The sequence below is a fragment of the Parasteatoda tepidariorum genome, chromosome 5 (genome assembly GCF_982258835.1).
Source record: "Parasteatoda tepidariorum strain Cologne lab strain chromosome 5, Ptep-v5.0, whole genome shotgun sequence".
Classification (NCBI taxonomy): Eukaryota; Metazoa; Arthropoda; class Arachnida; order Araneae; family Theridiidae; genus Parasteatoda; species Parasteatoda tepidariorum.
In genome coordinates this window covers 5,728,884-5,873,062 of record NC_141759.1, presented here as the reverse complement: position 1 = coordinate 5,873,062, position 144,179 = coordinate 5,728,884, and the positions used below count along the sequence as shown (strand labels likewise).

The following is a 144,179-nucleotide window of genomic DNA, read 5'->3' as shown; positions in this document are numbered from 1 at the left end:
TATTGTAGCCCGAATTTTTATTATTTATTTAATATTTTTTAAAATATTATTAATAACAATTAAATATTTTTAAAAATCTACTTCTTATTTTGATTTGTAATTCAATACTTTTGTTTTGTATAACTTTTTGTTTTGTAAAAATCTGACAGTAATATTTAATGTCCCTTCAATCATTAAAAAGGCCTACAAAAAATTTCGATAAAGTTGCGGCCCGCCATTTGATTCGGGTTTTTAATTCTGGTTCCCGGCCTCATGTAAGTTGGAAACCCCTGCTCTATACCCTGAGCCACCACGACTTTTTAACCAAATGACTGATCTAAACGCATAATAATGCATCTGCCCATATTTGAGAAGTAGTCCTCTTTACTTAAAACAAAACTCTCTGTCTTGCTATGGTAGTAAAATTAGAATTTTCGCGAATTATATTCCGAATTGAATGATTTTCGTTCTAATTTTTTTTAAGGTGCCAATATTATAAATATTTAGCTAAATATATAGGCATCAGCTTTAATAAAAATCTAGCCAGAACACCTTATCAACGCCATCTAAAAAGCATACACTGCTTATTTCGCTCTTAATCATCTGATTAACCACTATTCAAATTCATCGCTCTCGAAAGAAAGACTCACTTATCTAGTGTGTATTCAACCCATACTACTAGCATATGGATTCGTTGCTTGCGACACAGCGCAGCACCCTAGCTCATAAGAAATGACAATTTGCAAAAAAACACCTTAAAATAATGCCCATTATCTTGAAGAAAGAAAAGCAAGATTTTACAGCATAGCACTGCAATGCCGACACAGCTAGCTTCATTGATATTTTTAAATTCGAACTAATGATAGATAGCATCGCAAAGAGCCCTTCGACTAACATTCTCCTTTCCGATGGCATTCTATCAAAATTTTTACTGTAAATAATGTATATATTGCACGCTTAGTTCTTTTTCGCCTGTATTATGATTAATTTTTATTCTATTTTTATATGATTGGACGAGTTATCCCTCTTAGCTCCTGCGAAGTGAGGCAGGGGGATGCCGATTTTAATTTTGATTGCACTTTATGTATAGATTATTTTTTCTGCAGACACCTCTTGCGATACTCTCACATAAAAGCATTAAACATTAAAATTTGGGCTGACAAATAGACAATTATTCATATACTAGGGGGCCCTAGTATATGAATTCCCTACTTTTCACCAACCCCGATGATTGCTTCACAATAATTGTTTTTTCTTGGCAGAAAACAGTTTTTCTACTAAAGTTAAAATTATTCACTTAACATATTTAATCACTTAACACATAACACTTAAATTAATTCTGTTTGCTTACTCTTGTGCCTCTACTTCCCACCTCCAAATATTACTATTTATTAGTATTATAAACATTTAGATCTCTTGGTGAACAGAAGAGATTTTTTGAAGTAATCATTTTTAAAATAACATTTATACTCTTATAACATTATATTGTTCAAACAAATTTGATGAATTCGCAACCATAATTTAATATTTTCGCTAATAATAGCAGCACTGGAAACTAAGTTTAAATTGATGATACGAAAATATTTAAAGGAAAACAATACCTTGACAACTATTGTTAATTTTATGCTGATGACAACCAAACCAATATGAAAATTAATGTGGGAAAACTAGATCTTACCACGTGATTTTTCGGCCAATAAAAATGGTCCGACAACAATGGAAAGACCATTATGATTTTATATCATATAGAGATATGAAATAGAACCATCATAACCTCTAAACGGTTTGTGTGATGATGAAGTTTAGACTTCGTGGTTGATTGCAGAGCATGATGGGAATAAGTATGCACAAGTGTACGCAACTAGTTGTTGTCGACCATAACAGCCCGATTGTGGCTCAAAAGATGTTAATCATCCAGTTCAAACTGAAGGCAACCGGTCCAAATGTGCTAACAATCAAGAGTTTCATTCAAAATTTTTCAAGAACTGGTAGTGGTTGTGATGACAGTATGTCGGTCAACTAACTCTATGATATAATATAATCTATTATATATAATTCTCTTACGTGGCTCCCAAATTTTGGCTGTATTTCTTTTCCGCCGGTGGCAACGTTTGTTTTGTTTTGAAAACACCAAAGCATTCTGCCTTTTAATGATGTGTTTCTGATCTAATATATATAATTCTCTTACGTGGCTCCCAAATTTTGGCTGAAGTACTTTGTACAACTAAATAAGATTCTTTTCACAACAGTTAAATATTTGCTTTATTTTCTTCATTCATAGAGAAAACAGTAGGCAAAGAATTCTGTTAGGTTAAAAAACATTTCGCTAAAAAAATAACGAATTCTGAAAGAAATAAAAATAAACAACTTAAAAAATAAAAATGCTGTTGCCAGCCATAGAAGTTTTTGAAAGTTAACTTAGCAACATAAATCAAAATGACATAGAAGCGCAACTAGATCAAAATTATGATACCTGAGCGCTTGACGTAACAAATCCTTCAATTCTGAAAGTGTTGTATCGCCAAATGCCCAAATTAACAATTGTGTTCTTAAGAAATTCTATAAAAAGTTTTAAATAAACAATCTACTTCTACGACTGCTTCTTGAAGAACTTGGCTCATTGATTAAAAATATTGTTTTCATTTTACAGTACTAACTTTACTTCTACTTTCATTATTGCTATGACCCTCTTTCATTACATTTTACAACTTCATGCTACATTTGAGGACTTTAAGTTGTTTTGTGGTTGAATACTGACATTTAGAAATGTGTACATAAAGAAAATAATATTTAGAGGATAAGAGTTGCCTCAGAAAAATTTGAATTGTTGACATTGAACTTAACAATGGAAACAATCGTTTTTGTGAAAAATTGAATTGTATTGTTGACATCAAAACTAAAAATATTGTGTTTCAACTTAACAATACTACCTTAATTTATACTTTAGAATTGCCTCGAAGAAATTTGAATTGTTAGCAATGACTTAAACAAAAAGTTTTATTTTAACTGACAAATACTATATTATAATTTTAACTTTTTCTATGACTATACTCATTTTCTTACTCTTTTCTTTGTTTTTTATACATTTTATTTTTTTGTAATAAAATAAAAAACTTATAGTTGTTCTGCCTCTGAACACTGATGAAAACTCAAAATGATGGGCTCATCAACAATCAAAAATATATACATTTATTTTACAAATTCCATATTATTAAGGTGGCTACCTTCAGAGAATTAAAAAAACAAAATTATCTTCATCAAAGCCGATACTTTACATCCGGCGTTCAGCGGCAGACTACTATTTCATATTGTTTTACAACACATGGCTTTAGCCCTCTGGTGGGAAAGACTTTAAAACAAAACTTACAACAGTTACTTTTCTCAACAACTGAAATTTAGAATAGTGTGATTAAGAAAAATATGTGAACTGTTTGCAATTTCAAATTAATATTGAAATGTACAGGTTTAGAATTTTCTACAGTGAAAAGTTTTCGAAACTTCAGTATTCAAAAAAGTATACAAAAACTAGACGTTAAGAACGTATCCAATGAGCGAGCAAAGCGAGCATTGGATTGCGAAGCAATCCGAAATGAACTGTGAAAGCAGTTCCGGGGGTTGGTGAGCGCCAGCGAGCAGGGAGCGAAGCCACCTAGTATAATATAATATAATATAATATAATATAATATAATATAATATAATATAATATAATATAATATAATATAATATAATATAATATAATATAATATAATATAATATAATATAATATAATATATGTATGTGCTTGTGTGTGGGTGTGGGTGTGTATGAGTGTGTTACTGTGAATAACCGAAATTCGTGGTTGTTGCTTCCGGTGAATGCTGACAATCACATAGTCGCTTTGGTCAATGTCCGAAATATTTATTAGGTTTAGTTAAGTGATACTGTCCGGTATACATTTTCCTGGTATGCCCAACATCAATGTTTTTTTTAAAGGTCAAATGCCACTGCCCAGTACGCATTTAACCGGTATTCCGAACACTGATGTATCTCTTAATCTATCCTCTTTCCCGGATCTATTCCAGAATATCCCTAATCTCTCCCGGAAACAGGTAAGATAAAGTGCTTGTATAAACGTAACAAAAATTTTATCCCTCTTGTAACATAAAAGTTTATATATTTCACCGCCATGCGTGTTATGCATGCATTCATTTGGAATAAAGGGTGCTTTCACAATCTTCGCTGAAAACTTTATTCGTTTTTTCGTCGAATGTTCTTATAGTTGAAGGATCGATTTCGAACATGATAACATTGCAAATATATCTTGACATAGAAAGTTGCTTGTCTGAAATTGACTGCCCAATTTATTCAAGAATAAATAACAAAGGGAAATGAATAAACTCTTAAAAGTATGTTTCAATATATTGATAGATAATTACATTGAAATAAAAGATATATGCTGATAAGAAAAAATGATACAGTCAATTCATTAATACAGGAAAAGGAAGTTCTTATCGACAACCAATAAAGATAACTCAAGAAGAACATAGCAACTCAAATATGATAAAATTTTATACGTACTTCACATTTATTATGCGGCAATTATAAAAATGTAGGTGTTTGCTGCATTCAAATGACACGTTTTTTTTACCTTATTTCAAAATATATTCCTTCTAAAATAAGTAAATAAGAATTTCTTATTTTTTTAAAAAAATGTTAACTTTTAGAGTTTATCGTTGCATAATTAAAAATATTTACTACTTAAGTTTTGAATTGACTGAAGAGGGATAAACATGCATTTTTAAGGTAAGTCATTATAAAAATTTTAAAATAAAGGAAATGCATTATTTACAATAATTGATAGATAAATGTTTCGACAATTTTATATTTAAAAAAAAAAATCTTAAAATGTCTTAAGGTTCTTTTTACATAAATGTATAATTTGCAAAATTCATAATTTTATAAAATGCAAAAAGGGGTCAGGCCAGGCACTCGAAAAGGAAATATCTGCATATTGCCGGTTAGTTAGAGACAAAGGCATTCATTTAGTAATGTACCGGATACACGACAATTACCCGGTTTATGTCCAGATTTTCATTACCCCGTCCCAGCTAACATATTTCAACACACAGTACCCGGACCCGGGTAGTTTTGACGGGTATTCGTTACCGGTTAGCACTCTTTTATGCTGGACACAATCCTATAGAAATTCATAGTAAATTTAAAGGAAGTAATAAAAACATTGCTTCTCCTTAAACTGAAGCTCCCTATCAGTTTCTAAATCATTAATTATAAATGATGATTGAATAATAAATAAGAATGGAAAACAGATTTTATCAGCTGGTGTTCTTGAGAGAGAAAAACCATAATTTATTTTGATTTATTAAGCCATATTTTTAAAAAATAAAAGATATATAAAAAGAAAATCAATAAATAATATACACCCACTGATTTAATGCATAAAAAAAAAGGAATTGCGCATGTTTAAAACATTCAGAATTTCATTGATTTTGTAACTAATACGAAGCGAATATTGAGAAGGCATTTTTATTAACTATAAGGGTTGTTTTTGCAAAATACAGATTTGTTCTTTTGACTAAATTGTAATTAAAAAACAAAACTTGAATTGAAATAAAATCATGCTTTTCGGGGTCATTTTAGGAAAAGTATGGATCTGTTGGCGGGCCCTTCACCCCTTTAGTAGCATTAAAATTTAAATATGAGAAGCAATTTATGTTAATGCTGACAGATTAAAATAAGCATATGAGTTTACAGGTTTCCACTTTTCCGTTTTCCGACAATGCGTCCCAATTGTCTCACATAATGTAAAAATACTTATATAATGCATGGAAATAAATAATGAAAATAATATAAATGCATCGAATTATTTATTTTTTCCGGAAGTTGTCTTACCATTTTTGGAAACCAGAAGTTGCCGTTATAAAATAATCAAAACAAAAACTAAAATTTTGCTTTATTATATTTTTATTACTATTTTCGCACTGGGAAGTACGATTGGGAAATATTGACCCAATGGTAAAAACAATTGGGACAATGTATCCCACCAAACGATATGTGCCAAAATTTCTAAATCGTATATTAAATAGGTACAATTATTATTTAATAAGAATAAACATATCTGTTAAACACAAAATATGGCAAAAATATAATTGTACTTACCTCAAAATACAGAGAATAAGTAAATTGAAACGAGATTTACTGACGTTGTCGCAAACAGAAATCAACCTTTATGAATATGAGAGTGTTGCCAAGTTCCTTAAGTTATATTTTTATTCCCCAATACCTAAAGAACCCTCAAAACATAAACACCCATGCATAATTGGGATTTGGTCCATAGAAAGAAGCTTAATATTTGGGACGTAAACATATCCCATTTGGGTCGAAAGGGAAATAATGTCTTACATGGACCTTTCGCAAAGTATTTATTCAATAAAATCAGTCTCTAAACAAAATATTTTATTATAAAATTTCAGAATATTTCGCTTTAAAAGCCCTGCTCTTTATTGCATAGAAGAAAACATTATTTGAAACTTTGGAGATATGAATTGATGTATTCATCAAATTAAATTAACAAGGAACAATTTAAATTTTCAAATTCTTTTTATTTTTACATGACTTAACAAGAAGCTCACTTAATCATATTTTCAGTTTAAGTTTATTCATGCAAAGCACATACACATCAGGCCCATTGAAGAAAAGCATGCATGAAATAAGCTACAGATAATCTTAAGGATTAAAAATTGTAAAATTTTTCTATTAATTTACAATTAATATGGTCTCAAAACCGTAAATAAAGAAACTCGAATGGACGTTGGAAATAGTTTAGCAGTTTTATGGTGCCGCCATCTATGCGTGAATTAGAGCATCGTATTGTAACTACTCATGGTCAGAAATTGGGGAGTGCAGAACACTGAAAACTATTCATGTGTTGAAGGGAATGGAGGAAACATTGAGGTGTCAAAGCTAAGACTTGAACTCCCGCTCTAATGGATTGACAGATTAGCCCTCTCGCCAGTAATATGTACCCATTTGTAAGGAACTACGTGGATTCATTAGGTAGACTTTGTCAATGCGATAAAATTCCGGTTGTTTAACCGTATTAGGTAAAAGCAGTTAAAAAACCATTTTTTCACAGTTAAAGGCCATAACATCTTTATGGTTTTGTTTGAATATGGTAAAATAACAATTAAAATAATTGTTAGTTAACCATTTTTCTGAAAAATTTCGTGCAGTGCAGTTAATATGTTACAAACCATTTCAAATTGATTTATTAAAAAAAAAAATGCTGCGAATTTTCGTCTCCTACGTCATTTGATTGAACTAACTAAAAACATAACTTACTATGTCTAGCTTTGCAAAGTCATAAGAAAACGATTTTGATGATGTTTTTATCACCGAAAAGCAATCAAAATACTTTTTTTTTCAGATGGCCGAAGGAATGAAGAGAGGATTGCCCTGGACATTCTCAGATGTTGATTTGGATGAGGAGGTCATGAATGCAGCTCGAAACCGTCGTTCTGATTCTAAGGAGAAGAGACATGATATCCTCCAGAAATTTATACAAATCATTTGCGGTATTCCTTTTTATTATACAACAATAGTGCGTATTTTAAGGCTCTATTCGAAAAAAAAATTTTTTTTACGAACGGTAAAAAGAATTGTTTAAAAGAATAGCGTTAAAAAGAAATTTTTTTACGAACAAACATTATAACTTTGAGCCAAATTAACTCACTGGATTGAGCCCTTGCCTCCAATCAAATAACCCAGGTTCGATTCTCACGGGTGGTTGGTTGATGCGTATTCTGTTCTTCGATCGCACCGACCACTGTGCTGACGTAAAATATCCTGAAGGGAAGACGGATCATGGGTTTGATTCACCTTGCTTTCGGTAGGCTTTGTGGTTTTCCTCCCCATGTAATGGAAATAAAGGTTACTTTCATTCGAAGGCTATTTTCTCTTAATACTTGATCCAGAAGCTCCCTTCTCTTATGGGTATTATTGTAAGGTTACGTAACTGATAGTTGAAAAATGTAATTGGTAATGCTATTTTCTCTTAATACTTGATCCAGAAGCTCCCTTCTCTTATGGGTATTATTGTAAGGTTACGTAACTGATAGTTGAAAAATGTAATTGGTAATGCTATTTTCTCTTAATACTTGATCCAGAAGCTCCCTTCTCTTATGGGTATTATTGTAAGGTTACGTAACTGATAGTTGAAAAATGTAATTGGTAATGCTATTTTCTCTTAATACTTGATCCAGAAGCTCCCTTCTCTTATGGGTATTATTGTAAGGTTACGTAACTGATAGTTGAAAAATGTAATTGGTAATGCTATTTTCTCTTAATACTTGATCCAGAAGCTCCCTTCTCTTATGGGTATTATTGTAAGGTTACGTAACTGATAGTTGAAAAATGTAATTGGTAATGCTATTTTCTCTTAATACTTGATCCAGAAGCTCCCTTCTCTTATGGGTATTATTGTAAGGTTACGTAACTGATAGTTGAAAAATGTAATTGGTAATGCTATTTTCTCTTAATACTTGATCCAGAAGCTCCCTTCTCTTATGGGTATTATTGTAAGGTTACGTAACTGATAGTTGAAAAATGTAATTGGTAATGCTATTTTCTCTTAATACTTGATCCAGAAGCTCCCTTCTCTTATGGGTATTATTGTAAGGTTACGTAACTGATAGTTGAAAAATGTAATTGGTAATGCTATTTTCTCTTAATACTTGATCCAGAAGCTCCCTTCTCTTATGGGTATTATTGTAAGGTTACGTAACTGATAGTTGAAAAATGTAATTGGTAATGCTATTTTCTCTTAATACTTGATCCAGAAGCTCCCTTCTCTTATGGGTATTATTGTAAGGTTACGTAACTGATAGTTGAAAAATGTAATTGGGTAAGCTGCTCAACGCCGGTTATAAAATAAAATCTAACTTGATGTTTCTAACTAATTTTTACACGATATCTCATACATGCAATGAATATCTGTAATAATTGAGAAAATAAATATTTTATAAAATAATATAAAATGGAAATATAATTGCTTTAATATCTTATATGCTGATTTAGAAATTTAATTTTTTAATACCAAACCAAACAACTTACAAATTTTATTTATAGTTTGTTAACGGCCTTCTAAAAATCTCTAATACTTCTTAAATATTGAAAACTTTATTAATGCTTCTCTACAAATCTTCACCAATCTCTGAGAATGGTGATTGTTGTTGTTGTTGTTGTTAATTTACGTCGCACTAGAGCTGCACAATGGGCTATTGGCGACGGTCTGGGAAACATCCCTGAGGATGATCCGAAGACATGCCATCACAATTTTGATCCTCTGCGGAGGGGATGGCACCCCCGCTTCGGTAGCCCGACGACCTGCGCGCGAAGTCGAGCACTTTACGGTAGCACAGTTTAACGAGGACCAATACCGCACACCCTCGGTCCCTACGCAGGCTGATCCAAGTGGTCACCCACCCGCTCACTGATGAGAATGGTGATAGCGCCAGTGTTCGGAACATTTTGCCTTAAACGAATATGTTCCTTTTCCCCATAAATTTTGCTTTTTAGTATTTTGTTATTTCAATTACTGTTGTTTTGAAACTATTTAATTTAAAAGAAATATTATTCAAAAACATAGTTACAATCAAAACAAACGTGTGGATTCAGATAACTAGAGGAATACTAATTTGTAGACGTAGTCCTAACCCGCCATCCATTTTTATAATTGAGCTTACCAGATATAACGAATAAAAAATAATTAAATACTAAAAGCAGGGAATTTTGTTGTTGTTGATTAAATAGAGATATAAGTTTGTAAACATCACTGGACATCACTCTGTCTATGTTATAAATCGTAAGGGCCGTAGACATTGTTTTGAAGTAGGTAAGTGTTTTATTTACGTCGCACTAGAGCAGGGGTGGTGAACCTTAATACACCAACGTGCCATTTTTTCTAAAAAATTGTTTAATGAGATCATAGACGTGCCGTCAAATAATTTTGACTTCGTGATTATTGGGAAAATAATAATACTAAATACTATCAACTCAAAACTCTTTACTTACATTGAAAAAAAAACATTTTGTCATGTCTTAAAACAACTTAAAGTAACATCAGTGTGACTTCTGTTGTTGCAGATTAGATGACAAATAACTTATATTAGGTTGTAAGATGCTAGTTTGGTCCCGCAGTGGACTGATCGATAAGACACGGTTCCCAGCAGATCACCGAAGTCAAGCATCACTGGCTGCGGTCAGTGTGCGGGTGGGTGACCACTTGGATCAGTCTGCGTAGGGACCGAGGGTGTGCGGTATTGGTCCTCGTTAAACTGTGCTACCGTAAAGTGCTCGACTTCGCGCGCAGGTCGTCGGGCTACCGAAGCGGGGGTGCCATCCCCTCCGCAGAGGATCAAAATTGTGATGGCATGTCTTCGGATCATCCTCCAGGATGTTTCCCAGACCGTCGCCAATAGCCCATTGTGCTGCTCTAGTGCGACGTAAATTAACAACAACAACAACAACAGATGCTAGTTTGAGCAGGACTGTCAATTTTTTTTTGACGCTCGGTGGCTGAGCGGTAGCGCTGTCGTGCCACAGGTCCCTGGTTCGATTCTTGAGCCGGACAAGTTTGACTCAGCCTTTCATCCTTTCAGTGGATCGATAAATGAGTACCAAGCATGCTTGGGAACTAAACACTGAGGGTTCCGCGTTCGGCTGACCACCTGACCGGAACATCTGCTCTTGCACCCCAGAAAACTGAGATGGGCACAGTAGGCCTTGGCCCTCTATCTGTCGCGCCACTGAGTTTAGTTTTTAGTTAATTTTTTTTGCTAGTTATCTATTATTAGCTTGTTTCTTATGGTTATTGCTTTTTTTAGCATTAATCGTTAATTTTTTTATTAATAATTGTTTATTATTTTGTTTTTGTGAATTTTAATTTAATTGTCACATATGCTTCATAGAGTAATAACATTTGTGTAATAACTATTCATAGTGTAATAACAATTGTGATCAGTGGCGTGCCTAAAATATTGTGTCTCGTGCCATAAATGGCACGCGTGCCATTGGTTCGCCATCCCTGCACTAGAGCTATACAATGAGCTATAGGTGACGGTCTGGGAAACACCACTGAGGAAGATCTGAAGACATGCCATCACAATTTCGATCATTTGTAAAGGATATGGCTCCTTCGCTTTGGTATTACGACGACCTCCGCGATAAATCGAGCACTTTACGGTAGAACAATCTAACAAGAATGATACTGTTCAACCTTGGTCTGAACGCGAGCTTATCAAAGTGGTCCGCTAGGAAAACCGTGCTTTTACGATCAATTCTTCACGGGCTTGCTGTTTTGTACATTCAACTTAACATAAAATAAATAAACTAAAGTTAAATTTTGATTTTGTCACTGAATAAAATTTGGAAACTTGAAATTACTAAAGTGTGTAGAAAAATATATAAGAATTACGATGGAATAAAATAATTAGTTTCGGAAATATAACTGTTAAACTACACGCGGGCTGTTCTTTAGGCCTCAAATACAGAGTTAAAATGTTGAGACAGAGTTAAAATGTTATTCTGAAAGAGTCATATTTAATTATGAATTCTGCAAAAAACACCGATTTTTTTTTTTCAAAATTTTTATTTGTTCGAAAGTTATTTCAATATTAAATGCTTTTTACGCGTTTTTTTTCTTTTTTTATTTAATTTGACTTTCATTTCCTTTTGCTGCTCAAAATCTACAACCTTGGAACTTTGAAAATACAAAGTTGTTTTGAAAAATACGCAGAGATTATGATGATTAAAAAAAATTACGATATGATTATTAAAAAAATAAAAAATTTCAATGTTCAAAAATTAAAAACTCTTTGACTTGCGGTAAAAAAAAACATGTTAGTCAATCAACTAAGCACTGAAATGCAAGCGCTGAGTTGTGTTGATGTGAATTTAATGTGTTGGTAAGACCATTTAAAATTATAGACTTAACAAGTGTTGCTTTTTCTTTATTTTTCGAAATTTCAATTTGCTCTAATTTTATCCCATTTTTAAGTGCTTTTTTGAGATTTTTTTCTCTAAATAATAATTATAAAATCCATTGTGGTCTAAAAATATTTCTTTTTTGAAATTTTCGTTTCATAATTCCGTACAGGACTTAATTTCAAAAGTAACAACAAAAAAAAGAAAGAAACTGTAAAAAAACAAGAAAGGGATTAGATTTTGCGGGATATAAATTTTAATATTTAAATCGAAAATTTTTTAAAATCTAAAGATTGAAGAGAAATAAAAACAGTTCATCACGTTATCGTTATAGAAAGTTAACAAGTAAAATGACATCTCGTTTATTACTTCTTATTACGCAAAGCATTCTGAATTCCTAAGTTGAAATTTTTTTTTTCAAGAACAGTTGATTATTTTTGAAAGCTTACTTTCAATTCGTTACAATTAACGCATTAATAAAATGTGCTAATATGAAATTATAACAATTATATCTTAAAAACAAAATTATTTTTCATCAACCTTTAATACCAAATCACTGACGAATGCAAAGCAACCACAAAGTTTTTTTTAGTGAAGCCTCTTAGTCTTCAAATTATTTGATAAAACGTAACAGTTTAATTTAACAATGGGTAATGCTAAATCAATGTGTAAAAAAAAATTTTTAGGAGTCTCTCCCGAAAAGAAAAATATTTTTCGGATCGGGAGCTATAATCCTCCCTTTAACCTGCCGTCATTTTAGGGTGCCAGCATAGACTTTTTTGAAGTTATAAAAGATTAGGTGGGTCGTAGACTCTTCGTGTAGTAAGTGGTGACTGACAGACGTTAAACCTGTCGGGTCATAAACAACAATAGTACCCTCTCTGCCTTAATGGCCGAACACAACAATAAGTTATAAGAGAGGCACACACACACATGAAAAAGGTCTCTTTTTTATTTTTATGAATATTTGAGCTATTTAACAAGTAGTCAAGATGCCAATAAAAACTATCCAATACATTTTAAAAGCATATAAAATATTCCATTGAAACGCATGTCCTAATCAACTTTGTACCTGAACGTAAGACACGATTCCGAACAGGTCATAGATAGCAACATCACTGATAGTGGTTAGTGAGCGGATGGGTGACCACTTTGATCAGCCTGTGAAAGGAGCGAGGGTGTGCGTTATCGAGCCTCGTTAAACTTTTCTCTTCGAGTGCAGTTAGTCTGTCCACGTCTTCAGCAGAGGATCAAAATTTTGATGGCATGTCTTCGCATCATCCCCAGGAATGTTTCACCGACCACCGCCATCACCCATAGTCCATTGTGCAGCTCTAATGTGACGTAAATAAAGAGCTACTAGTACTTAATCTGCTCTTGCTTCTTTCAGAAGACGAATCCATAAAGCTGTATGTGAATGTTGATTTCTTGATGAGGTTCTTGAGAGGTGGGAAATTCATCTGTGAGAGGGCACTCAGGAGACTGAAGGTATACTACCACACGAAACGCTCACATCCGGAAATTTTTCAAGACTTTCTACCGAGCTGTACTCTGCTTGCCCAGTCTCTGAATCACCTCTCAGTCTTGCCCTTCAGAGCCATCAGCGACAATTCTATAATACTAATTCATAAAGTGGGTGAGTTAACACTTTTTGATATTTTTTCTGAATAGTTTGCAAAAACTATAAGTGCTTTGGGAGATTACTTTAAAAAATTTAGATTTTATTTTATAATTTTATAACCGTCGTTGAACAGCCGACCCAATATTTGAGTTTACAACTACTAATGCTCAACTCCTTAGCCTTGTAATTTTGAACCCAATCCAGAAGGCAAGGGAACTTCTGGATCAAGTATTGGGAGAAATTTGCCTACGTGGAGAACTTTTTGATGGAACTAACCCGCATTTGCGCTACATGGAGAGGAAGACCGCGAGAACCTCCCACGGTTAGCTAGACGGCAAGGGGACTCTAACCCTTGGTCCGTCTACCACTGAGGATATTTCACGTCAGCACTGCCGTGCTTCTGAAATTGAAAATTTGAGATAGTCAATTTGTAACAATGATCTCCAGGGATCATTTATCCGAAGAACTGTGATGGAGATCTATTAGAGCACTAGAGGCGGGACAAAGTCGGATGGAAATGGTCTGATGGCTAAATGTGAGTCCTTCTGTGACTCACAGATTTTGGCAACAATTTCTAACCACAGGTTCGGCGTCCAGAATGTTCAGCCAAGGACGGCTAAGTTGTACGGCAAAGGGCGATGACCGATATTTATCGTTACGCGCACGAGGGAATAGAACCGCAACTCCAAATCAACTCAACTCCGAGTTAAATCCTCTCTTAGTGCAGCTACCTGGACATTGATACCGACGTCTACAGGTTGTAAAAGGTTTCGGGAACGTGGTTTGTCCACTATTCGACCAGCCATTTGCGTGCCAATCTCCATGGAAGAGAATGTTTGAGGTTGGCGCTGCAACCTGAATCACTAGTCAGCAGTTCACTGGACGGCTGACTATTGGAGAACTGATCTCCTCACAGATCATACCATGTTTAGCCTTCAGAGCGATACTAGGCGCTGCTTGATTTCTCGTACACCTCTGTATTGCTGCTTTAGGTGATCGTACTCCATGCTAAAAGTTCCATTTCAAACAGACACATCTGATTTATTTATTTCACACATATGCTAATTTCTGTAACACCTTAACCGATTGGTTAATTCTTTCTACGCTATTTTATACATTATTATGCGCACTATAATGTATGCCAGTTACATTAAATTCTATGCGTAACTTTTTGAGTTATGGTTACTTTTGTGTTTTTATTCCTAATTTATTACAACATGTATTGCTAGAGCCGTAGTGGCTCAGGGTATATAGCGTACGCCTTCGAATGAGGTGCACCAGGCTCGAATCCCAGAGATGGCTGGTCGATACGAATTTAGCATTCGGCTCGCGCCGACCACAGTGCTGATCTAAAAATATTCTCATTGGTAGACGGATCATGGGTAAGAGGGCCCTTGCCACCAGGCTACCGTGAGAGGTCTTCGTGATTTTCCTCAAATGCTGGTTAATTCCATCAAAAAGTTCCCCACGAAGGCAAATTTCTCTCACTACTAGATCCAGGAATTCCCTTGTCTTCTGGATTGGGTTCAAAATTACAAGGCTACGGAATTGAATATTAGTAGTCGTAAGCCCAAAAGTTGATTCGACTGTTCAACCAAGGTTATTAAAAAAAATCTGTATTGCTAGAGGTCCTACTTTTTACTAGAGGAGTTCTGTGCCCGAAGCCAATACAAGTACAAGTAAAAAAATTAACTAATTTTTGTCACACATGAAACATAATCCGCTTCCGCTATGAACTTCCGAAATTCCCCTTCCCATTGTCTTACAAAAATGTCTTACTTGCTCCTTTTTATTTGAGGATTGAGAAAAATTAAACGACTCTAGAAAAAGTGAGATTTTTATTTTTTACTAATATATGTTAATTCAATATCTGATTTTTCTTTCAACGTGATTAATAATTTATGACTCATATATCTTTCACTTTTATTAAAAAGGTAAATTTGATCCAAATGTTGCAACCTTCGAAGAACTCATGCGTTTGGATTATTTAGTGTTGGAGTCTCTACTGCAAAATCCGGTGACTCAATTGTGTGGGGTGACGCTTCTCATCGATTTCTTAGGTTTTTCTATGCTTCAGACCACTCAATTCACTCCACGGAGAATGGAAACAATCTTCGAATTATATCATGTAATTATTCTTTTCATTTTATTCATTTCTGAATTCAGGGAGTTTTTTTCTTTTTTCTTTTTTAAACTTACTGAAGGTAATAATGATATTTTACAAGTGTATTCAACTGCAAATAATTTCAATGAATAAATGTGTTCCGCAGCAGGCGTCCAAGCTTCAACAATAATTTAACTCACCATTGAGTCGCTAACTCTACTTTTTGAATCTCTGTTGCCAAGGAAAATAAAAAAGTCATACGTTAAGTGCCTTACACTTAAAGCAATGCGATGATATATATAATCTTGCCGTGGAGAATCATCTGGGCTTCAGAACAACAGATAAATAACTTAAATATTTTAAAAGTTATTCAACTTTTTTTTAAAAATCGCCAATTTGGCGATATTTTTCCACCTAGAGGAAAATTATCAAAATCACTGCCTTATTCTCAGTTTTGGTAATTTTTTATGATTCCAGGTAATGCAGCAGTGGAGTAAGTTTTTAAATATTAAAAAATTAAACCACAACAATTTTATTTTCACAAAATTGTGGTTTTTCTCTATATAGACGTTTTGCGTCATTTTTAAAATAAGCATATAAGACAGCGCTCGTTTTCGATAGGCTAAACTTGACCTAGCATTCACGAGTAACAGTTGCAAACTCACAGCTATCATTAAAATAGTATTTCGCAAAAAAGCCTCATTTCATACTACGGCTGAGTATTCGAGAAACAACCTTAAACATAACTATAATTTTACGTGATGAAAAAAAATCAACTAAAAAGTACTATCAACAATCGAAATGAAAATTATATTCATGCTTGGAAGGGGAAGAGGAAATGTGACATCATATATTCTAGTTAAAATAAAAAAAAACATTGAAAGTCTGCTGCATAGTAATATTAATTATTTTGATATTTTATTTCCATATTTGTGCAAATTAGAACTCGTTGAATTGAATTTGTCACATTCAGCACAATTAAGTTCCACACCTTCCATTCTATATTGCTGACAACAAAGAACATAAAATATATAGCAAGTAGTTTAAATATGTATGCGTTAGAAAGGAATGTTTATAATATCATAAAAAAAGTAGCCTATAGACCCAAGGGGCGAATGAAAAAAATCCCCAATATCCTCAACATATTTACCTTCCTTCCCTATTTTTTCATTCTCTCCCCCACGCTAAGTTTTTAACATTATGGAACCGTCCTCTTCCTAGCCGCTTGTCACCATGCTCTTGAAGCATAAGTGGCTGTCGGTATTATGGTTTTGTATATGGTAGTTTCTTTAGGTGAAGTGGCATATGTGAGTAATTTCTACAGTCCAAGTACTGGTTGGAATTTGGGCACTGAGGTAACACACTGTGGACAGCTGACATTTTGGTAGCTAATATTGTTTTCTACAGAAGGAAGAACTTTTGTATTTATGCTATAATTGTGAAACTATTCTTGGTAGTTGCAGAAATTTTATTTTTCTCGAGTAAAAAAAATGGTACATTGAGATGTCTTTCGTATTGTTTTTGCTCTTTTCCGTCTTGATATATAGGCTTTTAGCCTTGTTCCTCAGGTGGCAAGAAATTGAGAAATAAAGTGAGTTCCATATGAATTATTTGCAAATGAAATTAGTATAGAGGGTTGAATAAGGCTTAAGTCAAGTCGGGACCGAATCCCGGTTTTACCATCTTGTCGTCGGTCAAAAATGTTTAAAGAGATCTATGCAATTGGAAGTACTGTTTGGGGTAAAAGATATGATTACCCTGCAGACGGGATAAGATGATGAGAACCATTGCCCCCCTTCATGTAAGTTTATGCTGGATCCACTGCATTGGAGGAAAAAAAATAACTACATTTAAGGTTAAGCGAAGGTTTTACGGAAACCAGCTGACAAAATTTACTGTGGGCTCTGTACTCAACGTAGAAAAAGCCCTATTTTCATATTTTTGAGAAATTTCGAAGTTTTTTCTGAAAGAAAATTGAGAGAATTTTTTAGATTTATGTAAAAACTCTATTTCTTATTTTATTTTAGAAAGCACTCTATATTTTGTAAGGGATTTTGGTCGGGCCCCAATCAGTCCCCTTTCACAGCAAAGAATTTAGGAAGGATAAGTCTTCGAATACGTAACTTAAGTGGAGAATCATCCAGTTTGGTTCAGATAAACAGACTCCTAATTAGCAGAACATCATATATACTAAAATTCAGCGCATGCGCATAATAAGTAAAGTGTCAGTCAGGAGGTACGTCACCTGTGTACCGGTTGTTGAAGAACATTACATGTATGTTTGCGTACGCTGTCTCCCGGGTAAAACATTTTATTCTTTCTATGTCAAAATGCGTTAACAGATTTAATCAACATGGATAATATAAATGTATTCTCAAAGAAATATCTTAATTAATAAAACAGTATTCTTTATCAATAGATTGAAAATGTAAAACAAACCATCAACAAATAAAAGGAGAAAACTTTTCTTCTCCCCCCCCAACCGCAGTAGTGGTTGGGTGGACCCGTTTCAAGAACCTCTGATGTTGTAACCCTAAATGTTGTTTTCTCCTTCATACACAGGGACCGCACCTAACCTTGATTTACATTTTGGTTATGGAAGTTTGACTTCCTCCCCTATGTATATTCTTTGATTAGAGTACAGCCTTGACAACATCACATGTAAATTGCATACATATTTTTTTTAAAAAATTGTCATGTAGAATTGAAATGCCAGCTAATTTTTCACTGAAATTCTAGCATTTCTAAATTTCCCATAGTGTTATGAGTACTCGGTCTTACACTGGCGTAAGACTACCTTGACATTTGATTTTTTCTGGAAAAGAATCATTTATTACATGAAGGACTTTTTAGGAATCATATATAGTACACGACTAAACAATGAATTTAAAATAATACAAAATTTGACAGTTTCAGGTCGAACAGTTGAACTCCAACTGGGTTTTGAATCTTGGTTGTTGTTGTCAGTTGTTATTGTTGTTGTCGGTTGTTATTGATGCGGTCGTTGGTCATTAAGGCAATAGGTGCGATTGTTCTTGTTTTCTAGTTGCTCCATTTATGACCAAGAATTCAACTTCTGCCGCACCCATACGTCACATACAACCCATTCATTTATCCGCAAATCGTAATTTTGACCATGATCAATCAATTTACAATTCTGTACACTCAGAGGTATAATTTCTTATGGTTACATGGAGGACTTTGTAACTCGAGAGATTTAACGTGCATCAGTCCCCATTTACAACACGGAGAGTCTTCGACTGACTGAATTCGAGCTCCCGTTCTCACAAACATGAGTCCAGCTCCTTTGCCAACTAGGCTAGTTACACTCCAGTTCCCCCCAACTTATTGAATCGTGTTTGTGTTGCAACTAAGTTGATTGGCGGGAACAATTTTGCTGATGCTTCGCTTTGATTTCCATAAAAATGCTAATCCCGTAAAAAAACATTATATCTCTTTGTTTCGTACATATGTTTATTTTTTATGCCGTTTAACCCTTTCTAAAGCCGTGGTAAGTATAGTTACTACCAATTTTTAAAGTCTACGGTGAACTTTCTTACCACTTTTTATTTAGGTTTCTATTTGTTATTAACTTTAGCTTTCTTAAAGTACATTGAAATAAAATTGGCAACTATTGTTAGTTTAAGAAAACGAACAAAAATTATAAAATACATAATTCCTTTTGAAGATTGTAGCATTTATGAAATTTATTTTATAAAAAAAAAAAGTCTGTAAGTTCCTAATAGGTCGTGTTAAATATACTTACCAAAAAAATGACATTTTTATAAACTAAATGATTTTTTTTCTTCTTATATCAATTACTATTCTTATAACAATTTCAATTCCAAAAGCACTTTAATTTACATTTAATGGAAATAAATGGCCCATTAAAGTATTAATTTAAATGTAAGTCCTTTGACAATTTCAAAGTCTGTTTTAATTTTGTTTCTTTTTTTTTTAGAGTTTTAACACGCTGCGTATAGTAAATGTGCACATCGTTAATGCTCCTGGAATAGCTCACTCTTTCTTTGACATTTTGAAGAGTCGCATCATGAGTCGGAAAATGAAAAACAGGGTAAGTATACAAATTGTGTAATTTTTTTATGAAATTGATATTTGAATAATATCTAACAGCCCAGACACAAGACTTAATTTTTTTTTAAAAAAAGGGTGCCAAAAATTCACTAATATTGAAAATGCTTAAGTGAATTTTGTTCTTCAACTGAATAGATTTTAAGAAAAATATTATAAAAGTATGCAGATGAAGTACTACAAATAAATTATCAAATGCGAAAAAAATTAGCATAGAATATGTAACAGTCGATTATTAGAAACAAAATTTTACACCGCAATTAATAATATTTTTACCATGATTGAACATATACTTACATGTATACTCTTATAATAGATAAGTTCCCTGACTTGGAGTTTTCAGAGTTCGTTCCAAAGTATTTAAACACAGCCGTTCGAAAACTGGCAGAAAAGTTTAATCAGTTTTAATTTAAAGGGAAGAGTTGAGATATGCTATCCTTCTGTTTTGGTGTAAGAAAAGAAATTGTGTTGAAGTAAAATATTTTGTAAAATTTTTGTAAATTATTTGAACAAAATATTTATCACCGCCGCATGGACTATATTATTCGTTATACTTTTTTCATCGAAATAAAAATTCATATGAAATATCCATATTAAAATTAGGAATCTGATTTGGTGCATTTTAAGCAACGTGACAGAAGCAAATCCTATAAAAAATTTATTTACATTTCTAAAACTCGGGAATTGTATTTCATTATTCGTTGAGATTTTAACTTTTATTGTTGTATTTTTATTTTTCTGATAGAATTATTTAAAATACTAGTGGGCTGCGCCCCCTGCTTGCTAACGCTCGCCAACCCCCGAAAATTGCCACGCAATCTTATATGGTTTGCGAAGCAAACCAAGCTCGCTTCGCTCGTTACTAACTTAGGTACATTGCAAATGCACAAAATTCTAAGAATTTAAAACAATCATTCAAATCCATATAACAACTTTTTTTTTTTTTAAATTACATCTTCTTTTTAGTAAATACTAAGTCATTAAGATAAATTTGAATTCAAATAAATGACATGTAATTCGTTAAACCTTCACATTTGGTGAGAATGCTCTCTCTGGTTATTTCAGTTTTCGTTCTTAAAAACGCTATATGTTGAGCCACCTCAACTAGATTTGGCATGTGATATTTTTAGCGGCAATCATTGGTCGATTTTCTAGCGTTGCCAATCGGAGAGTAGTAATGAAGCTTTTTTTTGTCGCCGTGTAAGAGAAATATATATATATATATATAGATATAGATATAGATTGCTAAAAGAAGAACTATTAAATAAAGAATAATGACATCATTAGGAAATAAGTTGGATAGTTAGAAAAGTCAGTTGTCAAATACTTTTTAAAAATTAAAGGAATTTGAAAAGGGCTCCAAAAGCTCCATGTCGCGGAACTTAACACATTGTTTTTTCATTGTTTAAGCATCAACTCCCCATTTTTTAATTAATTTTTAACAGATATTCCAAAAAATCTAAGAATGCACTTAAAGGAGTGCAATTTTATACTTTTAATCAAACCTTTTTTTATTTAAAAAAAAATACGTTGTACAGTTAAAACATTTCAGTAAAATTAACGATCGCTGTCCAATAATCAAAGAAAGTCAAATCTATGAAATAAAATATACTGTAAAAAATCCCATAATATTTACATTTCTAAACAGCAGGTTTGTTGTGAGAAACCGTAAAACTTACGGTGTAAAACCGTAGTCTCAAATATTTTTACCGTACAAAAACATGCTTTTTTCCGTAAAAGTAGAAAAGTATTTTCGTTGTTAGAACTATTACTTAAAATACAAGTTTTCTCTGTTAAAATTAAGGAAAAAATAATTGTAATTATAGCATATTTTTACTATATAGGGACAAGTTTCCTCAGTGAAAATTACGAAGTAAAATTGTATTTATGCCACTGCAGTGTGGCTTACTTATGCCGAGAGCAGAATTCGTAGCTACCTATCATAGCTGGGATTCAAACCTGGGGCACCGCAGTGAGAGGCGAGCACTCTGTCACCTTGAGCCACCGTGGCTCTAATGTTTTACTATGAAAAAAAGTCTGAAATTGCCTTTACCATAAAAATCTTATGTATCGAAATCATATTTAAGTACAAATATTTCAAAACTGTAGTGTCATGCAAGTATATAAAATTATCGTAAATTATTTGAGAAAAGATAAAATTATCACACAGTAAGCAAAACTGTATAGCATAAACTAGAATTTAAATTGACGGTATTAAGCCGTTAATGATTAGTATGAAAAAAAATTTAAAGCATTTTTTCAACAAAACAGCTATAAGCCGTTAAATATGGGGAGAAAGATCCGAAAAATATGGGTATTATTTGCAATGCAGTTGAACGTATTAGTTTCAACGGTGTGTGTGAACATTCTCCTTAATTGAATTTTTTTTTTTTAGTTAGTTTCAAAAAGGTGCTCTAAAAACGTCTGCTAGTTGACTTTTTGTTAGCTTTTTACTTTTGTGTTTTCATCGTTTCATGAACTGCCTGGAAACTCTAATCAATAACCGAGTAGTTCCTAAAGAAATATTAACCTTGTCTATTTATTGCATTTGTATTCCAATATTTTAAATTTTTTTTAACATAAATTCAAAAGAATTTTACTGCTGACGGACAATGCGCAAAATAAAAAACAGACCACCCCGCAGTAACTTTTGTTTTAATGATGGGTTCTTCACGTTCTAGAACTCAGTCTTAATAATTCGAAGGAGTAACCCTAAATATGCTAATTAATTAGTGCAAACGATATTTTAAGTTACGAAGTCTGGCGCAAAAACGCACTTGTAATAACAAATTACATACCTACAAAACATACTGAATAAACATACCTGTTTTGACACAGATTTGGATTTCTGACTCCCAAAATAAAGGATAGTCGCAATCTGGGGAATCCCTATAGTTTGGTCAGGAGAGCCGTCCAAAGTTTGGTATGCCAATTTTACCTTTCGCGTATTACGCTATATCTAGAGAACTTTTTAGGAGAATTCAAAACTTCTTGCTCACAATTATAAAATTCAATTATTCGAAAATAAGTAAATCTATGCAAAAACCAAAACTTTTCATAAATATTTATTCTTTTTTTATTATTTTGCACAATATTAAAAAATTTTCAATTCAAAGGCATACGATTTTTTACATCATTTTAAAGAATAGAAAAAACAATGGTAAACTACAAATTTGAGTAGTTCCTGAGAAATCAAGTATTTGAAATACGATTTTTTTGGAAATTCAATTTCTCAGAAACTATTCGACCGATTTCACTCCAATTTTTTTTTTTATTTCACCATGTAAAATTATGTTTTTTAAAATGATGTAAAAAATTCTTTACCTTGAAATTTTTTTTCGATCAATATTATGTAAAATAATTATCAGCTGAAAATTATCTTTGCATAAAATTATCTTTGGATAAATGTATCTTATAATTGAAAGTAAAAAGCATTTAATTATTTTAAAAACTTCTCGAGATGTAGCGAAATACGAAAAAGTAAAATTAATATTAAGGGGTCCAAACTTTGGACCACTCTCCTGACCAAGCTATTGAATCATATTTCCCAGATTGCGGTCACCCCTATTATGTCTAAAAATATTTTTAAGAAATATCGGCTCAAGAAAAAGCATGAATAAAAGAAACAAAACTTATAACGAGATAAATTGAAATTAAAAGCACGAGATTTGATGGAACAACAGATAGCTGTTGATTTTTTAGAAGATAGTTTTTGTTCTTAAATTTAACGTTTATACTAACCTGTTACGGGTTTTTCTACATTTTTTCGCAAGATTATTACTAAGCCGTTACTGGTACTTTAATCTTGTTACTGTATTTGTTGTTGTGAAATAAAGGTGTCTTTTTTTTCTTTTTTTTTTTATAAAACGAGGAACTGTTTCTTAATATAGCTTGATACGTTACACCCCACTATATTTCGGGGGTCAGAAATCTAGATCCAACGAAAAGAGGTGTGTTTATTCAGAGAAAGTACCTTTTTGAGTCTGATTTCGTAACTTAAAGTATCGTCTACAACACTAATCAATCACCATATTTGAAGTCACCTTCTCGAGCCATTAAGATTCCTAGAAGGCGGAGATTCGATCATCAGTTCAAAAGCTATTCAGGTTGGCCCGTTTCTTTTTGGCACACTCTGCGTCTGGTCTCGCGACTCATTTGCTTACTTGTTAAATAAATTGAATATGATACTGAACAATCGATTTCATTAATCAAGCAATTTTATATTTCTGTAGGTCTTTATTCACTCCTGCGAAGATAATTGGACGTCTCTGCACTCTCATTTCCCGCCCGAAGTTTTACCGGAAGAATTCTCGGGACATTTAAAATCCTCTGAGTTAGTTTGTGTATACGATTTGATCAATCATAATGAAGACTACTTCCTGGAGCAGCTCATCTAAATTTTCTCCGAATCAATTTATAGTTGGGGTTTCGCTTTAGAGATTTTTTAAGAGATCTTTTTAACTACTCGGTAAGATTTTAATCAGTCTTGGTTTATAACATTGTTTGACTTTGAGTAGCGTATAGTGGTAAATAAACAGGCTCATTCAATTACCTCTTCAATTAATTAATTTATTTATTTCAATGTGAGATGAAAAATAATATGAGAGAAAACGCATACATTTTTCGGACACACAAGAGCTGTTTTCGGCATTAAATACAGTCTTAGCATCTTCATATTAACAGAATTTAAATTCAAACTTTGAACAGAAACTTCAAAAAAAGTTTTTCTGTAGATAATGTAGCATTAGGATGTAAAATTCAAATAGAAACGAAATTTCGAAAGAAGTTTTTATCAGAACAATGTAGAATTAAGATGCAACATTCGAGCAGAAACATCAAAAAAGTTTTTGCGTAGAAAATGTGGAATTGAGAGGCGACAATCAAACAGAAACTTCAAAAAAAGTTGTTTGGTAGATAATATAGAATTTAAATGCAAAATTCAAACAAAAGATCTTATGTAGAAAATGTGGGATTAAGAAGCAACATTTGAACAAAAACTTCGAAAAACGTTTTTATGTGACAATATAGAATTAAGCTGCAACATTCGAGCAGAAACATAAAAAAGTTTTTATGTAGAAAATGTGAAATTAAGAGCAACATTCGAGCAGAAACTTTGAAAAAATTTAATATGCAGATTATTTAGTTATCCGTCTGGTTAATAATGAATAACTGCATCGCTTCGTTTCTTCAGCTACACAATTAATGAAAATTGGCTGAATCAATCTCAGATGTTGGGAAGACTCAGCTCAAAGTTTTGAAAAGCAGAAAACAAACGAATCATTGTTTGAAACAGATTCGGAAATCAGAATCAGTGAGAGTGAATATGAGTTGGTTGCAGAAAAGCGATTAAAAAAGAAGAACCACTTTGAGTGAGAAGAGAAACATAGAGTGTATAATCCGCTTGGTTATACAAAGTCCAGTCCCATCAATGTGACCACCTGTCAAAAGTCAAAATAACACCACCTTTCGCTAAACAGACCACTACGAAACATGTGAAAAGAGAATTAATTAGGTTCTTATAGGGATGAAGGTCTTGAGGGTGAAGGACTGAGATGAAGAATTGATTTTGACTCCAGTGCCATATCCAGCTGCATTAGGCTACGTGGTTGAGTATTCATGGAATGAACAACTTGATCAAGGTGGTCCTTGAGATTCTCAATTAAGTTAAAAACCCAGGAGTTAGATCCCCTTCGAACTGTTTATCTACACTGTTAGCTGTATGAGGATTCGCATTATTCTGCTGGTAGATGCTATCATCCTGAGGAAAAACAATTCGTATGTAAGATTGGACTTGACCTGCACGGACAGATGCGCACTTCTGTTGAGACATCTAGCCTTCCACAATGATGAGTGCACCTAAAGAATGCCACGAAAAACACTCCCCAGACATATTTGCTTCTTAAATACCCATATGGACTAGAGGCACATTATTCAATATGTGTTTTTTTAATTCTTAATAGAGATTAAGACAAAGCTAGAAATAACAGTCGAATATATATAAAAAAAACGATTTATGTATAAGAGTATAGTTTTGTATGAATGTTTTACGCATAAAAGAGTTGTTTAGTGCTTTTACTTATTTATAATTTTGAAATCGCTTTATTGATAAACGACGTCTTATGTTTAAGTTAAATTAAAAATCGAGTGAATTGAATATAAGTCGATAAAACTAATATTTTTTAAACTATAAGGCTTTTATTACATGTGGAAGTGAAAACTCCCATACAATACTTTGAAATAATGATTAAAAAATTAAATAATTGAAACTATCCTTGAAAAATAAAAAATAAATTCTAAGTTCTCAGAATGTCAGAACTATCGGTCCTATGGACTTGGTTTCTATCTCTGCAATACATAGGATTCAATACATTATATTGTCTTACAAATTTAACTGGGCATCTGAAGCCATGCCTGGATCCTTTTCCCATGCAATGCGTGAAGGTGAGAGGTGGATTGGAATGCATATGGAACAACTTGAAAAGAAAATGAATAGGGCACATTGTCCAGAGGAGTGAGGATTAAATCAATACACATGTATTCACATCATTAACAAGCTAGATAGGGTAATACCCAGGGCTCGAAAAAACTCAGAAATTTTACCCGTCCCCGAGGACGGCTTGCCCAACAATGTACCCGCCCTCCTTTGAAACTAACCCGTCGCTTCTAAATAAATAAAAATATAATTTTCTCTTATTTATTACTAATATTTATATAAATTGCACAATGAATTAGTAGTTACTAGGATTACATTAAACAATAATGAAAGAAATACTAGGTTACTAATAGTAAAACCTAGTATTTCTTTTATGAAATAATTTATTTCTTTAATGAAATAATATAAATAACAAAGGTCAAGTTATATGTCAATTTATCCGATGGTACTGCGTTTTTTATATGAATCAAATATGACGTTTGCCAGTTCTACAATCAAACCAATGATTTACAGAGGTTTCTGCACAGAAATCTGAAAGAGGTTTTCCATTTAGGTAGATGTTCATAATTGCGATTAACGCTTCTTGTTTATGACCAGTACGTAATGTGTTTTTTTGCAAGTTCATTGCTGAAAAGCCCCTTTCAACCGCTGCAGTACTCCCAGACAGAGAAAACAACAATTCCACCATGAGCAGTATGTTGCCGTATTTCGAGATTAGAGGGTCATTTTAGAAGTGAGGTTCTAGGCTCATGTAAGATAACAAAAATTGAAAATAGATCACGAACATTAATGGGGAAAAAGGGCCGTCCGCGCGGACGTTGGATTCGAGAAACTTGTTGTCCGCAGGGAATCTTTGACCGCCGAGGACGGGCGGACGGGCTGTTTTTCGAGCCCTGGTAATACCACTAGTGTAAATGTAGGCTAATAGGAGTCTTGAGACATCTTTAAAAGTTCCAATTTGAAGATGTACATGAAGTTAGCGGCATCGCAATTGATTGCTTTATAATTATTGTCCGGATCCGATTGGGCTCACTTCTGGATTGTGTTCAAAATTACAAGGCTACGGAGATGAACATTCACAATCATGATCAATGACGGTTATGAAATAAAATAAAATAACTCCTTTGTCTCCAAATTAAATCGATGTGATGCTGTTGTGATCACAATATCAATGCTTTTCTTATTAATAAAGTATTATTATTAGTCAAATAATAATTTTACTGCAGTGCTCCTCTTATTAATTAATATAAATATATTATAAATAAAATATAACATGAATTTATATAATGCGTTGATATAGTAATATTGTTATTAATTATTATAATTAATTCAGAGAGATATTGAATCCTATCTTGGCCTATATCATATTATTTATATAATGCGTTGATATAGCAATATTGATATTAATTATTATAATTAATTCAGAGAGATATCGAATCTATCTTGGCCTATATCATATTATTTATATAATGCGTTGATATAGTAATATTGCTATTAATTATTATAATTAATTCAGAGAGATGTTGAATCCTATCTTGGCCTATATCATATTATTTATATAATGCGTTGATACAGTAATATTGTTATTAATTATTATAATTAATTCAGAGAGATATTGAATCCTATCTAGTACTAATTTCTTTGAGATAGTAGATTCGTAAATATTATTAATCTACTTTAGATTGTAGATTAGCAATATCTACTAACGTTTTTCCTACTTTGAGTTTTCTTTTACAATTTTTTTTCCTTAGTTCATGTCTGATGGATCTTAAGAATGGGCGCCTGTTTTTGAGAGCTTGAAACAAATCGACTTTCTCAAATTTTTTTTCCATTTATGATGTGTTTACAGTAACTATCATACCTCTCAGTTTCAGTTTCTAGGGATTATTTGATATTAAAAGTGTTTCTTATTTTAATAAATCAATAATATATTCTGGATATCAAAATAATAACTCAATTCTATTTATAGCGAACTGTCACATGGAGTTCTAGTTTTAATTTGGATTATTTTGCGAATAGACAAGTTCTATTTCGTTGCAAGTTTGAAAATGTATTTATTATCCTGAGCTGATAGTATACGCCTTCTGCCTCATTTTATATTATCGGATTTTTTATATTTTTAATTCTATCTCTTTTTTGCTTAAAAACGATATGAACAGCAGTTTTAGAGGATTTAATTAACTTACATTATTCAGGATCTGACTTTCCAGAGCTTTTAAGGAACCAGATTTTTCGATCTTCTATCTCAGATAATTCTTTTCCACGTGACAGTGTGATTTTTCTTATAAAAACAACCAATTCAAATTCTCATTTCCTTTATATTATAGTTCGCGTTTTTAGCCATGCAACTGTTGACTTATTATTTTTGAAATCAAACCCATCATTTTTAGCAAGTAAATATAAGAAATAAATATATAAAATAAAACAGTCTTTTGCATTTAAAATCAAGTGATAATTTTCACAGTTTTACTAAGAAAATTCTTGTTCTTTTTAATGTGGGAAAAGAGCATTACAGTTTTAACTATAGCATTACGTCTTCAAGGTTTATTTACAATCAATTTTTTTATACGTTGATATACTTTCAGGGAGTTGATGTTTTACTTTCGTAAACATGAGTTTATATCTGTATATAGTCCGGTCTTGTGGCTCATTGTCATCGATACCATTTTTAACTTTTGTGACTGTATTGATTTTACACACTTCCCTGGCTTTGATTGATTAGATTTTAAGCTAATTGCTTTCGCGGATGATGTCTTCGTGCTGGTCGGTGGCTCGATCTTCTATCATTTTGATGCCCTGGTGACTCATATCCTCACCAATTTATCAGCCAGGGCCGAGCAAAATAAACTTGAATTTCGTCGTGAAAAGACACAACTAATTACATTCCCGAAAAACAATAAAAAGGTTGCTAGACTTCCCTGCATTAAACTGCACAGAAACGATAACAGTAATATTAAAAACACACGAACACTCAAATACTTGGGAGTCCTGCTCGACCCGGGCTTGACGTGGATCCCCCATCTTAACGAGACTAGAGATAAGATCCAAAGATTCAATCAGGGGATAAGGAGAGTTGCTAGGGCAACCTGGGGGTTCAGCCCATTTATACTTAAACGAATCTACCTCCAGGCAAGCGAGCGTATTATTTTGTATGCAGCCAGTGTCTGGTACAGAAATAACACAAGGATGAACGAAAAACTTAAATCAATCCTAAGGATCCCTCTACTTACCATCACCAAGGCGTATTCGACAGTTAGCTCTGAAGCTGTATAGATACTGGCTGGCATTGTCCCAATTCACCTAAAGATCCTCGAGGACATTATTATCAAAAGGATGAGATGGGGTTGGAGGACGGATGATTTGGTTCATGTTTTTCCAGAGTGCTCTACACAGAATATTAATTTTGATATTCCAACCCCACTGCACCCATCTAAGTATCGCTCCTTGCCCTGGGGGTATGATTGCCCAAAAGATCAGGGTTTGGAGATTTTCACCGACGGCTCTAGGATGGAGACTGGCAAAGATAACATCTTCAGAACTGCTTTTGCATTCGTTGTCTATTTTAACGGAGTAAAAACACATCAGGTCTCCACTAGGGTCGAAGATAACACTAACATCTTTATTGCTGAACTGCTGGCAATCAAATCGGCGTTGCAATGGCTCCAAAACAACAACGTTACGGAGGCAACTATTTATTCAGACTCTCTTTCATCGCTACAGGCCCTGGCTGACCCACAGCCCACATCAGACATTATTGAAACGACAAAATTGCTCTGGAGACTAAATATAAAATTAAACTGGGTTAAGGCTCATGTGGACATCCAGGGCAACGAAGAAGCTGACGAAGCAGCCAAGATGGCCATAGGGTTAGACACGGTAGAACTCCAAGGGCTGAGGACCCCGAAACAGGTTAAGAGTAAACTGAGGGATAGTATCCTTATTAGATGGGCAGAAGAGTGGAGGAACTGCCCAAAAGGGAGGCAAACCTATGATCCCATTAAAACACCATCGACTAAAAGGTTACTTACAAACTTTTACCTAAATCAATTCATTACTGGCCACGGAGTGTTCGGAGTGTATCAAAAAAGGTTTTTCAACAAAAGTGGTATCTGTCAATGTTGCAAAGAAGAACAAACCATTCACCACCTACTTTTTGATTGAGCACGCTTCCGGGCACTCCGAGGGATATCTTTACTAATAAAACTGAGCATTAGATCTTCTCAAGTAATGACTGCAAAAATATCGTCAAGGAAATCATTAGGGTCACACTAGAAGATCTACTAAAAATTAATCAGGTCTAGTCTCACCGGCCCTCCTCTCCAGATCTTCATTCTTTCCCCCAGTAGAGCCATCGGCCGGCATCCGGGCACGCTTGCTTTTACTTTGTGCGCCTCTTGTGTTTTAACTTCTTGTTAGTCTTGACTTGTATACCTCTCCGGCTTTGACTTGTTGCTGGTTTTAACTTTTAAATTTTAAATCTTTTGAGCGCATGTAACTTTTTTGTATTACCACTGGTTGGTTTTATTTTCATGAGTCCCTATTGATTCATGGTTTTAACTATCTTGATCACTTTGTACCCTTTTTAGCTTGTTATTGCTCTTTTAACTTGTCGTTGTTATATATTTTTAACTTTCCTTTTTTGTCTGCGTATTGCCAATGTTTTATCTCCTGTGAATGTTTTTGGTGCTTCTTATAGCGGCGAGGCACGGCCAGAATAAGGGCCTGTAGACCTAATATAAGGATCTTTTGATTCGGCTGTCTCTTGCTCAAAACACAACCAGTTTTTACTTACTTTATCGCTATAATTTGTTCTTTATCTTTCTTGTGTATTGTAAATTTTGTATCTGATGGCCTGTTGCCATCCATCCACTTGATGTAAATTTTGTGTTTTTAATGCCTCTCCCGTATGCCCATAGATGGGCGGGTCGGGGACATACAATAAATATATCTGTATGTAGGTTTTACAGTTGATTCACCTTTCGGACTTTTCTTTTGTCTTGCATGTACGTTTTTATAGATCATGAATTTTAAACCAATCCTCACTTACTGTTTTAACAACCATCTGGACTTGTGAAGGGTCTGAACTGGATAAATCCTCTGTTTCTTGTGAAAGAGGACAATCATGAACACTCTACTGCTTTTGCCATCGGGCTTCTGTTTTTTAATGGCCTTTTGCCATACTTTTAAATTTTTATGTTTACTTTTAAAATTTTTAACCTTTCAATTTAGTTTGCCATTAATAAGGATCTTTTGACCTGGGCTGGCACCCCTATTTTATTGTCTTCTTTAATTTCTGCTGCGGAAAATCTAATGGATTATAAGGGTCTTTTGACCTGGTTTCATTCGGCCAGTCTTCTAAAATTTTAAAATTTTCTTATTTTATTGAACCTTGTTACAAATTTCACACGGCTTGCATGCCAGCACTGGACCTCTAGATTTGGCAGTTATTATGAAATTTGTCGAGGCTGCAAATATACCATTGCCATTTTGTATTTTAACTTTTGATTTTAAATAAATGCCACTGGGGATTTCGCCGGGTTGCCCGGCCGGGTCCATGCGCCGGTGACGTGCTTGCGTTTCCCTAGTTGAAGGGGAGATCTGTCGCGGCGACGAATTCATTTTTTCCCGAATACCCGACTTTGGGGGGGGGGGTATAGAAATAACTATATCTGTATGCATCACAAAATCTGTATAAATAATTTCAAAGCATTTAGCTTCATTGAATGCCATTTTTTTTGTAGTAATGCAGAAAAGGCAACATTTAATATCTTCAGCGAAAAATTCTTAAATGAAAAAAATAACACTCAGTTTATGCGATGGTATACTATCCAAGAAGTGTTACATATAGTGTTAATATTGTACATAACCTTTTTTCCTTTTTATTACCATTCATATATATCAGACTGGTGTAACCCAGCCCTGGGTGTAACCGGGGTTAAACCCATCAGAAGTTGCGGAAAGCCGTGAGGGTTGGAACATTATTATAGAAAAAGCAGATCACGGAAATTTGACTCGATAATTATGAGCCCGTAGCAACTGTTTCAAACGAGGCCGCCTACTTCACAAACATTGGCGGATGCATTACTATGCAATTCGAATTTAAGTGTAATCATTTGAATATGAATACTGCTTTCGCCAAAGAAGCTCAGGGGAGGAGGAAACAAGTTTTGCCGTTTTATATAAACTGTAAATAGTTTTAGTTTCCACTTTTATCCTTTTCTATTATTTTGGAATTTTACATGTATAAATAGTGGATATCACGTTTTTTCTAACTCTTGTTAATAATTTTGGATTAAAAGGCAAAAGAGATATCTTTTCCATAGAAGCATCTGTTAATTTGGTCTCCGAACTCAACACCGCCATATTACATTTCCACTCGGCGTCATTTCAGATTTTAAGAATACATAATTATTAATTCGACAAACATATGGAAAGTAACGCCCACTTTATGCCTTCAACTGAAATGTTTTGGGGGAGGTAGTACTCTTATAGAAAGTGTGTTTTTTGTCTTTTCCAGGTCTTTCTAAAACACACATCATTTAAGCCTTTTTACGCTATCGCATTTCTCCAATTAGTTTAGATGTGTTTAGAACACTACACCTTCTGATATTATCAGGTTGGTTAATTTTCATTTTGCCATAATGAAGGCAGCTACTCAATACATTTTAAAACCTGATTTCTTAATTATTAATTTTTTATAAACTATTTACATTAATTCCCGTCACTAGACAGTACCCACAGTTGAAATTTGATGTGTAGGAAACATAAAAAAGGAGTCTTAAAAACACAGTAAACCAAAGAATCCTACTATATTGAAACTCTTTTAAAATAAACTGTAAATATAATTTCAATACCCCACCCAAAAACTATATGGAACTCGATAAGCAATTATATTTCAAGGGTGAGATCCAAGATTGTTCGTAACTAACATGATTAATGAAGTAATATTCAGTTAAAGAAAGTCTCGGTATCTTCCAACCATTGACGGAGCACCGTCGGTAGCAACAGAAATGATATTAGTCAAGGGAATTATAGCTTTTATTTCAGTAAATAACATTTCACCTTTCGTATCGGTTTCCAAACATTTAGCAAATAGCAATTCTTCGCAAAAGTTTTTAAATTTGCAAATCTTACCTAAGCTAAAAGTAAAGCTTCGTTTCCAAGTAAAGTGGACTCGTCAAGCAGTATAGAAAAAAAATTCAGATGTTTTTTGAGTACTCACATAAAGAAATTTCTACATTTCTACTCACTGAGCCATTTCGTTCATCCTTCTTTGCACTGTATCCTTCTTTGCACCGGGACCTCATAAAAAAATCGAGTTATAGTAATATTCGAGTTATAGCAAATTGACTGTATATATATATATATATATATATATATATATATATATATATATATATATATATATATATATATATATATATATATATATATATATATATATATATATATATATATATATATATTCTTTCTTTCTTTTGTAGAAAGTATGCACAGAATTCATTTATTACATATTACATTTAACCATAATAAAAATTGCATCCTCCTCCTCAGATATTTTTAATTTTGAAGTGAGTCAGGCCTCCACTGCAATCCATGTAAGATGTAATATAATATCTCTTTCCTGGAATTATGTAAACAGAAGCTTTTCTCAAAATAATTATTTATAATTTGATTTGTGGTTTGTTGCTTTTAATTCGATGGGTAATTGAGTTTACTATAATTGTTTTTAAAAATATATCTTTAATTGGTGAAAGTATGTACAGAATTTATTGTTCACATTTAATGAGTTCCTTCTGCAAAACCCACGTTCTGACTTCCGTCGTGTGACTTTTGCAGTGAGAGTTGAATTCTGTCTTCCAGACCAGATTGTCTTCTATATCTTTGATATAGAATCATTATGCAGACACCAATACCAATTCCAATAAACACCATAGCAAAACTAAGTAATGCTAAGGAACCTGAAAAGAAAAAAAACTCATAGAATAAAGCGATTTTTTTTAAACATTATATGAAGTTTTAATGAAAGATGTTAAGATGTATTTTCTCTTTCGACCTAACTCAATTGTCGAAGCCATGGTGGGAAAATTCTAAATATGCTTTTACTTTTTCTCATTTAATTATTAACAAATAAAATATCGATAGATATTTACTCTTTTTGGCAGTATTTTTGTAAATTATTTTTTGTTTTTATGCAATCAGCGCTAAAAGAATTTTTCAACGTCATCCGTATCTATTACCATCAGATTAAACTGTTAAAGAAATTAGATAATAAAAAAAAAATCTAAAAACTGAGAAAGGTGGACGTATCTCCCACAGTGACGACAGATACTACAAAGAATACAAAATCATCCCCGACTTGTCCGGGATTCGAACCCAATGTGATGATGTGAGGTCAGCTCACCGACCACTACACAGTTTGGTTGGCAGTTCTGAAACTTATCAAGAACTATTTCTCCAAATCTAATAAAGCGATCCTTTCTACCTTTTTTTGACAAGAACTGTGTTGGAAAATATTATTTCGCTGAAAGTTAGTTTACCACAAAAAATATCAAGAAAATACAGATTAAAAATTTAACCTATAACTCAAGATGGCCGTGTTAGAACCCTCTTAATATCCACTGTTTCTCAACCAGCGACAAATATTACATCAGGACTCTTTAAAACTTCTATACATTAACATGTTGAATGTCATGGGGTCACCAGTGACCGGCGAAGCCAAGATCATTAGAAACACATAATTCGAGTAAATTTTTAATATTTTTATATTATTATCGTTACTAAAATGGGTCCAGCAGTGGACTGATCGTTAAGACACGATTCCCAGCAGATCACCGAAGTCAAGCATCACTGGCTGCGGTCAGTGTGCGGGTGGGTAACCACTTGGATCAGTCTGCGTAGGGACCGAGGGTGTGCGGTATTGGTCCTCGTTAAACTGCGCTACCGTAAAGTGTTCGACTTCGCGCGCAGGTCGTCGGGCTACCGAAGCGGGGGTGCCATCCCCTCCGCAGAGGATCAAAATTGTGATGGCATGTCTTCGGATCATCCTCCGGGATGTTTCCCAGACCGTCGCCAATAGCTCATTGTGCAGCTCTAGTGCGACGTAAATTAACAACAATAACGTTACTAAAATGGTTTTAAGAAATCAATACATTATAGAACACACAAAAGTAATTTTATTAATATACACAGAGATGCCAACTTGCTCCGGACAGCGAATAAATATTTTCAAGTGGTCGTTTATCAATTGTGATTCTTGGTTTACATAAATTCAATTCAGTAGATTTTTATCCACCACTATTTCTAAACAATTAATAGGCTTACATAATTCACCACTTTCATTGTAAGAAACTAGAAAAATTTGCAAATTTAGCTTGTAGTTATTTACCGTTGCATTCAATGTGTTAAAAAGCAGTATTTTAAAAACGAAGATGTCTACTAACATTTAGGATGATTTGCTGCTGCTGCTAAATCTTTCTAATATCCATGAAAACTTTGTTTTCACGAATTGTGTCATGTTAAATTTTAAAAAAAATGAACTCTTAAGTCCGTCTTATGTTGCATTAGAATCAAAATATCCTGATTTTACTTTTGAGTGAATTCCCTCAACAATTATACGCCTATCAACAATTTTACCCAGGCACCTGTCGGCCTCAAAATTGACTCAATGTGAGTCTGAGATGAACATGCAACGAGGAACCAATATTGGGATGTTCAGATTCTTTAATTTTTTTTCCTATATAAGGACAATATCAGCATCTATAGGGCCTATAATGGCTGAATAATGACTATGAAATATCGGGTGAATCGGACAATTCTATATAGGGCCGATATTGGTTGTAAAGTGGCTGTAAAATATCGGGTGAATCGGACAATTCTATATAGGGCTGATACTGGTTGTAAAATATCGGGTGAATTGGACTATTCTATATGGGGCTGATATTGGTTATAAAGTATGGGTGAATCGGTGAATTCTATACAAGGCCAATATCGGAAAATAACGACCGTTTGAATCCTTATTGAGCCAAGAGTCGTGAATATTGGTCCGATGATGGCCATTTTGATGCTAGGGAAGTTTTAGGTTGAAATTGAAATCTAATTTCTTAATCTAAGTACAGGTTTCTATTTTTATAATAAATCGAACAAAATATCAGTTCAATTTTTCGAATATCGGTTGAAACTTTGTATTCACAAATTATGTTGGATAGATTTTGTTAAATTTTAGAAAAATGAACTTTAAAGTTTTCCTCATCCTGCATTAAAATCACATTATTTTACTTTCAATTTTTGGAGATGCTTTAAACTAAAATTAAGATCTAATTTTTTAATGTAAGTACAAGTTGCTATTTTTATAATTAATCGAACACAGTTACAGTTTATGTATTACTGACAAATAACATCACAAATGTATAATTAGATAAGCAAGGGTTTAGTGAGTGGGGGGCAATAAAAAAGTATAGAGGTAGTCTAGTCGGCCTGTTAACAGATAAACCTACTAATATTTTTTTCATTAGACTTTTGTTTCCGATAAATATTTTTTTTAATTAGGAAAGAGGTCAATTGAAAAAAATATTTTGCCTAGGTCCTTTTGCTTTTCTTTGTCAAAAGCTGCAATAAAAAACAGAAGTCGACCAATTAATAGGTAAATCGATATAATCTTTCGGGTCGAACTTTGTACCTGACCATTTTCCCCTTTTCAAACAGCTAACTGACCGACTGAAGAAAATATTTTACTATTATTACTTTTTCTGACCTACATCTCAATGCAATCAACTTTTTTTTTCCCTATTAAAAATTATGAATCATAACTTATTTAGCTTCTGCATTTGATTGAATTGATACACGCATGCAGGGCGGCTGTATAAATTTGAATTCGTGTTTCTTTTTCAAAATGAACTTTTGTGAAAGTAACGGTTTTTCATCACCATAAATAAACAAAGGCATTATTAGAAACAGTATTTCTTTTCTCCCCATTTCCTTTTAATTCTTCAAATCACATTGATGTTGGAGAATATAAAGAATTTTTTTGACAAAAAATGTAAGTTTTGACATGCTTTGTTTACTGTTACGGTTTGATACTTTGTTTACTGTTTATTGTTGTTTGATACTTTGTTTACGGTTTATTGTTGCTTGATACTTTGTTGCTTCTTACTTTATTTACTGCTTATTTAATGCATTATTTTAACCCAGAAATGCTCGAATTTTTAAATGATTACAAGGTGAAAACTCTGGAGTTTCAAACCAGACATAATATATCATCAATAGTAATATATCGTTTAAATTGAAAAATTAAAAAAAATATTAATCAAGAGTAAAATTTGAAATATCAGAGGTTTCTAAAATTGACCATTTGTTGAATTTAACGCGAATTCGAATCGCGTGATTTTGTATTCTGTCTTCCCCTCTCTATCTTTCACTACGGCACTAAAGCCTAGTAAAGAGCATATGCGTTTTTTTTCTTTTTTAAAAAAACAAAAACATGCCTGCATCAATCAATTTTGAGCCAAGGGGACCGTGGAGGTTAAGGCTTCACAAATTCAAGGCCATCAGCATAATTGTAACATTGTTCACCCGATTTTTTTACTTCCCAGTCAAGTTGGTACCCAGTGATCTGAAGCTGGTGGATTTCATGCAGCCTCTGGGAATCGAACCAGCGTCTTTCACAATGATAGTTCATTATTGTCTTATCCACTGAGCCTTTGCGGTTCACACTTAAAAGATACACTACTTGAAAATAAAAGAATCATTTTTTAATTTATAATTGAAATCAAATTAATTAATTTCAACTTAGGAACAAAAATCATACCAGCTTATGAAAATTAATTATTCACAGGCATTGGTGACACAGTATAATAATGATGGACGTTAGTTAACAAATAATTTATAATACACGATTCCCGTGCTCATAGAAAATTTTTTAAATAATTGTTATACGAATTGTTTTAATCTGAATTTTTTTTTGTTACATAAAATTTTGAAAATAATTATGGAAATTATTTTATTTTAAAATTTGTTTCGCAACATAAAATTTTGAAACATTGTCATAGGATTTATTTTTGTTTTTGTTACATAAAATTTTGGAAATAATTATGGAAAATATTGCATTCTAAATTCGTTTTGTCAGATAAAATTTTAAAAAATTGTTGTCGAAATTATATTACTCAAAATTTGATTTCGTTACTTAAAATTTTGGAAAAAATTATGGAAATTATTTTGTTCTAAATTTGTTTTGTTACATAAAATTTCAAAAATTGTTATGGGAATTATTTTATTTTAAATTTGTTTTTGTTATATAAAAATTTCGAAATAATTGTCGAATTCTAAATTTGTTTTGTTATACTATTTTTTTAAAAATTGCTAGGGGAATTGTTTTATTTTAAATTTGTTTTGTTACATTAAATTCGCAAAATTTTAAAAAAGAAATTAGTGGAATTATTTTATTCCAAATTTTTTTGTTACAGATCATTTTGGAAATAATTGTAGAAATCCTTTTATTCCAAATTTGTTTTGTTTCATAAAATTAAAAAAAAATCGTAGGACTTATTTTATTCTAAATTTTGTTACGTAAAATTATGGAAATCATTGCATCAATAATTTTATTCTAATATTGTTATGCTACATAAAATTAAAAAAAAAAATTTTTATGAAATTTTCTTTATTCTAAATTTGAAAATAAATTTATATTATTTATGTTTGTAATTAAATTTATAAAATAAAATTTTGGAAATAATTATGGAAATTATTTTATTCTCAATTTGTTTTGTTACATATAATTTTTAAAAAAATGTTATGGAAATTATATTATCCTAAATTTGCTTTTGGAAAATAAATTAAATAAACTGACCTCTCGGCTATTGTGTTTTTTCCTTCTAGTTTTATTTCTTACCTATATTTCTCCATTTTTCGTTGACAATTTGATTTTTATATATCAAAATACTTTTGTTTTTTTCTCATTCCGATATGGCAAGTCTTGAAAATGGGTGCCTGATTTTGAGCGCTTGAAACATGTCGATTGTTATTTCCCGTTTATATATTTTTTGGGGAGAACAAGGTTTTTAATCAGTAAATGTGAAAATGTTAAACAAATTTTCAAAAAAATGGTGCTCACTATTGCATAAAGCTGTTGGAATTGTAATCAATAAATTGCATTTTGAAAAAAGCATTTTTTTTTGTCATAATGTGATTTTTTTCTTTTTTACTGAAACTGCAAAAATATTTTTAATAGTTGCTATCCTCAATTTTGAAACTAGTTTTATCCATGGAAATTTTTAAAAATCAACCGATAAGGAATTCCGATAAGAATAAAAATATTTTTCCCTCGAAATTATCAAAATTCAAACAAAGAGTTCAGCACTTAAATAATCTAATGCGTCTTAGTTTTTTGAACCATGAGATAAAAAGCAAATGTTACAAAGAGCCTTTACTTTATCTTATTCCGAGGATAAAAAATATTGAAAGAAAAAAATATGAAGAAGTGAAATTAAATTTCTCTAGAAATATTTTTATGAGATTTTATCAAATTTTTCGAAGAGAGCTAAACTTTTTTTGCGCAAGTGACTCTTAATTATTATTCCTTTACAAGGATGCCTAGAGCAAGTAAAAATATAAAAACTGGAAGAAATTCAATTTATTTTTATTGATTCATTATCTCTTTAATTATTCAATTTTAACTGCATATATGACTTACATTTCAAACTACTCATATTAAAACCAAAAACATTCTTTGCTTTCGATTCGGCAGAAAAGAAATGACGATGCTGCTTAGCCCTCCCCAGTAAATTAGGCCTACGATGTTGGAATACTATTGCCAAAAGCCTAAAATATTTAGAATGATTATCCGATCCTCAAATCAGCATTACTACTCGTACGATCCTGTCCCAGAAATAATTTACTATACACGCTTCCCCGGATCATAAAATTTTTTTTAAATAATTGTTATGTGAATTATTTTATTAGAAATTTGTTTTGTTGCATAAAATTGTGAAAATAATTACGGAAATTATTTTATTTTGAATTTGTTTTGTGACATAAAATTTTGTAACCTTGTTATAGGAGATATTTCGGTTTTTGTAAAATAAAATTTTGGAAATAATTATGGAAATAATTTTATTCTAAATTTGTTTTGTTACATAAAATTTTAAAAAAAAAATTGCAATAGGAATGATGTTATTCTAAATTTGTTTTTATTACATGAAATTTTGAAAATAACTACAGAAATTATTTTACTTTAAATTTGTTTTGTTACGTAAAAGTGTCACATAACCAAGTCTGAGCTGCCAAACCCGTTGTTAGAAGAACCCTAAACACATATTCCTCTCCTAAGATTGTTCGTTCTACTACCATACTGGAAATACTCCAGAAATTAAGAAAGAGAATCTTCAGCCAGTTCCTAAAAAGAGCCAACCGATACCAATTCCTCATTTGATAGGAAACCAAAGAAAAGGAAGAAAAAAAACCTTTTACTTCTAACATAGTGCAAGAATGATGCTACTCAGAATGCGAGCAAACCCGACCCAAAAAGAAGAGCCAGCCAGTCTCCGAGGAAATCATTCAGTTGGAAGTGTTAGTGCTTCTGTTCCTGTGAATGACGGAAATCGGTGTTGGTTGACTTCTACTGGTGAATGTTGACAATGACATAGTCGCTTTGGTAAATGTCCGAAATATATACCAGGTCTAGTTAAATGTCCCTATCCGGTAAACGTTTGACCGGTCTGCCCAACATTAATATTTTAAGGTCAAGTGCCACAGCCTAGTATGCATTTAACCGGTACTCTGAACACTGATGTTTCGCCTAATCTATACTCAGCAGGTATTAAAATATCGAATAAATATAATAATATCAACGAATAAATTAGTATCAAATCGGATGTAACAAATATTTCGGACATTACCCAAAGCGACTATGCGATTGTTGACATTCACCGGAGAAAGTCGACATTCTCTTGCTTTCACTCATTCACTGTAACACTTCTAGTGTCACTCATGTGGAGCAAGGCGTCACATCTGAAACCTCGACGTCAGTTGAGGCTATCACTGCTATCCTAGCTCAGAAAGAAATTCCACAAACCACCCGGTAGAAAACTTAAAACTTTACTCCTGAAAGATGATTTTGAGATATCGGATCTGGACAGTCTATTATTAATTAAAATCTCAAGAAGTAGGGTAAAATTCACTAAAAGTGTAGAAATCTTCAAACTGTTCCAGTGGTGCTGAAAACTAATACCTTGTTCTGACATTAAATAACGAACTCTCATGGAATGACCATATAAGAGATATCATCTCAAAAGCCCGAAGAGCCCTCAAAGCTCGGAAACCACTCATATTGAAACATGCAATTATGGCACTTCACCTAAAGAAACTAATATATGCACAAACCATGAGACCGATAGCCACTTATAATTCACCAGCATGGTGCACAGCACCAGATCATTTGCTAAATAAACAGACTAAAGATGCAAGCTCCTCCCCCTCTTCTTGATCATTCTCACAAGGAGAGATTGCCAACATTGATCAACTCCAGTTAACATCTGTACGGATGGAGCGATTTCGTGGAGGTCGCGCTACGAGATACAGTGCTACTATAGGTGCCATAAATTTGGGCTGTCTTAAAACTCCTGCACGGATAATCCAGCCTACATGCAATTTGCTGGAACACATTTTTTGTACCCTTGTACGAAACCCATCAGCACCATGTGTCACCTTCCAAGGGGGTCCGTCTTAGTTTTTTCTTTTTTTAAATTGCAGCTGTAGCTAGAGAGACAAATTTGCACCAGTTTTTATGAAATTTTGCCTACCATTTTTCAGAAGTTTTCACCTTTAACAAATGCAATACATTTTCTGGAAAATTGCCCGCATGCAATGTGTTAACAGCGGCAACAAGAGAGAGTTACCAACTACCATTCAAAGAGAGTTTCCAACTACCGACTAGACACTGACCCTTTAACTCTTTCATCACGAGATAACTCGTCCATTACACAAAGTTTTTCCATATCATCGAAGCGTTTCCAGTGACTTATTTACCAACATTTAATATTAATTATTATTTTCAATGCATTATTTTTATCCCTGTAAACACGAAGTGAGAATTTTTATTGCTCGTAATTAATAGTTATTTTTTAAAATTAAATAAACAAGTTTCAAAGAAATGTGAGTTTTGTTTCAATTTCAGTGCAGAAAGTGAGACAAAGGAGCGCTTTTGCCGTTTTGAAAGTGTTAATTATTCTACAATTAACATTAAAGCAATAAAGCTATTTTTATTATCCATTGTGCTATTTGTTATTTGCTAGTGAATTATCACGAAAAACTGGTATCATTCCACCAGATTTATTTCGGCTAAGGCTTTCGACAAATATCTACGTCTAGAGTTGTATCAATTGTAGACTGTGAATCATCGGGTTTATAATCAATGCTGTAGGGCAGGGGTGGCGAACCTTTATGCTCCAACGTGCCATTTTTTCTAAAAAAAATTTAATGAGGTCGTGCACGTGCTGACAAACAGTTTTGACTTCGTGATTATTGCCCAGTAAGCACACACCTCACGGCAAACGTAAGGCCGTAAGCTGGCATTCTAGGTAGGATAACGGCAAAAGGCAAGTACAATACGGTCCTTTATCGTTTGTTTTGAGGCATTTCAGGAAGCGGCGGAATAACTCCTCACTTATACAGGCCCGAAAAATAAAACCGTTGTTTGGCCTCTTACACTAAATTAGTTACAGGACCTTTATTGTATACCGCTGTTTGGCCTCTTACACTTAATTAGTTACAGGACCTTTATTGTATACCGTCAATTAAATGTAATGTTACAATTGATTAATAATGAATAGATGCAGAGTTGGTAAAAATGTGCTTTTAACTCAAAACTTTGAAAAAAATCAGGAGAGAAAGGAAAAAAATTCATAAAACAATAACCGTATTTTTTGAGAGGAAAAAAACAGTTTTCATTATTCTTTGAAAACTGCTAATTTTTTAAATAGAATATTAAAAACTAGAATTTTATTATTTTATTATAATCTAAATGTACTTTCTGTGGCATTACCTATTATATTTTTAAAAAAAGTAATTTTAATAAAAATAATCATTTTAAATTTGATTACAATTTTTAAATAAATATATATAATTATTTTTTTTTAATTTTTTCTTTTTGAAATCATTTTCTGAAGTATAATTTTTAACTCGAAATATAATATATTTGTTACTTTCAAGAAAAATTGAATACATATTCCCTTAAAAATAAGAATAAATATTAATACTTATAACTAGAACAATGAAATTAACCAAATGAAATTAACATGAATTTTTTCCAGACTATGATTCTTTTTTTAAACATTCTTTAAAACAAAAATGAATTGGTAAGTTCAAAATTCATGTAAATAAAAAAATCCATTTATAGAAAATAAATAGAAAAAAATATTGTAAATTGCTTATATCCTCCTTGAAATTATAAATATCTTGAATTTAGAGCAAGGATTTTTAATGAAATATGCTTTTTTATTACATTAATTTACTAATTTTTATTACAATTTAAGTATTTTGTAATAATGAATGTATACGATTTAAAATAGTAAACTTTTCATTTATATAAAAAATATATTTATATATTTTTTTATTTTAATGTTCATTTTAAACTTAATATCTTAGTTTAATCACTTACTTCTTAAAAACTGGATTCAAAATAGTTTAAATGGTCTTAGGAATTTTGAATTTTAAAAAAATCGTGTTTAAATTTTCTGATTGGTTGTAGCAAACGTCTAGTCCAATAAAGTAAGTAACTTTTTTTTCCGTAAACTTTTAAGCAATACTTGAAAGTAATAATTGCTTAGGAAATTTTATTCTTCAAAATACGTTTTTAAATAATAAAAATACATTTGGATATTTTTATTAATTAAACTTCAAAATATTAAGCAAATAATTTTTTCTCTAAGCTTATAATACAGAATATAGATAAAAATAAAAATTATACTTTCAAAATGTTAATTATATTTATTTTTTATTCGCATAACAAAAATATTTTTTCATGCAGTATTATATTTATTTCTAAAATAGTTTATATACATTAAGGAAAAAAAAAAACTGTTTTGAATGCAATTCATAGATGGCGCTGTTTTTTTTATTTTTTACTTTAGACGTGTTTTCGATTCCTGCCGATAGATGGCAGAAAATATAAAGTGTCGGGTCTTGTAGGGTTGCCTTTCTTTTAACTTTGATAGAATTTCGCCAATTTATACAGAATGACAGTCGGTACGGCTTCTGTCCAGCGAATGAGTCGAGGCATAACCCCCCGCGGACTCTGCGGAAACCATATCCCTCCCCCACCCAAGGACAACCCTCCAACAAAAGTTTCTGCTTACTAAAAAAAAGCAAATCTATCATTCATGTGTGGCAAGGGTCTGAACTATTTATTCTAGCATAAAATGTGACATAAATAAAAAAATGTTCTACTGCATATTGCCTTTACCAATTAAATAGCGGAATAGTTATTTAAAACCAGAATTGCGTTATTGAGTTTTATTTTAAAACTCAAATCTCTTAATAGCAAATTAGACAAAATTAAACATTAAATTTCTCTGTTTCAATCTTTCTTTACACTTACATTCATCACATACTTCAATTCAAGTGTTAATCAAAATAGCATCGTATTTAAAGCTGGAAAAAATACAAAAGTTATAGCATGATTTAAAAAAAGTTACCGATTTTTTCTTCTATGAAGTCGATATAAGATTTAAATAAAAATGCATTGTGTGAAAAATTACTCATTCTCCAATAATGTTCCCTAGTTGTAGAAAAATGAAAGAAACATAACAATACAAAATAATAAACGCACATTTATCCATTTTCAAACGTCATTTGCAAAATGTTTCCTATACATGAATTGAAAACATTGTTTTTTCTCACAAGGGGTTTTGGGGTTAACAAATTTTAAAATTGTGCTGTATTTTAAATCTTAGGAAACAATAGCAGAAATATGGCTGAAATATGAAAATAACGGTAAGAGAACCGAAATTTTATCTGTTTGCCCAATTAAACTGTTGGTATAGTTTTAAATTTACGGTCAATTTGCAAATCAATATTTTAGAAAAGGCATAACTATTTAGACAAAATTGAATGATTATGTAATTAGAACTAAGTGGAGCTCTTTTAACCATAAACTGGCGAAAAATGAAATTGTATTTCATGCTGCCGAATCGACTTGGCAATTTTCATAGTACAAAACGAATCCAGTTTTCATACCTACTTTTTAAAGAGTGCAGTTCTTTTAGAATTAATTTATTAAAATCCGGCTAAAGATTGACGTTAATTTAAAAAAAAATCAAAAACAGATCATAGTTCGTAAACATGCAAATATTTAAATATATTAAATGTTTTTCAGATTGTGACGATAATTTATACCTTGACTGCAGCAGATAAATTTTTATCAATTGATCAGCTTCTACAGTCCCTTTTTAGGGGCGATTTTAAATATTAATCATACGCTTACTGATAATAGTTGTTCGACACAATTTATTTTTATGTATCCTTGTTTTCTACATGGAGGCACCGTCACCTGTTCGCTACGCTCGATAATCCCTGTAGTTGATTCTCGTTCATCAAGTTTGAAATAATTGAAGATCAAGTACAAATCGTTTTCTTCTACTTTTTTAAATAAAAATTACGATTGGATTGCCAGCAGTTGTATTTTAAGGATTACTAAGTTTTGACAAATGAAAAATAAGGAAAAACGGTCTCGCCGAGAGTTATTACGCATTGAAGATGTTCTATGGAAAAAGCAGTTTATGCCCACGCGCAAATTCGTTTTTTTATTCTCTCAGAACTAGAGGCATTGGGTACAAACCTTTCTCAAGAATGTTCTTAAAAGTTTGTTTTTTCCTGAAAAGTCGATTAAAAATTATTTGTTTAATATAAAATTATTATACTTTTATTTAAGTTCATTATATTAACTTGTCAATTTTAACAAAATAAAAAGGATAGCTGGATTTGAATAATAAATAACTGTGCTTAAAAATATTACATTTAGAAAGGCAGAATGCGCGACACAATAAGAATTAATAAATTAGAAGTAATTTTTTCTTGTTAACAGATCATATAGGAAACAATTCTTATTTCTCTTTATTCTACATATATTTTCAAATGTCGGTATGAAATGTCGAAGTTTTATATTTGGCAACACCTAATCTTTTTCTATATATTTTTATTTCTTTATTTTTATTATTTTTAATAAAGTCAAGAGGGATATTATGAAAATCGCGTAAATGAAAAATTTTTCCACAACAATCGATAAATATTTATCAGTTAAAGAAAAAATTAAAAAGAACCTTTTAAATTGTAATAACTTTCAAATAAGAGTTTCTAAGAGGAAATAATGACTCTATGCTACGGTTATAAACTAAATTTGACTCTTTCAGCATACCAAATTTAACTTCTGCAACTGAATTCTTGCAGCCATAGAGCGGCCCACGTGTTATTTTTCTAACAAGTTTAAGAGTAAAAATAATCTTGACTTAATTTTAGAATTATTTTTTAATTCCATTGTAATCTCCGTTCAATCTCCTACATATCTTCGTAATGTGACGTTTCTAAATCTAAGAGTGTTTGATAAAATGTAACGTTAAGTTGTAAACCCCAAAACAGTGGCGGTGTCAGGGACCTTTTCAGTTTTCTGACAGAGAAGGAAATTTATTAATATCTGCTCGTTTCACGTTAATTTAGCAATGCAGTTTATTTTTCCAACTTCATATAAAAAGAAATTTTTAGGAATGGTCAGTGTTAATGTCATTATTCTAGGTTCTCATGCGTTCGCACTTTTCGATTAGACCAATTTAATCGAAAACTTCAACACTATTATCTTAAGTAAAGAATTCTAAGAGTCATGAAAAAAGTCATGATAGCATCTCGAAAATCAAAAAGCATCTCGAAATGATATAATAAAAAATAAAAAGATAATTTTTGAAATTCTTATAATTCATTGCTTTACAGACTGAGTTTTTTCTTTTTATTTTCACCAGAGCGTATTTTTAATAGTGTTACATTAAATTACTTTAAAGCATTTTATAATCTTTTTATAGTTAACTTATACACAACTATTATTCTCCTTTTTGGCAGCAGTTATTATATAAACATTGATACTGAAGGAAGAAAAGAATTTTGTATTGTTCTACGAAACGTATATTGGCTGGAATTAAATATCAATTTGGCCCATTGACTGACATAAGGATAAAAATTAATTTAGACACCTTTTGTAAATTATGACGACCTTATAAAAAATCTATCCAAGAAAAAAAAATGATCAATGGGTATCCAGTGATTGGAAAAGTGCATTTACAATTCTCTCATGTTATTAAACTTATAGTATTCTTTAACTTTCATTAATTATTTTATTAACAAAATTGTAATTGTATAGTATATTTTTTTTTCTCTTAATAACACATACTTTTTTTAATTTTTTATTTTAATAATCTTTTTTATTTGGATTAATTCTGTTTTTAGAAAACAGTTCAAACCAATCTTTCAATGAAATTTCATATCAATAATATCTGATATCTAGTAACTTATTCTTAGTTTACTTACAGTTAAATATAATAAATTTCGCAATTATAGTAGGAATAAAGAAGTTTAACTAATAGGACATAGTTAAATTAAATTTTTACTCTTTATTTTGTGGAAAAAAAATTTTTTGATATTCATATTTTTTGTAGAATATTAATTTTGAAGAACTTGTAATTCAACGTTGAGTAATTTACGCTGAGTAATTTTGTTGCCGTATTAACTTATTCATTCTTTATTTGACTTAGCTCAAATAAATTTCCCCATATAATCAATTTCGAACAGTCCAGTAAACATATCTTAATAGAAAATTAAAGGATTTAAGTTTCCTACTCAGAATTTTAACACTTTAATCTTTACACTACTATAACAAACCATAAATGAAAATATTGTTTCGAATTATTTTCGTAAAAACAAAAACAAAGTTTACTCACTGTCCCTTCCTTGCACAGGGGGGTTGCTTTCCCAGGAGCGACCCATCATAATAATTAATTATCGATTTAGTGCTGTTTTAAATAGTTTTCGATAAAATTATAATAATTTGAATTATTATTAGTAATGATTGCACTAAAATTAGCAGTTTGTAATGCAAGCACTTTTGTACGTTGTAAGAACTAGCGTTTTTTTTTATTTTTACTGCATGTATTAAATGTAAAGTCAATATCAAAAAGAGAATCATAAGAATTTTAATGGTCAATTTTATGCAATAAAATTTCAGGAATAAAAAGGAGTTTGCAAGTGTATTTGTGTGCCCTTCATGATATTAAAATATTTGTTAGTAAAAGAAGTAAAGACCTTTATTTTAGAATTAAGAAGTTAAAGTTTGCTTTGAGGGGGACGAGTATAGGTGATGGAATGTAGCTGTTTCAAAAAAAGATCCCTTTCCTCTCTTTGTTAGTGTATGGTAACTTGAGAAGTTAACGATATCCGGTTATGCGTTTCTCACATCCCACCCTGTTGGGGGTCAGTTCTTGAGAACTTCAGACTTTTCCAATATTTTGTTATTTTTTTATGTTGTGAATCGATCTCCCCTATCATCAATTTCAGTTTTAATTTCTTTCCTTATATTGCTGACGATTATTATTATTTAACATTTTCATAAAACCACTATTATGTTCAATTGTTCGTAATAAGTTTTTCATTGAACTGTTTATTTTTTTTTCTAAAAAAATAAATAAGCAAAAATATAACAGAAAAACGCAAAATTCTCATATTTCGCAGATTACGAAAAGCAATACACCGTAAAAGTCATTTACAGATCAAAATTCTGTTTCTAAAATGTATCTAACAAAAATCTTTCAACCAGTTGTGGGAAATTACAAAAGTAAATGAAAAATAAATATATAAATAAACTCTAATTTTTAAAGAAAAATATTTTTTGATTTAATATCAAGGTCTTATTTGATAAGTAATATAACTTGTTAAAAATGGAGAGAGTCTCGCTTTTTATGCTTTTTAAGTACAACAAAGCATCATAATTCTTTGCACTTTTTTGGATTTTGAAACTCCTTGCATCTGAACAGTCCAGAGCTTGTAAATGATTCAAATAAATCAAATTCATTCTCATTCATGTGTTTTAAAATTAACATTATTTAAATTAAAATTAACATTAAAATATTATAAAGCGAGAAATCAGTTTCAACCTGCCATAATTTTAACAATTGATATAATAAATCGGTAACTTACTTAATTAACTATATTTCGTGGTTCGTGCAATAATGAAGATAGCTAAAATATAAAAAGAAAACTATAAAAGAAAAATTAACGGTAATTAAATTGTTAAATCTTCTTATTTCGCATCTTCATAAATTATTAAAATTCAGTTCTTCTCTCATCTGGACACAAATGCATTTAAAGTTAGATCTTTTGTAATTCATGCATTTAAATTTTTTAGTGTCTTAATATTTATGAGTTAACTCAGAAACTTCTAACCGTATTTAATTTCTTAAATTAGCAAAAAAGTTCAGAAGGAAAAAATAATTAATGTACTCAGTTTTTATTTAATTTTGAACTAATACAGAAAAATTTATGAACGGGCAATGTTTAGGGAGGAAAACTCCTTAATTCTTTGAGTAGAGAAATAATAATACGTTACCATACCATGCGTTTCTTTCCAAATTAAAAAATCGTTAGGGCGTAGCCAACGGAGTTAAATTAATGCCGTGTGCGCCATTGCCAACTTCAATCTACTTTTTATTATCTGTATTTGGTTTTGTAGAGCAAAAACTACAAGATTTAGAAAAATCAAATTACAATGGACTGTAGAGAAGTGTACAGGGATTACGATGGAATGAAGAAAATGTATGATCGATAATTTGTTTGAGAACTATTAACTCCTACACTTAGTGATAAAAAATATCGTATGAGCCGCTCTGCAGGACACAAAAATTCCGCTACAGAATTGAAATTTTCTTTTTCTGAGCAAAAACAACAAGATTTTAAAATTTGAAATTACTATGGTTTATAGAAAAAAATACAGAGAAAATTTAACATTCGATAATAAGTATTATTAACTCTTATACTTGTAAGAAAAAATACTATATTTGGATGATCTGTAAGATGAGAAAATGTATGATCAAAACTACCAAAATATTGCTAAATTTACCATAATTCTAGCTCTATGGAAACACCAAAAAACTCGATAATTTTAACCAAAGAGTTTTGGTAATGTTTTAGGTTAACAATAAAATAAAATTTTATAATGTTTGTTAAATTTTGGTAAAATATGGTAAATAATCATGTTAGCTAAGAACATTTTCTTCTTATAGGCCTTTATTCAATAAAATTAACTGTTCAGTTATGTATTTTCTACTAAATGTGTGGTAATAAGAACTATATTTGTGAAAACCAGAATTTCTGTTAAACCCTTACAATTTGAATAGAAAATTTATCAAATAAATGGTTTAAATACAGGATATATTTTAATTTTATTACCCAAGTTATTTTTTATTTTTTTTAAACCAGAAATGTCAATACAGTTCCGTAATTTTACCGAATTTTTTTCTTCGTATTCTCCACTTAAATGTAATTATGCAGTTAAAATTCGATGAGCTAAAAAAAAAAAACATTTTTATATGTAAACCTAAAACGAATTTTCTTTCGAATTCCAATTTATTTGAAAGTCATTGCTAATTTAAGTGTTCATTCGTGAATTTTTTCAGGTATATTTTAAATATTGACTGTTTATTCATTTTTGCAGAAAATTTATTTTTTCGTCAGGAGATCTTTGCCTTTTTTTTAATTTTGTAAGCTCGCACTGAATTGTCAATTAAGAGTAGCGAAAGAGAGAGAGAGAGAGAGAGAGGAATTTGCATGTTGCAAGATATAAATCTTAAAAGTTAAATTGACATTTTTAAAAATAAATAAACCTAACGATAAAAAGTATTCTCAGTTTAAACTGTTAAAATTCTCGTCAACAAATAAAATAATTTCTCAGCAATTTTTCTTGTTTTATTGTTCTAATACACAATCTGTATTCCTTAGGTCAAATCTTCTTTAAAGTGCAGATGATAATTTTCAAGTTGAGGTAGTCCTCGAATTCGTTACGATTAGCATTTTAACAAAACATTCTTACATAACGCTACTTCACTTGTACATTTTAAAAGCAAAATGTTTAGCGTTTCAGTTTAAAATATTGCTTTTTAAGGGAAAAAAATAAAACAAGGATTTAAGTGAAACAATTACGCGGGTAGGTGATCGGAAACGGGGGGAGTCAGAGACTCCCTGTTTTTCTTTTTTTAATTTTCGCATGGAACAATTCCTTAATAGAAAGAGTTAATAATATATATTAATAATACATATTAATCTTATAGAGAAACAGGATTTTATTTTTCTGCACAGCAAGTCAAAACATTTATGTAAGCATTATTTCCAAGTGTAGAAGTATTAAAGTTTTTCTGAAAAAAAAAAGCATACAAATAAGTTTTGACCTAATGCAATTATTTAATTTCGAGAGTTCGTTTATCGTTGGTAGTTAACTAAATGTTTTTGTTATTTAATTTATTTTTCCTTTATAACACCAGAAATTGTTTTTAAAAATTTAAAAATAAATATTGATCTTAATTTGAGGACATTTTACTGTCTGAAATCACAGGACACGTATTTTTAAAAAGAATCATTTAAGTGACCTTGTTTCCAATCCTTCAAGTTAAGGGAAAAAGAGAGGGGAAAGCGAACGCTTAGCATTTTAAACCCCCTCCCCCGATTCTAAGAAAAAGTCTCTTCAACCAGGTGGTCCACTTACCCCAGACGCCAAAAGATTCAATGGTCGCCAAAAAATTTGAAAAAAAGGGGATAAATAATGGAAATGGTCAACTTCAAAAGAGGTCTCCTTTCTGTTTTATTGCAGGAATGCGATACACAACAGACTAAGGACAAGTAAGTAAACTTTTATTCTTTAGCTCATGTTATATTTTCAGTACACTATTATTTATTAATTTTTCACAAATAGTTTGTTTTTATTTTCTTTATTTAGTTTTTAGTAATTATATTTTTTAATCTTTATATTCTACAAGAATGTTTCTTCGTAAGATTAGCATGTAAGTTACCATTTTAGTTTTAAAATGAATTATAAGTTCCATTAATCCTAACAATAGAAAAATGATTTTCTATAGCTATTTAAATCAAATGCTTCTTTATTTTTTTAAAAAGTTTTTAATTTAATAATTATTTAAATTAATTTACTTACTTAGTTTAATTACCTTATTTAATTTATTAAAAAAATCGGTAGTCATTTTTTACCAGGACTATGTAATGACGGCCTCGTTTCACCTTTTGTTTCAAATAAAACTTCTGAAAAAAAATGGTATTAACATTTTCTAATTTTTTATTAGTTTATCGTATAATTTAAATTTAATAATTTTCTGATCAGAGTTTTTTAAATTAAAAACGTTTAACAATCTAAAACTCGTCTCACACTTGCTTAAGTGGAAAAACTGTCTTTCTAAGTTTGCTTTTGTTGCTTTGTAATTGCTTTTTATTAATGTTAAATATTTTTTTTTTTTTTTTTTTTTGCATGGATGGAAATACTGTAAGAAAAATCTTTTGGAAGAAAGGTCAAGATGAAAGGTAAGAACATCTCAAATCTTTATATTAAGGGTAAAATTTAGGATTAAATTTTTAATAAAATTAGGAAATTACTTCACTGTTATTGAAGTATGTTTTTTAAGACATTTTTAAATTTTTTAAATAAATAACGCATAATTTAATCTGCAAAAGCATTTTCTTAAAATGTCTTTTAAAACTTTTTTCATATTTTTGAAAAACTTTATATTTATAACGAACGTTACATTTATATTAAACGTTACATTTATAATGAATGGTAAAAAAAAAATTTTTGGCCCATATCTTTGTGTACAAAATGTACAAGAAATTTGATTTTAGGTAAACAGAAATGCTGGAACTGTCAGGAATGAAGTAATTTTCGGCCAAAACATGAAAAAAATCTTGCAATAAACCTGAAATAAAATTCATTCTAAAATTCACGTTAACACTATGTAGCCAATGAGGTTAAAAGTAATTAAGATAAAAATCTACTTTATTATCCCATAAAAGAAATCTACTGCAACATATTTGCATTTTTTTAAATTATTTAAAATAAGAATATTTTTTTGTGGAAATAAATTTAAAGTTCTTTTTAAGTATAGAAATATTTGCAGCATAATATTTTTTCTTTCTTCATAGAATTAAGTTTTCTGTTTCTAGCTCTTTTTCCAGTTCTTGTGCAAATTTTACTATTTATCTAAACTTATTTATCTTTTTCTTAATATATTATATCATTCTCTATCTTAAGATTTATAGAGTTGTTTATTTTGAATCTCTTCCTGTTGAACTTTCACCTATTGAAATTTTATTTTTAGAAAAGCATATTTTCCGTAAAAAAAAAGTAACTTTAATTGACGGTTGAATGTACATATATTTCTGATGATTACTATGTAGTGCAAAAAATTTATCTAAATATTTTTTGAAATTATAATGGAAAAGGCAAGGAATTTTTTTTCTAAAATTAAGGGTAACCCGGACAAAAGTAATATATTGGTCTATTTTAGTATCTATAATTTGAATAGACTTCTATGTCTGTTATGCCGGATTTTTTTTCCATTCATATCTTATTCCTTTTCTAAATTTGAATTAGAGAACAAAATTTAAAAAAGAACTTATTGTATAGAAATGAGTTCTAAGCAGTTTTTTTCCCTTCAATTTAATATTTTTATTTTGTTGATTTTTAACAGTTTTTTCCATGTTCATATTCTAATTATTTTTCTTCCTTTCATGAAAAGTCCGGAAATTCCGACAGTGTGAATCAACTAGAATGGCTGAGTACTTAGAACTAGAATGAACGAGAACCAACAGAAAAGGTAAGAACATGATAAAACTACATTTTAACTCAGTAGTACCCATTCTATAATTTGTGGAATCTATTTTACAAATTCATAGCAAAATTAGAAAATCTACTTCATATTCTATATGTAGAACTGCAATTTTAATAATTTCTTCGACTGTAATTTGTATTAAAATATTTTCAGATTATTAGTAAATAATTTTTATGATTTTAAAGGAAAAATTTTATAAGGAAATATATTTTTTTTTAAATCTAAAATTTTTTTAATCAAAATACCTGTTTTTGATTTTCAAAAGTACTTTCCTAAAATCTTATCTGTTTAGTCGCCTAAATTTATTACTTTCTTAAAAAAGTTTCAGCTTGTTTTTTTAAAAATTATGCCTATACTAGAATTTCTTGATTTGTTAGAGGGAAATTTCTTTTTTAGTCAAATGATTTGATTTTATCATAGCTTACATGTCATTTTAATGTAAATTTCTTTTCATAATTTTTAAATATTAAAAATTTAAAAGTAAAAATTTATTATAAAATAAATTTAAAAATTGTTGCATAGCTGTTATTAAGTGCTATGTACTGTTATAATGCTTAATATATATATATATATATATATATATATATATATATATATATATATATATATATATATATATATATATATATATATATATATATATATATATATATATTTCACTGGTTTTCAACTTTTTTTTTCAACTGGTTCTCTTCAAATTAAAATTTTTTATGTATAAAAAAATTTAAATATTTTAAAAAACCGTTTAGTTTAAACCAACCTATCTTGATGGCATAAAATTTATATTCTTTAGTTAGTTTGTAAATTCATTACAAATGTAGAAAATCATTCCTCTTTATCGCATATTTTAATAACTTATGCTTATGCTTATGACTTTTAATACTTAATGGAGTATAGTTTTGAAGGATCATATATTTTTTTAATTGATAGAAATTTTAATCAAATAACATATTTTCAGATTTTAAAAGTACTATCTTAAAAAAATTTTCTTATATTTTTTACATGTTTAAAAACCTTTAGTTTGTTTATTTCCTTGAGGTTAAAATTTCTTTTAATTAAATAATTTAATTTTATATAAACTTAAAATATTTTCACATATTAAAGTAAAAAATTCGTTCATAGTTCTTAATCGTAAAAAAGTTAAATTTTGTTTAAATAATAAAAATATTAACATTACATAACATATTAATAGCTACAAACTATTTTGGTGAGAATGTATTCTTTCTAATTTAAAAAATATTAAAGTTTTGCTATCAAATTCTTTATTTAAAATGCATTTTTATGTTCAATTATTAAACAGATTGATCTGTAGTTACAAAATGCAATATATAAGCATTGTTAAGCGATATATACCGCTTCAATTAGTTTTCTAACTTATGCATTGGAAGCATAAGGTTGGGAAGCATTTTAAAAATTAATAGTTTATAACAGGTGAGTTTACAGTAATGAAGTTTGGTCACCACTTTTAACATTTTTAAAGTCAATCATAGTTCTCTCTATTTTTAAACTAATTAATTGTTTCATAATACTGTAAAGAGAAGTTTTATCCAGGTTGTTTCGTTAATTCATAGGATATTATTCATAGCTGTTTTAATATTTGATGCTGCAATTTTTTCAATCCAAATGAATCCGCTACTTTACACATTTGCAATAGATGTTACAAAGTACAATGGAATTTTATAAAATTAATACATAGTTTTATTACAAGCTGGAATATTCATTTTGTGCTGTTATTACCTTTTGTTACAATCAGCTAAAATTTATTTTTGTGACAATCAATGCTCGCTAGTAAATAATAAAAAAACCCAGGTGGTTTGAGCAACTTTATTAAATTCTATAACGTATGATATTTATAAGAGAAAAACTAAATTGTTGAAAATTATTGGATAGAATTTTTCTTCGAATATTTCCCTGGGATCAATAAAAGTATTTTTTAATTGTTAGAATTAATTGATATTATAACTTAACCCAGAATTAAAATGCGTCAAAAATTAATTAGATATTTTGTTTCTGTACATATTATTTAATAAATCTGTTGTAAAATAAATTGGTTACTTTTTTGCAGGAAAACTAGATTCATTCTGAAATAGGATGTTATAAAGAAGTTATTGTACACTTATGTACTTGTTTGTATTTTGATTTGTTATATTGAAATAAAATAATATTCTTTTCTTAAGGTCCTGTTTTATTTTAAATTTTATGCATTTTATTCATATTGAAATTCCAGCTTTATTTATTTCAAATCATAGAAATTGATGTGTTATTTACAGGTACCCAGTATATATATATATTTAAAAATATTTATGATATGTCTTGTTTATCTATTATTGAATATGAATAATATTGAATGGAAAGTTAGCCAATATTAAATACGAATAATATTGAAAATAAGAATAATGACTGGGCTGTGGCTTTGTTTCTATCAAGAAAAGTTAATTGTAGGTTTAATATACATAATTATTTTCATTTTTTTTTCATAACTTAAATAACTTATACATTAAGTCGCAATATGTTTTATCTTAGAATAAAATTTTTATTTAATTTTACCTCATAATGTGTAAAAAAATGTGAACACTCAATTAAACACACAATGTTTTTATATGATTCTACTTTTAACTTATTGCATTTATAATTGATTAAAATGAAATAGAAAAGAAATTTATTTTATTATGTAAGAAGATTCATTGGATGATAATTTATTATAAATTAAACAATTTTTTCCACCATTTCGCTTTTTATATTAGCATAAAATTTTTTGCATGTAGTGGCAGTTATTGTTTTATTACAATATAAAAAGTTAAAATACAATAAATTACTAGAGCTGATATCAGCAGAGTAAGAGAAAACAATTTATGTTCCTTAAATAAGAATTATTATCAACAACATGCAGCAAAAAGTCTTTGAAATTTAAGGAGAGCTCTAATAAATAAGTAAGTGACAAAAAAATTGCCGCGACACCTAACATAAAGGTGTGATACCGGCAAGGATGGCATTAAAGTTTTCTATCGAACCAAGTGTGAGGTGAGTTAAGGGTGGTATATCAGCAAATAAGGCAAAGAAGTTCGCCTAAACATCTGATATAAAGGTGTGATACCGGCAAGGACGGCATCAAAACTTTCTATTGAACCGAGTTTGAGGTGAGTTAAGGGTGATACACCGGCAAATAAGGCAAAGAAGTTCGCCTAAGCACCTGAAATAAAGGTGCGATACGGGCGAAAACGGCATAGACGTTTTCTAATCAGCCAACAGTTAAGGTGCCTTAACGGCAAGCGAGGCAACGACGTGTGCCAGTGAACATATTCAGCTTTTGATAAAAAGGCAAAAAAGACAAACAAAAGGTACAATAAAAGCCTTTACGGCAATTTTCTCTTCATTCTGTGAAAAATTTTTTTTCCCCCGGTATTAAACAGGCAAAAATGGCAAAGCAATCCAGAGGCAACAAAATAGTCCCGGTCCTTCAACGATTGCCGTCGCTTTGCCTGAAATGCCATGCACTGGCCCTCATTCTGGCCCAGATTTCACTTTATTAACGGAACCGATACGGCGATGAAAAGCCCGCCGTAATGGCACTTTAGGTGTGCCGACATTGTCCCTTCACTAGCCCAAAAGTCGTGTGCTTGTTGGGTGGGTAAATAATAATACTAAATTCAATAAACTCTACTTTATTTACTACGAAAAAAAACATTTTGCAATGTCTCAGTTATGCACGTAATTCAACTTAAAGTGACATCAGTGTGACTTCTGTTGTTGCAGATTAGATGACAAATAATTTATATTAGGGTTATAAGATGTTAGTTTAAGCAGAATTGTTAATTTGTTTTGCTAGTTATTTATTGTTAGCTTGTTTTTTTATGGTTATTAATTGCTTTTTTGGCATTAAATGTGCATTTTTTGTTAATTTTTTGTGAATTTAATTGTTAATATGCTTCATAGTGAACTTTGTGATCGGTGGCGTGCCCAAAATCTTTTGTCGCATACCATTGGTTTGCCATCCCTGCTGTAGGGCATGAAGGTATTGTAGAAATTAGTGACTTGAAGTAATTAAAAAAATTACCCGAGGTCATTCCTTCTTCATTGACATTATTCAGATCTGCAGGGTCATCATGCATCAGATATTCTTCGATTTCCTCCGAAACATCTGATGGAATTTCTTCTGGTACCGGAGCAAAATAAGTCAAATCTCCATTTGACTTTCGTACGTAAAGAGTTCCTCTGAAGGCAGGGACAAGAACACTCTAGACCGAAAAAAATAATAACATTATATGTAAGATAAAAAAGAAACGAGAGAAAAAAAAAGAAATTATTAAAATAAAATATTTTTAAAAATCTTTTTTCTTAATAATTTTTTTTTCTCTTCTTACTAATCTTTATTATATTATTTTCCATGTTTTCTCTATATTTTTGCAGGTGGCACGTTACTCCGTCCCTCTCACTAGTTAAGTTTTATTTTTTTTTAATCTTTGTTTCAGTTAGACATTGTTGTGTAGAAGAGCTGTGATCATAATTAATCTAAAAATCAAGCAGAGCATTAATTTGAAATTCATTGTGAAATTAAAAAAAAAGCTACAACTGAATGCTTTAATTTGTTAAAGGAGGTGTTTGACGATAATTGCAAGTCACATAGTCCAATTTTTGATTGGCACAAACAATTTACGGACGACTGTTGAAGATGATGAACACTCTGGTCGTCTTGTGACTTCAAGAACTGATGAAAAGCTTTAAAAAAAATTGATGAAATCGAAGCTTGAGTGTTCGAATGATGTCAGATAATGCGAACATAGACAGAGAGACAATAAGAGAAATTTTTGATAAAAGCAAAATATTGACAGGAGCAAAGGATGAACAGGAAAGACATTTGCTCTGACATCATAGAACGCGTCACAGAAGATCGTGAACTGATTGAAAAAGTCATAACATGTGACGAAACGTTTACTGAAACTAAACGACAATCTATGCACTGGAAAAACCCCTCATCACCAAGTGCCAAAAAAGCTTGAATGAGCAAGTCAAAACTGAAAGCCTTGCTCATCGTTTTATTTTGATAATTATGGTATAATCATGATAGAATGGGAACCTCAAGGTCAAATTATAATCCAGCAGTACTACAATCATCGGATGCACTTTGCGGCTAATACTAAGGTTATATCATTTACAGGAAGAGCTTAGTGGATAACCAACAAAGAGTGTACCTTCAAATTTTATTTTATAACCCTACACTGAGTTTACAACTACCAACGTTGATCTCCGTAACCTTGTAATTTTGAACCCAATCTAGAAGACAAATGAACTCCTTTATCAAGTAATGGGAGAAATTTGCCATCGTGGGAGGACTTTTCGATTAAGCTAACCCACATTTGCGTCACATGGAGAGGAAAACCACGAAATAATCCCACGGTTAACCCGACAGCAAAGGGACTCTAACCAATCATCCGTCTACACTGAGGATATTTTACGTCTGCACTGTGATCGGTGAGATGTACCTTTAAATTTTAAAGGTTCAGTGTATCTTTTAAATTCAGAGATAAAAGTGTTTCATTTTTACCTCTGAAAGCAGAGGTACTGTTTTTAAGAGTTCACCCTACTACTTGAGAGAATCAATCAGATGCCGTGTGTACGACTGCATTCATTTTTATTTTATATTATTTATTGATTTAGTATTATTTTAAATTAAGACGGGAATACGGTATTCGTTAATTTATTTGCAGTTATTGTACTATTTATGATGTGTAAAGTCTTTCAAGTCTGAAAAGTGGTAATTCACGTCATGTTTGACCCGCACAGTAGAACTCTAGACTAGCAATTACGATTAGTGACCATTGGTTTCCAGCGTTATAAAAAATTGGTAGCCACATTCGCTAGCCACTCTTAAATAGGTGTACGCGCAGCACCAGACTTGTTGTTTTATTATAAACTACTGTTTATAGAAAATGCAACACCATTAAAGAATCATCAGAATCAAATGAAATTTAATGCAGAAACGACTTGTACTGATACAAATAAATGATGAAATTTTCAAAACAAAAGAAACAAATTAAGCGTCCGAAATCAGTATTTGGTGCAGCCACCACGCGCTGCAATAAGTGCTGCTATACGACGTGGCATGGAGTCAAACAGATGTTGAATATCTGCTTGAGGAAGAGAATTCCATATCGCTTGTATGCGCAACCAAAGTTCGTCTTTGGAAACTGCAGGACGCGGATCACGAGTGAGACGCCGACCAACCATATCCCACACGTGCTCAATAGGCGACATATCCGGCGAATAAGCAGGCCAAGGAAGAAGTTGCATGCGTTGTGCTGAACAGAAGTCTCTAACAGTCCGCGCAACATGTGGGCGTGCATTATCCTGCTGAAAGATAGCTCCAGGGATGCCTTGAAGGAAAGGAACGACTTCGGGCTGTAGCACTTCACGGACGTATCTGTTGCTATTGAGATTACCCTCAATTCGTATCAAATTGGATCGTCCATGATACGAAATCGCACCCCAGACCATAACTCCGGGTGTTCGACCACTATGTCGTTCAATAATACACTCAGGAAGGCAGCGTTGACCGGCATAACGTCTAACACGAACACGGCCATCATGGGTCCACAAATTGAAGCGTGATTCATCTGAAAAGACAACTTGGTGCCAATCAGCTCGCCAGTCTCTGTGCTCAAGAGCCCACTGCCGACGCAGCCGTCGATGATCCGCCGTGAGGGGAATCCTGTATAATGGCACCCTTGCACGCAATCCACGGCGCAGCAGACGACGACGAATTGACGAAGCCGACAATTGTACACCTGTAGCAGTAGACCAATGTGCTGCCAGCTGCCTGGAGGAAGCTGTGCGATCATTCACCGCCATGCGGAGCAGGTTTCGATCATCGCGCTCTGACGTCACCTTCTGTCGTCCAGTGCCTGTTTTTCGAGTTGTTCGGTGCTCGTCGGTCCACTGCTTCCAAACTCGCATCACTGTGGAACTGTTCCGCTGCATACGAGCTGCTATTGCGCGATAGGAAAATCCTCCTTCTCGAAGGCCGATTATCCTCCCTCGTTCAAACTCCGTAAGTTGCTTGAATTTCTTATTCTTCCGTCGTGGAGGCATACTCAGGTCTCACTAAACGTTTGCCACTAACAAATAATCATAGACTATTTTCAACGTCCCGCTACAGCACTTTATTTATACGCTTTCAGCATCAATTCAGAGGGCGCTGCGCGCGCCACGCACGCGCGATGGCTCTGAAACTTTATTAATTTGCATAATATCCTATAATTGACATTTGCTGCGAATTTCATTTGATTCTGATGATTTCTTCATGGTGTTGCATTTTCTACAAACAGCAGTTTATTCCTTTGTAGTAAAAAAATCGATTTATTTGATATGAATCAGTTTTCGATTTTTTAAAAGCTTTATAATAATATCGATATTTTAAAAAATTCGTCGAAATACGTAGTAATAAATTTCGAAAAATCGAGCGACAACACTTCGAAATTTGAAGATGGAATAGAGTTCATCAAAAAGTAATCACTCAAATGTACTATTTGATATTTCCGCGTCGTATTATTGTTTAAAAAATGTGGAGATTTGTATAAAAAATTGCCGAAAAAACGTTCGAAATAAGACGTGAATTTACGACGGAATAAGCATAAATCATACGTTTTTTTTTATACATGATCTCCTCTTTTGGCGACTAGGATTTGATATTCTGGTAGCTAATTTCTGTGAAAAGACAGCTCTGATTAGCAACTGGTGATCGATAGTCTAGAGCAGTGGTCCCCAACCCCCGGTCCGTGGATCAAATGGTACCGGTCCGCCCATTTCATTGAAACTGAATTTAAATTTCTAGGTTTATACCCCAAATTAAAAATATCTGTGTTCCATTAAAATTTTATTTACTTAAAAAAAAATTGCCCCCGAAGGTAGTAACATAATTTTTTTAATGTTTTAAAAAGTAAAAAAAAAAAGAAATCTTCTGCAACTATTTTTTCATTCAATTAGTTTTAATAAACAAAAAACAATCATCGTAACTGTAAATATCATAAATAAAAAACGAAAGCGCGACGCTACATTTGCATTGGAACTAATAAAGAACTTCGTCTTCTCTCTCGATTCTGACGCCTCACACAGCGAGAGTGTATAGTAAGGCTATGGAGAAGCTGGCTCGTCTGCCATTTAGTCGCCCAAAGACCACGTGACCATGATTCCTCTCTACTGTTTTGTGTGCTTTATGCGGATTTGTTTGTTTTTTGTAAAAAGAAAGTGTCTATCACTCCTCTCTCTGTTCACCGGTACTTTCTCAGGTTTAACAGTGCTTGGTGTACGTGTGTATTGTGTCTGCACAAATTTAACTCACAAGTTAACAAACATGAATACAAAACAGACGTCCTTAGAAAGTTTCCTTGGAAAAAAGAGAAGGCTCAGTGAAGAGACCGAATGCCTTCAACATCAAAGAAGCATGCAACTTTTAACAGACAATACCATGAGTCCTACTTGAAGTATGGTTTTGTCGGGACAGGCGATTCACACAAACCAAAACCGCTCTGCATAGTTTGCGGCGATCAACTCTCTAATGACGTAATGAAACCTTCAAAACTGCTTCGCCACTTGAACGCCAAGCACCCTGGATTAAAAGACAAGCCTCTGGAGTATTTTGAAAGAAAAAAAAACGGGAACACGACGGACAGAAAAAATTTATGATGGCCGCCACATCAATAAAGAAGAGTGCACTAAGAGCATCATATTTGGTGGCTAACCGCATTGCTAAAGCTAAAAAGCCATTCAATATTGGTGAAGAATTAATCTTGCCCGCCACTAAAGACATTTGCCCTGAAATACTAGAAGCTGCTGTGGAAAAGATAGCACATGTGCCTTTGTCGGCTAGCAATGTGACTAGGCGCATTGAGGAAATAGCCGAAGACATTGAAAAGCAATTGTTGGAGAGGATTAATGCATCACCGTGGTACGCACTCCAGGTTGACGAATCTACAGATATTGACAGCAAGGCAGTACTACTTGTTTATGTGCGATATCTATATCAGGAAGATGTGCATGAGGATTTGTTATGTGCACTATCTTTGCCAACCAACGCCACAGGAGAACTGTTCAAGTCACTGGATGGTTATATGTCAAGACAACTAAAATGGTCCTTTTGTGTAGGCATATGCACAGGCGGAGCTACTGCTATGACCGGACGTCTATCTGGTTTAACTGCTCGGATTACGGAAGTTGCATCTGAGAGTGAAGCTACACATTGTCTCATTCACAGGGAAGTGCTAGCAAGCAGAAAAATGTCACCAGAATTTAACAGCGTATTGATTGATGACGTTAAAGTTATTAACTACATCAAAGCACACGCCCTTAACTCGTGCCTGTTTGAGCAGCTTTGTGAAGAGATGGACGCAGAGTACAGATGCCTTCTGTTATACACAGAAATAAGATGGTTATCCAGAGGAAAATCGCTACTGAGAGTATTTGAATTGCGAGAGCCATTGCAAAGATTTCTCTTAGAAAAGAAGTCACCGCTGGCAGCACATTTCAGTGACAAGGTATGGGTCACCAAACTGGCTTACCTGTGTGACATATTCAACTTGATGAATGAACTCAATCTGTGCTTTCAGGGGAAAATGACAACTGTTTTCAAGTTGGCTGACAAAGTCGCTGACTTTAAAGCCAAACTGGAGTTATGAGCAACCAAAACAAAGCAACGGAATAAACTGGAGATAAGCAACACACTTCGGGTGTCATTGTCTCCGATTACCCCCAGATGGAGCCGTCTTATTGCAAAGAAACAAGCTCAGGATTCTAATTGATGTAACGTTCAAGTAAGTTAAAATGTTAAATCACTTTATTTTTTGGTGTAACTGTATTTTATTTTAAAGGTATGTTTAAATACAATTAAATTAAAATTATAAAATCAAAATAATCTAAAATATAAACAATCAATGCCCCCCCCCCTCAGTGGGCCGTGGTAAAATTATCAAACGCTGACAGGTCCGCGGTGATAAAAAGGTTGGGGAACACTGGTCTAGAGTGCCACAGTACAGATCGTGAAAATTGTTTAAAATCCTATCAAATTTAAGATATGGGTCATTCTCACAAAAACAGTCATTTTTATGTCCCCAGTATATTTTATGTTTGTTTTACAACTTACGAAAAAAATATTTCAGGGAAAGTGTCCTTCAGAATGCAGGCTAACAAAAGAATAAAAATAAAATTATCAATTTTTATTTTTTATTAATTTTAGGTAATTAAAATATACCAATATGTCATTCCCTCACTTGTCCCCACTGTTGATTTAAAAAAAGAAAAAAATGCTTCTGAAATAAAAATTAATTATAAATTCGTGTTTTTTATTTCAGACTATTGAAATATAGAATTCAGAAAATCAATTTTAAATTTAATTTCTGATAAAAATATTAGCACAGCACTATTTTAAACTTTGTCCCTAGTGTTTCGCGTCGTTCCCTCACAACAATGTTCTTATCACCTGCAATCTTCTTAGATTAAAAATATTTTAATAAAAACTTTAGCAGTTAACAACTGGCATCATAGAACAAAATTGCAGTATGTTTCCATCTTCAACTTAAAGAAGCTTTGCTGTGGAATAAATTTGAATGAATCAAACCAGGTAAAATTTTTTACATTTGTCATTCCCTCATGTCGTTTTTTAGAGTAAAATAAAATACAACTTCATCGAGAAAGTTGATAATTATACGTATGCTGCTTTCTTGTATGAATATAATGGTATGTGATTGATTTCAGAAATTAATTAGGCCTAACTGTTATTTTTAAATTTTATTAAGTTTGTCATTCCCTCACTAGTGTATAAATTGAGGGAATGATTCAAGATGAGTATATCATAAAAAAAAATTTCGCTCTGTCGTGCTAACCAATTTTATTTCCCAAACCTTTAAAAACTATTAAGTATATAAAACTAAATTATAATAAATGTTAGATATACTTAGTATGTTATCATTTTCAGACTTGAGGTAGCTATGACTTAGAAAAAAACATGTATTATAATAAAATATCATTCCCTCACATTTTAAACAGTGAAATTAATTAATTTATTTAAATATTAAGTATAATTTAAAGGATATATACTTTCTTTATAATGCCATTACATATTTCTATTAATATAAAAAGTTTCAGAGCTTTTTATTTAATTTAATTTTTTTTGAGATTTTATGAACTGAAAAATGACAGTTTTTGTGAGAATCACCCATATAAGCACGACTGTTAATTTTCCAAAAATAAGAAGAACCGGAATATTTAAAATTATTACATTTCTACTGTTATTTCAATAAAATGAACTATTTGTGACTACTACTACTTTTATACAGTTTTACGCTTATATTTAACAAAAAAAAAAGTATATACAATAATAATAAAATATATTAAATATACATATATAAAATAAGTATATAAAATGTAAATACATATATTAGTATATAATAACTATAAAAGTACATACGAGTATGTGTGTAATATTAAGTTGACAAATAATTATACGCTTCCTAATTGCTAATAAATAGTGAAAGTTATAAATAGTGTACTATTTCCCAAAAAATGAAATGTTCCTTTAACCAGCTAGCAATCAACAGCCTCGCATACAAGTTTTATTTTTAACTGAATGTAATTTATATGTTGTTATGGTTAACTTTATATGGCGAAAAAATATTATGTATTCATAAGACAAAAATTCGTAAAATGAAGCAGATATTTGTGTACCTGAGAACTGGAGTAAAAAAAAATAACATCTATCATGGATGAATATTTAAATTAACTTACCTCCTGTGACTTCGGTGGCTTGAATTGGATCGCAAATTGATTTTGGTCAATAAACTTTCGGAGAAATACAACAGCTTCGTCCAAGGAAGCTCCACGCTGTCCAATAGGAATTTTCGATTTCAACTTTATTTTATCGACAAGAGTGAAAAGAATAACTGGGAAATTTTTGCTTATAGATAGTTTCCTAAACTGGAAAAAAAAAAGAATCAAATTAAATTTCACACTTTTCGTCTTGTCTATATAAATTAAAATTAGGGATGCCTACTGCTTGTTTCTCTACAGAACATTTCGCGAAATGGTTATAAATGAAAACCTAAAAATTGTGAAATTTTTGGTTAATTCTAAGTCACTTTAGATACATGTAAATTTAAATTCCAGCTGCTTTTAACGACTCGCACTATTTTTTGGACCTCTGAGCTGTAAGTGGTTTCAATTATAATGTAAGCTTTTATTTCCTTAAAAAATTGTTACTGGAACTAAAAAAGTCGAAAATCATGACAAACAGGAAAGCAGGTCATTAAAAATCACTGGATTGGAAAATCACTCCCTGAAAACCTGCCATTTTAGGAAACTAAACTTACAAAAGACACCTGGATTTATTGTATTATTTATACAGCATATATTTACAGGCTTATAAACCTTTGTCAAGTAGAAGAACAGATACCACAATACAGTGAAGGACAGCACGAAGATTCATCCAAGGTAACAGAAGGATTCGAACCAGCTACCTTCACTCTTTGCAAGGAGTTACACGGGTGATACAGCTTGGCCAGTAAGACCTCAAAAATATTTAGAAGAAAGTGCCATTGAATACACAGTTTTTAATTATTTTTAAGAAGTGGTGAAAAAAATAACTTTAGATTTACACATACAAAACCATGCATTATAAACATGGTTTTTGCTGCTACTAAAAAAGATTTACCCTCTAATCTTAGCAAGTTTGCATCTCTGAAATGTCCCGCATTGGACTGATCGTTAAGACACGGTTCCCAGTAGATCACCGAAGTCAAGCATCACTGGTTGCCGTCAGTGTGCGGGTGGGTGACCACTTGCACCAGTCTGCGTTGGGACCGAGGGTGTGCGGTATTGGTCCCCGTTAAACTGTTCTCGACTTCGCGTGCAGGTCGTCGGACTACCGAAGCGGGGGTGCCACCCCCTCTACAGAGGATCAAAATTGTGATGGCATGTCTTCTGATCATCCTCAGGGATGTTTCTCAGACCGTCGCCAATAGCCCATTGTGCAGCTCTGGTGCGACGCAAATGAACTACTAAAACAACATATCTGACATATAAAAATATTTTCTCCGTTTTAGTTTAAATGATTCACTTATTATATACAATTAATGTTACTAAATATGTAGATAATCTTCATAGAAGGTCTATCCTGTCTTTCAGAAATAAAAACAAATTTTTTTTTTCTTTGGTCATAATGCTTACATCATTTTAAAGGTTAAACATTTGTCTGTTTTTCCATCTAATCCATGCTTATTTAAGTAGAATTATGTAAAACACTTTGCCTATTTTTTTTAATTAAATTATAAGATTCCGATTAAAATAATGATCGTGACCCAAACGTAACACAGTTTACTTGTTCAAAAAAATATGAAAATTGGAATAAAATTCAGCATATTTCAAGCGCTCAAAAATAATTAGAAATGGGGAAAACAAAAGTGATTTGTAACAGAAAACGTGAATTTGCGAATGAAAGAGGAAAAATGCGTGTTAAAAATAAAACTGTAAAAACCTTGTACCCTAGAGTTAAGTAGAAAATAAAGGTTAAAAAACAAATCTAGAAAAACTTAAATGGCTGAGAGAGCACAGGTGAAGTGGCTAGGTGAAATGAATTTCCGCGCACAATTCAGAGTTGTTGATGAACTTTAGTCGTTAACAAAGGTATCTGCTTTCATTATGAATAAAACAAGTTTTATGGCATCTAGATGAGCTGATGTGACAGTGTTAAGAATTTTGATATTATCGAAACTGAATTTATGCACAGGATTCGAACAATGTGCGGCTATAGATAATTCATCGCAATTTTAATAATGGAGTTATCTATTGTGTTCTTTCAGTCAAAATTTTAAAGCTCGTCTATTTTGTCCGATGTATCCAAGGTTACACTGGATAAGTATACATTCTCTGCTTCACTCTCGGCTACTGCGGTCTGTCTAATTTTGTTTATCACTCTTATATACTATTTTTCTTTAGAAACTAATTTTTCTTTCTTCAAATTTCTTTTGTTTCCTTCATTCACGTCTGGCGAATCTTGAAAATGGTTGCCTATTTTTGAGTGCATGAAACATTCGCTTCAATAAAATGAAGATAATATTAAAAGTTTACGTGTTTCAGGCGTTTAAAAATAAGCGCCCATTTTCAAGGCTTGCCAGACGTAAATGACTTCATGACGTAAATTTCTAAGCTCTAACAACACAGTATATTAAGTTAAAATTACAATTTTATTCAAGAAGGTATAGCGATACCTTTCATAAAATTTTTATCTCTTTTTCAGTTTTAATTGTTTGATAATTAAGAAATGTATATAGAAGAAATTGATAAATATATTATCAAAAATCAATGTATTCGTATGTATATTAATGAAATTGTATCAATTATTCAAAGAACCTACTAAAAATAAAATTAAAAAAAGCAGATGTAAAATCACACATTCTTTCAAAAACATACTTTTATAAAATTCAACATTCGTTGAATATAATGTTTTATTCAAATCTCTTTGCTAAATAACGAATAAATTTTTAAACGACTTAAAAAGAAACATCGTATTTCATAATTTAAACAAAAAAAAAAATAAACATTCGGCTATCGGCGGAAAAATATGAATGAAATTTTACACTACGCGTGGGCCGGACTAAAGAGATTTAGCCCTGACGCGTGTGTAAATCAAGTTCCCCGTAAGTTAACTGCATTTAAATATTATTCGCCCCATTTAAATATTTATATATTGTCACCAAATTATTTTTTAAAAATAATTAATTTTAATTTTACTCTGCTTTCTGGTAAAAACAGTTGAAACTTTCGATTTTGTAATAGAGAAAGTTACGTATAATTATATGGCACAAAAAATGTATGCCTCATGATTCATAATTTTTTCATCCACAATTGGGTACTTGCACTTCAAGAAGAAGAAGACCACAATACCCGCACATGTGACGTATGACTCCAGTTGATAAGCAAAATGGTGTGTTAAAGTTGAGCTAAGTTTCCCCACATGAGTCAAAATGTGATACCACCCCCTGGAACCATTAAGATTGACACTTAGTGCGTGCAAATACGATCATTAAAACGAAAATTAATTAGGGCAAAACAAAATAATTAAGTAAATAAACAATTTAAAAAGAAGTCCTTCCAGACCGGTTGCTTGGCATGTAATCCTAATTAAGGGATATCCTAATTTTAAATCCAATTAATCTGCGTAGTCAGAATTAAAATATTTTTACTTGTTTTATAACTGGCGTTGAACAGCCGATCCAATTTTAAGTTTACATCTACCAATGCTCAAATCCTTAGCCTAGTAATTTTGAACTCATTCCAAAAGACAAGGGAACTCATGGATCAAGTATTGGAAAAAATTTCAAGTCGTAGAGGACCTTTAGATGGATTTAACCTATATTTTACATGGCGAGAAAAAAAAACGAAAACCTCTCATGGTTAGCCTGACGGCAAATGAACCTATGATCCATCTACCACTGAGGATATTTTAGGCCAGTACTGTGGTCATTTCGAGCCGGGTATGGATTTCGTATCGAACAGTCATTGTTGGGATTTAAATCCAGTTCACCTCATTGGGTCGAAACTGCTCTATTCTTTGAGCCACTACGACAATTAAATGCATTTATATAAATATAAGTAATTTTCTAGAAGATTATTTATTAAACTTACTTGAACATTTTGTACTCGGAGGGGTGACATTAATTGTGCTGCATTATTTATATAGTACTGAACTGTATCCAGGAACTGATACTTGTACTTTAAAAGGAGGTTTTCTGTTGCATCTGTTACTAAAATTGAAAGAAAGATCTTAGAATATAGAATCAAACAGAATTAGTAAAAAGAATTCAAATGTTTGTTTGCATCCGAACATTCTGGAGAAAATGTTCTAATAAGCGAATGCGAGTAGTAATCGATTTCGATTATGTTAAGGCTTGTATGAGGCTAGGTACAAAAAACGAGTGAGTCTTACAATATTTTTATTGGTAGGAAAGGCCAGGGTAGCCTGGTTGGTAGGGCGTTGGGTTCTTGTCCATCCAAATATGTAACTAATGCGTAGTACTGCTCAGTTCGGTGTGCTATACCAGGAAAACATCTTACGGGAGGCGGGATTCATATTAACAGAGCATCCTATGTACTATGATGTAGCTCATAAGAAGCAAAGTGACAGCCGGGAGGTCGTACGCCACCTGTTGTTGGACAATTCTACATGTATGGTTATGTACGCTAATTTACACCATTTTATTCTTTCTTTCTTTCTCAAAATAAATATGTCGGCAGATTTAATCAACATGGATGCTATAAATGTATTCTTAAATAAATATCTTAGTTAATACTGTTAATAATAATGTAATGATTTATACATAAAATTTTAATAATATTATAATAATAATGCTATAATTAATACAGTTTTGTTTATAAATAGTACAAAAATGCGGAAAAAAACCAACAATATATAAGAAAAAATAAAGCTTTTTCTCTCCTCCCCACCCTGAGAGTGGTTAGGAGATTGAAAACCCATTTCATAACTTCTGCTTCTGTCCGCCCCCAAATGTTGCTTTTTCTTCAATACGCAGCAATTTGCACCAAATCTTTGGGGACTTGTTTACATTACGTCTGTCAAAGCTAGTCGTCTTTTCCAAGGTACTACACCCTTGTGCAAATTAATTGAAACAAACTTTTTTTTTCGTGTTTTTTAAAGAAGATGTTTTGGGGTGTTTCGGTTACAATGGGGTTGGACCTTTGCAGCCTATTGACGGTATGATGCGTTCTGAGCAGTACATTACTATTCTGGATAAAAAAGTTGTTCCAGAGTTGAAGAAACGATACCCTGATGGAACGGGGATTTTTCAACAGGCTCCTTGCCATACGTCCAAAATCGTCAAGAAATTCACGTCTGAGAATCGAGACATTGGAATGGCCAGGGACCTCTCCGGATATCAACCCAATTGAGAATCTCTGGGTCATATGCAAGAATCGCATATTAAATATGGACTGTACAACTATGGAGAAGCTAATCACGGCGTTAATTCATGTGTGGTACAAGGACACAAATATTATAAATGACTGTAAAAAATTAGTGGAATCCATGCCGAATCATGTCCAAATGTTAATAAAGTGTCGTGGAGATCATATTATGTACAAAAAATTTCTGAGTTTGTATAAATTAAAGTAAAATAGCATTTTCTCTTAATTTTCTGAATTTATTGAGTTTGTTTCAATTAATTTGCACAAGGGTGTATATTCTTTGCTTGCATCATTGGATTATTATATATTTTCAAGTATACATTACACATGTTACCGGGAATAACCAAAATCAAGAGAATGTCCTCCGGTGAATGTCAACAATCACATAATCGCTCTGGTGAATGTCCGAAATATTTCTTATGTCCGATTTCATTGTAATCCATTCGTCGGTATTATTATATTTATACGATACTTTAATATCTGCAGAGGATAGATTATGAGAAACATTTGGAGTACCGGTTAAATACATAGCAGTGGCACTTGACCTTAAACAAACATTACTGTAGGACATACCGGGCAGTGGCACTTAATTAGATCTAGTTAAATGCAACTGCTATTTTCAATATTGACCAAAGCGAATATGTGATTGTCAACAACCACAAATTTAGGTCATTCACAGTAGCATACAAAACTTTTTAAATGGTAAAATATTCATCAGTAGCAATGTTCACAAATCGCACTTGATTGTTTGATTGATTAAAACCAGAAGTTTTATGAGTACGGGATCATGAAGTTACCAGAGACATGACAAAAGGTCATGAAACAGACGGGCGGATATTTGATTGATTTAAGTCCATTTTTTGTAAAATTAAAAGTTTTATTTTACGGAATAAAAGCCGAAAATATTTTCCAACCAACCCAATATTACATTTTAAACTCGCATTCGAGCTTACTTACTTTTAGGGATGGTAAACGGATTTATTTATCTTTCAGAGTTGTAAGTTATTAAAAGTTTAAAGTTTAAGTTAAGCTTTTACTATTCTTAATTATCGACAAATTAATGCTTTGCTTTTTTTTGTGAGTTAGCACTGCTGTTTCAATTTGAAAAGGAGGTAGAACAAATCAAGGGTATTGAGAATTAAACATATCAAACAATGATCGGAAATGATATTGTTCCCCATTAAATCACTACTCATGTTGAATGTTTGAACTGAATGTTCGTGCCCATTTTAACCGTTATTGTCCATTAGTTCCCTTGTCTTCTGGATTGGATAAAAAATTATTAGGCTACGGTATTAAACAATAATAGTCATAAACTCAAAATTGAGCAGCTGATAATGATTTTAAAACAAAATAATTTTGAGAAATAATAACTTAAAATAAAATTAAGATAATTAATAAATTAAGATAATGTACCCCTAGCGGCATAAATCACATTTCCAGTGTCTTTTTTTTAAAATTTACAATCTTAATAACGTACTCTATTTCCTCTCCAAGTTTGTTACCGTGGCACCCAAGATTTTACTCTACATCTAAAATACTTTTAGAATTCGCAAGTTATAACAGATGATTATTTATTTCACTTACTGTAGAGGATAATGGCAAAATCCATTTTATTTTGAGTTTCAATGCAATTGCTGACATCGAAATCCCTCAGAAGAGGAGGCTTTGCCTTGAATTTAAGAAAACTGTAAGATGTAACACCTTCTCTCAGTTCACCATCCTGAAATTTTAACATTTAAACTATAAGAAAACTTATATAATAATTTTAAACATTTTAATAATGGCAATGCCTTGACTATTTTAATAATTATAATAGCCATAAATATTTTAATAATAGCAATGCTATAAATATTTTAACATAGCAATGTCATAAATACTTCAAAAATAATAATAGCCATCAATATTTTAATAATAGCAATGCCATAAATATTTTCTTAATAACAACACCGCAATAGCAATAAATAGTAGCAATCTATAAGCTGTAACACCTTCTCTCAGCTCATTACCCTGAAATTTTAACATTTACACAATAAGAAAACTTATATGATAATTTTAAGTATTCGAATAATAGCAATTATATAGAAGTATTATATTGAATAATATTATATTATTATATAATATTATATTGAATAATAGCAAGAATTTAAAATGTATCTCTTAAGAGATTTGATACTTTACTGCCCGAAATAGAATGAAAAGAACCATTGGTAACGCAAACAGATACCATGTTTCAACAACCAATCAGAATAGAGATATCCACACTCCGTAACTTGCAGCCATCTCATTGCGTTCCGAAACGATAAAATAATTCTAATAAAATTAAAATTTCAGCCCTCCCCCCACCTCGAAAAAAAAGAGGAAAGAAACACTAAGAGATATCACACTACATTAAGAGATATTAGGTTGGTTTTAACTATGCGATGCAGATCTACATCGCTATATATATATAAAAAAGAATGTCTTGCGATGAGTGTCCCGCGATAAGTGTCGGATTTTTAAGATTGGGTTCTTGCACGCGAAAATTCGATTATTCGTACAATAAGTATTCAGAGTATTTATTTATTTAATAATCTTTTGGCGCACTGCACATCCGATTTAACTATTGAATACATGAAGTAAATATAATGGATTCATTTACCAATTCTTTTTGTATAATTGAATGTTTCACTGGTACTCCAAATTCTTCTTTCTCATCGGCTGATTCGTGCCACCCATTCTGTGAAAGATTAAAAATTAATACACGATTAATAAAGGAAATCAATATAAAATAAGTAATAAGTCATTAAATTAATTTCTGAACATCACATGTTACAAAACGATTTGAAATATCCATCGCTGGAAAACGATTTTAAGTGTTCTGTTTAGGAAGCAAATTATCTTCGTAAATTTCGCACTTTGTTACAAAGTTTGACACTAGATGACGCTGCTCTCTTGAAAAAATATGAAAAGTGTTTTCTTTTGGGCTTGTTGTCAGACTATTCCAAATGAAACATTTTGACGGTAATTAGTTATTTTTGTTTAAAGATTGCACCACGCTGTTGGTACCAGAAAAAGATCGTTTTTCTGGCAGCAACAAAAAGAAAAGAAAAAAAAGAGTACGATTGTGCCCATTATCGTCTAACAAAGGATGAAAAGATTCTGAAAGCTTAGCGTGATACAATTTCTTTTTAAATCGTTGGTGAATTTCGTTATTATTTTTAAAACGCTTGATACTTAGAGGAGAATAAATTCTCTAGTATCTTTAGTAGAGCGCCGCAAGCCTTCTATTTTTATTTATTTTTATTTATCTTCATTTTTTAAATTTAACATTCCTAATTATTCATTTGGAGCTACTACATTTCAGCAACTGAAAATTGCTGCAAAACAGATCATTTTAGTTTTTGTACATTTTTTGAGAGCACATTAAGCAATGTTTTAGGAATACTTTTCATTAAATAATATTTTGGATCTTAGGTACAAATGAGATGGGGTAAAGTTTTAAAATACTGTCAAGCAAAAGTAAATTTATAAAAATAAACCTAAAGTTGCTATTATACACAGAAACGTCTGTTTTCATTCTACGTAGACATTGGTCCTCCAGAAATATCTTTGATAAATGGAACTATTAAGAAATTTGAAAGTTTTTTTTCTTTTCTTTTTTAGTTTAGGCCATTTTAAAATGTACAGTAGAATATCAAGCGATGTAAATTCACAAAAAAAAGATCAAAACACAGTTCGTTGAAGCAAACTTACTGTTGAAATATAAGTTTCCTTCACAAATGTTGCATTAAAATTCTTATCGAAGTATGAACCAGCCCATACATCACATTCAATGTCTCTTGTAAAATCCTGTTAAAAAATAATACAATTAAAACAAAAAATAAGTAACAGTAGTAAACTTACAGGGGTTGGACAGGGGCAATTTATTGAGCCACTTCAATACGAATTCTATGTAAATTCTATTTTATATGGCAAAACTGTTGGCACAATTTAAAAGATCGTGCTTGAAACTTTAAGAAAAGATGTCGTTTTTTAACCATGGAAAATTTACATCGACCAAAATGCGCAGAAGAAGTTAATAGCTTCTTTCCTTTTTCAATATCACGGCAAGGTGGCTCAGGAGATTGAGCGTTCGCTTCCCAATAATGTTAATCGGTTTCGATCCCAGCCATGTCTGATCGACGCAAATTCCTCACCCGGCTCGCCCCGATCGCGGGCCCGACGTACAATTATTATCATTGGTAGACTGATCATGGGTTGGTCCCCTGGTCATCAGGTTAACCATGGGAGGTTTTCGTGGTTTCCCTCTCCATGTAACACAAATACGGTATTATCCATCACAAAAGCTCTCCACGAAGGTAAATTTCTCCCAATACATCATCCAGGAGTTCCCTTGCCTTCTAGGTTGGGTTCAAAATCACAAAGCTAAGGAGTTGAACATTGGTAGTCGTGCACTTAGGATTGGGCCGGCTGTTCAACGACGGTTATAAAATAATACAAAATATCACTATGAATAAAAATGCATTATCTTATATTGCAATCCTAGAGAGTGATTTTTGACAATTCATGGTATTAAAACTAGAAAAAAAATTATTTACTTTTGGTGTTTAATTTTGCATGGGATAAACGTTATGACATGAGATGTTATGGCTTTGCATGGGAAATGGGATAAACAGTTCTAGAAAACATCGATCATGTTCTTTCAAAATTGGGCCAACAGTTTTGCAATGTAAAATATTCCAAAAACATTTGAAACTAAAAGAAAAATGTTTGACATAAAGTTAGTGCATAAGTGTTTCCATATTTTTGTATTACCTCTGTAGTTATCAGCAATATTTAACTTTATTTTTTTTTGTGCTCGTGAAATAGGTAAAAAGTTACTTTGGTTGTTTGGCAAGGTGTAAATTCTACATTCTGATTTATTACAAAATCTTCAAACAGCGAAAGGTAGCACGCTAGCTTTAATATTTATTTATATTAAATATATTTCCTGCATATATTTTCCAAATATGTTGTTCTATATTCGATAGGTCTGATATTGTTTTTTACATTCAATATCTCTGTATAACTAGTTGTCTGTGTCAACCACTTCAAAGCTCTGAATTAGTTTCTGATGCATCCGGCAGCATTACTCTGAATCCCCAATTTTAGTATTTTTAGAGCAATTTAGAGGGTTCGATATAGTTCTCGGACTCCTATGCGGTGGCCAGTTGGTCCACTTACGTAAACTAACCATTTCGCGTTTCCATATAGTTTTCAAAATGCATGAACTCACTTTTTAGTGGAGAAACAGCACACGAGCCTGAATCGGCTATGCTGCTCCAAACACATGTTGGTAATTGGTAAAGACGTGAAATTTATTCCATAAATAACAAATAATCTGAATTTGGGATATTTATATTAGTTAATATGTGTTATATAGAATTACTGTGAATTAGGCTAATTATTCTGATCAATTAACACTGCACAGTTAATCCTGATTAATTAACCCGATAATCAATCACAAGCTAGTCCTAGTATGATTTGATTTCTGGGAATCTGGGCGTCAAAGCGTCCCTTATTCCTTCCATCTTGTACTTCTTTTATTTTTTTGATGAAGCTATAATGTCAACTACCTTTTTGGTTGCTGGTTAAAGAATCGCTCAGAAACATGAAATAAAAATTTATTCATTTTTCATTTTATTTAATAAATAGTGATCTGAATTTGAGTCATCTATCTTGGCAAAAACGTGTTACTTAGCATTATCGTTAATTAGACCTATTATCCTAATAAAAAATTTACGATAATTACAAGCATCGAGACGAAATTTTTTTTGTTTTTTTTTTCTTCCTATTTATTTCATAAAGAACGCATGTTTCAAATTTTAGCTTTCTAATTTCCAGAGAAATGGGAAAGACTCTCACTTTTGACGATTCAGCAATCGTTGAGCTATTTTTCGTTAATTTTGAGAAACATATCTTTACGAAATCACGTGATATGTGACGAAACGCTAACTCTCAAATCGCTGTGCGTTGACATTGCTAACTTGATGATCGACACTAAAATGACGAAGTATGCTAAGGAGAACATTTGGACCTGGCCAAGACGTTGGCCTCATACCACGAAGATTCCAGGTTCAAATCCCGCTTCTATCTGTCTTTGTGTGGTTGGGGTGACAGTGATCCCTCACCTGTTACCCACGAAAAAGTGATCAACAATAGACAACATGAACAATCAGTTAGACACCCTGAGATGTCAAAAAAAATATATTCAAGTAATATTTCTTTATTTTTGATCAAATTTATTTTCTTGAAGAAATTATGCAATGCTAATTATTTCGTCACTTTGACAAAATGTTTATTTGGAACTTGTACTAGAAAATAGTTTCGTCAAAAACAAAGAAAGTTTCATGAAAATAAAACATCCATTTTTTTTACAGTGTACAGTTTTTATATCTATACAAACTTACATGTATTTTCTTCATATAATAATTTTCGTTTTTATTTCGCTTTGTATTTATATATATTTTCATCTTATGCCACAATTTCAAAAATTAAAAAATTAAGCTTTTTAAAATGCCTTATCGGATTTGACTTTTCTATTAAATCTTTATTTTGAAGAGCATTTCGACACCCAAATCTCTTTACTGAGCTTCATTTCTGGTTCGATTAAAAATTTATTTATTTGAGTAGTTTTTGTAGCGAAATGCATTTCATATCAAAATAATCAAATGTACATATTCATATCTAATTATATTCGATAGTTGGGAAAAGGAATAATTGATTATTTTTAAAGCATAAAAACTGAAGCCGCGGCAGCTCCTAATTTTGCTCAATGTAGGAGTAGAAAAAAAAGTGTTCATGCAGCAGAGATAAGTATTAATTACGTGAAAATAACGTTAAAATGCCACAAGGTTTAGAGCAAAAAAACGTTTATTTAAAACGTTTTATTTCCGTTTCGAGTGGTAGTCTCGAATTAGGTAAAAAAGCGTTTATATTTGGGCTGTTTTTAACGTAAAAATGACGGATTTTTGCCGTTATTTTGACTAAGGTGAATTTCGTAACCAATTTTTAACGTATTTTTTACGTTTTTTTCACCAAACTATTTACGTATATTTTTGGTTCTATAAATTCGTTATTTTCACCAAGAATATTTACGTGTTTTTAACGCTTATTTTTATTAAAATAACGTACATTTTACGTTATTTTAACCAAAATACAAACGTATTTTATCCATACTATTTACGTATTATTAACGCTTATTTTGAGCTTTATTTACGCATTATTAACGCTTATATATCAATATTTTTAACGCTTATTTTGAGCTAGGTGAATTGATAAATTTTTCGCGAAAATTTAACTAAATTAATTTCAATTTATCGTAATTTTAACCGAATTGTTAACAATAGCATATTTTAAGTTTTTTTTTTTTTAACTAAGAAGGAAAGAAACCATTCCGTATTTTAATGTTTACGCTGCACTAATTACACTAAAAAAATAGCATTTACTTTTTATTTAAAAAAAAAACTTTTAATTCTTTTCGAACTAAAACTAAAATAACGGAAAATAGCCGATATTCATATTTTTTTTTTAGAATCCTAGAAAAAGCTTTTGTTTTTAATCTCACTCTTTCTGTAAATTTTTACAATTCAAATTATAACTCAACGAATATGGAATGCAAATCTTTCTACCTCTTCACAGCAGCATACTAGTTTATTTATGAAGTTTCATGTCCCTCAGGAATTTTTTACATTTTTCATTCCTAAAAGTTTGTAATATAAAGAATTGGTAGAAGAAAAAATTACTCAATACTTACATGATTTTCCAAACCCATATGGAAAAAAAAAATTTTTTTTTTTAGTTTAAATTTATAATTAAGAAATCTACTGCTGTCCTGAAGTCCATGTTTCCAAATTGCTTGCTGGAAATTATCTACTCTTCTAGAATGCTTTTGGGTTCATTATTTTTTTTTTAAATGCATATATTTTAATTTTTAGCTTGAAAAATTTGACTAAAATTTACTTTAACACACACACGAAGTAAAAAAAAAAATATTAACCAAATTTACCATTTGATTTGTTTACTTACTAAAATTACAATTTTTCTAAGTCTTATGTTCGTAAAACTAAAATTTTTAATCCAGAAGAGCAGTTAACTAAATAATTTTAAATACAGAAAAAAACATTAAATCAAATAAGATTTATTAAGTTTTATTTATTTTACAACTATCATACAATATATTTACAATATATAGATTTACAATTATAACACATCGCCACAGATCTGAAACATTCGTAACTTCTTCCATCCCGCTGTTACTATCACCTCTTCACTGCAATGTTCCTGGAAAACAAATAAATATTTTAGCATATGAAAAAAAAAATATACCGGACAATAATATTAAATTGTTACAACCAACAGTAGATTTCTAAAACGAAGCAATACTGACTAGATAAAATACAGTTAAATATAAATTTTTAAAAAAATATTAAAACTGTTTATTATTTTCATGGAATTTCTACTAAGTATATATCGATTGAGTACATCCAAATACTTAGATATAAGAAAATCTATTTTAAAAATTTTAGTCACATATTACACAACAAAATTACATACATATACAGCACAAATCTGAATTAGAATATTTAATAATTTTTTTTTATCCTAACTAAATCTTACATTGAAGCCAGCAGTAAGTTATAAACAAAACATAAAATTATTTTTCGTGTGGCTTTGAGGAGAACTCCTCCAGAGTTTTAGTCTGGTGCTGTTGGCTGCTTTGGTAACAAGTAAGAGCACATTTCTAATAGGGGAGCAATGAAGGAATAAAGGTGTCAATTGGTTTACCCACGCTGACCTAAAATCAAGACAAAACTATTCACAAAACACTCCTATTTGAAATTACTTTTTCTCATAACCGCAGTACTTGCCACGACATGTGCCCATTGTCAGGTAAAGTACTCCTAAAAGCTGCCCTATACTTTCTGTTTATTAACTTATCATCAGAATTTTATTTTCCTCTCTCATTCTTTTCATTTTTTTATTGCTCCTTGGCTGCAATTTTCATTCCTCTTCAGAATATTTTGCAAGAACTTTATAGTTCAGAAACACAATTCGATTAGTTTCAGTTACGTAATTTTTAATTTCTCATTTATTAAAACAGTAAAAATACTATGCCTTTTAACACTAACAGTATCTTTAATATACAAAAGGAGTAATTTTAACAAATTCAGTAATTTGTTAAACTATATATTATTTAGTTCAAGTGAAGAATTACATTTTACAATTGCCTCTGTTAAAGCTTTTTTAAACAAAAAATGGTTATTTTGAAAATTCTTTAATTTCTGTAAAATCGCTGCTAAAACGTAACACTTTACTCCAAAATACATTAGAAAGCTGTTTGGTGATATAGAAATTCATTTCCACAACGGAATTCTTAGTAATGATGGGAAAAATAGGAAGGGTGGGAAAAATAGGTTCTGTGTTCCTTGACCCTAGTGTGTTACAATCAGGTTGCTTGGGGGCAGTAAAAACTTTATTTGTTTAAACCACTTAAAAAGGACTGGATAAAAAAATTTCAAAAAAAAAAACTTCACACACAAAACACAGTTTTTGGAGAAATATTTTAATAAATATTTCTTCAAAAAATGTGATTAAATGAAAGGAACACAATGGTGTTAGTTAATTGTAGCAACATGACAGAATGTTTGGAGTAATGCAGTATAGCAATTTTGGACTATAAAAACAATTCGGAGGAACAGCCTTAAACTTAAAATTGTTTCAAAAAATAATAATTTTATGCTTGGAACTAATTAGAAATTATCTTTTTTAATGCTGCATATATATATATATATATGAGCAAAACAAAATTACCAACTTTCCACACCCTTGCAAAAAAATAAAATAAAAATTTTTTTGAACAAGTATAGAGCAGATATATCAAAATTTTTTTAAACTTATTTACAGATGTGAAAACAAATACAGTCGGACCTCTATTTAACGAAGTCGCTAAATCCCGAAAAAAAGTTCGTTATATGGAAAATTCGTTAAATAGAAAATCATCTTTTGAAATACTTACACAACATAGAATAGGTTTTAAATTCATGGATACTAGAAATAATTAAAATTGCAATTGATGCACCTTTATCTTGTAATTTTTTTCTTTAATAGTCAGGCACTTTCGCTTCGACAATTTGCAGCCGAAAGAAAAGCAACAAGCAGCACTCTGATCAGCAATCTTAAAACAGGAGCTCTACCAAGTGAACAACGAGAAAGTTTTTCTAGAAAGGAAGTGAACAGTGGGGGTGGAGATAATAGGACATGTCAATAAGGGACCAGGGACCACACACTTTGATGACCCATTCCTTTTATCTTCTCTGCTCATTTCCTATTCAAGGAATTTGACCCTTTCCCCCCTTTTCTAGTGGGATTGCATTTCCTGTATGAAATGCAAACAAAAAGGGAAAGGAATTTTACTGCTTTCTCTAAAAGTTAAGGGGATGCGAAAATCAGTTCAAGGTTATTTCCCCCATAAAATGCGTTAACTATTTAATAATCTTCTCAAATATTTTGGGAAATGGGGAAAGTAGATCCAAAAAAAAAATTCGTTAAATAGAAAATTCACTTCGCTATTTAGAAGTTATTTAACGAAGAAATTTCCAAAATGTTCTTGGTTCCACGAAAAAATTCGCAAAATAGAGAAATTCGTAAATTGGAAGTTCGTTAAATAGAAGTCCGACTGTATATATTTTTTTGTCAAACTGTAATTCATATAGTTTGTAGTAGTGATAATTTCCATTGCATGAACTACTTAACTTACAAGTTTTCTGCAATATTAGACATTTAACGTAAATTTTACTTAATAGTTTTTGTTAAAATAAAAAGTTGGTACATAAGTATGCTAAATGTATACAGTAAAATGCAAGAAAATATAATAAATTAATGAAAACTAGTCAGTCTAACTCTTTTAGAGAAAAGTAAGCATTTTTTGCAACCTTGATATACACAATGAATCGTGTTTCAAAGCATTTTAATCATTAATACTTCAACACCAAATAATAAACACAAAAACATTCACTTGGAAAAATAAGATATTTAAATAAAAGATGTTTTCAAACAGTATGAAATCAAAAAAATTTTCATTTAATGTAAGCATAATAATATAGTGCAGAAGTTATTGAAAAAAAAAAAAATTTATAAAAATAAAGTGATAATATCATAGACAGATATATCATATAAATAGAAAATATCATATGTATAGTCATAGATATAAAATCATTGATTAAAGTTAATAATATTGAAAGTTCAATTTCTAATATGCGGAATTGTAGAAAACTGCAGATGTACACAAATATATATATATATATATATATATATATATATATATATATATATATATATATATATATAAACATATATACAATTGGCTTATTTTAATTAAAACAAGGATAATTTGAAATCTTGTGGCAGAATGTTTTTGAGCTATCTGCGACTAAACTCTCCAGCACTAAGATCTAATTGCAAAATACTTTTAATACAAACAAACATATATGTTGCTAATTTAAAATGGCAAATATGCTGTGTTAACAAAAAATAATAATAATGATTTTCTTAATTTAACACGAAATAATTTTTTTTTAATATTATGGGTGATATTCTCACATTTTGTCGGTGGGAAGACACACACTTTATTAGCTTCTTCGCATTTTGTAAATAATCATCACAATAAAAAAATATTAAATATCATGAAATCCGTAGTAGCAATTGCCCCCCCCCAAAAAAAAATATATGATGTAATTACGTAAATTGGACTCCTCAAAAGCGTGTTACACTTTGAAATTAGGTTGTAATAAATAATATCGTATAAAAAATATCTGATATAAAATTTAAGGAGAAATAAACATCTATAACTTCTAAAAATTCAATAGAATTTTTAAAAAAAAAAATAGATAGCCTTAAAAAATAGATACTCAAATGCTCGATTCGAGTTTTCCATATTGTTTAAATATATCAAGATGGTTAAGAACCAAATGAAAATCAATATCAATAACTGCCGAAAATACTATCAAAACATTACGTCGATTTATGATACTATCGGTGAAAATTGAGCGTGTCAAAAACTGATTATCTAAATGCATGATTCAAATATTGCATGTTCAAATATTTCTGTAAAAAAGAAAAGTAATATTTTCTTCTTTTCAAGAGAAAAATCTTTCTGCAAGAGATCTGTAAAATTTTGCAACAATGTCGCCGTTTCGCTGCGATTCTGCCACGGAGATTTGAAATACTGAGCAATATGCATAAATCTTAATTCCCTGAGAATTTCTAATTGATGTTGTTTATTCATTTTATAATTCATTTTAATGTTTGCCAAATGTTTGGTTTGAGTAGCCTTAGCCTTTGAGGGATTCATCAATCTGCATAATCGCTGAAGAATTCTCAAAAGCAAAATAGAAGTTTCAGAATTTGTTTGAACTTATGGAGGACTATGAATAAAAAGACTAATTAATTTAATGCAGATAAAACACTTTTTTTTTTTAAAGTGTCAGTGAAATAAAACATTGGAACAGCAAAAATAGTGGTGGTAAAAACAGTAACAGTTTACCATTCTACTTGATACTAACGATGAAACTTACACCAGAAACTTCTATTATAAATTAGTTGAATAGTGCAAAGGCTGATGATTGTGCATGAAATAATTAGGATTCTACAGTACATGGAAAATATATTTACAATATATGATAATTCATTTTAAGAGACAAATTTTTGAGTACTTTTATTTGTTGTTATTGAAGCATGGGCAGCCTATGTAAACAATGTTTAATTACTTTTTTTAATATCAGCAAAAGTAATCTGAAATAATTTTTAACAATTGATTTGATCATGTTTATAATTTCACGAATTTTTTTACCCATTTTTAAGCACAAGAAAAAAGGAAACAATTCAAATACAGTTATTTCTTTAGACATACTTAATTCAGGTACCTTCAAATGAGACTTGATGGAGGTTCATTCTCAAAGCTAGATCCTTTTCAAAGATCTTCCTCAGAAGTACATCAATAGATTATGAAAAAGAAAATTCATTCAGTTAATACGTTTAAAAACATAGAAATAATTCAAACATATTTTGTTTTGTTTATACGGGCACATTTATTATTCAGAACTAGAGAAGTAAGGAGTAATGGTTTGGCAGAATGTTAGCTAAAAAAAATGGTGAAATGCAGAATATATTTTTATAGCAATATTTTTTTAAAAAAAAATTCATTAATAAATATTTTTTACGAATAAATAAGTTTATTTATTATTGGAAATTACTCCATGCTTATCTATATTAGTGGAATGAGCTAAAGGGAAAACAAAAAACTAAACCAGAAATACTTAATAAAGTTATGAAGTAAAATAGAAAGAGAAAAAAAAATTATCATAATTGTTACAACAAAACTTCCATGCTAAGAATAATATTTTTTGTAAAGCAGTATCCATAAAGCAACATTAACTAAAATATAATCTTTTAGAAATATGTTATTAAAATGCTGTGTTATCTTAAAAATGCTAAAAAAAACAAAAGATTATATACAAATGTAAAACAGAAAAATCTATTTTAATTCTCAAAATGAAATTTTAAAGCTTTACATCTTTCTTTCAGTCTTTCCAATTATCATATTTTCCAGATAAGAATAAAGACAATAGAAACATTCTTAATTACTGTGTCATACAGTTAATAAAAACAAAGTTTTTTAGAAATGTAAAAAGCTAGGTAAAAACCAAGACAAAAATTGTTTAAAAGAAAAATTTAGCAATAAAAATTTCAATTTAACTTTTTCACCTAGCAAGGGTCTGTCTAGGTTTTTCTGATAGGTACCTATTTTATGAAAATTTAGACATAATTTGTGAAAAATTAAAAACTACATTAAAAAATCAACACAAAAATATGGATTTATCGTTTCTTAAGGAATACAAAAATAAAATTATAAGAAAAAGTATTTTGTGAAACTAATATTTTTTCTAAAGTTGAATTTGTGAAGGTACTGCTAAACGGTAATAAATTTGGCCTTGACAGACCGCATATTTTTAGAATACAGTGACTATAAAAGAATTAAAAAAGTTTTAAACAGCAATGTAAATTTAAATAAAAGCTTGAATAAGAATAATTCTAAAGATAATTTAATATTGAAAATTACTGCAATTATTTTCCATATCATTTTAGCTGATAAATTTCAAAAACTGTTTCAAAAATAAGAAGAAAAATTTCCAGTAAATGTTCAACTGGGTGTTTTTTTTTTCTTTTTAAAGATATCATGTTGTAAAATAAATAGTCAAAAAACTATTTTGTCCATGTGAGATTTTCTCTTGCAATAGCTTGTTAAGATGATACTTCCACGACATTTTGGTTGAAGAACCATCTGCTATAGACTCTTGTAAAATTTACACCAATCAAGCGTGTTTAACCCTTGGTTCTTTAAAAAGGTAAAGTTAAAAGAAAATTCCACTACTCAACTTTTTTAAAAATGCAACAACTAATAGTTTTTATACTTTATAAGACAATAGTAGGTAAGTAGATAAGACAGCTCAAATTAATAACAATACGATAGGACTGTTTCACACATAACACTTGTCTCGTCTCATTTGCTAATAAAAATGCCATCTCGTACTGAGTAGGCAAAACAGTAAGAAAAATGCCCGTATCATGATCTGCCGGTGAATAATCACTATATCTTCTAAGCAACTTCCACGCAGCAACCAGGAGGAACTAAAAAAAATTAACGAACGGAGATCAACTTGAAGAGTATAACTCGTAGCTACCTTTCGCACACCTTTACATATTCTTTTAAAAAGTTAGCAGTTAGAAATCTATTTGGTGCCTGGACGATAGCAGTTGGCATAACTGCTCACAATACAGAAGTAACCCTAATAGGGAATTAAAAGTTTAATGAGTATTTCTATGTTGTTACCTATGGATAAATATTTATAAACTTCCAGCGGTCCACGAAAAATTAAGAAAATATCTCAGAATGGGAGTAACTCAGAGAATATAAGTTGAAGCAACCCTCAGGAAAACTTCTACATACTTCTTTTTAAATTTTTGCAAAGTACAAAATATATATTTTTTTTCTTGTTTCAACATTTTTAGTTGGCACAATCTAGTTCAAATAGGGAAACATCCCCTTTTATTTGATTCATAAAATCAGGGGAGATCTCTATAAAAGGAACAATGGCAGAATAATCAGCACGTCTTGGCAACTTCTGATATCGGAGAAACTGAAAGAAAGTTAAAAAATCACAGAAAGGGACTAACTCGAAAGATATAACTCGTAACCATTTGGCAAACATTCATGTTTTTTTCAAAAAAAAATTTCAAGTTTATATCTATTTGGTAGCTTGGCTATTGTAGTTAGTGTGACAGGTTAATATATGGAAATATCCCCTAAAATTAGTGAAACAGAAAAATTTACATATAAATCTAGCTAAAATTCTTTTCCACTCCGGAAAATTAGTTTATCATCACCTGTGGCAGAATAATCAACAGGTCTTGGTAACTTCCAGTGGCTATCATCACACTGAAAACAAAACATGGGAAGAAACTCAACAGGGTATATCTTGTAGCCACTACCCCCTGGTAAACCTCTACAAGTTTTCTTTTATAAATGTATGCAAGTTTGAAATCCACAATAGTAGGCGCAGCAAATCACAGAAGGAAAATATCCCCTCTACTCATATTTTGGTGTGTAAAGTCAACCATGATTAATGACATTTAAGTATTATCTTCAGAATAATGCTTATAATTGTTACTTTTTGTTAATTGTTATTTATTATAGCAACAAAATTTGTCAGGTGAATAAAATAATGCAGCATTAATTTAATAATTTTGATAATTAAAGCTTTAAAATAGAATTTTTTTTTTACATAAGATCGCAACTAGTTTAACTCAGTATTTCAGATTAATATTCCTTGATTAAGCTTCCTACCATCAGAAAACTTTCCAAAAATTCATGATTTTATTAAAAATATCTTAACTGCATAACAGTCGTATATAACGGGTCTGTATTTCGTCTCTTTACATTAAGCACAGTAAATGAGATACAACAAATTCTCTTGCTTTTTTACAAAATCGTTACGTTTTGTCATAGTTTGTTAAACTTCGCAAATGATAGGCTTAGAATATTTGTGTTTATTTCAAGCAGAATTAACTACAATAATTATTTACTTTTTTTGACAGTGAAGCATTATAATGAATTAACATTCTAGAATAGTAATAATTAAAGTAAGGAATAAAAGAACTTACCATTGAATTCGGCGTATGTAAACACACGCGTGCAACAATGTAAATAAATGTAGGGGTAGCTAGTGTAGGGGTAGCAATCCTTGTGTAGAACTTGCTCCCACGGAAAAGGAGTGAAAAGTTGAAACTTAGTATCGTTTAATCCACTTGTAAAACAAAAACTCAAATAACTGAAAGCAATGTGGAGTGTACTTTTGAATCTATATTGTTAATCAATTTTTTCTCTATTTTTGATTTTTCTTCTTATTTTTCTTATTATTATTCTAATTAAACCTGGAATAAAATGCTACATTGTAGAATAACTTTCATATAATATTTTTAAAAAAGTTAAATAAAACTGTCAAGCTTTTTTTTAAAAAATTATTACTATTTTACCTGATGACTTAAAGAAAAATGGAATTATATTGTTATGTAATGTTATTTTCATTACAGAGATATAATAGTATTTTATTTTTACTAATATAATATTATTTGAATAGCTTGTACATAAAAAAACTCGATTTTAATGCTTTTTATAATTTTCAGGAATTCATAAAAATTGCTGTTTTATGCTCTGGAAATGTAAAATTATTATAACAATAATTTATTATTAAAAGATAAATATTATAAATTAACACTGATTCGTAAGACATACAAGATTATTTAAAATACGTGATTATTTATTTTAAAACTTTACACTTTTTTGCTTCCTCTAACCAGGAACTTCATATCCAATCGTTAGGAATTAGAGGATCGTACTATAGTAATTTAACTAAATGAGACATTAATTATGTTATATTTTAAAACTGTAAAACTAACAATATACATTGATTTTTTTGTGCATCATATAGGCTGATCAATGAACCATAAATTGTAGGATTTCCATTTAATCCGAAATGAGAGTAAGAAAAATATTGTAGAATACATTCTACGTTAGGTCTTCCATCAAATCAAAAAGATTTAATCTAACTACATCCACCAATGTAAAAGTTTTATCGATTAACATAATATGGGATCAACATGTACATTTATTTATCTCTGGTTAATTTTAATTATTATATCATGATTACATGTTATTTCTCAAATTTCGTGCTTATTTTTTGTTTTTCTCGTCTGCGTAGGTGAAGATTTTACATACATTAATTGGCATGCATAAAGGCACGGTCTCACGATTTAGGTATCATTTTTAGTTGTTGGTGATGACCGTGTTAAAAATAATAGTTTGAAAAAATTCATAAAATATTTATTACATAAAAAAATACACATTTAAATAAAAAGCACCTTTTAAATCACGATTTCATTTGGAGAAAAGAAAAAAAAAGAGGTAATATCATGCATTTGAAAACTTGATTATAACAATAAGGGTAAAAAAGGGAGTCAAGTTGTTAACATTTCTAGTGGATCAAGTTATTTTCATATAATATATTAAATATTTTATATTTAATTTCAGCTGGAAGGATCCATTTTCGTTAAACGTTCCGTTTCCCTCTTCAGTGCTTTAGATAAAATAAAAAATAAAAAGTAAATTCTTATGAATCTGTTTTTTCGCTTGCTGATATTTGTCTTCATTTTAAAAGCAATGTATGTATACATTAAAAAGATTTTGTTGAAATTTTATTCCCAGATAACACAGTGTAAACAGATAATGTGTCAACGAATTAATGAAGGTAGGAGTTTTAGTTACGTCGCACTAGAGCTGTACATTAGGCTTATCATCCATTTAGACTTAAATCTGAAGGGGTAGGAAATTTTCTCCAGATCCCTGTACATTTGGCACAGTAATGCGATCGACCACAGGCCTCTCGATTCCACAGATTTTAATAGCACATATATCGCATGTACTCGGTGGTGTCGAGGATCGAGCACCGCCCCCGTCAAGGACTAGAATGGCCCTTAAAACCCCTATTAACCGGGAACTAAGCCTAAATGAAAAAATCTTGGTCAAAAAACAAAGAAAAAAATTTGTCGCACTGATGTCAAAATATGAAAAAAACAAATATTTAATTTCTCTCTTCTTTTTTTTCTTGCTGTTGTTGTTAATTTACGTCGCACTAGAGCTGCACAATGGGCTATTGGCGACGGTCTGGGAAACATCCCGGAGGATGATCCGAAGACATGCCATCACTATTTTGATCCTCTGCGGAGGGGATGGCACCCCCGCTTCGGTAGCCCGACGACGTGCGCGCGAAGTCGAGCACTTTACGGTAGCACAGTTTAACGAGGACCAATACCGCACACCCTCGGTCCCTACGCAGACTGATCCAAGTGGCACCCGCACACTGACCGCAGCCAGTGATGTTTGACTTCGGTGATCTGTTGGGAACCGTGTCTTAACGATCAGTCCACTGCGGGACCTTTTTTTTCTTCTTAAAGGTGGTTTTTTTTTTTTTTTTTTTTTTTTTTTTTTTTTTTTTTTTAGGATCTATGTATTAGCATTGCAAAATTTAGGTCTTAACTTCAATTTTTGAGGAACTTTCTCTTTTCCTTACTTAATTCCTTTTCTTTTTTATTTATATGATCTAAATAATTAAAAACAATTTATTTAACTTCATTAACTATTTAAAACCTTCCAAGCATTGTGTACCTAGGTAAATTTTACTAAAATTCCCTGTTATGTAACATTATTGCCCGATATGATAAAAAAAAAAAAAAAAAAAAAAAAAAAAAAAAAAAAAACAGACTATTCAATGCAAGAAAGCCTAAAACTGACAGCTCGGAAAAATAAACCGAACTAACGCTCTAACTATTTTTAAAAGTACTTCAATTTCACATACACAAAAACTCACTCATAAATAATATTTTGCAAAGAAATAAAGAATTATCATTACTCGCTCTTATAAAAAAAATTATTTTTCTGACATTACAACAAAACTTACAATTATTATTTATATTTTATGCTATTTTATATTATTTTTTATATTTTATAAATTTATATTATTTTTTACTATATATGATTTTCATAAATAATTTACTTATTGCAATTAAGATTTTATAATTAAGCAATTTCCAGATTATAAAATTCAAGATTCAAAGCAAAATTTAATAAATTTGTGAAAACGTTGTTGTGTGTAAAAACGTCTTTTAATAACAACCAATATTTTAAAACTTCCCACACTAAATTTTATTACGAAAACTAATTATGAGAATTATCTTTTTACCTGTTATTTGATGTGTATTTTTTTTTTCATTAATAAATATTATATACATTAAAGAATCAAGATTGATAAATTTTTCAAAATACTTTAATTCTATTTTTACAATTTATGAAGTTTTTGGAAGGAAAAAAAAATTAAATCAGTATTTTAAAATAAAGTAAATGTCTCTTTCATGCAGTAAGAACATGGAATTTAAAAGTAGACACATTTCTTAGCAATTATTTTGAAAAAACTTATATACGGTAAGCGATTATTGCAAAGTAAGAAATTAATAAATAAATGTTAACAAAATTAACCAAAAATAATCGTTTCTATTTCATGTTGATTGAAGTAGAAAATAATAATTAGAATATTGTATATTATAAATTATTTTTTAAAAACTCGTATGGCGAGCGATAATTGCAATATAAAAAAATAGTGAATCAATTTTTACATAATAACAAAAAATAAATTTTTTAAATTAAGATCTTTGAATAATAATAATTATTAGTATTCGCATATTAACATCCCACTCTAGAGTAGGCTCGAACCTAGGACGCCGTACCCTTGAGGCGAACGCTGTAACCACTACACCACGACTCTTGTTCTGGACAGAGATAATTTAAATTTAAGTATAATGTGTTTTTACGTTATGTTCATTGCATGTCAAGTAGTGGAAAATTTTTACTTTATTCAGTATTTTGGAAAATTTCTTAATTTTCAACATAGTTTAGTTATATAAGAATTAAAACTCATAGTTCCCTTGTCAGTTACTGATAATGAGCCGACTCAATATTATCAACAAGCAAATATTTATAACCAGTTTAATAAAACAAAAATAATTATAAGTATTAAAAATTAAATATGAATTGTAATGAAAATCTGCAATGTTCAGTTTATTCGAATTCAAGTGAGACGTAAAAGATTATCTTTCTTGGGCTCTCACAGGTTCATCCTTTTTGCTTGAAACATTTTTACCACTAAATTTACGTTTATAATCCCAAACAATTTACGTAAATATAACTATGCAACAAAACGTCAATTTTTCGTTAATAACACGTTTTTAAAAAACGGTCAAAAAATGGATAAAATGTACACGTTAAAATAACGTATTTTAAGTACGTATTTTTAACGAATTATTTAAAGGGAAAATTTATAAAGTTAAATTGACGTAATTTTAACGTATACGTTTTAACGAATGAAGAAATGGTGAAAATCATTACGTGAAATTAACGTAATTTTAACGTATGCGTTTTAACGAATGAAGAAATGGTGAAAATCATCACGTGAAATTAACGTAATTTTATCGTATACGTTTTAACGAATGAAGAAATGGTGAAAATCATCACGTTAAATTAACGTAATTTTAACGTAAGCCCAAAACCTTATAACGGACGAACGGATTTTTAACGTTTATTTGCCCTTTCATGCTGCATGCTGGCTGATAAGGCGTGACAGTTATGACTCTTAGTTTTATCATTTTACCACGTGCTTCAATACTCAGATATATCTTCGGTTGTTTTCTTACCACGAGTCTTTATAATGATAAAAATATGTATGATTTCTAGAATCTCAGACACGTGTGATAGTTTTATTTGCATTTGTCATATTATTTGTTTTGTTTTTTTTAAAGAGAAAAAACTTTGTTATTGTTTCATTTATTTATTTATTTACTTGTTTAAATTATTCATTTTAATTATATTAATTATTTTATAATTTATTTTAATTATTTATTTTAGTTATTTATTGTAATTATATTAATTAATTTAATTACATTAATTATTTTTTTTACTTTTGCCATATTGTCAGCAGAGTCTTTTTTTAGATTTGAAAAGGCTGACGAAACAAAATAAATTGAAAAGTAAAACAATATTTATTATTCAGAAATAAATGGAATATTTTAATTTAAAGTAATGACATGCAATATGTATCAAAAATTTAATAAAGGTGACATTTCTCACGTAGTAGATATCTCACACGCTCATTTTATTTTATTTTATGGCCATTGTAGAAAAGCCCACCCGATTTTAAGTTTATGACTACCAATGTTCAACTGATTAGCTTTGTAAATTTGAACTCATTCCAGAACACAAGGGAACTCCTGGTGGTGAAATTTGATACGTGGAGCACTTTTTGGCTCAACAATCCCTCATTTGCATTACTACGAAAACCTCCCCAACGGCAAGAGGACTTTAACCCATGATCCGTCTACCACTGAGGATATTTTACGTGTGGTTCGTGCGACCCGGGGATAGAATTCGTATCCTCTAGCAACCACTGGGATTCAAACCTGGGTTACTCAATCCCCTAAGCCTAAGTTACCCCCTCTCAAAGGTTTAAGGATCAAAATGTCTTAAAAAATACAGGGAAATAAATTTTTTATTGCATTTATACAAGTACTTGAGCTTACCTAATTCGGATAGGGGGATTTCAAATCTGAATCTCAGACACGTATGGTTTTTAAGAAAAATTTGTTCGAAAAGTTTCTGTTTTTTTTTTTTTTTTTTCCTTTCAGAAAGGTATTTTTAATTTAGTTTATTTTTGTCTAAATGTAAGGAAAAAAAAAGCGGACTATATTCAATAACTTTTCCCGTTTTGGAACTCAATTTTAATGGCTCGAGGGGGTAACCTCAAATACGCTAATTAATATGTGCAGACGATATTTTAAGTTACGAAATCAGACACAAAACCTTTTTTTCTCTGAATAAAAATACCTTTTTTTTAGACGGATTCAGATTTCTGCCCCCCCCCCCCTCAAATATAGTGGGGTAGTCGCAATCTGAGAAACATGGTCCCAATAGTTTGCTCAAGAGAGCGTTTCAAAGTTTGCACCCCTTAATGTAATGTAATTTTACTTTTTGCGCAATTCGCTATATCTCCAGAACTTTTAGGCGAATTGAAAAGTTTTTGCACGCAAGTATAAAATTCGTTTATCCAAAGATAATCCCATGCAAAAAATAACTTTTAGTAAATATTTATTATTTTATTTATGCGCGTTCGAAATTCTTTTTAATTGTATGGTATACGATTTTTTCAATTATTTTAAGGAATGCAATTTTATGTAGCAAAATATGAGCAAAATCACTCGAATGGTTCTTCATAAATCAAATTTTAAATATATGACTTTTTTTTACCTTAAGGACTTAAAGTGCACATTTTCCGCCAAGATTGGAGACTCCTGATTCAGAATTAACGTAAGAACTACGGTCTGGAGGAGATGAAAATTACGAAGAAGGGGCAGTGGCTTCATCTCACTGACAATAATTTCATTTTAATTTTAAGACCTAAATACAGCGTTTTTACATAGAGATAGAGTTTCCTGTATTCAGAAAATATTTTCTCATAGTAAAAAATACGTGAAAATGATAGCATTTCATTAATGGATCCCGCACTTGTTATATGGGTACTTGTACTTCAAAAAAAAAAAGAAGACAACTGATACCCACACATGTGACCTATGACGTCAGCTATGGCGAGATCAAGTGTAACATAGCAAGTTTCCCCACACAAGTTAGAACGAAAAGTTAATTAAATTCAGCATCGAATCAGTTGAAATATAATTCTTTCTCCTCTACTTTTTTTACTTAACTTAGATTTATTATTTTTTTATGTACTTTATTGTACCCGTGACGTTTTGTGTACCTGGCAACTTCGATGCATAATTGGTTTGTTTATGTTACTCATGGCTTTGTACCTGTCTTTGTGTTAAGTATGAAATATACAATGAAAGATTGAAATCTTCGCAAAAGAATCTGTGTGAACGAAAATAGATTGCGTCATTTAAGGGATTTGATACATAAGGGGCTTTGCTTACTCGAAATAGAGTGGAAAGAACAATTGCTAACGTAAACAAATGCCACATATCAACAACCCATCAAAATCGATATACCCACATTACGTCACTTACAGGTATCCCATAGAAACTCAGTTGATTGGACTGAAATTTTGATATGTTGTAGTCAAAATCCTCCTCATCAAAAGTTCCCATTCACCCGATGTTTCAAAATGAGCAAATATTGAGATAGAGAATTATGAAATCTGTTTTTGAAGGCTCCGTCATCATATGAAATATGTTTTTTTCTTTTTTGGGGAATAATATGCTATTTTCATAACTGCTGAGAGTTTGTAACAGTTATTCATGATTGTAGGTTAATTTAGCCAATCTAAAGGCAGCACTGTCTGTGCTTACTTTGAAAATGGCACAGAAGGTCAATATAGAGAAAAAGCACAGTTTTGTGAAGATGAAAAGCATTTGTGGTTTAATTTTTTAATATTTAAAAACTTACTCCAATGCAGTATTATCTGAATTAAAAAAAAATTTGCAAATATTGAAAATAAGGCAGTGATATTGATAATTTTCATGTATTTGTAAAAATGTCGCCAAATTGGCGACTTTTAAAAAAAGTTTAATAACTTTTAAAATATTGAAATTATTCGTCTGTTCTAAAGCCCAGGTAATTCTTCACGGCAAAATAATATCTATCTATAGTTTAAAATCAAGCTGCTTCAAGTATTAAGCACGCAAACTTCTGCTTTTTTTTATTTTCCTTGCGGACAGAGCTTCGAAAAAACATTTTAAAACCTACATGGCATGAAAATTTAACACTTCGTGTTTCAAATTCTGTAAATGTTTTTGTCATTGAACCCCGGTGAGGACTTTTGATCAGAGTATTTCAACTACAACATATCAAGAGTGCACCCAAATCGACTGGGGCACAATCCCCAATTAAAATAACAGGGTAGTTTGATTTTCAATTTTTCCCCGGCCGGAACAACCCTGATAAAATACATAATTCATGAAAGAACATTGTAGTTAAAAGAAGTGCATACATTTCCTTTATATTCCATTTTGTCAGTCTCCATCTGGAAAATGTGTTCTGGTGTTGCCAAATTTATGTAAAGATTACCCTCCTCGTTAGCTTCCATGTAATCAGCGTGCGTGATGGGTCTGATGAAACATCTTCCCGTTGCTATGTTGGAAGTATACAGTATACCTAAAATGTAACAACCAAATTTAGAAAGAATGTTAAATATTTATTAATTATTTATCGTTAATTAACAATATTATAACAATATTATAATAATAATCTGTGGATGGACATTCATCTTACGGTAAGGCTGAAAGTGAAACGGAAAGAAGAAGAAAAAAAACGGGTGTTAAACAATATAATTTTTAGCTGTTTTTCGTGAAGAGGAAAAAAAAAAGACGTTTTATCTATTATTTATAATAAACGTTTCATCACTGTCTATTTTCATACAGTGATGTGGGTAACAAAAAATGTAAGAAGTGGTAGAAAATCAATTTATTTTTATTTTTCGTAATTTATTTAAATATTGAATAAAAACTACAACTATGGCACATATATTTCAAATTATTAAGAAGAAACAAAAACATTCGTTTCGGGAAACGCAAATGCATCACTTTCAGATTGTCCGACTTGAATTCGGGCAAGAGAAAAATCGGTCCTTCCATTCCAGGATCTCTGTTCATCCAATGCATTAATATGTTATTTACCATTCTCCCAACAGATGGCACTACTTGTTTTTAAATTTTCCAGCCAAAAGTTCTCAGTTTCGCGCCATCTGTCGTGTTTTTTTGTCATTTATACAATTCAAAGAAATCTGAGGGCATGGGATTCATGACAGTTAATATTCGCCATCGCAACGCTCAAATACGCCATCTGGGAAGAAGACCGTTTCCATGTCCTGACCATCTTCCCAATCCTCTCTTTCTCTTCTCAGTTGTATAGAAATGTAGGGGAGAGTGGGGTCAATTGTAACAGGGTACGATTGTAACAGAGCAAAAATTTCGAGTGTCGGGTTCTAGATTTGGTCCCTAGGTGGCGCACAAGGTGTATTTAATAAATCTACATGTACACCCTTGATGGCAACCATTTTTATGTACTTTTGAAAGAGTTACATCACAAAAGATATTTTCACGCCACGCAAGTACTTTTTTTGGTATTAGAATATTATATTATAACAAAGTAATTTTGTTTAAACAAATAAAAATTAGTAACCGAATATGTAAGTGGACACTTTAATTAACATTTCAGTAAAAAAAAGATTAGTTTTGCTAATTAACTAGCATTGCTTTTAACAAATGAAGCTGAAATGGCGTCTTGGGGACAATTGTAACAATAAGTAAAGGGACGATTGTAACAGCTGAAAATAAATAATCTTATGTTTACAAACCATTACTTAACTCTTTAAGAACCACCAATAGTTTCCTATATCATTTATATTATGTTGCATGTGCATTATTTTATTTGTCACCTTTCACAGCATAAATTAAAATTTTTAACCCCTTAAAGTTAAGAGTTTAACCCTTTAGGTTTCTGCTCATTATTATTTTTACTCCTAAAATATCACTACTATTTTGATCAATAAAAAAATATATCACAACTATGATAATATGTATAATTAACTATGTTTTAGTTGAATTTATGAACTGTTACAATTGACCCCGTAAGTGGGGACAATTGTAACAATTGCACGACTGTCAAAAATTGTTAGTAACTAATATAATAATATTTAAAATCAGGTATTTATTTTTTTTCTAGTAGAGGATAGTCTACTTTACTCGTCTGTCAATTAATACTAATAATATATTGGATTTTTTGTTAGTTAAAAATAGTTAAGTAAAAAATGTTACAATTGACCCCACTCTCCCCTACTGTGTGAATATCTTCCCTTTTCTTAATGTTTTTCGTATTACCGGCCAGGTAGCTGAGCAGTTGGCGTGCCTATTTGCGAAGCCAATGATTGTGGGTTCGATTCCCGCTCAGGGCATGGATGTTTCTCTCTGTGCGTTTTCCACTGTGGTTTATGATATGTGAATGTGACCCACTCTATGGACGGGTTTGTGTGGCGTGGGTAATGTTGCTCGCCTCCGTCACTTTGGTCACAAGCTGCTCATTAGCCAAGCAAAATGTGCGACACATGGTGAAAAACGATAAGGTCAGTGACTGGGGCCGGGATAGCCTGGTCGGTAGGGCGCTGGGCCCATATCCAAGAGGTCGTGGGTTCGATCCTCGCCGGCCGAAGACTCCCCGTGTAGTAAATGGTGACTGATGCACGTTAAATCTGTCGAGTCTCAAAGTCCTCCATGTTCCCACAACAAATCAATACCTCTGGGGGTACTGATCCAGGAGTTTCCTTGTCTTCTGGATTGGTTCAAAATTACAAGGCTACGGAGTTGAACGTAAGTAGTCGTAAACCCATGAAATTGGGTCGACTGTTCAACGACGGTTATAAAATAAAATATAAAAGGTCAGTGACTGCCGTTAAAAAAAAAAAAAAATATTTTTCGAGTTTATTTGTCAATTTTTTTAAAAAAATCCATGACGCTTTTTTTGAACTATGTTCAATGTAGTTATCAGTTTTATATAGTTTTCTAACTTAAAAGTTTTGAATCTATTTAAAAATCATGACAGTAACTAATGCACTTCCTTCTCCTCTGATTAAATAAAAAAAAACTTATAAAATTAAGGGACAAATTCATTAGAATCTATAGTTCGTTCACCAGGGCACTTAGCTCCACTTCCTCGGTTGAAGAGTTCATTTCCGCTCGGAGTAAGAGGAAAAACGTCTCCGCGCCCGAAATCGATACAACCCTTAATGCGAACAGTGAATTCTTTTTCAGTCACTTACTTCAACAAAATGTCTGAAATAGGACAAACTATTCACTCAAAAGAAAGAAATCTCATCAAATTCATGAAATATTTAATGTTAATTAATTCGCATTAAGGTAGCGATATAAACATTTTAGTCATACGATCGCTAAATAGCATCCTTGTTCAGGATTGTTCACATCTTTCTCCGAAAAATAGCAAAATAGTATCGTCGGATACCACGTGATGAATGCGGAGCCAAGTGCCAACTCCTGGTGAACGAGCTATACATGCTAATAGTGAAAGCTATACATTCTAATGCTAATGGTTGCCATAGGTAGAGAATTCTGCTCTACGACACCTGTACCCCATTTTGATTGCTAATAAATAATATCGCTGAATTAGTTTATTAAATTTATCTTAAAAATTACGTCATTTGATTCATTTTGTTTAATTTGAGCAAAAATATTGTGATCTATTAACATTTCCAATATATGTGAAAACATTGAGTATTGCATTTATTTATGGTTTGAAATTTTATTTTTTAAAAAAGAATCTATTTCTAGCTTTTTGATGACAATAACGAACAATGTTAAGGAAAATATTTCTTTTTTTCCATTTTTGGCACTTTTTTGTCAAATATATTTCGCAGGCAGAAGATTAATATTTGTTGGGTTTTACTTCTCAACGATGTGATTCGAAAATTCTTAAAGGTTTATAGTTTTAAATAGTAATTTATTTTTTTAACTACTTACTATTGACCTCAATATTTCAGCCACGCATGTTAAAAAATAATGCATTAAATTATAGAGTAATCTTGGTTACCAAAGAAATGTATAATATTTTTTCATAACGTATGTATTTCTTGCCTGGTAATAAAAAGAAATTGTACAGAGATGTCAATCAAAAAATAACAATTTCGGAAAATGAACTTTTATTTTCTTAAAATTGAAATATTTCTGTCTATTTTTTAGTGTTAATTTACAGAAAGACACAAAATAAAATTACTAACATTTGAAAGAAAAGAAAAGTTAAATTATCTTAGTGAATGAGTTCGGAAACCTTGAAAGAATCTAAGAGCGACGAACGGTAAATTATTTACATACTTTAAAAGCAGGTGTAACCTTGGTATTGTAAAAGAGATTTTTAGTCATTTCTCTCTCAAATAGAATCCGCGTCATTCCTCTTAAAGTGGATATTTATTTCAGCGCTAATTGTGTTTTCTGAAAATAGAGATAACGGAAGGAAAGTTGCAATGAAGACTAATAAAAATCTATATTTCGAGATATTAAGTATCTAAATATAGATAGAATTGAATATTAAAAATATTCTATATATATAAATATTCTAGCTATATTTTCTCAATTATTTTTAATATCCTCAAATATTTCTCAAATATTCTATAATAATCCGTTATAATAAGTTTGGATCTCAATCAAATTTTAGGAAATTTTAACGATTAAAATTTTTTATTTTATACAACTTAATACCGAAAATAATGTGTGTTATTTGCATACCGATTATTGCCTAGCTGTCTACATTTGGACTGAATATTGCCTAGCTGTCTACATTTGGTTCTGAGAAAAAATTTCATAAATGTTAGTGGAGAAACAATTTTATTGCTTTTAGTACTGAGAATTTTTTTAAAATTTACCTAAAAGCTGAAATTTGTTTAAAATAACTCTAAGGCAAGACTCCATCTCTTACGGGTTCTTCATAGTTTGAAAAAAAAAATTCTTAGTAGTAGGCCTATAATTAATATTATAATTTATATATTATAATTGCTGAAATTACAAAATCAAATTAAAACCTATAAAGTCCTCAACAACCTCGTAAAACATTTGTCACCACTTTTCAACTTTTTTCTGATATTGAGCAGTATATTAAAGTAATTTTGTCCACAACGGCATATATTTAATTCAAGCAAGCATGTAAAAAGTAACTTGTTGAATTATCTCATAGTGAAACAGAATTCTGGAAATATTATGTTGAATAAAATATTTGCTTTATATAGAAAAGTTGTGTTTTGAATTCTCTATCACTTTCTTAAAATAATACGCACATACAACCTAAATTTATATGACCACCGTAACAATATTGGAATTTTATTTTCAGTAGGCTAAACGTTAAAGTGGTAGCTAAAATGAGGTTATAGCTCACTTAGCTAATACATTAACTACTTATTACACTTGTGAATTTCATTAAACTTTTCTGGCATAAAATGCAGCAAGAGGGCCGGCCTTTCATACAAAATAAACAGTTCTTTAAGCAAACTTGAAGAAATTTTGTAAAATTAACTTAAACAATAGAAAAACCACAACATTAATTAAACAAAAATACACAATTAAATTACTATTTTACTTTTTGAAGTGGTAGCTAAAACGAAGTTATATCTTTCTCAGCGAACATTAACTATTTATAACTCGTGGGAATCCTATTAAATTTTCAGTTAGAAAAAGTGAAGCAAAAGGTTTTTTAAACAAAATGAACTCTTCTTTATACAAACCTTAAAATTAACTTTTAACGGGTAAAAAAAAAACCTATAATACATTAATAAAACAGAAATAAATAATAATTTGCGAAATGACTTAATTTTAACATAATATATCTCTAGTTCTTAAAAGCAATATACAAAAGAATTATAAATATGATTTATTTAAAAAAAAGTGCTTTGCATTGCAAAACACGTGAATCGTAATGAGTCAATGCTTTTCTCACATGACAACAAACTGCTTGTTCTTGGAAGCAAAATATCCGAGAAGTTTCGTAAATACAATGACGAAACTGCAAAGGTGGTGGTTCATTATATCATCATCCTCTGGCATTTCGCCACAAATTGTTGCGACGCAACAAAGCTCTAGAAAACCTTTTGTTTGAGATTTCATAAGTAATACACCTTTAAATCTACTGTAAGTTTTCGAATATGTCATTTAAATGAAAGCTAATTAAAATCGAACATTTTTTTTTTAAGACTGAAGTTGAAATGTTTCTTTGACATTTTAAAAAACAATTTGAATATAAAACTGCTGCATTTTTTTTAAAAATTGAAGCTAATATTTATATAATACAGTGAAGACTAAAAGGATAAAAGAAAAGAAAGAAAAAAAGAAGAAAAATAAAGAAAAGTAATGAGTTTTATTTACTGCGCATAAACTGGAAGTATATAAAACTCTTAAAATAGGTTAACAATGTAGAGAAAACATGGAGAGAAAAATATGATAAAGAATTATGAAAGAAAAGAAGAAAAATAACTAAGAATGATTAAAAAAATTTGATATTTTTTTATATATTTTTATTTAAAACAAAAAATCGAAACGTCGAAAACTAAAAAAAGAAAAGATATAATCTCGTCATCAACTCACACGATTATATCCTCAAAAAAGAGTGCTTTCTAATATTGCATTCACATAGTCAAAGCAATATATATCAATACAATATAATAAAATATTCAATCCAATAATTCAATCAATCAATTTAATAATTCATAAATCTTTATTGTATTTTTCGCATGTTTTCTCAATATTTTTAACTACATTTTAACCATTTTATATCTATCATTGAAAAGTGGTAATTCATAACAATAATATAAAAATTACATTTTCTTATTTTAGCAACCATTTTAGTTTTTTTTTTAAATTTTCAATAAGTTGAATTCAATAAACAATGTGTTTTTGTCGGAAGAAAATATCATATTTCCTGCAAACATAGTTGGAGGATGCTTTATACATCGTTCTATCACTTGATCTGTTTAATCGACCCAAACTACTAGGAAGAATTTTGTGACACGCTGGCAAGGGATGGGCAGCGAAAGTATTAATTAATAATTTAGGCAGTGTTAAAAATTAGTAATATATTAAGTATTCATTTAGATTCGTTTTGTTAGGTTTTTGCATAAATAATAATTTATGAAGTATGAAAAAGTTAGTAATGCATTAAGTATATATTTAGATTCTTTTTGTTAATTTGTCTTAAGTAATAATTTAAGAAGTCTTAGAAAATAAGTAATGCATTAAGTATTTATTTAGATTCATTTTATTAACTTTCCTTAAGTAATAAATTAAGAAGTGTTAGAAAATAAGTAATGCATTAAGTATTTATTTAGATTCAGTTTTTAAGGTTGTCTTAAGTAATCATTTAAGCAGTATTGAATACTTAGCTTAACGCTAAGTATTTATTTTGAATAATTATTTATTATTTTTGTAAAGATAAAAACTTAGTTAGGATTTAATTATTTCGATTTATTTTTGGTCCTTTCTAAAGTGGCTGCAGAAAATTTAAACAATAAAACAATGCTAGGGTGCTTCATACTGTCATATCAGCTATTGGTGGCGGTGCATATATTGAAACTCTATTTATGGCTTGAATGGTGCGTGAAAAAAATAGTACAGAACTTAATGAATAATGGGATGAGAAAAAATCTCATTTCCTCAAAACATAAAAAAAAATAAAACACAACCATTCGACTATTATTTTATCATTAATTTAACTTTAGAAATTTATACTGTCATGGGCGAATCCATTTTGAATAAAACAGACCCACATGAATCGACGGAGCGTTTCACACTTCATTTGCAAATGAACTGAAACTACCAAAAAGGAAAACAAATTTCTCGAAATCGGTTTTATTTTTCTCACTGGGCATTTGGTTCCGAAATTATTTTTTCAGCTACAGATCCCTAAATAATCAATCGTTATTCGGCGACTTCTTTTTCTGATTTAATAAAATAAAAAAAAAAAATAGGCTAAGGTAACTGCCTACAACCTATGAGAGACTATTTTATTTTCAAAATATTTAATTAGAGGAATGAAGATTTTCCATCGTTTTATCATTAACAATTTTATATTAGGTTTTATGTCCGACAATTATTTTGTAATACTTGTGCTATATATCTAGTATAGTTATGAATCTGTTTTAGTGTATAGGCATAGCCAGGAGATGAATAAAATAAGCCCAATCAAGAATCACTTCTAAATGATAACGAAGCAGTAATGACTCAAAGCTTCCCAATGAGGTGACCCGGTTACCCACTGAGTGATCGGGTTCGACTCCCGGAGATTGCAAGTCGATACAACCACAGTGCAAACGAAAAATATCCTCAGTGGTAGGCGGATCACGGGTTAGAATCTCCTAGTCATCAGGCTAACCGTGGAAGGTTTTTGCGGTTTTACTCTGTGTTACACAAATGCGGATTAGTTCTCTCATAAAGGCACATTTCTCTCAATACTTAATATCCTTTGTCTTCTGGATTGGGTCCCAAATTAAAAGACTGCGGAGTTGAACGTCGAATGTCGAAAACTCAAAATTGGGTCGACTGTGCAACTACTGTTATAAAAAAATGATTATTAAAAAAATACTGCTCTAAATGTTAAAAATAATCATTAAGGAAACTTACTTATTTGTTAAAAAATTAAGTTGTCTTATTTTGGTTCGAAAGGTTCGTTAAGAAACACTAATGCAATATTTTATAAATGCATGTTTTTTTCATAATTTGCCCAATGTATTATTAGAAATATTATATTTTCTTTTAAAAAATGTTGTTTCTGTTCACATGCATTTTACTTGAAATAATTTCCACTGTAAAAAATTCCAAAATATGAAATAAATTATTATTTAATTGGCTGGATCTAAAGAGGTTTCATAATTCATCAATGATTATAAGAAAGATGTAGCTAGCAGGACCCCTTTAACTCTCACGCAGAACCCTAAGGTTCCACGGAGCACTCTTTGGGAACTGCTGCTCTAAACTACAACTGGGGGGGGCAGAAAAATCGGTAGTTAAGGTTTTAAATAAGAAGATAAGAAGTTAAAATCGTTATCCATGTTTTTTTTATATTTATTTAACTATTTAATTACTTATTTCCTACTTTAAAAAAAAATTCATAACGCATAACACCAGCAACCTGACGGCCGGTTTAGGTCCGGTGACGCTTTTGGTATTGTTTATGGGTAGCAAAGTGTTCGATCAAGACACTTTTGCACTAGATAAGTGGTTCCCAAATGGTGTTCCGTGAAAGGATCACAAGGGCTCCGAGAGTCAGGAGTTCGTTTGAACTGGTTATAATTTTCAGTTTATCTAGTGTTTTCAAAGTTGGAAAAAAATTCTAACTCTCGGAACCCCAGTGATCCTTTAACGGAACACCATTTGAAATTGATTCTGTAGATTAATTCTGTGGGAAAAAATTTCTAAACCATGGGAATCAATAAATGCAGAGGACAGATGGAAATTATTAGTTTACGCCTCTCTGGCCTCTGCTATGTTGTCACGCTGATGAAAGAAGTTTTATTTTTGATGCTGATGGAAGAAGATTATGGAAGATAATGGTCACGCTGATGGAAGATGATTATGGTCATGCTGATGGAAGAAGATTAGGAAAGATAATGGTCGTGCTGATGGAAGAAGATATTGGAAGATAATGGTCACGCTGATGGAAGAAGATAATTGTCATGCTGATGGAAGAAGATTATGGTCACGCTAATGGAAGAAGATTATGGTCACGCTGATGAAAGAAGATTACGGTCATGCTGATGGAAGAAGATTAGGGAAGATAATGGTCATGCTGATGGAAGAAGATAATTGTCATGCTGATGGAAGAAGATTATGGTCACGCTGATGGAAGAAGATTATGGTCACTCTGATGGAAGAAGATTAAGGTCATGCTGATGGAAGAAGATTACGGTCATGCTGATGGAAGAAGATTACGGTCATGCTGATGGAAGAAGATAATGTTCACACTGATGAAAGAAGATTATGGAAGATAATTGTCATGCTGATGGAAGAAGATTATGGTCATACTGATGGAAGAAGATAATGGAAGATAATTTAATTATCATGCAGATGGAAGGAGATTATGGTCACGCTGATGTAAGAAGATTATGGTTATGCTGATGGAAGAAGATTATGGAAGATAATGTTCACACTGATGAAAGAAGATTATGGAAGATAATGGTCATGCTGATGGAAGAAGATTATGGTCATGCTGATGGAAGAAGATAATGAAAGATAATTTAATTATCCAGCAGATGGAAGGAGATTATGGTCACGCTGATGGAAGAAGATTATGGTCATGCGGATGGAAGAAGATTATGGAAGATAATGGTTACGCTCATGGAAGAAGATTATGGAAGATAATGGTCACGCTGATGGAAGAAGATTATGGTCATGCTGATGGAAGAAGATAATGGAAGATAATGGTCATGCTGATGGAAGAAGAAGTTTTTGAAGTCAGTTAGTAATTTTCTTACAAATATCCAATCCACACTCTATTATTTAATAGGGAGGTTTCACACTTATACGTTAGGTTCCGTATGCACCCGTACGTAAGACTGAAGTAACTGTGCAACCTCACGTTTATTTTAGATGCTACGTATCTTTACGTTTTGTTGGCATGATTTACGCTACAAAGACAAAGCTACACGAACGCTATTTATAGCTGTTCAATCTTGTTTTCAGTTCAAGCCTAACTTCGAATGAAAAACAGGGAAATGGAATGCGAATTCGAAGAAATGTATTGATGACATTTAGAAATGATTTGTGTGATCTTACAACAATTGGTTCATTCAATAAAAAAATTAGTTTATTGGTTTTTATTGGTCATCATGGTTGTCTAATGGCACTAGTTCCATAAGAAACTAAATATATTTTCACTATTTTAAAATTATGAATTAAATTTATTTTAATTATACGATTTAGTTAAAAAAAACTTAAATAATCAATAGAAGTTCAATAATATTTTTTTAAATATTATTATTAATAATAATAATAATCTGCATTTTTATAACTGAATTCATTAAAATCCGTAATCTACCAAATTTTTCTGCTCACGGATCGGCAGTTTCACGTAGAACAAAGCATCTTGAATCGTATGCCACAGCTTTAAAGAGATTGTCTAACATCCATTGTGAATGATTTGTTTTGATTTCATGGCCAATGCTAAAATGATATTCCACTAAATGAGCGTTTTTAATTGAAGGAGTTTTTCAAAATCTCTTATTTTCACTTACGTAAGTTTGATATTTTTTCAAGGGCTCATGCGCACTTCACCGGAACTGACATATGCGCAATTACTGGAAATGTTACGTACGGGAATGACGGAAGCTAACGGAAATTCGAAAAATCTAATTAATAACTCCGTTATTTTTAGAAAAATATTTAATTGAAATTATTGCAACAAAAGAAATTTCAAAACGCTTTTTCTAACAGCAATATTATGAATGAATTATGAAACGAATATGCGCTTGTGAAAAATTCTATTGGTATTTCGCTTCAAATAAAAATAACCAAATTAAACCAAGTACGTTTCTCTGTTAACCATTCTAAACGTTTATTTTGAAGTTATACTTCTTATGCGACTTCCAACAACGTTAAACGTTTAACGCTACATTTTTATTGGCCGGGAAATCACGTGGTAGCATCCAGTTTTCCCTCATTCATTTCCATATTGTTTTGGTTCTCACTAGCATAAATATAATAAAAGTCATAAAAGTATTCGCGATCGCAACGAACTATAGGGGGCGTTGTTGTATGAGACTAATACCTGCGATTTCTGTATGAACAGTCATTCAGTTACTCTAGAGACGTCGTTAATGTAGCACGTAGCATTGCAACGTTCCTTGTTTATTGTGGCTAATTAAATTTAAAAAAGAAAAATGCTTGATATTCTTTCTTATGCAAACGAAAACAAAATGGTATCTCTTTTTATTAGAGAAGGAATATCCAAAACACATCGGAAAAATATTTGTACATTAACAGAAAAAAATATGTATATTCTTATAAGAGTTAAAACCTAATGCCCGAGAAATAGTTTTACTAAATTTAATGATATAACATGAAAGGCCCATTTAAACTTTACATTCTATAGTTATATTACTTCAAAAAATAAAATGAACAAAAAGTATACATAAGCCTCATAATTTTATGAAATTTAATTTTGTAAACAAAGTTTTTTGACAACAATTTTTATCAAAAAATTTCAAGTTTCAATAAAAATCATTATTTAGAAACTAAGAAACGTAAAATAAAGAATGCTGACGAAACAAAAACAAAAAAACAATTCTTTTTTGTCGCCATTTTTAGTGCTACAAAAATTCGTCTTTGGGATTTGCCAAAAACAAAACAAGATGCAATTGTATTTTTTTAGGAGGGAAATATTTTACCGAAAAAACGAAAATGTACCGATTCCCACAACATAAAACTTTATCTTGGTAAACGTACGTTTTGGAAATGTTATTTCATTTGGAATCTTATTTATCAGAGTTCATATGGCGATATGATTGTTTTGAATCTATGCTAAACTCTATATCGGCTAATTTTCCACCGAAATCCGATTGACTACTTTGATTTTAAATAAAGTGTTTTATTTTATGAAATGTCGCAAAAATTTTAAGTGTAGATTAGCGGCACTTAAAAACCGTCAAATCTGTAGCGGCGGTGGCGTTAATACGTAAGAACCGAATTTTTATTCCATACTTTTCTGAATCATACTACTTCAAACATTGGAATATACAAGAAGTATACATAAACACATAATGTTATACCATTTAATTTTTCAAAAAAAGTATTTTGAGAACAATTTTTATCAAAAAATTATAAACTAAAAAACGGAAAATAAAGAATTCTTAGGATAAAAAAGAGATTTTAAGAATTCTTTACATTGAAATAAAAACTTTCATATTGTTTCTTTTTTTATTATTTTTATAGTTCTTAATCAGACGTAAAAAACCATTCTGTAGAGAACCATCATCAAATGAAAAAAAAATATTTACAGGCAAATTTTTTATTGTAAAAATCATTGCACTTACCTGATTTATAATTCCCGGAGAATTCCAAAATGATAAGTTCCTTGTTTGAAAACTTTATTGTCAAATAATAGATACATAGTTTATCCCTTCATTACTTTTAGATAACATACTACACAGCAAAATTTTATAATTGATATGAATTTGAATATGTAGCTAAAACCAGAATAGCTGAATTCTAGTTGAAATTATCTATTCTTTCAAAACTAAAAAATACGTACCAAGAAAACGATTAAAATTAATTAAGAATCAGCACAAATGGCACTATTTCAAGTAACTTGGATAATTTTTTATTGTTGTTTTCCGAATAATATGGATACAGAAATATATACTATTCTATAACGAAGAAGAATATGTTATAACTATTACAATTCAGTATGTTCTGAATTCATATTTATTCACTGGAATGACGAAAGCAATGTTGACTTCACTTTAATTCGTAATGAATTGAAGACAGATGAAATGCATTTTACCTTAATACACACATCTGTAACAGTATCCGAAATCGGAAGTCATCAGTTGCAAGTTTGTTGATAATAGAAATAAAAAATTATTGAGGAATTTTTCTTCAAATGTTTGGCGTGTTCTGTTCCTGAAAGATTTACTAATATTCTGGAGATTTTTTTCAAGTTCTTCGGCCTTTTCCTTAGGGAAATTTTGTTTCTTATTTGCTGCTAAAAAATGGCGTCTGATTCTGTTAATGATTTCGATGGAACTAAATGAAAACGTGATAAATTAATGTCTGATATTTACAGGCTCCCGCTAGATAGCGTACTCGAGCGTTGCGATCGCGAATACCTTTATGACTTATGTCAATTTTATGCTGATGACAACTAAATCAATATGAAAATTAATGTGGGAAAATTGGATCCTACCATGTGATTTTCTGGACAATAAAAATGCACCATCAACAACAACCATCAAAAGAGACACCATCCTTAGGTTTTTATAAGTAGTTAGATCATAAAAAAACATTCGAATGCAAGAATTGCAATTTACTTTATCTCTTTCTTAAAATATGTAAATAAAGTCTTCCGGAAAACTTAGAGGGAACAGCAAAAATGAAATTTGTAATGTTACTCTAACATTGATGAAACATTGTTATTACTGAACTGTATCGTTTACTTCAATTTCGAAAACTATTTCATTCAATGACTTACCTTCAGAAAAGTCATAAATAGTTCGTACTGGTGACATTGTTTCAAACGCTGATTTAATGTCAGTGTCCACAGGTCCCGGAGTGAAATCTCTTCTAGCAAGTTTCTTTTCTTGATAATAAACTATCTGCAGAAATGAAAACATTAGAATCAAAAGAGTTGTTCGGAGGAACTGAGCCACTACGGCTCTCATTCTTCAAATTAAATATTTTCAAAATAATTAGTACAGTACAGAACCCGTTATCCGGAAATCAGAAAACCGGAAAACCAAAAAACCGGAACGAAATTCGATAAATTTTCCCGCAATTTTTTTAAAAAAAAAAAAAATTTTTCCTCATAGGATTTTAGGATTTTTCTTTCTTTTTTGAAAGATGTTTACCTTACCATCATTTCAGAAATAATCATTAGTGTATTACCTCATCGTTTTTTCTTATTTTTAAGATTATTTCCAAATATTTTTTTTTTAGTTGGGTTTAACACTAAAAAAACGGCTTTTTGTAGCGATTCAGAAAACCGGAAAAATCAGTTATCCGGAATAGCGATAGTCCTGCTCGTTCCGGATAATCGGTTCTCTACTGTAGTTCTTTTTTTATTTTCATTTCAGTACATTTACAGCCACTAATAAACCTTATTTATGAAGTTCACCAAAAGAAGCTCGATCGCTTAGGGGGGGGGGGCGGATTTCTTAACTGCTGCGGTTTGAAGGTTTATGTATTTTAAACAAAGACTTACATTTTCAAAAGAAGTGATTTCAGATGTGGCTGCTTTTCCTAATATGTCAGTACTCAGTACTGTTCTTTGGACTCTAGTTGAGAATGCTGTGGGGAATCTAGGCATATCCTTTATTCCTCTATAGCCTTCGCAATACAGATAAGAAGGAATCTAAAATAACAATGAGTTTAATCAGAAATTAAAGTACTAAAATATTTCTTACACTTTATGGTGATTTTTCGAATTTTAACAGTCATCTAAATTTTACACCCTATCATTTTCAAAAAATAAATAAATAAATAAATAACTATTTTAAGTACTGTTTTTTACTATTTATCAAAGTTAATGCATTAATATTTTACATAATTAGAATTTATATATAAATATACAGGTATAGGACAAAATAATAGGAACACCTGTGAAAGAATGGAGTCGTTCTCGACCGTCCAATAAGCGGCGGCCACGTGTCGCAAGAATGTGCCACCCAGTGGTGATGAAAGGCAAGGTATCTGTCTAGCATTTGGCAGTGTGAGATTTGCATGAGAAAAATCTGTTTCTAGCAAAACGAGATTATGTCCGACCTCTGACCTTAAAAGAGGCATGATAATCGGAGCTCGTCTGGCTGGAGCGTCTGTGTCCAGAACAGCGAACCTAGTAGGTGTTTCAAGGACCACTGTATCAAGGACTCTGTCGGCATACACAAAGTTGGGTAAGGAGTCTTCGGCGAGGCACAACAGCGGCAAAAATTCGAAGTTGTCAGACCGTGATAGACGGGTGTTGAAGAGGATAGTCGCTCGAAAACACAAGACTACACTGCCGGTGATAACATCCGAGATGAATACCCACCTTCAGAACCCTGTATCCATGAAAACTATTCAACGGGAGTTGCATGCTGCTAACATTCATGGCAGAGTAACTATTCCAAAACCGTTAGTTTCAGCGCGGAATGCTTTGAAGAGACTACAGTGGTGCCAAGACCACCTAAAATGGACACAACTGCGATGGGAACAAGTCATCTGGTCTAATGAATCCTCTTTTACACTATTCCAGACTACCAGACGTGTGTTCGTGTAGCGAACGCCAGCAGAAGTATTTCATGTTGACTGCTTGGTTCCAACCATGAAACATGGAGTATGGCATCTGTGATGGTGTGGGGCGCTATATCTGCTCGTGGATTGGGGCCTCTCGTTGTCTTGAGGGGGGTGGTCAAAGGGGACCATTACCGAAGCATCCTTGCAGATCATCTTCACCCTATGCTTCATACTCTCTTTCCGGGAGAACGTCCTGTGTTCCAAGATGACAACGCCCCTGTTCACACGTCTCACTGTATTCAAGCATAGTTAAATGAGCATAATGATGAAGTGGACCATCTAACGTGGTGTCCTCAGTCCCCTGATCTCAATATCTTTGAGCCTTTGTGGGTTTTTTGGAGAAAAAAGTGCGTGCTCGGTTTCCTCCTCCACGCACACTCTCTGAACTCGAGACAGCCCTCCAAGAGGAATGGCTGCAAATTCCAATGAACTTTGTTAACGACCTTTATTTGTCAATCCCACGTCGAATGCAAGCTGTCATTCAGGCCAAATGTGGCCCAACTCCTTATTAATAAAATATTTTCATTTTTTCACAGGTGTTCCTATTATTTTGTCCTATACCTGTATAGTTACAGTGTTAGAGTGTAATATATTTGCGAATTGCATCATCCGTCATCATGTAATATTTGGAAGAAATTCATCATCTACTTCCTCGTTGAAAGGCGACAGCCTCTCCATTCGGGAAAAATCCCGAAGTGATAATTAACTCTTTTTTTTCCGTAGAACAATCTACGTTAGCATTCATATTCGATTCGGCGACCCCAGGGCCGTTTTATCCATTAGGCACTGTAGGCAACTGCCTAGGGGCCCCGTCACGTTCAGGGGCCCTGTGCTACAGAGAAAAAAATTGACTATGTTTCTTAAACAGTAATTATAATTAGTGATGTATTGGAAAAGGTTAACTTTCAGGATGTCTTGAACGATTTTGTAACAAAAAAAGTTAGAAGAGTTAATATTTAAGCTTATTGTATGATTTTTTTTAAATGCATATATTAATTACTTATATTCTTTTCGTTTGATTCAATATTTTTATTGAATAATGTGATAACATGCCTATGTAGTAAAAAACAGCGTAATTATGAATAAAGTGTTGTGTTAGCGAAAAAATATATTAGGAAGTTAGAAGACGGTAGGGGGGTGGCGAGACGAGCATTGCCTAGGGGCCGCGACAAGCATAAGCCGGCCCTGGGCGACCCTGCGAGAAGGCAGTTCTCACCGGTCATGATATCACTGTTTTAATGCAACTTATTTCCTTTTTCCTATTAAATGCTAAGTTTGAGTTTTAAATTATTGTCGTTATTTCCTCTTATGCTCCACGAACTCCTATATACTATATATATTCTCATTTGATAAATTATACTCACTCTGCTTACTTATATCCACTAGCATTTTTTCCTCATATTCTTAATGCAAAAAAATACAAATAAATAATGCTTTTGTTTGTTATTTAACCATTATTAATCAAACTGTTATGTTTGTTTGTCTTGTTCATTCTTTCTCTCTTTTCCCTTATCCCTAATTTCAATTTTCAAAAAGCGTAGTTGTTGCATACCTGATTTTAACTTGCAGAAAATACAAAATGTGTATCAGCCTTTAATTGTAATTCAATTTTCATTTTACTCTCACTGGGAAAATCATCCTCAAAAAGATTAAACGTTGGTAGGAAATGCCAACTGATCAGCTTTCTGCAAAATCTTTAATATATTGGTAGCTAATTAAATAGTAAAATTTTTAGGATAAGGTTATACACGCCCACTCTATGTACAAGTAACCAAGAGATAACTGCAAATAAAGTTTCACTTCATATCAATACTTCGAATTTTCGATGTGCAACAGAGGAAAAATTACTTAAAATGGAAAATACTCAACTAAAATCATTTGAATTTCGTTACCACTATGAAATCCTTCTTTTTTTAAAGCGGTGCAAAATGGCATCTTTTACTTACAAAGATAAAGCACCAGCAAAACAATGAAACATTAGAAAATGAAATACAGAAATATTTTTATAACCACTATCGATTTCAAACCTATTTTAATATATAGACGACCGGGTCATTGTTTCAACCGAGGTATACTAAATGTAAATGTATGTAAATATAATGTAATTATACTGTTTTTTAATATCTAATTTACTAATTATAATATTGTATATATATTATTAATCTATCAGATCTGTACATAACTTGGTGCATTATAACTCTCATCATCTTCAATTCTACCTTGACTCAGGGGGCTTCCCCCGTACTCCATTCTCTCCTCACTACCCTAAAGCCAAAAGTCTTAGTCGCCCAAGGGCACACATTATGCGATGAAAAAGTCAGATGCCCGCTTTGCGGGCAGGCACTTTGTACAACTATATATCTAGCAATTTAGGGTTAGATCAGAAGATGTAACGCATGGCAATTAAACACAATGGCAACAAATTGAAGGGTTGTGCTGTGACTTATTTTAAATGTAATATCCTGTTAATTGCAGCGGGATTTCCGTTACAAAAATAAATAAATTAGTATATCCGTATCAGTTTATTCCAAAGTCAAACTTCTTCAGTGCAACGGGAAAAATATTTTTAAAAAAAACTTATTTTCAGTTCGTTACTAACAATTGCATTTTTTTTCTCTTTTCATGAACGGAATTTAAGCTTAGACGGATTCTAAACTATTGAAGATAGTGAGGCCCTTTATACGTTTAACTCATTTTTTCATACACCAAGAGCAAAGTATCGTTATTTTTTTATTGCTAATTATTCAACTAAATTCTATTGCCAATTATTCAATTGAATTCTATTCTAAATTATCTTTTTTTTTTAAATGCTTGACTATTGATATAAAAACAATGAATGATAAGCAAACAAGGAGGTTGATGAACGTAGCCTCCTAGTGACAAAAAAATTCATAACAAATTCTTACTTTATTCTTAATAAAATCATTTGTGTAAGCAAATATGTGATAAAAATTTAATTACAAACTAAAAAACAATAATAATGAATTAAAAGTTTTATTGTCCTCAGAGGTTAAATGAATGCCTCCTTCGGTTGAATGCCACTGTATTAAGAACTGATATACGCTGCAAAGAGTTTAACTACAAAATTTTTCATTGCCCTTATTGGATATAAAAATAAAAAATTAAAACACATGATTCGAGACCATTTTCTGTCGATCATTTATTTAATGACCATTTTGAGTAGGAAGAGTCAATACAATGAAATGTTGGAAATAAGAACAGTTTCGGTCACAGTTATATCGACATTAATCGAAAATAAATACTGTGCAGTCGTTAACCTGTTAGATAAAGATAGGATGTGCATCGCAAGAGCAAAATAAACTTTTTGAGTTAAGATACTAATGATTTATGGTTACTATATGTACAATGCGGTTAAAAAAACGAACCACCCTAAATAGCTTTTCATCTAATGATCGGATCTTCTCGTTCTAGGACGCAATCTTAATGATTTGAGGTGGGGACCTAAAAATATGCTAGTTAATTAGTGTAGATGATATTTTAAGTTGCGACATCAATCAAATTTTAAAAATGTCGTGTATTTAAAATTAAATTTCTCAGAAACTCTTTGACCGATTTTGCTCAAATTTTGTATTTTACATTGTGATTCTTCACATTCTTCAAAATTATGTAAAAAACTTTATACTTTTCAATGTAAAGCTTCTTTAACCACTATTTATTAAAATAATAAAAAAGAATAAATATTTACGAAAAGTTATCTTATGCATTGAATTATCTTTCATAATTGTGTGCAAAGTTTTTCTATTCTCTTAGAGAGTTCTCGAGATATGGCGAAAAAACGCAGGAAGAAAAATTAATATGAAGGGGTCCAAAATTTGGATCGCTCTCCCGACCAAATTAGGGGAAAAAATTTCCCAAACTCCAGTTTCTCCTTATATTTTGGGATTTCCAAATTCGATAGAGAAATTTATTATATATTTCAGAATTGAATTTGAGGTGGTTGGCAAGCAAATGGGACAAACCAATCACATTCATAAAATAAACAAATTTTTAGACATATGTATGGTACCACTTTCTTATTTTTGCTAGATTTTATATTTAATGTCTCTTGATTTAATTTCATAGTAATAAACAGTCATCAACAAACCACAAACAGCCTGCCACAGATTACAAATCCTTCTTCAGAACCCTAAAATGGAACTCAGACTTAAACGTTTACTTTACATCTCGATGATCCGTCCCATCCTGACTTATGCATCTCCAGCTTGGTGCAACATCTCTACATCACTCCTTAAAAAACTCAAAATATGCCAGAACAAAATCCTCAGGAAAATAACAAAAGCAAGATGGTTTATCCGCAATAAAAACATACATAGCGACCTCAACATAGATTTTTTAGATAATCACATTGCAAAGCAAAACTTCAGATTTTTTGAAAAGACCATATATTGTGACACCGCAGGATTCAACGAAATTTTTACTTTCGAAAACTTAAGAGAAGACATAAACCTCAGGCCGATTGCAGCTCATTTTTGTAGTGACATAATTTTAACTAAAATACAAAATATTTGATTTCCTTTTATTCCAATTACCAGAAAGAACCACCTTAAAGATTAAATACAAGATGAATGGGAAAAAGGCCGCTAACGGCCCCAGGCGCCCAGTTATATTTCGATGATGATGATGATGATGATTTCATAGTAATCAAGTCAAACTACCAGCAAAAAAAACAGTGTGGAGGCTTGATCCGTTTTGTAAAAAAGTGCTTTCTAGTGGTAGCAAAATTTAAGTTATTTTGAGTTTAGTACTTTTCCATCAACTACGTATCCAAAATTCGAAGTGAGTGTCATAACAAAGGCAGCTTCATTGCATTAATCTTGTGGTCACTCTTTCAAAAAAACGGGAGTAATTATACTTATTCTACAGGTTTTACTATTTAATTCGATACCAATACATAAAAAAAATCTTCAGAAAGCGGAGCAGTTGGCATCTCTGAAGTGGCAGCAAGAATGATTAACAGAAATACTTAATGATTACTAGGGGCTGCGAATAAGTCAGTATAAACTAAATCTTTTAGCAACTGTAAATTTACACTAATTGAAGCAGGAATTATTTTCACTTTAACACACAGATTTCTTGTAGGACACAATTTTCATGAATACATTTTCCTCACAAAACAAAACATAGTGCTGAACGCATATTTATTAAATGATCGAATTTTCTTTTCTTTTCTTTGCCACTGTTAAAGTTATATAATTACAATGATATTATATTTAAATATTCCCCAGGGTGAAAGTTGTAGATTCTTACAATATTTAAAGAGTTAATGTGATAAAATTTATTGCTAACAAAGTTTTTTTTTTTTTTTTTTTTTTTTTTTTTTTTTTTTTTTTTGCTATTGCAGTGGAATTAACGACAAACTAGGTTCAATGATCGAAATTTCTGTGGTTGAATCTACAACATACTAGGTTCAAGTACCTGTTGAACCTGTAAGCTTTACTACCAAACCTGAAGTGTAACCCCAAATGAACAGAACTGAATTCAAATCAATGAAATATGCATAGATAATTTTGCAAAAGTTTGTTCTTAGGCTTTTCATCTTTCTTCCCGCCATCCTGCACGATGTTAATTACGAGTATGCTGCTTAAATTTTATTTAAGTTAAGTTCTAAATTTGGCACTTCTACTTATCATTTCAAATGCTGACAAAATACAAGCAACTTATCTCGCCAAACTATCAATTAAAAATTTCTCCGCATTATTATCATTCTCCATTCGCTTGATTTTTTTTCTAAATCTTCACTCATTTTTGGAACATGTACTTGGAACAGGTATTTCTCCTTAAATTAAAGTCGTTAGAATCGCACATGTTAAACCAAAATAAATAAGTAAAGAGGTAGAGAATAAAAATAATTATACATGACATAAACTATTATAATAAGAACAATAAAGTAATAAAAATTCCTACTCAGCTGTTTCTAGAATATTCGAACGATTATTTACTGCCTTCATATATTACTTAATGTTTGATGACTGTAAAATAAAAACTGCAGTTCAGTGTTAAACAAGTAAACATTCAGAGAAATTTCTTTCCCCAGCTGCACAAACGACCTTCGTCAATAAAATCTATATCGATGCAATATCATAAAACGCTATTATATGATTAATATTGGGAAAAACTACCCATAAAATATGAAAACTTTAATAGCTTAACTGTCATAATAATAATAATAAGTATACTTCTTATCTGTAATACGGATAATAAGTTGGTGAGTCATGAATGTAGTTCGATTTATAAGTCATTTGAATAAAAAATGAATACTTAACAAATTCCTTTGATAATAGTTTAATTTTTATTTAAGTATTTAAAAGTTCAAACACAAGTTCATGTCAAGTAAACATATTGGGTACTAGTAGGGTACTATTTTATCAAACAAATTCAACTAATATATCATAATCTATAGGCCCTTCTCAGGGTCATTCTTTCTCCATATTTAAATGCAGGATAGCCAACTTTCTTCGCTTTTTGTAAAAATTTATTCTAGTGGTAGCTATGTTTATGGTTAAATTTATTATTTTTATTCATTTAAACTTACTTTCCACATCAATACCTATAAATGATTTAAAAGTTCATATGCAACACCGTTTTGTTCCAGCTCACTCGTGCTGAAGCCTTTAAATTGATGGCAAAATTACCAAATATTCCGGAAGCTTTTTTTTAAAAAATGTCTACCACTCCATAAATATTTTGAAAAAATTAAAGTAAATTGAAAAAATTTAACTACAGTGGCAATATGCAGATATTGCCGCTGTAGGCGTTCTATTTTTGTTTCATTTTAAAATAGATTATTTTTATTCGTTCCACCCACGGATCGATGATCACGTCAAAAATTTTAAAATATCGTATCTTCTTTCTTATCAAGATCTTTAAATCCTTTTATTTTTTCTATTTTAAATCATGAGGACCATTTCACAAGATTTAATAATTCCATATGAAAAGCCGTGAGCAATTTCAGACCAGGACTATGATGACATATTGGACTGGCGTATTAACAAAATCATGCCGATTTTCGATAGTGAAAGCTCCCAAAGGTCAGCTAAAAATATTGAAGTGGTAGCAAGATTTATACTGTAAAATATATTTCGTGTGTTTAAAATTACTTAATAATCACAAGAATTCAGAACTATGATATATGCTATAGGAATATTATATAAATATTATATAAATTGAAGTGATTGTGAAATTAGGAAAACTTAACACTGCTTTAAATCGTCTGCTACCATGTGAATATTTTTGACGGAGCCTGACTCAAGGGGCTAACCCAGTGGCGAGTCCCAAGTTCGAAATCAAAAAACACTATGATAATGCGGAATCAGTCTTTTATCTTAAATTATCAATTTTGTACCCATGGGACTATTAGTTTTGCCCTAAATCCAAGATCAAAAGTCACTATGTCAATGCGGAATCAGTCTTTTATCTTAAATTATCCACTTTGTACCCTTGGGGCTATTAATTTTGCCCTGAATCCAAGATCAAAAGTCACTATGTCAATGCGGAATCAGTCTTTTATCTTAAATTATCCACTTTGTACCCTTGGGACTATTAATTTTGCCCTAAATCCAAGATCAAAAGTCACTATGTCAATGCGGAATCAGTCTTTTATCTTAAATTATCCATTTTGTACCCTTGGGACTATTAATTTTGCCCTAAATCCAATATCAAAAGACAGTCTGTGACTGTGGAATGAGTATTTTACCTTAAAAGTGTCCATTTTGAATTCTGGCTCTCCTTTGAACCAAAAGTAATTAACCGTCCTGTTGAAGTACAATATATCTTCAGTCTCACTACTGGACGAAGACCCATAAATGTCAGCTCTCACAGGTACAGAGAGAAATCCGTTGTCTATACCTGTCACATCACCTTCCTTTGTTCCAGCTGCTGTCCCAACACCTAGGTCTGATGAAATTATTATGTCAACAAATATTACAACAAGGTATGGAATAACATAGAAAATAAAAAAATGCCCTTGTCTACTTTAGCTTTTCGAAACAGCCACACGTTAAATTCGAAAAAGAAATAAATAAGATATTTATAAAGAATTACAGTTTAAAATATCAGCGGTTGAATTAAAATGGAACCTTTATAAAATGATAAGTGGTAATAATCGAAATTTTTGACATGAAATGTAGTCCTACACTGTTAAAAAGAAGAATGAAAACACCTGGATATTTACGGAAAATGTTCTGTCAAAAAGGGTGTCTGTACTTTTTTCTGCTAATTTCAACACTTACCAGGAAATATACTGACAATAAAGATGCTAGTACTTTCAATTGCAAATTCAAAATTCGTCATAAAAAGTACTGGTAATAAGAATGTCAATGCTTTTTACTGCAAATTTAACGGTTGCTGTATTTAGCCACGTGGAATTTTGCCGCATTTATGCAAAACAAATCTTTTATAATTTCGACAAAAATGTGTGTTTGTGCTTTTACTCTCGTTATCCGATATGCTTAATTATACATAACACTATGCTGAGTATTTTATGAATGAATACGAAAATCACAATTTTAAGATAAAATCTTGTACTTTCTAACAAAATTACACGAAAATCAATTAGAAATCTTTAACTTCGAAATAAAAACATGTAGTTTCCAAAAACATTACAAGCGAATCTATGAGAAATTTAAAAATTTTAAGTGATATCCAGTGGTTTCTACCAAATTACAATCAAATCTATAAGATATTCATACTTTATTAAATAGTGTCTATCACATATACTAGTGAATAAAAGAAATCACAAGTTTTGAAATGAAAAAAGTAAAGTTTTTATCAAAATTGCAAGAGTATTAACTAAAATTTCTTAATTTGTAAGTAAAATCCAATAGTAAATCCAGTGGTTTAAATAAAATTCAAATTACAATAAAGACCGTTAGAAATCAGTCTATCACAATTACCATCGAATCAATAAGAAATTCACTATTTAAAAGTAAAAGCGTGTGGTTTCTATCGAAATTGTTATCGACTCAATGGGAAATTCGCAGTTAAATAAGAAGCTGTGGTTTCATTCAAATTATAATCGAATCAATAGGAAATTCACAATTTTTGAATAAGAACCTGAGGTTTCTTCAAAATTACTCTACCGAGTCAATAGAAAATTCACAAATAAATAAGAACCCGTGGTTTCTATCACAATTACCATCGAATCAATAAGAAATTCGCCATTTTTAAATAGGAATCGGTGATTTCTATCATTATTTCTATCGAATCAATGAGAAATTTACAATTTATAAATTAGAACCAGTGGTTTCTAACAAGATTACTACCAAATCAATCGGAAATTCGCAATTTTTAAAAAAGGAATCGGTGGTTTCAATTTAAAATTACTATCAATCAATAAGAAATTCAAATTTTTTAAATAAAAATCTGTGAAAAATTACTTCTCGGCACTTCCTGCATAATAAATTCATAACACACATGTATGGATATAAATTTATTTATTATTTTAAGTAACAATACTTACTACTTTTGCTTGTGAACAAGTAGGAAATATTCATCGTTGCATCAATAGTTTCTTGATAGACACAGCCAATGAATTTATCCGTCAAAAGACCACGCTGTTTCATTCTATCAGTTCCATTAAAAGCGTACGGGTATTTTCCTCCAAACTCTAGTTCAAAACTGGATGGGCGCATACTGATTCCACGACCCGTAGAACTGAAGTCAGATGTAAAGTCTTCCAAATCAATGGTTGTGCAAACGTGAGACAGGGGATCTTTTTTAATGTCATCTGTAAAGTGCATTTAAATGGTTTATTGTAAAACAACAAGTCACAGAACAGTTACGAAATGAGAAAAGAATGGTAAACTTCTGATTGAATTGTCGACCGTACGATTCAATATTTTTTCTACTCTTATTAACCCTTTCGCACCGACTGTCACAAATACGTGCCAGCATAAAGCCGTATCAACCAGGGTGAAAAGATAAAACTGGTAGTCAAAGTAATTCTTTAACAGTTTATTTGTGGGAGGAGTTATAATTGCTTGATTTATTTAATTCACCATTACTTTGTTCAAAATAAAACTATTTACTTCTACTTTGAATTAACATTGATTATATATATGATTAAACTAACAATAATTAAAGTAAAAGCAAAGTAAGTCTGTCAAATTAGCAACGACTACATTTAAGTTACCGTTTTTTATTTAATTACAACTTGATTCTGATTTTTTACGAATGCTTTTCTGAATCACCCGTCCCCAAGGGGTTAAATAAAAATATAATAAATACATAATAAAAATTACTTTTTACATCTTTTGACAAACAAATTTTGCAATTATGTGTAAAAATGCTTAAATTCGCTTAAAAAGTTCTCGAAATATATCTAAATACGTAAAAAAGGATATTGATATTAAAGGGTCTGAATTTCAGGTGCACTTCTGACTAAGGGGGCCATATTTTCCAGATTACAGCCCATATAGTATGGTTCAAGAATCCAAATTCGTTGGAAAAAAATATACTTCTACAGGTTAACTATGTTTTTGTATCTGATTTCATGACTTTAAATACCTTAAGCAATAACCTGGATTAACAGTTCTCGAACTCTTAACCCTTTCGGACATCTGTGCTCTTTTTACATGTTTCTTTTCTGACGAACCAGTAAAAATAGGTATTGGTATTTTTTAATTATAAAAACTGCCAAAAAAATCTGCTTGATTCTCGGAATCATATTGTTCTAAAATAAGAAATCCAGAAAAAGTAGTTCGAAATTTTTTTTTATTCATTTTCAAAAATTTATCAATAAGTGACTTGTAAATCTTAATTAAGGAAATCTTAATGATGATCAACTGTTTCTCTTAGATCTAAATAACTGCAAATATGTTTATCGTTTGGAAGTGTTTCCGCGTTTGGAAGATTTTACGCAAAAAAAGACACCTGTGTTTCATGCTATATTTCATAACTATAAATTATTAAAATGTTAAATATAATATTTTCATTTATTTGGACCTTATTTTATACTAAATAATGAAAAAAGTATTAAAAATACGTTTTCTTACTAAATGTTTCTAAAATGTACTATATCAGGTCAAACTTATAACATATAAATATAAATTATTAAAATATTAAATACAATATTTTTCACTTATTTTGACCTAAATTTATACAAAATAATGAAATAAGTATGAAAAATATGTTTTTAAATAAATATTTCTAAAATATACAATTTCAATTTGAATTTAAATCTAGATATTAAACGGTTTAGGTATTGGGACATGAGTGTGCCTCTTTGAACATGTGTTAAGGTTAAAGTGATAAATCCGGTTGTTATTAATACTAACCGCTCTATATTAATAATAACCGCTTCTTTTGGTCAAAATGAGAAGTAAAAAATGGAGGTATTCGTATCGTGATCTTTGGTGGAATAATTGTCATGTCTTGTCAACTTCCGTGCAGCGGCCCAAGGGGAACTAAAAAAAAAACATCGCAGAAAGAGATCGACTTGAAGGGTAAAGTTCGTAGCCACTCCCGGGCAAAATCTACATGTTTTTTTCCTCAAATTTTTCCAGTTTAAAATCAATTTGGTGCCCTGGCGATTATTGTTGGTGAGGCAGTTCAGGATACGGAAATATCCTTAATAAAAACGCTAAAGAATGACATTGACCAAACTTAATTAGTTATCAATAATAATAACCGGTTTATATGATAAATTAGCTTAATTGTTCCCTATTACCGGCTTATTTGATTATTATTAATATTAGCCGGTTATTATTAATAATAACCGACAGTTTTCATTGGCCGTTACATATACATTTAAGGGTAAATGCTCCACTACTTTTTTCTTATACTAAGGCACTATTTGGATCTTTGTATAATTAGGCGTGTTTTTTTAGGACAGAATTTCCCGGTAGCTAATTTACAATCCAACATCTTTTAACGACTAGCTCTCTTTTTTAGAGATTTTCCTCTGGTCTGTAGTTGGTCACAATTATATTGTAAACTTTAATTTTTTTCAATAATCTTTTTCTTTATCGACTTTTAATAAATATTAAAAAAAAAGTTTTTATTTATGAATATATATTTTAAAAATAAAGAGTTGTTACTCACCGTATGGATGAAGTCTGTCATAGGCTATAACTTGTTGATTTTTATAATCCAAAATGTAGTGTTTCTCATAACCGTTTGTCAATATGACATGCTTCGCGCGAGAGTTCGTAAAGTCATAGTAGGTTTCTTCATAGACTATATCTTTGTCCATATAGTTGACGAATTCTCTACGCGCCTCGAAGTCCTTCGGTATAGGTGGAGGTAATGGACCTATAAAATCATATAACAACTTATGAAACAGAGCTCATACTATTCTTAGAGATCGTCACGGAGAAAGTAAAAATAATAACTACTCTACATGTATAGGATAACATTAGGAAACTTAGCTGCTGATCAGGGTAGCATTTTTATGTTGTAGCCACTTGTAGCTAAGCCAGATGTAGACATTTCTTAGAACGTGTGGCCACTGTTTCAAAATTTAAGATGTTTGAATGATTAAAGAAACTGATTCTATGGGCCGGGACAGTCTGGTCGGCAGGGCGCTGGTGGAGAATTTAACTGGCCAAAGAAGTGTTGTAAATGGTAAATAGTGAGCGGTAAATCTGTCGGGTCACAACGTCCTCCATGCTGCCATAACAAATTATACTTCTGGGGATACAGAATTGAAGATTGACCATTCTCTGGTTCAGGTCAAAATTACGATCTGTTGATGAATGAATCGATTTATGAATGGTCCACCCTTTAAACAGGTGTGACGTACGGAATTTAGATCTAATGATCGAATTTTCACGTTCTAGGATTCAATTTTAATGGTTTGAGGGGGTCACCTGAAATATGCAAATTAATAAGTGCAGACAATATTTTATGTTTCGAAATCAGACACAAAAATTTACTTTCTCTGAATAAACATACTTTTTTTACTACGGATTCAGATTTCTGACACCCAAAATATGAGTAGCCGCAATCTGAGAAATATGGTCCCCATAGTTTGATATATGAGAAATATTTATTATTTTACTTTAAGAAAATAATAAATATTTGCTAAAAGTTGTATTTTGCACGGAATTATCTTTGAATAAACGAATTTTATAATTGCGTGCAAATTTTTTTTAATTCGGTTGAAAAGTTGTAAAAAAATTTCGAAATACGCAAAAATGTAAAATAAACATTAAGGTTTCCAAACATTAGACCGCTCTCCTGATCAAACTATTCATACCATTTTTCCTAGATATGCAGCTACCCTCTATAATTTAGGGAGTCAGAAATCCGAATCCGTCGAGAAAGGTATGTTTATTCAGAGAAATTACGTTTTAGAGTCTGATTTCGCAACTTAAAATATCGTCTGCACTTATTATTTAGCATATTTGAGGTCACCCCCAATAGCCTTCAAGATTGAATCCTAGAACGTGAAAATCGGATCATTAGACCAAAAGTTATCAATGGGTTTCCGTTTTTTTTCTTCTTCTTTTTTGCGCACTGTATATTAGAATGCATTTTTAATTATGGTATTGAGAAAAAGAAAAGAAAATGTTAAATTCCTACGCTCATTATGGTCAATGCAAATTTCGCATTTGTAAGAAGAACTCCACTTCTGAAAGCTTCAAGTATGATCTTTCAATTTATGCTAACGATTTCGACATGTGAAATTCAACATTTGATTCGATATGTGAAATTCGACTTTTACTCCTAAAAAATCGGTTGACGTCAAGTCAGTATAGAAGTGTTTCCATATTTTTTTACCCCTGTATGTTCACCCAAATACAGAGATGCCAATTTGCTCCTCTAACAATGGAAACTAGGGCCAATTTTGAAATAAACTAGTGGGATGTATGCCTTATGAGGAATAATTTTAGGGGGAAACATTCGTTTCGGCCCATAGAAGGTCCTGTGAGAGATAAAAAATAATTCAATCTATAGAAAAATCGGTATTTTATTACTTCAATGCTGACTATTAGTTATTATAATTGTCTCATAATCCAACTAATTTGTAATTAATTGGATAATTAATTAATTTGCTAATTAATAAACTAGTTAACATTCTTTTCGGCCCGTAGAAGGTCCTGTGAGAGATAAAAAATAATTCAATATGTAGAAAAATCGATATTTGGTTACTTCAATGCAGACTATTAGTTATTGTAATTGTCTCGTAATCCAATTAATTTGCTAATTAATAAATTAATCAGAAAATTAATAAATTATTAATTAATTATTAATTAATATTAATTAATTATTAATTAATTATTAATTAATTATTAATTAATTATTAATTAATTATTAATTAATTATTAATTAATTATTAATTAATTATTAATTAATTATTAATTAATTTGCAATTACATACTCCAATTAATTTGAAAAGTTTTTTGAAAAAAAAAATTAAACAAATTTGATGTCAAATTTTTTTTTTTAAAATTAACCTAATAGGTTTTTCTAAAAAATTACAGATACATACAATTTTCGAAATCAATTTTGACAATAAATATGCATTATATAGTACGTGAAAGTACCACAAAATTAATTGGAGTATGAGACAAATACAATAACTAATAGTCTGCATTGAAGTAATAAAATACTGATTTTTCTATAGATTGAATTATTTTTTATCGCTTACAGGACCTTCTATGGGCCGAAACGAATGTTTCCCCCTAAAATTATTCCTCATAAGGCATACATCCCACTAGTTTATTTCAAAATTGGCGAGTCACACTTCCCTAGTTTCCCTTGTAAGTACAAAAACATTTTCTAGTGGTATCGAAATTTAAGTTACTTTTACTTTAGTAATTTTCTTTTTAAGTGATATTTTCACCATTAAATCCCAAATCAATCACATCAAATTCAACTTCATTGTAGTCATCTCACAAGTTTGGAGGTAGCGGGTTTGATTCGAATCCCGCTTTTACCCTGGATGTATTTATTCTTCGTGATGACTTTCTCTGAATTGTTCTATCTGTTCTTCTTGACAAAGATTTATAAGCCTATATTGAGCATACAAGGCCTTCAAATGTATGGCATTCCATTAAACTAATACAGTTATCTCCTGATGACACTTTTGAAGAGTGAGCGTAATTATTCTTATTCTACGAGATTAACTGTTTATTTCGTTAACAATTTATTAAAACTTTAGCAGAAAGCGGAAAAGTATGCATCCCAGTTAATGTAAATAATTATATATTTTATTTTGATATATAAATGCACTTTAAATATTTTTCTTAAAAACTAAAGTGACACACCCATTAGAAACTTGCTTTCTAATTATGTATTAATTTAGCAACAAAAGCTAGTTATAAAAAAACCTACTTTTTTCACACACAGCAAAGTATTTCCTCAAAGGTTACATCAGCAAAATTAGAGTTAGTAACCGTCGCCCACAAAGAATTTCTAAATAATCCGAAAATATAAATTATTTACTGTAATATTGTTCAGATAATTTAACAGGAAATCCAAACTTAATAAAAAAGCGGGGAAGTTTCCATTCCAGTTAATATGAATTATTATATTTTGGTTTGAAATAATGCACTTTAAATATTTTTGTAAAAAACTAAAGTGACGCACTCATTAGAAATTTGCTTTATCTAATTGTCAATTTAGCTACAAAAGCTAGTTATAAAAAAAGGCAACTTTTTTCACACACAACAAAGTATTTCCTCAAAGTTTACATCATCAAGATTAGGGTTAGTAACCGTCGCCCGCAAAGAATTTCTTAATAATCCGAAAATATAAATTATTTACTATAATATTGTTCAAATAATTTAACAGGAAACCCAATAAAAAGATGAGTCGGAACATAAAAGTCAGATTTAGAATAACAGGTAGAGGTTTGACCTTGTTCTTTATGTTTCGTTTTTATCATTTTGTTACAGATTCGAATAAAAGATTATTTCTCCTTTTGTATATTCTTTTACTGAATATTCGATTAATTACTCTATTGCTTAAGGAAGAAACTTTCGTTTTTTCACTTGTAATACGAATTTATTTTATGATTAATTAAATAAAATAAAATAAATATTTTAAAGCTCGGGATTTTTTTTTTCCTTGGGGAAGAAAAGTAATGCTTAATTATAATTATTGATATTTATTATTTAACGAACTCGGAGATTTTAAATTGAAGAAGTTAAATTTTTTTTAAGTAAAATAAAATTTTTAGTAAGTATTTTTTTTTAATAAAACGTAGTTTGTAGTTGAAGTATATTTACGTCGCACTAGAGCTATTGGCGACGGAAACATCCCTAAGGATGATCTGAAAACACGCCATCACAATTTTGATGGCGTGTTTTCGGAGGGGACCCTCGAGGGGATGGCACCCTCTCTTCGGTAGCCTGGTGACCTCGAGCACTTTACTGTAAAAAAATGTAACTTGGACCAATACAGCACGACTTTCGCTCCTTTCGCTGGCTGATTAAAGTGGTCATCCACCTGCAAAATGACTGCAGCTAGTGGTGATCTGCTAGACTTAGGTGATCTACTGGGAAACGTGTCTTAACAATCAGTCCACTGCAAGGCTTTCAGTAAAATGAAATTTTTTTAAATGTCGACAATTGTTCCATTTTAAAATATAAATGACAATAGAAGCAAATCCTACAATACTGTACAGAAATATGTAAAAATAGAAAAGGAATATTTATCGTGAAACAATTGTCAACAGAAAATCTATACATTTTTTACACATGCGTAATAGCTATTAAAATCGGCTCATGAGTCGATTCTTCATAGATATTTTTTTTTCCAGCTATGTTTATGGAGAAAATCACTTTTGATGCATTTTCATTTCAAAACTATGCATGTTGATGCTCTTCAACAAAAAATTCTATTGAATGATTACTTTTCAAAGAACAATATTTAATCATCATTATCTCCTGATATGAAGTTCATCAAATCTTTTGGAAAATTAGTACTATTTAAACTTAAGTGTAAAAAAACAATAGGAAAAAATAAAAATCTTGTAATATATATATATATATATATATATATATATATATATATATATATATATATATATATATATATATACAACTGTGTGAGGAGCACTAAAATAATTTTTTACAAAAATTACAACAAATAAAATAGAATACAATAAGTAAAAATAACACGCTTTGTCTATATTGATACAATATCAGAAAGTACTCTTTTTGCGGATATAATCGTGTGTGCTGATGAAATGATATTATATCTTTTATTTTCCGGATTTTTTAAAACATTTTATCCTTTTTTCCCCAGTTGTTTGTTATTTTTTTATTATTTTTTTTCTTTCCCCCCTTTTTTCATATGTCTGTAATTTCCCTTGGTTTTATCTTCATTTTGAACTTATCTTATGAGTTCTGTTTACTTGCAGCTTTTGCGCTATAAATGAAACTTATTGTTTTTCTTAATTTTTTTCGTGTTTTTTCGTATTTATTTCGTATATATATATATATATATATATATATATATATATATATACATACCCTCCAACTGCTACGGAATTCCCGTAGTTTCAGAAATCTTCTTTTCAGACGGTAGCAAAATTAATGTCTAAATATTTAAAAAAAATTAATTTTAGCGTAACTTGTCCACTATTACTTATAAAAGTGCATGCCATATGGCTAGATTCTTAAGTTCTGATAAAAGTTTTATGAGAGATCCATTTGCTTTAAAAATTTCTACTTTGGTTCGCTACCACTAGAAAGAATTATTTTCAAAATCCTCATAAGTTGGAGGGTATGTATATATATATATATATATATATATATATATATATATATATATATATATATATATATATATATATATATATATATATATATATATATATATAAAATTATTGTCTCTGAAGACTATTGTAAATCTTCTAACTCTTGTTATTTTACAACCTGTTCAGTCGGTCAGTTTTTGTGTATTTTTTTTCACAACTTAGAATACTCACCATAACTTTCTTTAATGACTTTGCAAATCTCTTCATTGTAGTCCGACGTCACGATTGTCCAACTTGTTGCCAACAAAAGTGCTCTAAAAAAAGATGTATTTTATAGTGCAATGAAAAATTTACGTCTATTGCAATAATGCAAAAGTATAGCATTTGTTTAAGAAAAGTAAAAAATAAAAAAAAAGTAATCATTTGTCATTGGAATCGTTTTGTTATGTCTAGATCTCTAAGATAATGACGCAATCAAATGTATTCTTCTACCTTGAATTCTATTGTAACGGTTTTTATATCATACTTACAATCCTTAAATGGCTTCGTATTGCTCTTAAAATAGTATTTCGTTCTATGGATCTTTTAAGTTTATCTTAATATAATAGGTTACTGCTATTTTACTGTGCATTATAGAATACATTCTTTATGAAAATTATCTTTTAAATGAATATTAAATAGTCTGATCTCAATTATAACATACATTTTCGTTACATTATTGTAACCTATTACCCGAATTACTGCAAGAACCTTCCTTATAACATTTTTTTTAATGAAAAAAAACCGTTATTGATCACCCATTGTAGTTTACGACTACCATGTGTAACTCCTTAGCTTTGTAATTTTGAACCCAATCCGGAAGGAAAAAGAAATCTTTGATCAAGTTTTGGAAGAAATTTTCCATCGTTTAGGACTTTTTGATGGAACTAACTCGCATTTACGTTACATGGACACAGGGTTCCCGCAGTCCTTGAAAAATTTTAAAAGTGGTAGTAAATTTAGGGTAATGCTAGAATATATTTTTTATTTTAATATACCAGTTCATCGTTAAGAGCTGGAATTTTCATGCATACATACTTTCTTTGGAGAACAATTTTTAGTGGGGGCTACACAAAAGTTAAATTTTCAAAATTTGTTTTATTTTAGTCACCGCTTCTTAAAATTTTCAAGGCTCGCTGAAACCCTGTGGGGAGGAAAACCACGAAAACCTCACACAGATAGCCTGATGGCAAGGGGACTGTAACCCATCATCCGTCAATCACTGGGAATATTTTACGTCAGCACTGTGGTCGATGGAACCCGAATGTGGAATTACTACCGACCAGCCATCTCTGGGATTCGAACCCGGGCAACTCAGCCCTGGGCTTCGAAGGGGCACTCCACGCTTCCACATTGATTTCCCAAATCATGTGTTAGAGGTTAAACGCTTTTGTTCTATTTTTTGGAATGCGTTCTTTTTTTTCTAAATAATAACGACTGATAACTCTATTATTTCAGTGTTAATATTTATTTTGAATGAGCCACACATTCGCATTTACTAAAATATATTAATGCTTTTGATATCTGTGTTTGATTCTGAAAACATGCTGTTTTTATATCTTTGAACTGAACTGGTAGTTAAATAAATATTAGATGTATCCTCAATTTAACCACAAACATGTTGCCACTTTTTTAAAAACTGACTTCGGCGGATAAAGGGTTAATTTTTCCAACTATTTCTATTTCCTGAAATAATTTTATCGAAGGGGAATATCATTTACCAGAAATGATTCTGTTACTGGAAAAAGTTCGAAAACAGTTAAGAAAAGAAGTCAGTTTCGAATTTAAAATGCCTTACAGTAACAATGTCTGATAAAATCAATTGTCTAACATTTGTTATCATTCAGTCGTTATCAAGAACTTCTATGTAGGCCAAAGCTGTGATAACTTGTAATGGATAACGGAAACTATTTTCAACTTTGTTCTGGAAATTCAAGGAGAATTTTTTTTTCTTCAATGTTCTGATTTGAGAACCGTGGTGGTCAGGGGATAGATCTCTCGCCTCCCAATGAGGTGAACCGGGTTCGAATCCCGGCAATGGATGGTTAATTCGAATTCCCCACCCGGGTCACACCTACCACAGTGCTGACGTAAAATATCCTCAGTGTAGACGGATCATGCGTTAGAGTCCCTTTGCCGTCAGGGTAACCGTGGGAGCTTTTCGAGGTTTTCCTCTCCATGTAAAGCAAATGTGGGTTTGTCCCATCAAAAAATTCCCCCATGAAATCAAATTTCAATCAATACTTGGTCCAGGAGTTCCCTTGTCTTCTGGATTGGGTTCAAAATTAGCTACGGAGTTGAACATTTATAGTCGTAAAACCAAAAATTGGGTCGACTGCTCAACAGCGGTTATAAAACAAATTCAAAAGAGAAAGCTGAGCGAAAATTAAATTAAAACGTTATTTAAACTTATGTGTCAAATGTAATTTTTGTCACCTAATAATGCTTCAACAAAAACTGTGCCTGGCTCTGCTACAATACTATGTGTACTCAACAATAAATACTACGTGCACAAAGTGCAAAATAAAAAAAACAGATCATTCTTTTAATTTAATGATCAGATCTCACTTTCCAGGACTCAATCTTATTGGTTTAAACTTGTTAATTAATTAGTGCAGACGTTATTTTAAGTTGCAAAATTATATACAAAAACGTACTTTCGCTGAATAAACATACCTTTTTGCTATCTGGGAAATAGGGTCTGAAAACTATCTGGGAAATAGGGTCTGAAAACTATCTGGGAAATAGGGTCTGAAAACTATCTGGGAAATAGGGTCTGAAAACTATCTGGGAAATAGGGTCTGAAAACTATCTGGGAAATAGGGTCTGAAAACTATCTGGGAAATAGGGTCTGAAAACTATCTGGGAAATAGGGTCTGAAAACTATCTGGGAAATAGGGTCTGAAAACTATCTGGGAAATAGGGTCTGAAAACTATCTGGGAAATAGGGTCTGAAAACTATCTGGGAAATAGGGTCTGAAAACTATCTGGGAAATAGGGTCTGAAAACTATCTGGGAAATAGGGTCTGAAAACTATCTGGGAAATAGGGTCTGAAAACTATCTGGGAAATAGGGTCTGAAAACTATCTGGGAAATAGGGTCTGAAAACTATCTGGGAAATAGGGTCTGAAAACTATCTGGGAAATAGGGTCTGAAAACTATCTGGGAAATAGGGTCTGAAAACTATCTGGGAAATAGGGTCTGAAAACTATCTGGGAAATAGGGTCTGAAAACTATCTGGGAAATAGGGTCTGAAAACTATCTGGGAAATAGGGTCTGAAAACTATCTGGGAAATAGGGTCTGAAAACTATCTGGGAAATAGGGTCTGAAAACTATCTGGGAAATAGGGTCTGAAAACTATCTGGGAAATAGGGTCTGAAAACTATCTGGGAAATAGGGTCTGAAAACTATCTGGGAAATAGGGTCTGAAAACTATCTGGGAAATAGGGTCTGAAAACTATCTGGGAAATAGGGTCTGAAAACTATCTGGGAAATAGGGTCTGAAAACTATCTGGGAAATAGGGTCTGAAAACTATCTGGGAAATAGGGTCTGAAAACTATCTGGGAAATAGGGTCTGAAAACTATCTGGGAAATAGGGTCTGAAAACTATCTGGGAAATAGGGTCTGAAAACTATCTGGGAAATAGGGTCTGAAAACTATCTGGGAAATAGGGTCTGAAAACTATCTGGGAAATAGGGTCTGAAAACTATCTGGGAAATAGGGTCTGAAAACTATCTGGGAAATAGGGTCTGAAAACTATCTGGGAAATAGGGTCTGAAAACTATCTGGGAAATAGGGTCTGAAAACTATCTGGGAAATAGGGTCTGAAAACTATCTGGGAAATAGGGTCTGAAAACTATCTGGGAAATAGGGTCTGAAAACTATCTGGGAAATAGGGTCTGAAAACTATCTGGGAAATAGGGTCTGAAAACTATCTGGGAAATAGGGTCTGAAAACTATCTGGGAAATAGGGTCTGAAAACTATCTGGGAAATAGGGTCTGAAAACTATCTGGGAAATAGGGTCTGAAAACTATCTGGGAAATAGGGTCTGAAAACTATCTGGGAAATAGGGTCTGAAAACTATCTGGGAAATAGGGTCTGAAAACTATCTGGGAAATAGGGTCTGAAAACTATCTGGGAAATAGGGTCTGAAAACTATCTGGGAAATAGGGTCTGAAAACTATCTGGGAAATAGGGTCTGAAAACTATCTGGGAAATAGGGTCTGAAAACTATCTGGGAAATAGGGTCTGAAAACTATCTGGGAAATAGGGTCTGAAAACTATCTGGGAAATAGGGTCTGAAAACTATCTGGGAAATAGGGTCTGAAAACTATCTGGGAAATAGGGTCTGAAAACTATCTGGGAAATAGGGTCTGAAAACTATCTGGGAAATAGGGTCTGAAAACTATCTGGGAAATAGGGTCTGAAAACTATCTGGGAAATAGGGTCTGAAAACTATCTGGGAAATAGGGTCTGAAAACTATCTGGGAAATAGGGTCTGAAAACTATCTGGGAAATAGGGTCTGAAAACTATCTGGGAAATAGGGTCTGAAAACTATCTGGGAAATAGGGTCTGAAAACTATCTGGGAAATAGGGTCTGAAAACTATCTGGGAAATAGGGTCTGAAAACTATCTGGGAAATAGGGTCTGAAAACTATCTGGGAAATAGGGTCTGAAAACTATCTGGGAAATAGGGTCTGAAAACTATCTGGGAAATAGGGTCTGAAAACTATCTGGGAAATAGGGTCTGAAAACTATCTGGGAAATAGGGTCTGAAAACTATCTGGGAAATAGGGTCTGAAAACTATCTGGGAAATAGGGTCTGAAAACTATCTGGGAAATAGGGTCTGAAAACTATCTGGGAAATAGGGTCTGAAAACTATCTGGGAAATAGGGTCTGAAAACTATCTGGGAAATAGGGTCTGAAAACTATCTGGGAAATAGGGTCTGAAAACTATCTGGGAAATAGGGTCTGAAAACTATCTGGGAAATAGGGTCTGAAAACTATCTGGGAAATAGGGTCTGAAAACTATCTGGGAAATAGGGTCTGAAAACTATCTGGGAAATAGGGTCTGAAAACTATCTGGGAAATAGGGTCTGAAAACTATCTGGGAAATAGGGTCTGAAAACTATCTGGGAAATAGGGTCTGAAAACTATCTGGGAAATAGGGTCTGAAAACTATCTGGGAAATAGGGTCTGAAAACTATCTGGGAAATAGGGTCTGAAAACTATCTGGGAAATAGGGTCTGAAAACTATCTGGGAAATAGGGTCTGAAAACTATCTGGGAAATAGGGTCTGAAAACTATCTGGGAAATAGGGTCTGAAAACTATCTGGGAAATAGGGTCTGAAAACTATCTGGGAAATAGGGTCTGAAAACTATCTGGGAAATAGGGTCTGAAAACTATCTGGGAAATAGGGTCTGAAAACTATCTGGGAAATAGGGTCTGAAAACTATCTGGGAAATAGGGTCTGAAAACTATCTGGGAAATAGGGTCTGAAAACTATCTGGGAAATAGGGTCTGAAAACTATCTGGGAAATAGGGTCTGAAAACTATCTGGGAAATAGGGTCTGAAAACTATCTGGGAAATAGGGTCTGAAAACTATCTGGGAAATAGGGTCTGAAAACTATCTGGGAAATAGGGTCTGAAAACTATCTGGGAAATAGGGTCTGAAAACTATCTGGGAAATAGGGTCTGAAAACTATCTGGGAAATAGGGTCTGAAAACTATCTGGGAAATAGGGTCTGAAAACTATCTGGGAAATAGGGTAGTATTAGTTTGGTCAGGAGAGCGGCTCAAAATTTGAACCCTTTTAATGTTAATTTCACGTTTTGCGTATTGCGTTTCATCTCCAGAACTTTTTTAGCAAATTGAAATTTTTTTTTCACACAGTTATTAAATTCGTCTATTTAAAGATAATTTCATGCAAAAAATAATTTTTAGTAAATATTTATTGTTTTTTAGTGTTTTATTTAATAATAATCGAAAAAATTTGTTTCGTAAGGTATACAATTTTTTACCTAATTTTAAATGATATAATTTTACACGGCAAAATACAAAATTTGTATGTAAATGGACGAATAGCTCCTAAAAAAAAAAGGGAGTTTTAAAAAATAATTTTTTGTCCCAAGATCCTGAGGCGTGACCTGATCCAAGACCCTGAGGATTCAGTCCTGAAGCATGAAATTCCGACCATTCAATCAAAAGTTATTTTGTGTGGACAGTTTTTTTTTCTTTGCGCGCTGTACTATACAAGATTCGATTTACGAAAATATCACTGTGATTTTTATTTAGAACGGGTTATACCCCCCCCCCCCCACTAGTTCATTTATCAACCAACACGGTTGCTACAAACATTTTTTTTCTTGGACGATACAGAATATTTACATCGAAATTAAAAAGACATTTTAATCGGAAGATGCTAAAATGCATATGCATCTACGGTTTATTTATTATATTCCTGTTTAATATTTGGTTACTAAAATGTCTTGTTCATCAAGAAAGTGATTGTGTATTAAAAGGGAAAAAAGTTTTTTTAATGGCCAACTAAACAGGGTTCAAACGCATCTGGAAAAATTTAAAGAATAGTAGTGATATTAATATTAATTTTTCGATATTATTGTATGTGTAGCTACCAAAACATTTTATTATCTTAGCAAATCTATAAAGATCCAAAGGTGGCAGATGTAAAATTTTGTTTCGATAGAGGAAGCAAGAAATTCTCAGCTTCTTAATAACAAAAATGATACCAGTTATTAATATTTTCCAGATGCGTACGAACCCTGACTTTAGGAAATATGCACGTAAAAGTTGCTAATTTTTATGTATTTTTATATATTTTTCTTTATTACTCACTTTCACAATTTTCGTTTTTCTATGTAATTGTGTTAACGAGTTAACACATATTAGTCAACATGACATAAATTCGTCCTGTTATTGACAATCATTAACAGCCAAAACAAAAATTCGTCTTTTATAATTTGTAGTAAATAATAGTTTATAAACTGAGTTTTAATTTTTGTTTTTCTGAAAAAATAAATAAATAGTGGTAGTCTTTATTGACTACCACTATTTTTTCTTGATTCTAACATTCTCTTAAAACGTTTTTATTAAAAAGTTGTGGTAACTACAAATAGTTTATCCATACTAAATAGAAGAAAAAAAATATTGTTACTACCAATATTTTTTATTTTCCGTATAAAGAGCAGAATTGTAGTAGTTAAAAAATGCTGATATTTAGTCAACGACAGTATTAATTTTGGGCAGATATAGAGACATGCCAACTGCTCCGGATTCGACAAAATATTTTAAAAAAAGACGATAGAGAGCTACAAACCAAATTTTGCAGATTTTAGGTTAATTTAGAAATTTTTTTAAAAAGCTCAACACAGCTTACTCTTACCAAGTGGCGTACCACAGAAAATTTTAATTTTTTAGAAGTAGTGGTAAATGATAACCCTATAAATCAAATTTACTAAAACAAGAATTATACATATAAAGACTATCACTCGAAAATATTTACCAGCCATCTGGAGCAAGTTGGCATGTCGTATCACTAGTTTGTTCTTAGTTTAGTAAATTTGATTTTAAATAATTATGATCACCACTTCATATAAAATAAATTAATGTATGTTAAATTAATGATCTACTTCCCTCTATTTTACAATTCCTGCTTTAGTTCGCAACCACTGTGAAATATCTGTTGTAAAATAAGTATATGTTGGAAAAACTGACAGAAACCCCCTGTAATTTGAAATGCGAGAAATAGTTTATTACTTCTGTTAGAGACAAGATTACGAAGCCTTGAATTTCAGACAGCGTTAATATTTGATGCTAAAGATTCCTCAAAAGTGCTGAAGCGACAAAACTAAAAATTAATAAGCTCCTTTTTATGCATCACCTTCAAAACGGATTGCAGAAAAAATGAAGGAGATATTCAAAACGCATAACTAAAGCACTATGTCAACACAAAACAAACAACCCAAAATATTCTTCTTTTTTTATATATATATTATTTGAGAAATGCCTAATATATTCGATTTTGAAAATTTCGAAGAAACATTTTTTTTCTTTTTCAAACCTCTAGCACTGTGGTTCTCAAATGGTGTTACACGGAACCTTTGGGTTCCGTGGAAAGAGTTAAAGAGTTCAGGACTCTTTTATTAACACGAAATGATTTTGGGACTTTTAATTGAATTTAAATCGAATTAATAAGCCATTATTTATTTAATATCCCAGTTTCCTTCAAGAAATTATTCAGATTGAAGTACCAACAAAAAAGAAATGGCACTGTTTTAAAGAAAAAAAGAATTTTTTAATGACAATTTATTAAATAGATAATGAAGAAGAGTTTCCTATAAAAGAAATTACATTCGTATTTTTCACTGGGCTTTGAAATCAAACTAAATTTACCAAATTTTCAAATAAATTGTTTACAAAACAACCATTTTCAACGAAAAGCATTTTAAAGAAAATCATAATTCGACTTATTATAGTAGTTTTCAGTTATATTACGTCAAAAACAATTTCAGTACTAAACTAGGGAAAGCTCCAGAACTGCAAATTTTGCTGTAGGACATAAAATCTAGTTTAAGATTATAAAATGATAAGACAATTAAAATAGTTCATCTGATTTTTTTAAAATTTTATTTTATAACCAGCCTTGAACAGCCGACCTAATTCTAAGTTTATAGCTATCAATGTTCATTTCAACAGCTGTGTAATTTTAAACACAACCCAGAAGACAAAAGAACTTCCAGATCAAGCATTGTGACAAGCTAGCCTTCGTGAAAGCCTTTTTGTCAGTACCAACTCTCATTTGCGTTACATGGAGAGGAAAACCGTGACAACCTCCCGCGGTTAGCCTACAGGCAGGAAGAACCTAACCCATGATCCGTCTACCACTGAGGACATTTAACGTCAGCACTGTGGTCGGTGCGACACTGGTGTGGAATTCAACCAGCCATCGCCGGGATTCGAACTCGGTTCACCTCTTTGGGAGGCGAGCATTCATTCCCCTGAGCTACCTTGACAAAAATTTGATCTTTTGCAAATTTACTCAAAGCTGTTAAAAAGTCTTACCATCAATGTTTTCGATGCAATCGATTGAGAGAGACCGCCACGTTTCAGATTTAAAGTGAGTTAATAACTAAACAGCAATTATAGTTACACACTGTATTTATATAGTTTAAAATTAAAGCAGTGTCTTACAGATCATTTTTTAAAACGAAATATAACCAGTGGCACACTGTACACTAGTAAATAATAAGCCGCGATTTAACTCTGACACACTAATCGAAATAAGTTCACCATCTTCGGTATAGAGAAAGACTCGTTATTTAATATTTTTTTATGGAGGAGACGTTGCATTGGAAATCGCAAGGGGCGGGTTAAGCGTAAGCGGGGCCCTGGGCCAATCAAATTTTTGGGGCCCTCGGATTAATTTTATTTCTCGTACGTTTCTTATTTACTCAAATATAAAAGTATTTATACATCTTTTCATTTAAGAAAGCATATTTAAAATTGAAATAAATAATAATAAATTAAATCTTACTTTATTTTGTTAAATTAAAACTAAAAAAAATTATCGTATTTTATTAATATATATTTGAAATTGTTTTTTTTAATCATTGTTTTTCTTAATTTTCTTAAATTTACTTTCTAAAAAATTTTTTTAAGGGGGCTTCTAATTATTGGGGGCCCCAGGTCATGGCCTAGTCTGGCCTAATGAGTAATCCACCCCTGGAAATCGCTATTATGACCGATTATTCATATAGCTAGTGAATAAAGGTAAAATAGCACGAGGGGAAAAAGGAATCGAATCCCTAAGTCATGAGGTATCCCTACGTAGACCATGCACAGAGGGACCAATATTTGGATAGATAGATTTCCTAACATTAATCCTAAAATGGCTTATATATATACGGTCAATATAAGGACTATATTTGCTGAATAATGAATATATAATATCCGGTGAATCTGACCATTCTATAAATTGCCGATATTGGTTGTAAAATGGCAGAAAAATATCGGGTAAATCGGATAAATCTATATCAGGCCAATATCGGAAAAATAACGGCCCTTTGAAACATTATTCAGCCATGATTCGTGAATATTTTTCCATAGAGGATACAGCTTATTTTGCTGCTAGGGGATAGTAAATGGAGCTGTTATTAAATATGCTTTATCAAAAGTAGCAACAAATAATTTAATAAATTGAAGAAGAAAAACTAAAAAGTAGCGTTAAAATGCAAGGAATTTAAAATATTTCAACAAATTCGTAATTTAGGCACATGATAGATATGTTCGTTGTCAAGAATTCGAGAAATCATCAATTGCCGCACATTGTTCGAATCTTGGATCTAAATTCAATTTCGACAATGCCAAAACTATTTTTCCTCCAGTCACATCAACTTATCTTGAAGCCCTGGAATTTTGTTTTATTCATATGGATGCTGATTCCCGTGTTAAAGACATTACTTAACAAGTAAAAATGCATTTTACCCTGATTTGCCCAGCTGTTTTTTTTTTTTTTTGTTCTTTTTTTTTTTTTTTTTTTTTTTTTTTTTTTTTTTTTTTTTTTCATCATCTTCGTTTTCTAGCTCTGTTTTTCACCTTTATTTTCCATTTTTTTTGGTGGCAACTTTACGTTTTTTATTACATTATTTCGTTTTTTATTACTTTCGTTTCTTCTCATTCACGTCTGGCTACTCTTGAAAATGGGTGCCTGTTTTTGAAGCGCTTGAAACATGTTAACTGTTATTTTCAATTTGTATATTTTTGAAGCGAATGAAGTTTTTAATAAGATAATTTCTTGGGATTATTTATTTAATATAATGAGTTTACTTTATCTGTAATAATAATTTTCCCACCTTATTCAGTTTTATCAGGCATACTGTACTGATAAATATGCTTCCTGAGAACAGCAGTAAACCAGCGACTGGTTTACATGCAAATTATTGTTTCAGATACAGGGCTATCATGTAGAGTTATCATTATTCTATAATGCTTTACCTTTCTCTGTTTGTTATCATTTCTCTCACCCCCTTTTGTACAATAGCTTTACATGATCGATAACAAGGTTCTCACGGTACCTTAAAATGATAATGAGGTAAATAATCATACAGCATAAGTCCGCTATAACGATAATTCATAATAGAAGTTGAAATTGACGTTATACTCAAACTCCCATATTTAATTTTTAAATAGAGTGAAGGAAAGAGACGAAAAATTTTATAGACATATTTACCTTTTCCTTTTATTTTGATCAATATTTTCTATTTAAAATATTTATCTAGTCAACACCTTCTATAACTGAAATCCTCCACACGGTTTTTTATAGGTAGTCCGATCAGACCACTATGAAAGTTAGCCAGTTTACGTAAGAATCATTATACGAAAGAGCCATTTAATATAAAGTTTTGTATAAATACGAAAGTAGTAGCAAATATATGTCTAAAAATTTGTCCAATTGATGAATATGATTGGTTTGTCTTACTTACTAGTCAACCAAGACAGATTCAATTCTCAAATATATATGATAAATTACTCTTAATTACTTTTAAAATAGAATTTTGATTCACGCGCAGACTGGTTCACTTTTTAAATTGTCTGCGCAGACGACTTATTTAAAAAAAAATCGTGTGGAGGCTTTCTGATGTAGGAGGTAATGACTGTGCTTGACTACAGGTTGTGGACAGAATTGCGTACTCTGTGTACTTCCGGCAAAAGGTGTTGAGAGTTCTAACAAAAATTTCCAAATTATAATAATTGTATAAAAATGAGTGGCTAAAATTACAAGAAGGAAATGATCTTCGTTTCTCTCTTTACTGCATAGACACCAGAAAGAAATAAAAAAATGTCTTCCATTTAAAATTTCTTCTCATAATAATGCAAACAAAACTGCAGAAGAAAAAAATATTTTCCGAAGGAAAAATTTTTAGTAATAACGGAACGCTAGCAATTTTTATCTTGTTATAAACATACAATATTTGCATCCATAATATTAGATTTTAAACAGGAAATTTGTCGCTAAAATGGATTTGTCTGTAATATGCCGCAATCGAATTATGTCGAATGTATTAAGCGAATAATAAAAATTAAAATAAGTTAACTTTAATGCAGAATTTTTATTAATATATTTTTCATGCTTTTTTCATTATTTTCTATTAGTTTTGGTCAAATTAAGGGGAAAATATTATATTTGGCATTTTAATAATTTATGGTTATGGAATACAATATGAAACACAGGTCTCTTTTTCCGCGTTAAAGGTAAAATATTCCAAATACGGCTCACTTCCAAGAAATAATTTTTCGAATTTACTCATACTTGCAGTTATTTAGATCTAAGAGAAGCACTTATTCATCATGGATATTTCTTTAATTTACAAAGTCGATTGTTGATCACTTTTTTCTATATGAAAAAAAAAATTTTTTTTTTGGAACTTTATATTTTAGTACAATTATAATTCCGACAATCTAATATATTTTTTCGTAACTGTCAGTTTGTTTTTGCTTTTTTTTGTATATAATTAATAATATCAAAATATATTTTTGCTTGTAATTAGAGGATCAGAAAAAGTATACACCGGCTTGAGGCAATACAATGATTAGACATCTTATCCAACGGTTCTAAGGATCGTTTTTGGTGAAAATTATCATAGTTTACATATTGTTTAAAGATGTTTCTGTACATTGTGTTGTAGAAATTCTGGAAACTTAAAAAAAAAAATTCTTATTTTGAAACAATACTAAGAAACCATAGTAGTAGTAGTTGATTACACCCGTAGTAGTTGACAGCCATTTGATATAAATATTTATCTGGAAAGAATACTTAGACCCATTTGATGTAAATAAATGTGATATTTGATGAAACCTTCAAAAAAAGTGTGATTTTTGCAGATTATTCATACGGTTAGAAAGATAAGGAACATCATTTTAACAATGAAAAAAAGTGGTAGTACATTACTGTATCATTATCAGGATTTATTTAACGGAAACTTGTTTTTTTATCAGTTTTAACACGTTAATAATATAAATATTTATCTGAAATAATAGTACAGTTCTTCTTTTAAAACTAAAGAGGTAAGCGACCGAAAAAAAGCTCACATAAATGATATTTATGTTATCGATCAATTATACATTGTGATGAACGATTCTCCAATATCAATTTCACGAGTAAAATAATTTAGTTAACAGTCTTTATCTTTCAAACAAAAATTTCATTTCAGCGAGATCAAATAATGGAAATAAGCAAAATTAGCATCGTTGTGTACTAGAAGTATAAAGTATAAGAAGTATCTGATAACAAATTTTGTGTGACAACACACTGCAACCATATGTGTTCTTATCAAAAAGTCCATAAAGGTATCAAAATGTCTAAAATAAATGAGAGTATATGGGCAGTCCCTTATCTTTAAAAATTACATAGAAATTAAGATTCAGATAAGCTTCGAAGGGGTAGACAGATAACAACTATTGTCACTCAATATTAAGGTTGAGTCACAAATCGGGTTTGAAGAGAACGTTTTTCATTTAAATAGATAATAATTTGCAACCTAAACGAACCCGAACCATATTTTTTATATTTGATTAAAATATATAATTTCGAAAAAAATAATTAAAAATATTTTTTTACGAAGAATTTTAAGATTCTGCTCTTAGCTTTATAACCATCCATGGATTTATACTATTTATGAGTCACCATTTCTTACATTTTCAGTCATCAGTTGCATACCTGAGAATGTAAATATTTTTAGAAGCTGTTTAATTTTTGGATTTTGGAAATTAATTTATAATTAACTTGTATATGTATTTAGCTAAGTAATCCATAATTAATGACATTTTAAAGATAAATCAGAGGTTAAAAAGCAAATATATCCTCAACTGATCTTTATCAGATAAAAACGAATAAGTTTCACTCTTACAATTTTTAAGGAATCAAACACTTAAAAAAAAAAAAAAAAAAAAGAACGATAAATAATTATGCAAATAATCATATATTTAAAAATAATGAATGGTTATTAAAGAAAAACGAAAGATTTTTTTTTTAAATTTTAAAGATTTTGCTTATATATGCATTTATTTACTTAATTTATTTTTATTTCTTTATTTTTTAAATGGTAAAATAGTAATAAAAAAATTAACTTACGCTATCCACGGGATGCTCATTTTCGATCGGCGACGCTGAGTGAACACCCCCTTCTGATCACTTACCATTTTTTATGATTGTTCTTACCTATTGTGTCAAAATTATCTATCAAGGAGGGGGGGACGGAGAAACAAAGTAGATACACACTACATAAATCAAAATATTAATAACTTTATCAGATAAACAATGAAAATACTTATCAGATTTTTAAGGTAAATTTATCTAAACTGATGTTATTTAAATGTTTGAAACAAAGTATTTTCTATGCTAAAGTTCAGCATTATATTTAAATTATTCAGGGAGAGTATACATGTTTCATTTTATTTTTAAAATATTACAAAAATTTACAATGTGTTTTGATCGGATACCACGTGTTATTATTATTTTTTTTCAGTTATAATTATTTTTTTAAAATGTGCCTGTAAAAAATTTTTTTTTAAAATCAGCGGTAATTGGGTACTTCTAGAAAAAGAACACGATACACGCACATGTGACCTATGACGTCAGCTCCAGCTGATCGTTTATAAACAAAATGGCGTTAGAGTTGAGCTAAATTTCTCCACATAAGTTAGAATGTAAATTAACATGAAGTTAATTAAATACGACGCCGTATCGCTCATCGAATTTGTTGAAATATAATTATTTCTCGTCTACGTATTTTACTTAACTTAGATCCATTATTTGTTTATGCATTTTAGTGTTATGTATTTAGTTTGTTTTGAGTACCTGGCAACTTCTACGCACAATTAGTTTATGTTCTGCATGGCTTCATGCCTGTCATTGTGTTAGGTAAGAAATATGTAATTAAACAATTGAAATTTTTGTAAAAGAATCTTTGTGTAAGAATATGGAATGTGTCATTAAAGAGAATTGATACTTGACGGGCTTGGCTTACACGATATAGAATAGAAAGAACAGTTGTTATCGTAAGCAAATGCCACGTTTCTACAACCAATCAAAATAGATATACCCACACTACGTCACTTGCAGGTATCCCTTTGAAATAAAAGAAGAAAAGAGTGATCATGTATTCCGAGGCAAAATTAATGAGAAAGTGGTACTAATTCGTTTAGAAGAAACATAAAAATCGCCATACTATTATTAACACAAACGATTCTTAATTAATTTAGGAAATATATGTAAATTGAAATTTTTAAAAAAAACAAGAGTATTAGTACTTACTCGCTTGGAGAAACCGTAAAAAAAATTGCCATACTATTATCGACGACAATGATGCTTAATTAATGTTGGTGAAATGCATTAGTTGAAATTAAAAAAAATTAAGCAGTTTGCTGTAATTGAAAAATTTAAAATAAGCTATGTATATTCGAAATTCGATTAAGGGAACCGAAGAAAATCGTTCTACACAGGTGACGTTTAATTATTATGGTACTGTGTACTACTGGTATTATGGTAAATACCATTATTATGCTAAGTACCAGCAGTACATAGTACTATAATAATTACCATTTACCATATTGTACTATTGTTATTACGGTAAATACCACTGGTACAATA

General features: G+C 31.1%; 2 protein-coding genes and 2 long non-coding RNA genes across 4 annotated transcripts; 2 read left to right on the top strand and 2 right to left on the bottom strand.

The window, feature by feature from the left end:
* Positions 1–4,451: 4,451 nt before the first annotated feature.
* LOC107446969 (alpha-tocopherol transfer protein-like) lies at positions 4,452–26,350 on the top strand. The gene is made up of 6 exons (XM_016061761.5): positions 4,452–4,761; positions 7,403–7,550; positions 13,349–13,594; positions 15,514–15,707; positions 19,645–19,758; positions 24,008–26,350. Exons 2-6 carry the CDS (start codon positions 7,403–7,405, stop codon positions 24,170–24,172), a joined length of 867 nt encoding a protein of 288 aa, XP_015917247.3. The 5' UTR covers positions 4,452–4,761; the 3' UTR covers positions 24,173–26,350.
* Positions 26,351–33,931: 7,581 nt separating this feature from the next.
* LOC107436174 (uncharacterized) lies at positions 33,932–142,803 on the bottom strand. Its single transcript, XM_021146764.4, has 15 exons — positions 142,662–142,803; positions 128,698–128,780; positions 122,859–123,068; positions 120,277–120,543; positions 118,513–118,712; positions 109,729–109,878; positions 109,000–109,123; positions 95,261–95,424; positions 74,814–74,909; positions 73,720–73,797; positions 72,666–72,801; positions 69,783–69,901; positions 65,889–66,077; positions 58,171–58,351; positions 33,932–34,169 (listed from the first exon to the last, which is right to left on the bottom strand). The coding sequence occupies exons 1-15, from the start codon at positions 142,727–142,729 to the stop codon at positions 33,991–33,993; spliced, it is 2,244 nt and encodes a 747-aa protein (XP_021002423.3). The 5' UTR covers positions 142,730–142,803; the 3' UTR covers positions 33,932–33,990.
* LOC147808516 (uncharacterized) lies at positions 52,674–56,292 on the top strand. Its single transcript, XR_015433597.1, has 3 exons — positions 52,674–52,812; positions 54,024–54,101; positions 56,182–56,292. It is a non-coding gene; the product is annotated as an uncharacterized LOC147808516 (long non-coding RNA).
* On the bottom strand, positions 79,234–87,402 carry LOC147808515 (uncharacterized). The gene is made up of 2 exons (XR_015433596.1): positions 84,010–87,402; positions 79,234–79,382 (listed from the first exon to the last, which is right to left on the bottom strand). It is a non-coding gene; the product is annotated as an uncharacterized LOC147808515 (long non-coding RNA).
* Positions 142,804–144,179: the final 1,376 nt, after the last annotated feature.

Coding starts and splice junctions, on each gene's coding strand:
- LOC107446969 (XM_016061761.5), top strand. CDS start 7,403: ATGGCCGAAGGAATGAAGAGAGGATTGCCCTGGACATTCTCAGATGTT. Junction 15,708..19,644: donor CAATCTTCGAATTATATCAT/GTAATTATTCTT, acceptor TTTTTTTTTTAG/AGTTTTAACACGCTGCGTAT. Junction 19,759..24,007: donor GTCGGAAAATGAAAAACAGG/GTAAGTATACAA, acceptor ATATTTCTGTAG/GTCTTTATTCACTCCTGCGA.
- LOC107436174 (XM_021146764.4), bottom strand. CDS start 142,729: ATGGTAAGTGATCAGAAGGGGGTGTTCACTCAGCGTCGCCGATCGAAA. Junction 109,124..109,728: donor AAATCACTTCTTTTGAAAAT/GTAAGTCTTTGT, acceptor TCATTTCTGCAG/ATAGTTTATTATCAAGAAAA. Junction 95,425..108,999: donor TATTTATGACTTTTCTGAAG/GTAAGTCATTGA, acceptor GTTACATTTTAG/GTATACTGTATACTTCCAAC.